We start from the raw sequence: 122,281 nt of genomic DNA, 5'->3' as shown, positions 1-122,281 counted from the left end.
GCAGGGTGGTGAGGGGCCTGGGGTGATGCCAGGTGATGGGGTGGCTGGCGGGGGTCTGCGTGCCCGCTCTGAGGAGTCAGGTGGTGCCTCACAGCTCCCCATCATGCTGCCCGCTATTGCAGGCAGCAGGTGTGCTGTCCGTGCTCACTGGCCTTCACAGCTCTGGTCTCGGTGCCAGGAACCCAGCTTATGGCATGGGAATGAGGGGCGTGGAAGCCAGCGAGGCTTGGTGCTGGTGCTAGGCCACTGCACTGTCCCCGCAGGTCTGGGGGGAGCTGCTGGGCAGGGGACAGGGTGTCTCCACCCTGGCATCGCTGCTGGCTTCTGCTCTTCAAACCTCCGCAGCATTTGCCTCCTGGTGCTGAATCGGTGCTGCCCTTTGCAAGGACAACTGGTGGCACCTCAGGTCCCCTCCATGATGTGTTTGCATGAGAAGGAAGAGCTGGGGAGGAGTGAAAGCCTAGCCCAGCCAGCGCACAGGGGCCGTGGCAGCTTGGCTCAGTACCCAGTGGAGGTGAGGGAAGTGGGAATGCAGTACAGGAGGAGATCAGGGTGAGGATCCACAGTGGGGTTTTGTTGGCTCATGTCCACCTCTCTGGTGGGTGAGGGAGCAGCAAAGGAGAGGAGGTCTGGAGGATGCCCCTTACTCTCGGTAGGAGGATGTAAGTGTGTGACAAGAGCGGAGTGTGTCCCTGTGGTGGTGACACACTGGTGGCCTTGTGATTGGGCATACGGGGGAAAGAGGGAGATTACGCTGCTCTGAGAGCAAGTCAGGAGTAACATGAAATCATTTAATGGATGATTTCTCTAGGTTTTTGGTTCCAGAGAGAGGCCTCGGCAGATACCCCAAAGGACATGCGTCCCTGGAGGAAAAGGGGAATGGAGAAAGTCATATTGCAATCTGGGCAGGGCTGGACCTGCTAGTATGGCTGTAAGTGAACTCAGCAGTACCTATGATCTAGCTTGATCTTGTTATGCCAAGCGCTGTATAAACATGCAAAAAAAGGCCTGGTTTTATCCCAAAGGGTTGGTACATTGTCAGCTTATTCAAAATGTTGCAGACACTTTACAAGATGTCTGCGAATGTCATAGAAGTTTATATTTTACAAAGGAAGGGTTTTAGCTTACTGAAGACCAAAGAAGCTGTTTCAGGAAGAAGATTTAAAGGATGTGGTTATGGGTGGGAAGCTGCAGAATCAGAATTTTCACGTCTACTGTTACCATCTGCAACCACATAGTGGCAACCACAGCATGCGCGATCGGTCTGGTTCAGGCGGTCACAAGATAACAAAACCAGGTGGAAGGCGGATCTAGCCTGTCTCGGCATGATGAAAGAACAGCACCAGGCTCCAAGGATGAGTGAGTGGCTCTGGCCAGGGCTTCTCCAGGGCTGATTTTGTACTCAGGTTCCCACCTGAGGAGGTACAGAGATCCCACCTACTTCTTGTCTGAAACTTGCATAAGATTTATCCCTGATAGACTGGTCACTTGACTGAAAAAATGTTTTTTATTGTGTTAGGACTTTATTGCATTAGAACAGTATTATGCTTGCTTTATAAATTTAATGGAATGAAAATACTATGCTCAGAGGAGTTCTGAGCAGTATTTCAAGTATGTTATTTTTTAATTAATTTCCTGCACTCCCAGGTTTGTGCTTTCAGTAAAGTGTCATTATAATTAAGACTTTGAAATCCCTTATTTTTTGGGGGCAGTTGTTTTTAAAACTGTTTCATCTTGATGCTGCTGAGCAGGTTTATTTCTGCAAAGGATGAGGCTCAGGCAACTTTCTTCCCACCTCCCCAGAGAGAAGGCGGCTATAGGAGGCTCTTCTATTTCATAAACCACTGGATAGTCTTCAGACTTGTGTTAGTTTAAAATGTGAACTGATACAAAGAAAACTAAACACATTAGTAGGAAATTGTTTGCTTTTGCAGTGGAGAGGAAAGGCTGGAACTGGTCCTTGGAGCGGGTCCTATGTGGGCTCAGGGTGAAGGTTGTGCTGCACGCAGCAGGATTAAGATCTTATTTTTAGACTACTGCTTATCTAAATTCTGTCCCAAAGAGCTTTGCAGAGTTAGGCTACAAGTAATGGCTGTGAGGTGTGTAATCCGGGGCTTTAAGGGAAGAAGGAAGGATTTGTACTCGTTGCCAAGCTTTATGAAGAGGTTAGGGAAATCCATGAGGTGACATGGGCAAAGATATTCGTCCTGGGGTGAGGAAAAGGTTTTTCACCAAAGCCTTTTGTGTAAACCAATCCTAATAAAGTAATGCCTTTAAAAAGGCTCTTAATATCTTCAGAAATGAAAATACTTGCTGGTGGATGGGACAAAGAGCCAAAGGCTTTCCAAGATCTGAAAAGAGAAAGAAATCATCTGGTTTTGTCCCTCCCCTGTCAATAATATTAAACTCATCCAAAGATACTAAACTGAGAAGGCAAGTCCCTCTCTGGTGGTACTTTCAGACTGTCAGCCCTGGGCAGCTCCAGCTGGACAAGCTCCTTCCAATCTCCCTTGGTCAGATCCTTGGCCTCGGTGTGATAAAAGAGCAGGGAGTGCTTGGAGTGACCTCTGGACCCAAACAGTGCACTCCTGTATTTCTAGACAGCTGCATTTGTATTTTGTCTATTCATTTAAAATTATGTACATCTTTCTTCTGTCTGCCCCAGGTTAACTGTTTCTAAGTTCCTGTTCTGTGAAAGTGGAGAGATTGGACACTTGTCCTGTCTGAATTGAGCAGCATGTCTTGTTCTAATAACCTGTGGCACTGCACTGCCTTTCCGTGGATCACTTTCTGTTGTCTCTGTCAGCTAAAGAACGGCTGGTGTAAAGGTCCCTTGGTCCTAGCTGGCAGGATGGAAATGGGACCTTCAAACGTATTGAAAATAGGAAGAGGAGTTAAGCATATAGTCAGTTATAAACATCCTTGCATGTAGTAATTGTGTTACTTCAGTTTCCCTCTTTGGAGCAAGTAGGATCTATGTATCCTCATTTACAGAAATTCCCAGAGTGCCTTTGAGATCAAGCAATACCTATTACATGCTCAAAGGCATCCCCAGCAGGCCTGCATCGCTGCTCAGCTCGGGGGCAGCTCTGTGGGGCAGCAATGGAGGTGCGGGGGCAGCGGTGGGGTTTGGCTCCGTAGGCGGAAACTCAGCTCCCTGGTGAGCCACGGCTGAGGCTGAGGGCTGTCAGTGTTCATCCATGTAACTCCTGAGCTGTGGCCAAATGACAGTGCAGCCTCCCTGACTCCTCTGCCTGCTGTGGTGATTCCTGGCAGAGCTGCCTGGCTCCCCTTCCCTGTGCTCCTCTGGCTGCTTGCTGTGACAGCGTGGAACAGCATCAAGACTTAGAGCAGTCTTGCTGAGAGTGAGGATATGGTGTATTTGGACACTGCGTTCTCTCCCTTGCTTTCAGCTGACAGCCTGGGAGCATCCTCTGGGACAAAAAAAATGCAGCTGTATTTTGGAAGTGGTCCCTACACTTCAGCGTGTGGAGCAAGTGGAGAAAAATACAGAAGAAGGTAATCAAGGATTCAAAAAGGGGAGCATTGGACATTGGCCTGCGTACTGCAGAGGCCAAAAAGGCAGCAGAGGTGGGAAGCTGACCCTGTAACTGCAGCAAGGCCAAGGTTACCTGGCCGCTCGATCTTGTGTATGCCCAGGTCGGAGCTAGCACCCCGATCAGGTGCTCATCATGGTCCCTCCCAGGCATGGGTTTGTGCTGTTGGGTAAAGAGCAGGACCAGGGAACTGAGCCAGCTGAAAAATAGTTTCCCTTTCCTCCTGTTGAATTAATTTTCTGAGGGATTTGTCTTCAGGTGTGGCTCACAAGACAGTCGGTGCAGAGGCTGGTGCCAGCACAGGGTGGAGGGCAGGGGCAGCTGAAGCAGGGGGAAGGTGCGGCCATGCCTTTGAGCGGCAGCTGGATTTCTTCTGGATTGCAGAAACAGCGTAGCCCAGGAAAACGCTGTGGGGCATGTCTCTTCGCTTGCAGAGGATGTGACGTGGAAGGCTGCAGTGTCTGGCTGGGAGAAGGCTTCCCTGCAGAGGTTGCACTTAACCATAATCTTTTTTTGGCCTTGTGGTCATCAGAGGAAAGGTTTGACTTTGTCTTTTGCTGCTCCTATCCAGTAAAGCACTGGGTGGATGTTCCCGGGGCCGTGCTAGCTGCGGCTTTGAGCCAGAGCTCAGCACGGCAGGACTGGAGGTACAAAGAAGCCATGTCCCTGAGGAGTACAGCGAGCTGGGAGCGGCACGGTGCAGCACTGAGCATCGGATGCAGGAGGCATTGTGCGGTTTGTGCCAGCTGGGTGACCAAGTGCTAACGTCAATCCATGTGCAGGCTTGCCAAAGCAGAACGTGTGTGCACTATGCAAAGGGGTGTTACAGCACCAGCCTCCTGATAAGATTCTTCGGGAGGTCAGGTTTAGTGGCACCGTGACCTTCATGAGGCAGTTAACTGAGGAGTGATGTGGTTGTGCTGCTGCAGCAGCGTGAGCTGCTGCAGGAGAGCTGGGGGCTGGGCCTTGCAGAGCCTGGCCAGGGGTGAGGCTGGCTCCGTCAGCCACCTCTACCATCTGGACCAGCACCGTGCAGGGGTGGCAGGCTGTGGCTCTGGACACCACAGCCTCAGGAGATGCTGTGATCAGTGCTCTGGGATGCACGAAATTTGCCAGTGGCACTTGGTGGCAGGCTGCTGCCGGGATCCGTAGCTCCACACTGCAGGCAGGAGTGGGCACAAACTAGAAGGACCAGGACCACCTGGCTGCTGTGCAGCCTGGGAAAGGTGTCAGTGAGTGCTGGTGAGGGGCTCTGCCCCCCAGAAATTGCACTTTCACCATTGGCTTTTCTTAACTTGAGCAGTCTGTGCACTTCTGGCAGGTGTTCATTGCTCCAAATTTACTCTGCAAGCGACGCCTCCAAATCCAGTTGGGAGTGGGGCATGGTTGGGCTGTGTGTGACAGATTCAGTGCCATTTGGCTGTTGTGTTTTGCAGAAGGGCACAGTCCATCCCTGAGTAAGGTTCAGAGATGCCAAAAGCTAAGAGTGATTTTCGTAAGCCAGAGAATGGGAACTTGCCTGTGGGCAGGAGTGGGTGGGCTGGTGGTGACTGAGGGGCCGTCCCTGCCATGAGTGGCTCATTGTGCAGAGCAGTTGGTGAGCACCACGTTTTGCAGGCAGGAGAGGTGAGGCTGGGGGTCTCCCTGCACATGCTGCTCCTGCCAGAGTCCAGGCCACTCCTGTTTCTGCACAGGGTGCAGCAGATCCCATGGCTTGGGAGCATGCCAAGGGAGAACAAGTCTGCCCCTGCTCAGGCTAGCAGGCAGGGATGTTAGCAGTCCTCAAGGATGTTCAAGGGCAAGGTCCTGGAGGCAGCTGCTAATGGATGCACGTGGCCAGCGCAGCTGTGCAGCAAGCTGGTGGGAGGGGTAGGCATCGGTGTGGGACGGGGCTCAGCAGCAACCTCAGGCTTGTTTAAAGGACCGAAGTAAGCCACAGTGCCTGTGGGGTGACACATCAACTAGATTTTTCCTCCTCTGGGGAATGAGAAGGGTTTGTGCACACGATTGCTCAAGCTATAAACTTCCCCCTTCTGGCAGGACCCAATTCTGTGGTGCTCTATTCAGTGTCGACAGTCTCCTGGTTGTTCCATGTTGGCAAGAGGAGCTGCAGCAGATAGTTTGGCAGATGTGGCAGTCCTTGTGCTGACTAGGGTCTCTCTTCCAGGGTTTCTTCCAGTTGGGTATGCTGCTATGCTGTTCTTGGTATCTAAGAAGATGCAAGCTCCTACCAGAGCCTCTCCCACTGCTGGACCTTGAGGCAGTTGCTCTGGGGTCTGGATTCTCAAATGTCTGCTAAAGGCTTCAGCACCTCCTGCACTGGGAGCACAAACAGGGTCTCCCCCATGTGCTGCCTGTTTTCACAAAAACAAGCACCTCTGAGGTCCTGACTCTTCTGTCAAATATGGCTGAAATGACAAGTGAGCCCCAAAATTGTCCAAGGCAGGACAAACAGGTAGAGGCAGTGTGATTGCACAAGTCTTTTCTAGAAGGAGCACAAAGGGAACAAATACCTTGCACTGCATTGAATGACCTACAGAGCGATGTCAGGCTGTGCTTTGGAGGACACGGTGTTTCCATGAGTTTGGGTCTGAAAAAGGCAGGTGCTTAGACACATCTCAAGTCTCTCTCTGTTCCTCTCTTTGTTGCCCTGGTCTGCAGGCCCAGCTGGGGGTCCCAGGGGTCCCTTACCCAGGGGCAAAGTGGCTCTCCCAAGATCACAGCATTTACTGAAACGCACCTGGGCCCCCATCCATCCTCAGCAGAGGGATTTTCCGTATGCTGGACCTTTTCTGCTAGGCTCTTTTGCACCTGCCAGAGGCTCCTCTTTAGGCTGACGCTTTGGGACCAAATACTGGCTGTGGCTGTCACACCTGTGGTTCTGTCAGTGATCTTTCAACATCCACTTGCCGAGACCTCCAGCATTTGGGACAGGCAGCTGTCACCCCACAAGTTCCCAATGGGGTGGTATGGCTGCTGGCTGGCTTGGAAATGCCCAGAACCGCTTGGTGTCCTGGGCTGGGCTTCAGATGAGAGGCTTAACTGGCTGCTCAGCTCCTCCAGGGACACCCTTTGACCTTCATTTAATTACTTTAGTGACAGCAAGCACACAGAAAAGAACATCTTTGACAACCTCCCAGGGTCCTTGATAATCCTAAAGTGATTGAAAGCAGGGGTGGAGGAAGGTGTTGCAAGCCTCCCTCAGAGCAGAGTTGCTGCCTGATTGTGCTGCTGCAGACATGCCGGAGCCCCTGCTCCTGCCAGCTGTGCCTGGGGGCCATGGGCATGCTGCCCTGGGGGGAGCTGGGGGCATCAGGGAGGCTGGGAGAGATGGTGGCATCGTTTAAGGTCTTGCCAGAAGAGAAAAGCACCTGGACAAGAGAAGGACATTCTTGCAAGAGGAAACGTAAGTGGCACTTACACCTGGGTGGTCTTGTGGTTTTCTGCAGAGTAATGCAGGTGCTTTTCAGCCATCAACACTGAAGTTTGTTGCTGGCACTGTATCTGCTTGAAAGCGGTGTTCCCAATGGGTTGCCTGTCTGGTGTTTGTTTGCCGTAATGATGTGGACACTGGGGCCACTGAACCATCTGTCTGGTGTTGATGGGGCTGCTTTGTGTGTTCAGCTGGATTGGGCCTGAGCACAGGGACAGCACCTCTCTGCTTTGACACCTGCTGATGATCACTCGATAGCTTGCAGCTTCCCTGCTAGCTGTAAGAGCAGACAGCTGCTGGTAGGGCTGCTCTGCGTGCTGCTTGTTGCAGGGAAAATGATCCGTGCTCACAGGTGAGGCAGGACAACATAACAGGGTGCTCTGTGGAGCGTAGCTGGTCATGAGCTTGGCCTCACACGGGTACGCAGCCTGTGAAGGGGTGTCTGTGTGCTGAGAAAAGCGAAAGGGGAGAAAGGAGCTGGGGTTCTCCTCTTACCTTAGCACTGAATATGTTGCTCTTGATGGACATTGTAGAAGGAGCAGGCAGGAGGGAGGGCAGGGGAAGCAGGATAGCTGACTGGGCAGCAAGCCAGGCCAGCTATACCTGAGGGACTGACCACCAAAGTAACTGGGGATGCATCCGCATCCTAACGTGAGGTTTTGGTCATGGGAACTTCACCCCGCAAATGGACTTGGCTAGCCGACCTGTTGGATTTGCTGAGATTGCTGACACATCTGCCCTGTGAATGGAGTTGATTTTAGTCCCTGTTATTCTCTTTCCCGGTTTCCCCTAAAGGAAATGGAGCCACGGAGCCGTGGGTACCCAGAGCACAGCCTGACCTGTGCCCTGGGGTGCCAGTCTGCCGATGAGCTCCTGATGCCACATGTGCAAATCTGCTTGTCCCCACTGCATTTGTGGTGTTTGTCATAAGGAAAGAGTGCCTGAAATGGTCACTGACTTGAGGGAGGAGTTTGTAGCCCAAAGTTGCAGCCTGACTTGTGAGTACACCTGGGCTGGGCAGCTCTGCAGGTCGCTGCTGCCCCGAATCTCAGTGCAGTAACTGCCCAGCCAGCTGCTCTCAGATCCTGTGCTGCAGTGGAAGGGCACTTCTGAAGATGGTTTCTCATTGTACAGCTGTGTCTTAGCAACCGTGTTTACAAGATAGCAGTAAATATTCTTAAAGTCAGGTATCTAGAAGCCGTTAAGAGCCTTAACAGCTAGTTATGTCTAAATGCTGTCTTTCTGTACTAGAAAGCAGCTTTGAAACTGCGTCTTGTGTTGTGATCTGCAGAACCTACGTTTCACGTGGTGAACATGACCCCTGGACATCCCAGAGAGAAGGGATTTCTGTTGCTTCCCTTGCTGGCAGTTGTCATGTAGAAGTACAGGGGGCTTAAGACATCATGTCTGGGGCCCTGGGGAGATGTGGGCAAAACTTGTGGTCTGTAGCAGCTAGATGTTGCTCTCCACACGTCAGTGCCCTGTGCCAGCTCTGATGGAGCTATGGTGCTTCAGGGGAAGAGCGTCTGTGACACCCCTAAAATGAAGTTTCCTGCTGTATCCAACCAGCCATCTTTGCTCCACCTGATTTTGTTCTTATTGGAGGAAGCTACTCTGGCTGGTTAATTCCTCTGCAGAGGGGATTTAAGGATCATCACCCAGGAGAGCCTGTGTGGCTGCTCCAGGTGTTTCCCCTGCAGCCTGCGTCGCTGCCTGGGAAAAATGCTGCTCCCGTTCTGTGCGCCTCCAACTGCGGCAGCATGGGGCCGGAGAGGAGGGCAGGGGGCTAACTGCCCCTTCTTGCCTGTGCCTCTCCCTGGCCCCTACTGTTCAGTGGGGACAGGAGTGCTGTGGAGGGGACAGATGGCTGAGCATGTGCCTCAGTCAGACATTGCCGTCCTGGGAGGCCCGTCCTGCTCTGGAGCACACCAGAGTCACTAGTGCAGCACAAATGTTTCTGGCTGTGGCTACCCAGCCTCCCTTGTCACCAGCTGCATTCCTCAAGTCCCAGCTGCCTCCTGCTCCTGCATGACCCAGATTTCTGTTTGTATTGTCCTCATCAAATAACCGAAATGAGTCCTGGGTGTTCTCATAGTGGGGTTGCTGTGACCCGCAGGGCACCCTTGCCCCGTGTCACAGCAGCGTTTGTATCAATGAAGAAACGTTGCGGTGCCCGTTGCACAAGTGAGGGGGGTCGCCCTGCTCCTGCGCCATGGGTCCAGGGAGAGCTGGAGTTGCATGGTGGTGGGTGCTGCGTGGCTGCCCTCAACGAGCACCCTCATCCTGGGGGTGAAGGGACGGGATGGCAGCTGGGAGAGGAGGCAGAGCTGGAGGAGAGGTGAGAAGACTTGGCCCACCGTCAGGGGCGGGAATAGAAAGTGCCTTTGCTGTGCTTCACGGGGAAGGTTGGGCGTGGGGAACACCGCGGGGCAGCGGATGCGGAGCCGCACGCTGGACACGAGCGATGCCGATGCCGTGTGCTCGGCGGGGGGGGGGCAGCTGCCCCGGGAGCCGCGGCCGTTTGTCGCGGGAGGGGCTGCGGCACTGGGGGGAGCCCTGCGAGGGGTGTGTGGGGGGGGTGTTCTGGGGAGATGATGCCTTCCTTTGGAGGGGGGCCGGTGCGCGGCACGGGGGGTGGCGCATCGCCGCTGGGGCGGGCGGGGCCGAGCCGAGCCGTGCCGAGCCGTGCGGGCTAACGTCGGGGGAGCGGCGGTTGTGCCGAGCCGAGCCGTGCCGAGCGCGTCCTGCGGGACCTGGGCCCAGCGGGGCCGAGCCGGAGCAGGTGAGTCGGCGCTCGGGCCGGGCGGGGGGCGCCGAGCCGGGGCTCGGGCCGCCCCGAGCCGTGTCCCGCCGTGTCCCCGCCGGCTCGGTCGGTGCCCGCCGCCGGGAAGCTCCGGAGCGGGCGGGCCACGGGCCACCCCCACCCCGCTCCCCGAGAGCCCTCGGAGCCTCCTCTTTCCTTTCTCCGGGAGCGGAGCCCCGGGCGTGGGAAGCCGGTCCGGGGCAGCGGCACCGCCAGCAGCCGCTGCGCGCCCCGAGCCGCCGGCCCCGGGCAGGCTGCGGGGGAGCCCCGCGTGTACCTCCAGCACTGAGACCCTGCCGCTCGTAGAACACTTGAGCGAGCTGCAAGGCGACACTGTTTCATTCATTAAGCCCTGCTGGCTGCCCTGCTCCCTCCTTCAAGGGATGGAGACCGAGCTGATTCCAGTCCCGAGAGCCTGCTTTGCGCTTTGTCCTAAAGCCTCCTGACGGGAGTGGCTGAGTGGGCAGGGGATGGGGGAGAGATGTTCCTGAGAGTGATGGTGAGGAGGAGCAGCTTCGGGACGGAGCGGTTTGGCAGTTCTCCTGGCCTGGGCTGGTCTTGAGCGGAGCCAGCGGTGGTTTCCCAGCTGCTGCCCCCGGGACCTGCTCGGTAGTCTATGGAGACCAATGTCTCTGGCACTGTCCCTAGTCTCAATTTGGAGAAGGGCTCTGGGCTTTTTGGAAGACCGTAAGAAGAAAGTAGATCCCAAGGGGGGGGGGGGGGAATAGTTTGTGCTTGGTGTGGAGTTCCTAGACAGTTGGTCTGTGTCACCCTTCCCTATGTCCAAGCAAGTAGTTTGCCTTTGATGCTGCTCTGATGCTGCTTGCGCATACTGTGCACATGCTGGCTCAGATTGGTTTGCTGAAGGAGGTGTGTTTTCAGCCCAGTCTCTGCTTTGCAGAAAAGGTCCCTCTTTCCCTGCCCTTTCTTGGTGCACCTGGCTTGGAGACATGGATCTGCCCCAGAGCAGCCCTAGGAGCAGGGCTCTGCCGCGGCAAGGAACGGCTCAGGGCAGCTCGGGCAGGATTCTCCCACATCCATGGCCCAGCAGCTTCAGGGTCTCTTTCTTCCATTTCCCTGCCAACTTCAGCAATTCCAGTGCAGAAACAGTACCCAGGAGAGAGCAGGCTTGAGCTGCAGGATCCTGCCTTCAGCTTCAATCCCAAATGTATCTTGTTTTTCTTTTTAAAAAAACCCAATACTCTGACGACAGGGAAAACTGAGTTGGAGGCTATGTAAAACCTGCATGCAAAGTGTAGGTAAAGCTGTGGGGTAAACAAATGGTAAAAAGCCAGCACTGAGTGGTGAAAGGATTACTGTTATCATGCAAGGTCAGTCATAGCATGGCACGAACCTGCAAGGGGCCAAACAGATGCCAGCTGGAGCTGAAGTGTTCAAAGCAGAGCTACCTGCATGTGGATGGTTATGGATCATGAGGTGAGAGTTACATTGCTCCTGTCCCTGAACAGAAAAAGAATATAAAACCAAGCTGGACCTGAGCAGTGAGGCTGAGGGATGCACCAGGCTGCAAAGCTGGGATGTCAGCTCATCACGGGATGGGTCTGTCAGCGTGGGGAAGACCAGGCAGCACTGAGAGCCCCACAGGGGCCTGCAGGGACCTCGCTGGAGGGTCCTCACCTGGCCCACAGTCCTTCCACAGGCAGGAGTCAGGGCTGAGTCACTCAGGGTACCCGGCATGTATTTGCTTTTCCTTTTCCCGTTGAATCTTACTTCACTGGGAACGGGCGCTCTTGCAGGAATGTCGCTACTCACACCTGGCGGGGAGGCTGTGCGGGGTGAGATGCAGCTGTGTTTCCAGCATCTCTGTTGTGCTGGTCCACCAGGCAAGGTCCTCCTTGCACAGTAAATCCCTCAGCAGTCCCACTGCTGATGCTTGCTGTTGATACACTGTTGTTATTTTCTCTTTAAATTATTAGCCCCATGATCATCAGGTTTGGTACTTTCTAGTGACGTTTCAGAGGATCCCAAAGCAATGTGTAAGCTCATGGGTTGAAGCTGGAGGTCCTCTCGTAACCAAAGCCACCTTTCTACACCAGTTGGCAAAGCTTTCGGGAGTATGTTTGGTATCTTCAGGCTGCACCCAAATGTACCTGCACCTGGGGAGTGGCACAGGAGTTACCTGGAGAGCATGGGGCATAAGTGGGGAAGGCCACTTATGGCAGAAGTTGTAGTTTTTCTGCCACCTCCCCGCTTCTTGCTGTATGGAGAAAGCTTCTGCTTGTCTGGTGAGCACAGAAGCTGCTTTTCTTCTGCTGGGGACTGAAAGCCTGGCAGCTTCCTGCAGAGTTTAAAACATCAGGGCCTTTAAAGAAAACACTTCAGGGTCATTCTTACTGTTCAAATTAAGTCTTGCATAATCTTCTCCCCCAAGGGCAGATTTTGCAATGAAAACTTTATGTAAAGTAGCAGCCTGGCTTTACATAAAGTAAGGCCATGGGGTTTTGACTTGGAGCACAGTTTCTGAGGCAACTTTCAACTTTGAGCGTTGATGGCAAATGCTTTGGCTCCTGCCCCATCTGATCTTCAGCATGAGTGCTTAAGGCTAGAGGTGGACATCTCCTGCCACCTGAACATGAAGTGTCGTGTTGCTGGTATTTAGCGAGTGGTTGGCCGGTGCTGTGCTCCTCCCGTGTCCTCAGTGACAGCTGTAATTAGATAAAGTTCATGTACTGTGGGTCAGCTCCGTACTGCTGCAAGCTTGTTGAAGCCGCTGGAGTTACAGTGGGGTGGCAATGGGCCTTGATGTCCTGGGAGAGGTAGGCTGCACGAACTGCGTCTTCACCAGCCTCCTACTCCTCAGCTGCTTGGTTGTTGCCAGAGTTCCTCTCTGCTGCCCTCCCTCCTCAGTGTGGAAGTGGGCAGTGAGCAAATTGCGGCGTGCAAACCCACTGTGGGCATGAGCCTGCGAGCTGGGGAGTCTGCTCGCCACACTGCTGCTCTGCCAGAGCCGGGTTAAGGGCTCTGCAGCAGCATTAGGGGATGTGAAGAGCCTGCTGCAGCGGGCAGCACTGACAGAGGCACAGCCTGGGCTGGCATTCAAGTCTCAGCAGATCTGATTCTTGCTCCCCGTGCAGCGCGCCATGCTACCGAGCTGTACAGTGTCTGGCCAAAGTATGTTCTGGGGCTAAAAATTTATGTAGTTTCAAAAGCTTTATTGGGTAGATTCATAGAAGAAAAACATGCATTGAGAGCTATTCAGTACAAATCACTGTATCCCTTCTGTGCTGAGCTGCAAGTGGAAGCCTGGAAGGCAAATGAGCAGAGCTGGGTCTGTGAGCCCAGGGGTGAGGGGGGCCCTTCTCACCCCTCGCAGCTCAGACTTGACACCCCACCTTGACACTGGCTCATCACATGGCCTTGGGCAAGTCACTTTAACTTGCTTTTCTTATGTTTTAGCTTTAGTTTTTCCATCTGTTAGCGATAGCCAAGTCTTCCTGCTTTGCAATAGTGGACTGGTATGAGATAACATCTGTACGGAGCTGGGATTGCCTTAGGGGCTCAGTCTGCTCTGCTACATTGATAAGAAAATGCTCATCTCAGGTGCAAATCTATTTCTCTTTCCTTGGCCCTTTGGGAGCTGCTGAATGATACCTTTTTCCCTGGAGAGAGACTTTACAATGTTCAGAGTCCCTGGCATTAGCTGGCTGTGACGTTGTGTGCAGAGCTCTTGGAAACAGCTTGCTTGCCTTGAGAAGCTTCTTATAACGTGTGTTGTCGTGCAAATACTTCTTGTTTATATAGCAGTACTTGGAGAAATGGATTTAATGGGGGTAAATGGTTGATTGATTTCCCTAGCAGGGGTAACCTGATTTTCTGAGGCATGCAGGAGAGCTGGGCATCTTGTCAGCCAGCTGAAGTTCAACTTCCCACGAGTCATGTGGTTTTTAATAGGCCATTGGTGGATTAGATACAGCAGGCGGTGGCAAGAGGAAGGAGCGGAGAGGGGGAGAGCAGGGTGTTACAGGAGAGCAGTCCTGGACGCTTGAGGCAAACTCAGCTCGGGGTACTGCCCCCAAGGCAGACACACAAACCCTGCCCTGACATAGCAGGATTTGAGTTTGCCTTCCTTCACTACCCTGCGAAGGACTCGTGTCTTGCAGGATGTATCCTGGAGGCTGTCGGAGCAGGGACCATCTCCCCTGCATCCACACAGCCTGGCTGCAGGGGGCCAGGGTGACGGCCAAGTGCAGGGCAGGGATGTGGTGCCCAAAAGTGCTGCGGAGATGCTGAACTTCTGAGGAAGCACTCGGCTGCTGTGCTGAGATGGGTCCGGTTACCTCCATCTCAAAGCATGGGCTTTTAAATTATTTCTTACCTACTTATCTCATGCAGCCTCTGGCAGGTAGATTACCATGGTTTTAGTCCCTGTGTACAGATGGGATGGAGAGGCCCAGCGCCCATGGGGTGCTGGCCTCCCACCATCAGCAGCTGTTTCTTGAAGTAGCTTTTTTTCTGAGCATGAATTAATCTGTTGCAGGGGGAAAAAAAAGTGAATTAATATATCTGTGTTTGCAATTAAAAAACCTCTGCCACAGCTGAGACCCGGAGCCTCAGTCACATTTCTTGTAACACAGAGTCTTGAAGCCAGTGTGTTTTCCTTGCGTGCCTGTTGGTGCAGCCAGGGTAGCAGAGGTGCACAGTTGGCCATCACGCCAGCATTGGCCATCACGCCAGCTCCTGGGAAGATTTGGGTGGCAGAGACTGAGAAACGGGCTGGCTGAAGTGAGCCCTCTTCAATACTGGTGAATCTAAGAGGATTCGGCACCTCCCAATTTTGTATAGTGTGAGAGGGGCTGGTTTGTTTCTGTGCACAAGCTGCATAATGCAATGAAAACAGGTCTGAAAATGCGTTTTTCCAGTGTTGAGAAAGCTTCAAAGCACAGCAGTCTCTGCCAAACCTGTTGAAATAATTTTGCTCTAGCTTTTTGCAGGAAGAGAGCTGAGAAGCAGAAAAGGGGTTTTCTGCCCCTTATCTATGAAATGTTGAGAAAATCTGCTCCAAATTTTTTGTCTTTCATTAACTTTTTTTAAGCTGCCTGGAAAGATCAATCGTTTAGCTGCTGAAGACCATAGCTCCAGCATTGGGGACAAGCCAGCTGGAGTTGATGAGGCTGCCATGATTAATTTTCCACTGCTGGGAAAAATAATGTCTGAGATGCTCTAACTGGATTTCAGCTTTATCTGCTGGGTATTTACTACAGTCCTGCTTTGGCTGGAAAGTGGAAATGTGCAAGAGGAAACATGTGCTGGGGGCTTCTTAAACTTACAAGGGGCATAATTTCTCCCAGGATGACCCCTCTGAACCAGCAAGGTCCCACACTAGGTTTACCAGCCTGTCTGTGTCCTCTGCTGGATTCAAGTCGGCTGCCGAGATGCCTCTTGCTTGGGGACCCACCACCACCTCATCCCCATTGCGCTGCCCTGCCCAGCACAGGGGTGGCTTGGTCCGACATGGCACATCTGCAAAGGCGCTGGAGTGAATGTGGTGGTGCAAGGGCTTGGGCTCTTCTCCTTGTGCAGACTGGGAAATGAAGCACAGAGAGGTTATGGGGAATGCAGTATTAGGCTGTGAATTATCTGGATAGTGCCCCAGAGGCTCCTGTAAATGATGGAGGGAGAGAAACAAATCCAGAGGGCAATTTGGGGCATGTAAAGTCCCTGTTCTGAGTGACCGCCTCTTCACTCCGGAGGCAGCCAAGCTGAAAGGGCTGGGGAATATGGATATTTTTGCATGCCTCAGCCCAGGAGAAGCTTTGCCCTTCCTCTCATGGTGGATCAAGAGTTAATTAAAGTTACACTGGAGCCATCCCCTCAGGGAGGCACATGCATCTTGCGCTGGAGGCAGGATTAGGAAGCATGAGGCAAATTCACTGCTGAATTATGCAGACTTCAGAATTCATCCAGCTGGGGGGCTGCCTGCTTGCATGCCCACCGCTGTGGCTGCTCCGGACTAGGAGGCTGGGGGCAGCTTTTCTCCATCCTCTCAGCAGCTCTTTGGCTTATCTTTTTCCTTGAACTGTGACCTGCAAATGTGGAGAGGGGAAAAGTGGTCTCTTTAGGAAGGGAATAGGATGAATGATTTCTGCTTAACAGAAGGATGATGCTTTGTTTTTGCCTTAGATCTCGCAGAGCTCGGAAAATGAAGCAGAGCCCAAGCATCGCTGAACAGGGAAGGGCATCGGGGCAAGTGTGGGAAGCCATGATGGTGGAGCGAGGGAGGGACGCACAGCGAGGCTGTTTAATATACCTTTGTTGTGACCAGATCCAGTGGGTTGTTCATTGGTGTGAGCCTGAGTTAAAAAAGCATTGCCACTGCTCTCTGGCTTTCCCTGCATTCTGATGCTTCTTGCGTATGGCTAGTGCATCTGCTGAGCCTGTGGGCAGCAACAGCAGGCTGTGCTCCCTCAGCCAAGGGATCGTCCTCTGCCAGAATGGGGGTGGCCCTTAAATTAAAGACTGGGCTTGCTTTGTTTTAATTCTCAAGTTGTTTCCTTCAGGTGTCTTTCAGCTGCTGTTTCTCTCTGCCCAAATGGCTGCTGTCAGCAGAAGGGCAAACTAAGGCCCGGAGCCTTGAAGGTATTTGCGGCCCAGGATTGCCTCTTGCCAGGTTTAGTTCTCTGAAAGTGGGGTGCCTGGTCCAAGAGGGTCTCCCTGGTGGTTTTAATAGTCGCTGGAGAAAGACCAGCACTTCCCAAGGAAGACTGATCCCACCTCCTGGGGTATCCTTCTGTGATGTCCTCAGTACCGCTGGCAGGGCATGGGGTGTGTCCCACCTTGCCCAGGTCCTTTTGGGTGCCAGGGGCGGGTGGGCACCATCCCTGCAGCTAAGTGTCGGAGCACAGCCTGCAGCTTGCGTCCTTTGCCCTGGAGACATGGGTGCGCCCATGGCTGCGCTCCCACCAGCAGGAGCCCCTTGCGAGCATCCCCTGAGCCCTGCAGGGCAAAGCAGCATCCCCCCTCTGCAATTAGCGTAATGATCAGACCTCTACCGCCCGACACACACAGCCCTTGCTCTTCTGTTGGTAGCTTCAAGCCTCCTGGCAGTCCCAATGCACAGGATCCCAAATGGACCGTGGCTTATTTCAGGTGCCCTGTTTCAGGACAGCTGCTGCAGTTGTTTCTTGTGTGCTAGTTTCAACTGAACCCTCTGCTCTGTCTATGCACCTGCCAAAGAACGGCATGGAGCAGTTCAAAGAGCTTATTCTGGTTCCCATTTGCACTCCATTTAAATGTTGAGCAGTGCCTTGTGCTGGTGCTTGGTGCCACGGCATGAGAGGTGGGCCCATTGTGATAGTGGTGCTCTTTGGGCAGCCCTGGACTTAAAATCAGAAACTTTGCTCACCTGAGAGTGATGAATGGGACATGCAGGTGATGAATGAGTGTTTTTCATGCCTGATGAGCCAGGGGTTGATTTGCTGTCCCTTAAACTCATCAAGCCCCTGAGATATCTGGAAAATGTACCACCTTCCATCCTGCATTGCTGCATCTCAGAGGTGGTGGGAAGTGATGATTTGTAAGTGGATGTGGGGCCAAAAGGCCATTTGGAGTCAGAGAAGGGGTGCAGCAGATGTTCCTTCCCTGGCTGGCCGCAGCTGGTGCAAAAGCCCCTGGTCCAGCCCCAGAGACATGGATGCCCTGCGCCATGTCTGTGGCTTTCCACCTCCCATCTTGGCTGCAGGACACTGTGGAGTGTGGCTTTCCTGTGGAAACAGGGCAGGAACATGTCCCGCAGGACTGTCCCTTCCTTCCTCCCCAGCTTGATGCAAATATGGCTTTGGGCAAATGTCAGCAAAGAGCCAATTGTCAGGCGCTGGGGAGGGTGCAGTACCCTGGCTCAGGGTGCTTTCGCATTGATCAGGAGGAGATGAAGCTCTGGAAAGACCCGGGAGCTGGGCTGTGCTGGCTCTGCACTGATCCAGCCTCCGAGGGGCTCTGCTGGAGGCTGCTCTGCCCTGCCTGAGTGTGGGCTGTGCCAGGAAACATGCCCATCCTCAGCTTCAGAGCTGTGGCCCCCTTTGCTCCGGACTAACACTGCGGTAGATGAGAGCGCTCGCCCAGCGCGAGTCCAGGCTGCAAAGGGAAGGGCAGGTCCACCCTGCCTGCCCCCTCGCCCATGACCCAGCATGGGAGGTCCTAGTGCTGCTGGTGAGGCATGTCAGGGACTCATCCAGCTGAGAATGAACCCTGCAAAAATGGTTTTCAGCTGAATTGATGCCTAATTAAAGCAGTCAGACTGTGTGTGAAAGCAGGCACGTGATGGTGGCTGGCACACCTCCTGCGTGGCAGGGCAGGGGCAGCTGGGCAGGATGCTTTTAGCTGAGGCAGTACCGCAGCCTTCATCCCCAGCCCAGGTATGGGGTCCTTGTGCTCAGGGGGTCCCAGGCCAGACTTTCCACTGTGCTTGGGGTCACGATGAGAGGGAGAAATGGTGGGAAATGGTTGTCTCTGGGGCAGCTGTTCCTCATGACCTCTAGCTCTGGTAGCACTTGCCCCATTTTGCAAGCTCTGTGCGGGTTAAGAGCCGGTCCCTGTCCTGAAGGGCTGAGAAAAGCCAAGAGGAGGAAGGAGGAGAAAAGGTGATGCTAAGGGGGTGCTGGCTGGGGCTGCAGCCCAGGTGTCCTGAGTCAGCTCCTTACTCACTGGGCTGTGCCACTTCTGCAGGATTTTTCTGTGCTGTACATGAATAACCTCGTGGAGCAGCACGGCCACAGTGGTGACTCTGGTGCCTGCCCACCTACAGATATCAAAGACCTTAAAATGTTTAATTCAGTTTATCATGGTTAGTGTTTTCCTAGGAACAGCCTCAGAAGAGTAGAGTTTTGTGGTCCCTCCAGGCTGTCCCTGTCCCCAACGGCAGCCAGCACCACAGTGTTGGAGGATGCCACAAGGACCCATTGGGCTATTCTTTCCATCATTCACTGGGAGTCTGTAGATACAGCAGTCAACAGGAGGTGGGTCTTCATTAGCTATTTTCTTCACCCAACTCATCCCCTTGTCTCTGAGGGATGGAGATATGGCTGGAGCACGGGTCTCAGGTGCACTAGGTCCTCTCTGAAATGGTGCTGGGGCAGTTCTGTGACTTTGAACCATTTCCTGATGGTTTTCCATGGTAAAATCAAGTTTCTTCCCACCTGGGTCCCAAAGTGCAAAGCCCAGTTAATGCCCTCTAAGCATCCCCAAAATGAAGCACTTTCAGAGGATTTGGTGCTGTTTCTATTCAGTGGGTTTTGTGGGTGTTTAATGCATTAGATATAAGAGCTGGCAGGAAGCGAGTGATGTCCAGTGATGTGAAAAGAGATAGACCAGGTTTAGGAGGAAAACTACTCACCAGGTGTGGTGCGCGCTTGTGTGTGAAGCTCAGCGGGGGGGCTGTTGCATTGCTCAGAAACAGCTGGCAAAGACCATGTACCGCTCCAGCAGCTTATTGATCATATAAAGCAGTGTTAGTTACAGGTATTACTGCTGAGGTGAGCTGCTGGTGCACCCGCAGCACAGTGCATGGCTGTCTCCAGCCCAGTGCGTTCTTATGGCCAGGAGGTAGCAAACGCTTTGGGAGACCAAGCTAGACATGCAGGAGAGGACCCGACGGGCAGGAAACCATGTTCTCCCTGACGAGGAGCGATGCTGGTTGTTGCAGATTGGGTTTTCCTTGCTGAGATATCAGAATGTCTTGCAAAACCAGCAAAGTGCTGTCACTGCCTTTTGGCATTTAAGGAGAGATGGACACAGACGCTCATTCACCATGGGGTGATCCGCCAGCAGTGTGTGGCAGACAGCCCAAGCCTTTATTCTAGTTTTGGACTCTGGCCATCTGTACCGAGAACAATCCCTGAGCTAAAAATAATCTCTTGGCTTCCGGGAACAACACAGAGTGGTTGAGGTTTGAGATTTATCTTTGGGGTTTTGGTTGGAAACCCCAAAGATAAAGGGCATGGCTTTCACCTGCTGTAGAATGCGTTTGGGTTTGCAAGGAGCCCAGTCCTTCATGGGCTGTTTGACAGTACGGCCCCCACCTCCCTCCCCGGTCCCTCCACAGCCTCCAGCTCTCGTCTCTGGGCTGTAACAAGAAGCAAGTTACCATAATTGCTATCAGATGATACCTCAAACATTTCAGCAGTAAGGTCACAGTATCTTTTCTCATCCTAATGCGTTTTTCTTGATGGAGAGGGTGGGCTGGGCATGTTCTAGCCAGCTCAAAATGCTTGACAGTTCCCACACGCTGAGCTTCCTTTTAAACACCCACATGCCCTGCTCTGCTTTTTCATTTGTATAGCGTCAATTAAATATCAGGGGAAAATGAGGTTTATATATGCTGGTGAAATAAGTGCCATATGACATCAATTAGGGGTCTTGTACCGTGAGTCTTCAGAATTAAAATAAAAATCACGGAAAATGCATGAAGAGTGTAGCAAAGGTAGCAGAGATAGACAGTAAATGTGTGGGATTAGGCTTGTGACTGCTGAGTTGTTACGACTATTTTTTTTTCTACTCTTTTCTGCATCTTTCCATCTCAAAGGAATCCATGTGCCTTGTCAATCATCATCCATTTTGCAAGGCAAGCCAACTTGAAAGCCTTCTCTGCTGACTGCTCTGGAGCGTGTGTTTTCACTTGTTCTTGCCTTATTTCTCTTCCTTCAAAACACCCACTAATTTCCCATCAGGCAGGCAGTGCTGTGGCACTTTCTGTGCATGGGGAGTGTTACCAGGGAGGACTCTGCACAGAGACCTTCAGAGATGGTTGGGTTAAACTTGCCCAAAACTTAGTGCAGAACAGCCAAGTTCTTCTTGGAAGACTTAGGTGCCTGACTATCCTTAACACCGCTAGAGGCCAAACTGCATCTTAGCTGCCTAAATGTCTTTATGCTAGATGCTTACAAGATGCTGATAAGCTCCTACAGATTTCTAAACATCCTTCTGTACCTGATCCCCCCCAAGGCCAAATCCTGCACATGTGCACACGCACACACACATACACAGTCAGTGCTCACCCCCTTCTCCACCAGGAGGGTGGGTTCCCCCGTTTGCGCACCCCAGTGCTGGCACCCTGCTGTCCTGGCAAAGATACTTTGTTTACAGAGTGATCCCACTTACAGAAGATTTTTGCATGGCATGTTGGTAAGCACCAGATAAGCTTTTACATGCTGCTCCCTAGGGCAAGGCTCCAGCCATCAGGCACTGGGCTTCCCGTCCAGGGAGGTCCCTGGGGCCGGTCCAGCCTCCTGCTTACTGGCAGAGGAGGCTGGGGAGGAGCTCTCTGCTTTCCTGATGACAGGAAGAAAAGTCCTGGAAACAGTGGCAGGGGAGGCAGGTTGGCCGTCGGGCAGGTGAGGGGAGGAAGAGAGTCTATTACTCCCTTTTTGCAGGAAAATTTGCTGTCTAGAAGAGGGGTTTGAAGCCTGGGGTTTGCATCCTCGCAGCAGAGCCTGGGCCTGGGTACATGTTCGGGGCTGTGTCTGGCTGCGCATGGGTCTGGGAGAGCTGGTCTGCCGGGTGGGTGGTGGCTTACTTGGGAGCCGTGGGTGCTGCATTGCTGAACAGAGGGAATAAACCCCCTGATGCCTGGCTGCTCCTGCCGGACCCTTCCCCGGGCTGGAGCCATGCTTTTGGCCGCGCGATTGCTTTAGCAGGGTGCGTGCACAGGGCTGGTTACAGCCTCTCTGCCAGCCTTGGCAGCTGCTGGAGCCTTGCCGAGCCTGTGGCATGGCAGCAAGCATGGGCAGCCCCAGCGAGCCGTGCTAGGGAGCAGGACGCTTCCCTGTGGCACACGGGTGCCTCTGGTGTCTGCAGACAAGGAAAGCCCAGAGGAAGACAGTACCCCAGGTCTGCTTTTCAAAAAATGACTGCTGATTTCATGTTTTTAATCTGGCAAGGAGTGGGTTCCCTGCAATGACAGCTCACAGCATCCAAACATTTCCCAGCTGCCCATGAGCTGCTTCCTCGGTGCTTCTTGCCCCCCTGGGGAGCTGGGAGGTGCATGTTGGCTGCTGTGTACAGAGGGAGCTCCTCGCTCGCTGTGGGTACAGCTGAAAGCTTGGGGACATGGGCAGTTTTCCCAGACGGTGGTGGAAGCCAGTGGCACCATGGTCCCCCCTCCATCTCCCCTCTCCCTGTAGGCTTGAAGGCGATGAGCCTCCTCCTGTGCCCGAGCCTGATCTCCCTCCTGTGGGTTGAATTCGAGCTGGGAGGAATGGGGATACAGGCAGCTGCCCCAGCACTTTGCCTGCTCAGACAAAAGCATGGCTTTGGGTGTTCTAAACCTTGCTGGTGATGCGAGGATGCACCCTGCCCTGCTGCCTGGGGCTGCAGGCTGTCCCCCGAGCTCTCTTCCTGCTCCCTGTCCTTCTCCCACACTCTCCCCCTCCCTCCCTGGCTCCTAGGAAGCCTTCAAGTAAATCTTGGCATTTTGAAAGGCCATTTTCTCCCCCAGCCTACGTGTCAGCATTAATCTAGGGACAAACAGCCACATTTATAAGAAGAAAATAAAGACTCGGCTCCCACTCAGCAGCATAATGTGAGGGGCCGTTCCTGGCGTGCTGGGGATGCTGCAGGGATTCTTTACTGGACAAAGAGGCAATTGATGAACTAGGTCATGGCGGGAGGAGATGGTACGTGGGAAAAGCACTGAACAGAGAGGCCTCTGAGAAGGAAACCGTTCCCTGTGGAAGAGGCAGCCCAAGGCAGCCTGCCTTGCCCGGGGGTACCTGTTGTGCCTGTGCCCAGGTCACACTGCAGGCAGGAGGGGCTCCAAGGTGGCTGGGGATCAGGGCACCTGTGGGTGTGCTGCTCTGCAGAGGAAAGGCTCCTCTTTCTCTTTCTTTTGTTACTGAAGGGTGCTAAAGTGGAGGGAGAGGCTTTCAGAGCCTGCTGGGTAAGTGTGTCTCTGGTGGCTAGAGCAGCAGTTGGGGGTGCTTGCCACAGCTCTGCCAGTGAGTGACCGGCACTCTGGGTTGAGGTTGTGGCTTGCTGTGTTACTGTTTTGTCATCCACACAACAGGAGAGGGCAAACCTGTGTCCCGGGATTGGGGGCAGGAGTGGGTAAACCCTGAGAGTGCATCCTCAAAGATGGGTCCAATGCTCAGGGCAACCCTTTAGCATTCCTTCTCCATGTTTGGTTGGCGGCTTGGGGTCGGCAGGATCCGTCAGACCCTGTCAGCGTACCCTTATGTCCTGGCCAGTTGTGCAGGATGTGGAGGAGCTCCTCTGTGTCTCGCTGACTGAGTGTGAAGCACCACTTGCTTGGCTTGGAGCTGCAGCACCTCCTGTGTCTGCCCTCCTGCTCCTCAGCCCTGCATGCTGAGCATGGCCTTGGGCAACAAAAGCCCTTTGCTGCACCCTGCCACCAGCTTGTGCTGGTGCCTTGCCTTGCTGCACCCGTGCCCCAAACCCTGCCAAAGCTGGGTCGTTTTGCACACCAGAGAGAGAGATCCTTGCAAAATCTGTCTGAATTGTCCCTGTGGGAAGGCAGTGCCTTCAGTGACACAGCCAGAGCGGGGTGGTTTTAGCAGCACTGAGTGTGATTGTTGCGAGTCCTGTCTCCTGCTTCTGCATGAGCCTGTTCTTCCCTTGTGCCAGTGCACGGTGCCTGGGTGCAGGCTGGATGGGAGGGGGCCGGACATGGCTGCGTTTCAGACAGTGCTGGCTGTCAGCAGCAGTGACCGTCCTAAGGCAAAAACCTCCAGGCAGGTCCCTGCAGCTGCGTTCCATCATGGGATGTTCCTTGGTTGCCTGTCCTTAGGTCAGAGCAGGGGTAAAGCTGTGGCCCTGTAACCTCTTTCATGTGCCCTGCCTGATCTGAGTGCTCTCCACTGATCATGGCCACGGGCTCCCCTGTTCATGAGCAGTTCTGGGGCTTTGGTCCTGCAGGTGTTTGCCATGCAATCAGGTAGGAGCCCATGTGTCATGTTGATTTTGCTGGAACTGGACTCCTGCAGTCTGTGTGGGACTGTCCTGTAGTGGCAATTTGGGGTCTGGCTGCTTTCAGAAGTCTGTGCTGTTGTTCTGCGTTGCAGCTCCCTGAGTCTTAGCCTGGAGCTTGCCTGCTGTTCATGCCAGGGATCCCTGCCCTGCTCAGTACTGTCTGCCTGCCTGCCCCATGTCCCAGCCCTCAGCTCTTCCTGAATTCCTGCCCTGCTAGCCCTGCCACCACATCTGTCTGTCCCTGTTTGGCAGCTCTCTTTGGATCTTGGCTGGACTGTGAGTGGATGAGGTGGCTGGTGCAAATATTTTATGCATGTATCAGTGCAAATTTTGCCTCGCCCTGTAGAAGCAAAATAGCCATGAAATAATCCACAGGTTCAAGGGATGCTGATACAGCTCCTTGTTTGGTGCAAGACCTAGGACAGAAACTTAGGGAGAGCAGAGCTTACCTTTGCTTCAGCTGGAAGCATTGAAGAATTACCCTTTGACCATTGTCTCATCTGGTTACAGTCTGGCAAAGCAGCTCACCAGGCCCCCAGGAATCTGAGCACATGCTGTGAGTGGAAGGTGCTCAGACAGCTTTGTAGTATACCAATGGTTGTTTACAATTATCCAGAAGTAGGTGCCTTATTCACCTTGTTCTGGGTGTCAGAAGCCCATTTTCCACTGGATTTGCCTCCCCTGCATTTTTGGAAGTAACTAGAGGCAAGTGATGCGGGAGAAGGGGAAGGATGGCATATGGCTTTGGAGGAGTGTGAGCCTGGTGCTGTAAAAGGCAGAAGGGGAACTGGAGGGAGGGGACTGGAGAGGGAAGTGTGAGAATCAGAGCTGTGGAAAAGGAAGACAATTTAGCAGAGGCACTTTGAGTCAAATTTGGGATACAGAGACAGGAGGAGGGTTGCTGGGGTATTTCCTTGTTCTGTGATTCTTTAAGGCTTACAATGAACTGTAGGCACCTGCCAAGTGAGGACCCCTTTAAGATTGAGTGTTTCCTGCTGGCACACTCAAGCCATGACCCTCTGTCTGCGATAGTAGCTAAGCACTGTCTAGAGCTCTGGGATAACAGATGTGGCATTAGTATGTGGCACGTGACCTATGCTAAAAACCCAATTTAGACGCAGTGGCTTTTAACCCAACATAAGCTGGCTGAGCAAGACCGAGTCCCCTGGACTTTTCCTGGGCTGCATTATCATGTGTTGAAGATGATGCATCCTATCTATCATAAACCTTTAGAAGGTATAAGTGAATATATGCTAATTTAAGTCCTAGTCTAAAGAAGTCCGAATACAACCTGCATAAGGCAGGCCTAAGCCCAGGGTGACTTATCCAGGAGACAGTGCCCATGGGTGCTTCCCAGCGCAATGTGTGCTGCAGGGTGCATCATCTTGGTACCTTGTCTCCTCTCCCTCTGTTCCTGAGGCTTCGTCCAGTCCTGGTCTCTAGTGCAGGTATTTGTTTGATGTCCAAATGCTGCTGTTGGCTCACTGTGAAATACACTGTGTTTTAGCTGCTGCCCCCATGATGTGCGAGGCAGGGCTGATTGCACCGGAGCCCTCTGGCCCCATGCAGTACTATGGTGAGTCGTCCGACACCTACTACCATGTGGACCGCTGGCAGAGGCTGCGCACGGCTGTCAGGAAGCTGGAGTTCTGGGAAAACTTCAACGCTGAGCTGATAGGCAGCGGCTTCTTCTCCAAGGTCTACAAGGTAAACTGACATGCAGGCAGCCTGCGACCTGTGTGAGAGCAGCTGAGCAGCTGCTGAGGTGCCTCACCTGAGGAACCTGTCCCTGAGCTTATTTCCTCATCTTCCTCCCTCCCAGCTCACTCTGGCAGGTTGGATGGGGTGAGGGAAGAAAGGACACCGCTCTCTGCGCACCTAGCACATGGCCTTTGATGCACATCTCCCCTTCCATAGTGAAAAAGGAGATGGGAGGACTTGATCAATCAGTGTTCATCGATACTGTCATCTAGCCATACAACAGGCTTGTCAGGGAGCTAAATTGGGTATTGGATGAGATTAGGGGATATTTATGCTTTGTGCAGGTTTTGTTGTCAAAACTGTAGAAAAATATATAGAGAAAAAGAATGTAAAATTAAGCTGTGTGTGTCTCCCAGAACACCTGCCATCCACACCCCATGGAGACGCCAGCACTGTCACCCTCTCTGGCTGCTGCCCTGCATTACGGTGATGCTGGGGAAGAGCAGGGGACCTAGGGCAGGGTCAGGCTGTGACAGGCTGCTGGTCCATCCACTTCTGCCTCTGCTGCCTTCATGTCAGGAGACCCATGGCTCCTTGCAAGCCAGTGCATGATGCGGATGGTGTGTCACCAAAGCAAAACTGCTTTTCTCACTGGGGCTGTTGTGAGTCACTCCCTGCACCAAGCTCCACTGGTGTGGGAGTTTGTTTAACCCTCTCTGAGCAAGCACAGGATCCAGGGTGCTGCTAACTTTGCTCCCCCTCCAATGCTGCTCCTCAGCCCGGGAGTGCCACTGCTTATTTGAGGGGAGTGGATGGGACTTGGGGCTCTTTCCCTGCAGTCCTTGGTGATCACTGCTCTATGAACAGCAAAGCAAAAGGAGGTGCATCATGTTAGGAAGTGAGACTCAGCCTTCATCTCTGAGAGCAAATGCCACGTTGCTTTGCAGTGTGCCAGGTTTGCCCACCTTATCTCTCCTCCCAGCAGCTCTCCAGAATGTGGTTGCTGACACTGGTCTTGGTTGTTGGGATGTGACACAGACCCAGTGGAAACAAATTGGGCCTGATTCTACCATTGCTTTCAGCTCCTTAGCTTGACTGGCCCCGTGATAAACATCATGACTGCACATTTCTCCTGGGCCAGCATAAGATGCTTCTACCAGGGGAGTCCTCTGACATACTCTGGGTGAGATCCCTGGCTGGTGTAAGCACATGTGGCCAGTTGAAACTAATGGAGCCAGGCTGGCAGGATCATGTAACTGCAGAAAATACACAAGTCGGATAGATAAATGCACATTGCTTTCTCAAGGCTCTGCCTCCTCCTCTGCTGCATCTGGGCTTGGTGCTCTGATAAAGCCTTTGGGTGAACTTCAGGTCCAGGGACAGTGCACTAAAGCTGTTCAAGGGGAATCTCCAGCCAAAGGTCTATGGCAGCTCTTTGCAGACTGGAGCAATACATGACAAATACCTCTCCCCACCACAGCCTCCCTCTAGTAATTGCTTTCCCCACCTACGCAGCGTGCTGTTGCCATTGCTTTCTCTTTCCTTTATCTAGCAGATTTTCATAGTAACAGTTGCTGTTTCCTCCATGTGTGACATTTCCCTCCTGCCCTGGCAGTGAATGAAATTCCAGCAGTAGGCAGGCTGGAGACACGGATCTTGAATGAAGTTCAAGAATGAGCTTCTTGAAGTAGAAGCAGAAAAAGAAATGTAAAAAAAAATAAAGTTTGAATGAAATGCTATGTGTCAAATAGTCAGAAGACAGCGGAGGAGGACTTGGGACAAGGACAGTCCTTTGTGGGGACTTGACATTTGTCTGGGGACTCAAGCATGACCGTATCTGAGTGCTCTGATGACTCGTGGTCCTCTTGGGTCAGCCAGTCCCCTGTGGAATCGTACGCCTGAACAGCAGCACTCCTGCTGCGAAGCACCACTGGCAATGGTCCTTTGAAGCTCTTTGCCAACAGATGCTGTCTTCCAAAGCACTCTCGCAGCAAGGACATAGACTCCCCAAAGTGCTGGCACTGCCAGTGCTGACTGCCTGCTGCTTTTGACATCCTTTGTCCTTCGGTTAAGCCCATTCTCAGGAGTTGTTATATGTGGGTTGGCTGAGGAAGGAGGATTCGCTTGGTTCTACTTGGTGACTCAGACTCAAGAGGTCTGGGCACAGCCTTCTGCTCTGTGGGTTATGTATTGCATGACCTGGGCACAAGGTACTTTCCCGCTTTATCTGCCTTAGTTTTCTGATGTGCAATAAGGAGCTATTCAAGTATGAGTTTCTCTCGGGGAAGGCATAAAGCTTCCTTCATTGGCAGCTCTCTCATACATAGGGGTATGAGGTGCTCAAAAGCAGGGGAGAAATGCACCATGACTTCTTTTGTCTGAGGCTGGTTTAAGGCATTGCCTAAAGGGAGCCTCTGAGCAACATCTTTTCTCTGTTGGCCCTCAAAAAGCTTCATACATGTTAGGAAGCACAGTCCCACTCCCTGTCTTTCCACGACTTTCCAGTGCCAGACTTTCACCTTTATTTCTCCACTCAGGGCTGACACCAGATCTTTACCTTTCATCACTTGTTAGCATGAAATGAGAATACCCTGGAGGCCCCTCTGCACTTTCCTGGTTCTCACACTGATCCAGGACAAAGCTGGACACTTTGCGTGATTCAGAGCGGACCAAGGGCTGCTCCTGGTTGGCCAGAGCAAAGTCTTGGGACTTGTGGTCTTGGAAGAGGCCTTCTGAGCCCGTTACCTTTGCCCATCTCTCCCACTACTTTTTTGTGTGTGTGCTTTTCAGTCACAAAACTGAAAACTTGTTTTTCAGTGACTTGCTTTTCAGTCATTTCTTCTCCAGACCAGGCTGGACTTTGCATTGCCCTGTGGACAGGAACGCCTCCAGCGCTCACTGACTCCACTGGCCCAGGCAGTGTTCGTGAACTCTGCTGGTGTCCAGCTGGGACATGCAACCTCACCTGGAAGCTCGGTGTACCTCAGTGTCTCCACCAGAGTTTGTGCAGAGCTAATAGGTCTCACTGAAACTCAGTATTAGCTCTTCTGAAAATTTTTCAGATCTTCCAGATTTCAGCTGCTCCCTGTACTCCGTTGTGGGCATAAGGGCACTCACAGTCTTTGGGCAAAGCTGATTAATAGCATTTCTTATATTTACATCTGTGCAATTACAGTTAATAATCAGTTACATCTGATTACTGACCCACAGTCTGTGGTTATGAAGTCCCGTCATGTGAGGGTCTCAGAGCCCTGGCTTCCTTACGACCTGCTCGAGTAGAGAGGCAGAGTTATTCCAGCGATAACATCGACTATCAGGTTGCGTTCCTTCAGAAAAGAAGCAGCAGTTCATGTTGCTTCCAAGACAGTTTGTTTTGTGACCCTGATTATAATGAACCTTTATCTCCTTCCAGCCCAGCTAGGTCTTACATGCAGCTCTTTGTTCTCCTCACCTGGGCTAGTAACCTTATCTATAAAGTGACCATCACAGAGAGCAATGGGTGACACTTTGGGACTCAGAGTGCTGCTCTTAAGCCAGCTCATGCTGTGTCTAAACTATTTTTCACTTAAACAAACAAAACCTCACAAACCTCAAAATGAGAGAAAATTAAACTTGTGGCTGGATTCTCTGCTAGCCTTGGGGGAGCTGTCAGGACATCAGTGTGGGCCACACCTGATACATGAGTCTCCTTAAAACAGATACTAACTTGAGGATGGAAATTTTAAAGTACCACAATGCTCTGTGATGTGGTCTGGAAACTGCTATTTGGATCATCAACTCAGATAACATGAGCTGCAGTGCAGGGGCCCTGGATGGTCCTGTCGGGGCCGAGAGCCAGGGCACCCCTGCATGTCCTGCAGCCTGCATGAAACCCCTGTATTCAGTACTGCCCAACCCTGGTGCCTCCACAGGGGACAGCAAATTTCCTCCTAAAAATGCCTGCTCAGTCTGTTCAGTGTTGTAAGGTGCGGGAAGAGCATTTTGTTTTCTGTTCTTTAGCTTCCAGTATCCCTGCCTGGGGGAAGCCCTAGGAATGAAATGTCTAGTGGTAATCCATAGCAGAGGTTCAGGTTGGCACGTGGCTGGGAAGCAGACATGGAACCTCTGTCCTGGGATGCGGGGGAGAGACAAGCTGGCTCTGCGCTTTCTTTGTTGTGGCTGTCTGGCAGAGCCTGCGTGGAGGGGGGGTGGCTGTGGGCAAGGGTTGCAGGAGGAATTGGGGATGAGGAGAGCAGCCAGCAGCCTTGTGCAGTGATCAGACCCAGGTAGGAAGGAGGGATGGAGATGTGGGGCAGGCTGCAGTTGGGAAGGGACATTTGAATGCAAGGCATTGGAGGGGAGAAGGTCAGCTCTGTGGTAACCCAGTGTGGGCTGAGAAACTGCTCCAGCCCAAGGAACACACAAATTTTGGCAGAGAAATAGTGTTGTGATGTGTTGGGACAGGAGGGACCTAGCTGTCATGAGCCACCCAGGCAGGCATCACTGGAGTGGAGCTTATGTGGAAGGGACAGCACCTTGCACTTGTGCAAATGACTGTGCAAAGCTCTGGACAGTAGGGAAATTAGATTCAGGCCTTGGTTGGGAAGGGATGTTCTAGTCCAGAGGGGCTAGTAGACCTCTGGAAGCTAAGAGATGTCCTGCTTCAACCTTGGCTCTAGGTGACCCAGGCTGCTTCTTGTAAAGTGATGGTGGTGAAGATCTACAAGAACGATGTGGACCAAGAGGTGATTGTGCGTGAGATCAGCCTGCTGCAGAAGCTGTCCCACCCCAACATCGTCAGGTGGGCACATCCTCCGGCCATGAGCAGTGGGCACTGGCAGGGGCTGGAGTTGGCTTGGTGTCTCTAAGGCAGTTCTGCAATGAGGGATTGAGCTGAACCTTGACAACTTCTTTTCTTTTTTTCGGTGTGTTCTTCTGCTTAGGTACCTTGGGATATGTGTGAAGGATGACAAGCTGTACCCCATTCTGGAGGTAAAGGTTTCTTGCTTGTAAGTGTGCTGTGGGCAGGCAAGGACCCTGTGGTTCTTTGGCAGGGAGGATGGCAGACATCCTACGATGCATATCTACGCCTCTCCGACTTCTGCGCCTGTGAATGGCTCTGGACTAGCAAGATTGCCTCGGAGGGGCTTCTGGTCCTTCCTGCCCCACAGCTGGTCACAGCTGGAGTGGGGCACAGTCACTGCAGGGCCGTGAGATTCAGGCAGGATAGCCAAAAAGTGTTTTGGGTTGGCTTGGTACCACCAAAGGGCAAGAATGGGCCAACTGGCGGGGAGGAGCCAGGGATGGAGGGCAGGAGTAGAAAGTAAAGCAGACGGAGAGTGGCAGGACCTCCAGGGTGGCTCTGGAATGGTGGTGTGGTCTAATGGAAAAGCCTGGGCTGGCACTGGGGAGGTGTCACCTTGTTCCTACACTGTCGGTGGCAGAAGGTGTTGACTGAGCCGCTGCCAGGCTTTTTGCCTCTAGTTCACTGCCCGTGAGTGAGGACCATGGCTGGGTTATACAGCCGTTCCTACAGTGGGGCAGAGCCCAGAGATTGGCAGTGACTTGCTGTGCCAGGAGGGGTATTTGCACCGTGCCACACACAGGGCCCCCTGTGTGTGGTGGCATTCCCAACCTCCATCCCAAAGGAGGGGCTCCTGGGTTGGCAAGGGAGGGTTCAGCACCCAGGAAGCTCCAGGGGAGCCTGTGCCTGGCCGCACAGCCACCCGCTTTTTGTCTCTGTTCGCAGTACGTGAATGGGGGCTGTCTGGAGGAGCTGCTGGCCAACAAAGACATTGCTTTGACGTGGAAGGAAAAAGTGGACTTAGCTTCTGACATCACCAGGGGCATGATCTACCTGCACTCCAAGAACATCTACCACCGAGATCTCAACTCCAAGGTACGCAGCTGGAAAGGGGATGTCACCCCTGGATGGCTGAAGGCGACTGTGTTAGGGGACCATACAGGGACCCCTTAGGGCTGTAACCAGGAGGCCTCAGGCCTCATGCTGGTCCTCTGCTCCATGCTAATCCCTCTGCAGGCAAGGAAGCTTTCTTGGTAAAACCTGTCATTACATTGCATTCATCACTTGCCAAGCAGGAGACCCAGATAGAGATAAAAATATATTGCTCCTAATGCTGTTGCTGTCAGAAAAGAAACCAGATGGAAATGTGTGCAGAATTGCACATGGTTTTCTTTGCCTACAGTTGCAGGAGAAACTCTGCCAGATTTAGAGATTTCCTTTCCTGCTCGCAGCAAGGAGGAAGCTGTTGCTAACAGGAGCTGGTCATGGGCTCTGGGAGTGAGTGCCATGTGAGATGGTCCCAGTCTGTGTGCAGAGCACCAGCAGAGCTTAGGAGATGTGTGCCTCCTCACTCAAGTGCGGGGAATTTGTTCTTCCTTGATCCAGAGGGTCCAGGTCACCAATTTTAGCATGATCACCTCCATGGGTTTCACACCCTGGCGGTGTGCCAGCTGTGAAGATTGGCATCTGGAAATAGGCTTTGGGTGTAACCCAAAGGCACATCATATTCCTGGTGTATTGTCCCTCTGGCTGGGAGGCTACTTTCCTCAGCGTGGGCTCATGCTGCTTAATGGGGGTAGGAACAGCACTGGGGCTTTGCCATTCTCAGGTTTGTCCATGGGGACAGGCTTTGATGTGGTTCTTCCTCTGCCACTGGTATGGCAGTAGGAACATGGTGGGCCAGTGCCTTGTTGATCTCTTTTGGGCAAAACTACCCAAACCTCAGGCAGATCCACAGTGTGTCCAAGATATCACAGGGAATGTGAGCTGAAGGGTTGGCCACCAGCCTGGACCATATCTGTGTCAGCTGATGCCAGAGGCTGGCCTGGTGATGCATGGAAATGGAGCCTGCAAGTCTTTGCAGTTGATGCTGGATGGTGGTGTATCTCTTACAAGCCATTTTTGTTGGTGCTTTGTGAGCTTTTTAAGAGAAACTTGAAATATTGATGAAGGTTGGCAGTGGGTAAGCCAGTCAAGCGTTACAGTCTTGAGAGACATCAGCACAGGAATGAAACTCACCTTTGCAATCTCAGGCTGTTTACCTGGCTCAGTTGCTAACCATGAAATCGCAAACACCAGGCAAGGACAAGGCAAGAGCCTGGTTCACTCTGACCACAGGTTTCTTGGCCAGTGTGCTCTGAAGTCAGGTGAGATGTAATTTCCTATTTGGCGGTGACTGATGAGCTCAGGAGCTTTCCAGATCTGCTTGTGGAAAGTTAGTGAATGCTGGAGGTCTCTGCCTGTCCCTTCTGTCTCGCTGCGGTGGTTCAGCCCTGAAAGAGGTTCATCTTTCCCCAGGGAAACCTAGGAAACCTGCAGTGATGATGGCTGAAGGTACGGAAGTGTGTATGTGCTCACTTGAAATCTGTTAGTGGGAGCCATCTGGAGAAGATGCCTGTCGTTTCTGCTAGTTCCCTGGGAGCAAATGCCGAGGAGGAAATCCTGGGGAACTGAACAGGCTGAAACCACTGGGATTTTGAGAAGCTTCAAGATAATTTTGTAGGAATTCCTCCAGAAAGCTGTGTTAGGGATGTGTAGCCGTGGGCAGTGAGAAGGGCTGTGGATGTCATCCTGCCCACCTTCAGCTGAATGGTGAACAGGGTTGACATGCACATTTTGAGGTCTCTTTCAGGTAAAAGGATGTGGATTATCATGTCTGTTGAACAGCTTCTTCAAAGGACTTTTCCTGGCTTCAGATGTGATCGGTCCATCCCTAATCTGCCCCACGCGCTCCATGTGTGCTGCCAGGATGCAGGTCTCTGGCAAGGGGAGAACCTGTAATGGCGAGGTGGGGCTGAGGGCCAGTGAGGTGCCACTCAGTGAAGTGTCCAGGCCCTTCCTCACCAGGTGTCTCATGCCGTGCCGCATGGGTTCCTTTCAGAACTGCCTCATTCGAGTGACGCCGCGGGGCCGCGAGGCACTGGTGACTGACTTTGGGCTGGCCAGGGAGGTGGTGGAGCTGCCTGTGAAGGATGTGGAGAGGAAGCTGTCTCTAGTGGGCTCTGCTTTCTGGATGGCTCCTGAGATGCTGCGGGGAGAGCCCTATGACCGGAAGGTATGGCACTGCTTCCCAGCTCCTTGTTCATCCTCAGAGCTCCCGAGCAAGTGTGGGGGATGTCTCCTCTGCTTGCTGGTGACATGTCCCAACAGCAGAAAAGCCCTTCGCTCCTTTCCCTGGGAAATGTTGCCCTGCTACCTGGACCTTTACTCAGTAATGCTCTGCTTAGCACCTTGGAAGTTCCTTATGTGGCCTTGTTAAGTTACACTTTTAGGGAAATGGGTTGCTGCCGTGGACAAACACAGTGAAGTCTCTCTGAGGAAGGTGCTTGATGAGTTACAGCCTGATGAGCCTGTTGCAGGATCTGTGGGGGGTGCCAGCGCTGTGGTAAAAGCACCAGACACATTGAACAAGAGCACGGGGCCAGGCTTCCCGAAGATGAGGCTGGATTCCAAGTGGGACTGTGGTGTTTCTGGGTGGATTCAGAAGCCCAGAAGAAGTTTGGGGGTTTGCTGCCTCCATCTCCAGTGGGCTTTTGTGTAAATAATGGAAGGACCTTGTCGTTGGTACACCCCTTTCTCATGCTTTTCTTCTGTGCATGCCCTGTCCCACCTCCCGCTCTCCCACTCGTCCTGCAGGTGGATGTGTTTTCCTTTGGCATTGTCCTCTGTGAAATCCTGGGCAGGATCCCAGCTGACCCTGAAGTGCTTCCCAGGACTCAGGTAATGATTCCTCCAGCCAGATCTAATGGTGTTTTCTCCACGGTACCAGATTGTGGCTTCTCTCTGGACCAGACAGACCCGTACACATGTGTATGTGTTCACACTCAGGTTTCTCTCTAGAGGTTTTTCCATGGGAAAATCTGATCTCAAAATTTTCAGTGCATGAGAGTTCAGTGCATCTGCAGTTCCAAAACTTTTGTTAGATCAACAATTTGAGATGAAGTACTTCTGTTTAAAGACCTTAATTCCAAATACTTCATTTCACTTTGACATTTCAGCTTCTCCATTGAAGTGGCAGGTTAAACACAACTTTCATCACAAACGTTTATTTTCAAATACATTGCAATTAATACACAGTTCATGTGGAAACAGTGGGCTTCCCTAAAAACATGGCCTTTTTGGTTTCAACATTTCCCTTCCACAAAGTGGGAAGGGAAAGTTTATCCTGAACAGGGATGAAAAATCCAGCAGGAAAACAGCAAATTGCTGCTTTCCAAGGAGCAATGCAAAGAACCTGCAGTGACCAGAGGTTATTCCGTGTTTCTGTGAGACTGAACAGGAACTATCGCTCCATCTGTGTTCACAAGATGAAGGAGAATTACGTATCAGAGACTCTGAAGTCTGGAGGGACAAAGCTGTAGTTATGGAAACAGCTGGCTGGACCCCTTCGTCTCTCAGTTGCTGTTGGAAGACCAGATTATCTGCAGTTCCTGTCCTCGGTAGCCACTGCTCAGCACCTGATGCTGGTTCCTCTGCTGGTTTCTGCCTTTGTGGCCCTTGTTGCCTTAGTCTGAGCTTTTCCAGGAGGACACATACTGCCCCACAGGGGTAGCACAGAGCAAGCAGAAGGATGCTGCAGTCTCTCAGCTCTGCTAATGATTTACCATCTGTGCAGTCCTGCCAGAGCTGATGTTGCCCTGGTACCTTTGCATAGCCATCAGTAAAATAGCTGTGATGGAGACCCTAAAAGCTTTAAACCATGAGCATTTTCTGCTTTTACACCTTGAGAAGGATGAAGAGCTTTTAAAGGACTTTATAGCTGAAGTCTTTTCTACATACTTCCTCACAGGATTATGGCTTGGATGTTGCTGCCTTCCAAGGGATGATCAGTGAATGCCCCAAGCCGGTGATGGATCTCGCTGCTAGCTGCTGTCGGGTGAGATTCTTGCTCGTTTGTTTTTTTTTTTTTTCCCCTTCGATTTTATTTGATTTGTATCACACTTGTATGACAGAGACCAAAATTGTTGTGAACCCTGGAGAGCTTGAACCTGTTGCTGTCAGTGCTAGCACATGGGGTTCTGCCACTTGAGCTGTGAAGTGACGAGATCTTCCTGGGCCAGTAGTATGCTTTCATCCACCATGCAGTTTTGCCCCTAGGAGAAGTGTTTAGTTTGTGTATTACAGCCCGAAACGTCCCAAGGTCCTGCCTGTTCCCTTGCATGTCGACCCCGGAGTGGGAAGCAGGTTGTGATGATGTCCAATCCCTCCTTAAGCCAGGCTGCAGGCAGAAGCACCCGGCTGATCCTCTCTGGAGGGCACTGCCTTGCTGTTACCAGCCCTGGCATTACAGATACCATCAGAGCATAGTTCTCCAACCTTTCTTGCTTTAGCATGAAAGGTAATGGTGAAAGCTGGGGGGCCTCCCCATGCTGCCCAAAGCTTCGGGAGGCAAAGCAGAGAGAAAGCAAGGATTCAAGTTAATCTCTGAAAGGAAGAGAAAAACAAAGGCAGTAACCAGGCAGAGAGTGGAGAAGCTGGATGATCATAATGCACCTAATTGCTAGGAGCTCAAGGCAGCAAATGGAAGTAAATCCTTGCATGTGTCCTGAGGACATGTGAATAACTTGCCCTGAATCAGAGGAGTGATTCATGTCAGCAACTGGCTTAGATTTATGTGTGTTCAGATCTTGTATCTCTGATGGGCAGCTTCCTAATGCAAGTTGGTATAATAACGGGCTTCTGCCAGAAATGGCCCTTGGGGCTGTTCTTCTCTGCCCTTGTGCAACGTGCAGGTTTGGGGAGTTTCTGGTGCAGCTCCCCAGGCTGGCTCCACAGGGTCAGTCACAAAGGGCAGCCCCAGGATGGCATGGTGCAGGTGTGGGATGGGGTTGCCCCAGGCCATGTCCCTCACTTTGGGTACACCCCGATGGCACTGGGAGGGCTGGGGGATCACAGCCCACTGAGGATGAGCTGCATCAGGGAGACAAGACAGTTAGATCCTGACTGTGATGAAAAAGCTCAGGGAATGATACATCTCCCTCCTGATACCTACCTGCAGCCTTTCCCTGCACAATGCCTGCTCCTTCACTGTTTGGGTGGGCTTTGGGATGAGCAGTTCCCACACCCTGTCCAGGTCGGGGTATGTCAGGCTGGTTTTCAGCATCTCGCTACCTTTGCTTGAGCTGTACCGCACCATGGGACCTGTCCTGCGACTGCTTGTTTGCAGCAGCCCGGGCCTGGATCACCAAGTGGTGAGTGGTGACGCCAGAAGGCTCCACCAGCAGGTGTGTGACCAAGACCAGTGCTCATGATGGATGGATGCCATTGCCCATCCTTGGGGGACCCAGCAGAGCTGCTGCAGAGCACCCACCTCCTGTCCGGGGTGTCCTCTTCAGCTTTCCTTTCTCATTTCAGGTGGAAGCATTTAAGAGGCCTCCTTTCTCCGAAATCCTGGATGAGTTGGAGGATGTCGCAGAGAGCCTGGAGCCTAGGAGGGACAATCAGCTTTCAGGCTGAGCTGCCTACCTCCTGTGAGGCTTGGCAGAGAATCACCCAAACTGTAAATTAATTGTCTGGGGGGTCATCAGGAGTGAAGAAGGAAAGTGGGGAAGGGAAGAGCTAAGTGATGTGCTGGTGTTTATTTAATCATAGTCTCGGTCTCTAATTTCTTGGATGGAAAACATGGTTAAAAATGGAGAAGGGACTTAACGAGGATATATTTTTCCTAGCTAAGGTTTTTAACAGATGTAATTAGGACACCGAGCAGCCTTTGTCTGTTTGCTTGTTAAAAGCAAATGGTACCTGAGGGACCTGAATTCCCTTGAGGATGCTTTCCAAATCCCCGACAGAAACATAATCCTCTCCTGCTTCCCGGTGCCTCCCGGACCCAGGGCCTTCCCCTTCTCCATCCCCATGGCCTTGGGGAATCGCCTCTCGGGGGGCTGGGGTCTGTGCAGTGTGAAGGAGAGGGGCTTTGGGGTGCTTGGTGAGCCTCGAGGTCATCTTATATTTCAAAGCCTTAAAGCACCCGTCCGGCAGCCTTCCAGAAACAGGTATGCTCTATAAGGTCTCTGGCTGGGTCTCCTGGCATCGCGCTCAGGGTGCACCCAGGCATGGAGGCATCTGGCAAGATTTTGGAGAGTCAGCCGGGGCCACCCACAGGGTGCCGACCTGCGCCAGTTGAGGCGATGGGGACGGTGTGCCTTATCGAGATATGAACTAACCGACTAATATCTCCTCTCAGAAAAGCTTTGTCAGACACATGTCCCAGCATCACAGCAGTCTGGATTTCTCCCCGCTGCCCTTGACTGGGGCTCAAAGATGGAGGGGTCTGCCTCCCCCCTTCTGCTGCAAACACAGCGACGAGCACAGTGCCAACAGCTTGTGAGGCCAAAACAGGGGAGAGCTGGGTCCAGCATCATCCAGCATCTCACCCATTTCTCTGTCTGGCCCAGCACCCGTCTCCTCCTCGGTGATGTGGGACACCCTCGCAGGCCCCAGGGCTCAGGCAGCCAGGAAAGGACTTTTGTTTTTATACTGTGTTTTCTTCTATGGGCCAGAGGAGGGTGCTGGGGCTGCGGATCCAAACCAGAGGTGGAAAGAATAATGGCTAGAAATGGTCTGGCATTGCAAATTAAGAGAAATAGGTGAGCAGTGGAGTCCCTGCCCCCAGATCAGCTGATTGCTGGGCCGTTGGTCTGAAAGACATGTTCTGCTGGGACCAAAATGTTTGTGGGTGTAAATAGGTGTAAAGTCTGTATAGTGGTGGAGCTGTGACTCTGTTCTTGTAGACCATAAACTCCTGGAGCAAGGATCATTCATCTGTCCTCCAAAAAGTATTTGTATAGTGTTTAGCCCAATGGGCCTTCAACCTACAGCTTGAAGGCTGTTCTCCCACATAGTGGTAGACCTACCTGGAGGCCTCATCTCAAGCTCTTGGAGCCGGATTTCTTGTTATATATAGCCCAGCGTCTCTGTGCTGTGGTGTCTGCACAAGGGAGTGTCAGTGGTGTGTTGGGACAGAGACGTAGTAGAGGAGCATGGTGCAATTTCACCAGGGATCATAAGGAATTGGGAGCTGGCATGAAATGCACTGAATGGCACCAGGGTCACCAGCTAAGCCACATCTCCACTGGGCATCTGCAGCTCCTCATTCCCCAGAGGTGCCGTTGTGCTTTTGTGGGATACTGACTTACTTGCACCAGAAACCTCCTGCTCAACAGTGAACTGCCCAGCAAATACCTTCATCCCAGCTGGATACTGCCAGCCGGGGGCGGGGGAGGCAAAGCCTCGAGAAGTAGAAGACTGAAAATAAGGGAAGCTTTTCAACCTGGAGGAGGGAGAGCTACCACTTTTTGACTTGCACCTGTTTGGGGACTTTAGACCAGTGGAGTGAAATGGACTGCAACAGCAGTGCAAACAGCACTGATATATGTATGTGTCTTCAGTGAGAGCCAGCCACCACCAGCATCACAGCAATGTGTTGGATGAAAATCACAGGATGTATATTTGGCTACCAAGAGATGGCCCCGAGAAGCTAACTGCAACCTCCTAGAGCTTCCCAGGCTCCCCATGGCTCTTCTTCCATAGAGGAATAGGCTTGAGAATGAGGAATCCAACAGTATGTGCTAACACCCAAAGCATTAAGGATACAAAACCTTTTCCAAAGGCCACTATGGATGAAGCGTAGCTGTCCATCTCGGTTCAGTCCCTGGCTAGATGCATTGCTTTCACAAAGCCTTTCCCTAGCCTTCCCCATGCTGCCTCGTCTGCCAAGCTGGAGCTTGTTCTTCCTCTGCCCCCCCTGCACAAGAGTAGACTAAAGGAAGATCACTCAACATACCAATCCCTCAAATGGCCTGTTATGGGGTGAAGGTATCTTGTTCCAGGGGCACTTCCCTGCAGGGCTCCTCCCCTGCTGACTGCCCCGTTCCCAGGACCAGCAAGGCTTGGTGCTGTTGGTGCCCTACCACAGACTGGGCTGATCCTTCCTCCAGCCGTACATATGACTCTCAACTGTGGGGCTGGGACACAGCAGAAAAGGCATGTGGAGTTGTGTATACTTTGGTGATGCTGTAGTATGAAGGAAGATCTTTTGGTTTTATCTGCTCGGGGGTGAGAAGCCTGCTCAAGGATTAAACAGATCCAGGGGTGGGGTGGGTGTGGGGGGGAGATATTTTCTGCACAGAGCACAGGATAGCATTAGCCAGCACGGTCTGAGCTGCGATGGATCAGAGCTGTGTTTCTTCTCAGCTTGCCTTGTGCCTCATCCACTGTCATGGTGAGGCCACATGCTGGATCTCAGGTGACCAAAGGATATCAGGTCCTTGCTAGAAGGACCTTTGGTACCTGCTGCAGCAGCAGATGGAACTGAGACTGTCTGCAGGCACCATGTGGACTAGAAAAGCCAATGTTGGGAGTCTGCAGAGAACAGAGGTGGTCTGGGAATTTGTCTGGTGCATCTTGTGGACCAAGAGTTTCTGTTTGCCAGTCAGAGCTGGAGGGAGAGGCAAGCATGGGAAACCTGCTGAGATGCCCTCCAGGTACAAACCCCTGTGCTGGGAGCACAAGGCCTGGCTTCCCCACGCCAGTCTGATGCAAAGTCTGGGTCAGTGGTTGAATTTCATGTCTTGGAGTCCTGGCACTGAACTGAAGCAACTGTGATAGTGGGTAGAGGGTCTGGGCAGCGCAGCAGGCTTGCCATTGCTGGACCTCCTCTGCATCTCTTCCCTCTGTTGGCCTCTTGCTTTGCAGGTGCAGATGGCATGGACCTGGCCATGCTGCACCACACAGGCCATGCGTTCCCACATCCTCCATTGTGTCTTTGTTTGTTTGTTTTTATAAATACCATTTGGGAATAAAGTCTAGTGGTTCTTTTCCACATCATCAGCCCTGGCTGCTGTGTTTCATCATCCTGGGTCTGCTGAGTGGTGCTCCCGAAATGCCATGTTTCCAAGTATAGGCACTAAACACAACTAAATGAACAGCTTCATGCTCTATCAGCATAGCTGGCATAATAAACCTTTAGTTAAAAGTAATTTACAGAAGAGTATTACCTATGAGACAGTGGTATTTTGAGTCCATTGCCCCCCTGTGCCCTTGGGTTGTGGCAGGGTCAGGTGGTGTCCTAAAATCACCCCTTCACTTCAGTTGGGTGAGCACAAGGTGAGCAGCAGCACAGGCATAGTACAAAGGGTGTTGGATTCATCTTTTCCACCCCAGCAGCCCATAAGCCAAAAGGACCAAACCACAGTGAAATGACTTGCTTTCCCCAGCTGCAGCTTGTTTTATGCTGACTCATACATGGCACTAGTTACTCTTCAGATGCAACCCTCTCACAAGGACACCTCGGAAAATCAGAGGAAGCTGTTCACTGTGCCAGGACCATTGGGTCTGCTGCATCCAAACACAAATCATAGAGCAGTGCTGAAGCTCAGTTCTTTGAGCTCCTCACATGATAGTTGTCGGTGTTAAGTAGGAAGGCCTTTCCTTCCAAAGTCCAGTTTCTTGAAGTCAATCAGCTTTCAGATTTACAGCTGTGAAATCTCTGGGCACTTGCACATGGCCGAAGTGCTGTGTTCCTCCCTGGAAAGAGCCTCTATGCAGCCCTTGGAGGCTGGCAGTAACCCCATAACCCCCAAGCCATAGGTGGTTTGGACTGCTGGGTCTTCCCATGTCCCAGACAATGCAGGAGGGTATCGCTGGAGGCAGCCCTGATCTGGCCAGGAGGCTGGCCTGGGTGGGACCTGAGAGGACTAGTTTGGCCTCGCTTTTGCTTTCAGATGGCTATGCATCAACAAGCCATCAGAGATGCTTCCAGCCTCTTATCCAGGCTCCCTGATATGGCAGAAACAAGGTCCTCTCCCCACACCCCTTAGCCTGGCCCACCCTGCTCCTCTGGTGACTTCCCAGCCTCACTTGTCATTATTTGCAGCAAGGGAAATGTCTAGAGAAGCTCCAGGGACATTGTAATTTCTAGGCTTCAGGGTTGGCCCTTTCCAGATCCACTAATGATCGGAAGAGGGTTTTCAAACACAAAATGCAAACCTGATCCATGAGCTTTCCAGGACACAGAGAAAAAGCCCTGAGATGAGCAGTGGCCAGGATCAGTCACAGATTGACTGGGGCTATTCTGCTTTTCTTCTCGGGACCCTTGGCAAGAGGATGGAAAGCAAGAAGGACTGGATGGTATCCTGACAGTTTGGGGAGCATATTCTTTTAGGACATCTCAAGTCCATTCCCTGCCTCTTCCCCCACTGGTTAGGTGTGAGAGCTGATGGAGGACTGGGAACTCTTCTGTTGAGGAGAGGTGGGAGCTCTGGGCTGGTAGTATAGTATATGTATCTAGGGACCTGGATCCTGACCTTAGTGATTCAATTCTTCCTGGCTGGAGTCAGTGCAAGCCCTCTCTGTGACTGCTGCCGGCATGGTGCTTGGGATGGACCATCAAGCCCAAGGACCCTCTTCCCTCACACGCCTGTATCAGCACAGGGAGCATTTTCCTGCCTTACAGTGGCTGGGGCTCAGGCTGGAGGGGATGTGGTGCCAGCCCATGACTCACTGCGCCAGCTTAGGGGATGCAGGAGAATTTCACTCTGCAGCCAGGTCCAAACCACCTCACCTAGCACTGGTGATGGCTTGTCATACCTGAATATTTCCTCTGTGGAGTCAGGTGGCGGTCTGGGAATATTGACTAGATGGGCTTGGGTAAAGTGTTCTTGGTGTGCTCTTAATCCCTCTAACATTAGTGTCATTCACAACGAAATTTAAATGTTGAAGGTTTCTGTGTAGTAAGAAGGGAGCAGAGAAAGGGGATTCAGCACTTTTAGCTAGGTTAAAGCTGAGGATGTCAGCACTAGCTCATGCGTCTCTGCAGAGGAGTCCGTGGTTCTGCAGAGCTGTCTGTGGCAGCACCTTGGGCCTCTCTGAGAAGCTACTCATGGACAACAGCGTGAGCGGCCGATTGGTTGAGACACAGCTGGACGCTGTGGGACCTTGCTCCTGCTCCTGCTGAGGGCACGTCAGTCTAACTGGGAGTAGGAGAAAAACAAAACAGAGCTCCTGGAGATGGGGAAGTGGTACTATGGGAATTTCAGTGTGTGCTTCTCTGGTCAGACATGTACTTTCTCATGTACCTGAAAAGGAGAAGTGAGCAGGGGCAGGACCTAATGAATAGGGAGATGCATAACCTCAGGTTTATTTCTTAGTATATCGTTGACCTGCTGTGGTGTTCTGGGTGAGTGGCCTCTTCACTTTTCTCACCCACACACAAGCTTTGGATTCAGTGTTGTAGGGCTGGAGCTGCCCTTGCTACACATCTGTGCAGTAAGTAGTGTGATAAACCTGGGACCGTTAGGAACATAACACAAATAAATACTCTCCTTCCACAGACTCTGGTCTGTCCCTCCAGTGAGGAGTTAGCCCTAAGCTCTCCTCCCCTGCATCAGCTGTGGGGAGGAGTCTGGGAGCAGGAGTCCAGGAAGAAGAGACCCTTTAACCAGTTCTTCTAATAGTCAAATAAAACATCACATGAACTGGATGAACTACCTCCATCCACCATCAGATAGCCCATCTTCAAATGCTACTGGAAACAAGGTGAAATGGAAGATACTGGCACCTGCTGGCGATTTACATGATGTCCACTTGTGCAAGGCTTGACTTGGGACTACTGTAGTGTCTTGGTACCGCTCATGTTGCTGGACAGACTGTTTTGTATCCAGCTCTTGGTCCACAGCGGCTAAAGAATGAGATGTAGGAACATTCCCTGGAGGAGTGGCTGAAGCTGGCTCTGGGCCCAGCTGCAGCTGTGTTGTTGTGGCAAGTGCTGGGCAATGCTACTGTGGTTCCAGGAGCTGAGGTGACACTTGAGGTCCTGGAGCACCTGTTGTGTGCAGTGGGGAGGGAGGTGGCAGTGCTGACAGCCCTGTGCTGGAAGCTCAGTCCTTTTCCATGCTGGTCTACATTGTGGCTCCATCACAGCCTGCAGGGAGAGAGGGTGGTCAGGAATTCAGTGCCTTTCAGATGGCTCTTAGGTCCAACAGAAAAAGAGGCTGCAAGAACACTGGAGGCTTCCTATACATGGATTGGATGGAAAATTACCAGTAATTACCATTTGGGTAATAATATCTGAGAGCTTTACTGAGATGCAGTAGCCTCACCATCACTTGGTCTTTAAATCAAGGTAATGCACTTTTCAGAAAAAGATGCTCAGGCTCAATCAGCATCTGTGGGGCTGCTGGAGATAGTCCAGGGTGAGAGTCTGGTGCTTACAGGAGCTCAAACCAGCACCGATCTCTTCTGGTCTCTAAAAGTCTGCTCTAGGCTGAAGGCACAACCTGTAATACCCTTCCTGGTCAAATTCTGCCCTCAAGCAACATTATATTTGTTTTGTGTCTTCTCTTGGCTGTTGGTGGCACCTGTTGGTGCTAGTCAGACACCCTCTTGCCATGTTAAACTGGCCTGAATTTCATTTCCGTTCGCTTATGGGAGTAATGGTATTCTTTGCCTGTCTTCCAGTTTATGCCATCAGCATAGCTCCCGCGAACACCCAGCCAGTACATCCCATTCAGGTTGGAGTAATGGCAGTCATTGTACCACCACGCTCCCTTGTATTCTGTGGCACAGTTAAAGGAATTAATGTCGTTGTCCTGGTCTGTTGTTGAAAATAGCATGTCCCTGTGGTATGATAAGGGGTCTCCTGCAGAGAGCACATGTTCATAGTTACTGCCACAGAGAGCACAAAAGGGAACCTAATGTGTCTGTGCACCACTGCAGGGCATCAGTGGGCCTTGCTGGATGCAAGGCAGATTTTATAAATCCTGCTGTTCTCTTGGTTGCCCAGGTTTCCTCCTTGGTCCTGGAGATAAGGAGTATCCTGAGCTCTGCCAGGACTGCTAAAACACATGGAGAACTTATCTATGCCTGTGAATCAAATGGGCCAGATTCTGCTTGCAGTTACATGGGTGTCACTTCTCTTGCACCACTCAGATTCTCTGCAGGCATACTGAGGTCTGGACTATCAGACAGAGTTGCAGTGTACAAAGCCACATAAACCCAGAGCGCTGCTATCTCAGGTATTGGTTTCACTCATTCCTGCAAGAGGGGTATTGAATTTTGCAGAGGATTTGTTTGCTTTTTAAAGAAAAACAAAACATCAGGCATTAAGAAGGTGTAGTGCTGATGCTGCAAGTATTGAACAGCACCCCAGCCCTGGAAATGCCAAACCTCACAGGCAAGTATTTCCTTCCAATGTAATCAAAAGCAGAACTTGACCCAGCTGCTGCCGAGCTGTTGGGAAGGTGACATTGGATGAGGTGCTGCTCAGGACCAGGCTCCACATTTGCTGCTAAACCATGTGGCTGGGCTTGTAGGTAATGCTCCGGGTCACACTCTGTAGGTGATGGGTGTCTCGGCACCTGGGGTACCATGGCCAGTTTTAAAGAAATTGACCCAAAATGTAGATGGTACAAGGAGTTTGCATGTTACAGCTCTGCACTATAAATGCTGAATACTTCTGAAATGCTCTAGAAAACAGCCTTTCCCAGTGAGGTGTTGCTAACTTACTGGCGTTTCCACCAAAGAAGTCTCCTAGAACCAGTTTGTATTTCTCAGACTCTCCTAAAACTCTGAAGGAAGCGTACTTGGCAAAATAGTAGTTGTTTTCAAAGTCTCTCAGGTCAATGCGGAGTTCACAGGGTCCTAGAAGAGAAGGTGGACAGCAGTGGTGCAGGGCTGATGGTGAGTACGCACCTGGATTTCTGAGTGGAGGGTTTAAGGAGCCCTGAGCTAACTTGAGAGGAGCTTCCACTACTTGAGAGATTATGATTTATTTGAAATTCCTGCAGAACCTCCTGTACCTTTGATGGCTTTCTTGTGAAGCTACACGCCCAGGAGTCCTGCACACACCTGTGACTCTAAGGCTGTGTATGAACAAGATGACTGCCATCACAACCAGTCCTAGTAGGAAGATGTGTTGGCCTGTCTCCAGGATAGGTCATGCAGCCAGCTCATTCTCTTCACTGGCTTCTAGTTTTCCTTTGTCCTGGTTTCAGCTGGGATAGAGTTAATTTTCTTTCTAGTAGCTAGTATAGTGCTGTGTTTTGGATTTAGGATGAGGATAACGTTGATAACACACCGATGTTTTAGTTGTCGCTAAGCAGTGCTTACGCTAGTCAAGGACTTTTCAGCTTCTCACACCCTGCCAGTGAGAAGCTGGGAGGGGGCACAGCCAGGACAGCTGACCCAAACTGGCCAAAGGAATATTCCATACCATGGGACATCATGCTCAGTATATAAACTGGGGGGAGTTAGCCAGGGGAGGGGTGACTGCTGCTCGGGAGCTGGCTGGGCATCGGTCGGCAGGTGGTGAGCAATTGCATTGTACCTCACTTATTTTGTATATTCTTTTATCATTATTATCATTATTATTTTCCCTTCCTTTTCTGTCCTATTAAACTGTCTTTATCTCAACGCACAAATTTTACTTTTTTTTTTTTTTTCCGATTCTCTCCCCCATCCCACTGGGGCTGGGGGCGTGAGCGAATGGCTGTGTGGTGCTTAGCTGCCTGCCGGGTTAAACCACAACATCCTTTTTTTAGAGTGCAATTCCCTGTGTGCAATGGGCTGCAAGAGCCTGCATGCTGTTTAGGATTAACTGTTGGGGCCTCAGACAGATGCGAGAAGTTGAGTCAGTTAATGACCAGGTACAGGGGTTGGACTCTTAGGGCCTCAGCCCAGCCCGGGACGGAGGCAGACCTTACCCAGCGAGGTGAGGAAGTGGATGTTGTCATTCCCCAGCCAGAACTCCGTCAGCTGGTTGCCAAAGCCTCATTTGTATGAGTCCCAATCTCTCAAGAAGTTCACTGACCCATCCCAGCGCCTCTGGAAAACCTGCAGGAAAGGAGAGCCTCAGCCCTGCCAGGCCACCCTCACCCCCCCCCCCCCAAAGCATCTGCAGTGCCTGGGGGTACACACAGCCTGCCCCCCCCCCCCCCCCCCCCCCCCCCCGCAAACGCTTCCCCTGCATCAGGTTACTCCTGTGGGTGTCTGGGGACCAAGGCTCAGGGGAATCCCTCGCTCACCATGGAGAAATCCTCCATCTGCCCTTGAAAATGAAGAAGAAATTATTTGCTGATTTAAGCAGGGGGTGGGTCTGTGGTGCTCAGGCTGCTCCGAGACATCTCCTGGGAGAATCCCCTGCATCCACAGGGGTTCACCCAGGCTTGCTGACATGAACCTTAGCTGTCTCCCCAGTGTGTGTTTTCCTCCCTTTTTGTTTCTATTTTGGTGCCATCCTTTGCAGCCTTAATAAAGATCACTGTAGGGACATAGAAACCTCCCTCTCCTCATCCCACTCACAATCCATCCTCCGCCATCCGTGTCCATGTCGCAGAAGACAGTGGTGGCATTGCAGCCTTGGGGGTAGATGGTGTACCAGCCACTCAGGATCTTCCCTTTACCCAACAGCTCTTGGCAGTTCCTGGCTTCTGTGCAAATCAGGGAAAGAGGTCGAGTGTAAAGAGTTACAACGTGCTCACTGCATCCAGGAAGCACATCAGCCTCATGCCCTAAGCTGGAGGCTTTGAGCCCTTCAGCCTCCCAGCTGACTCTTTGCACTGCAGGACTCTGACACACACCTACTGGGAGCCAAACCCCACTGCAGTTTCTGAGTCCGTATGTCACAGGGGAGATGGGCACCTTCTAGGAGATGGTCTAAGGTGCTCAGACTCCTCTCATCTGCAGCGACTCTTTTGGGGGTCTGGGTGATGGAGCCGCTCTGAGTGAGATGACAAACTCATGATCCAGGAATTTGTCCAGGCTCAGGACACAGGGGCACAGAGAGTGTGTGGGTAGTTGGCAGCAAAGGAGTGGTGACACAGAAAAACGCCTACCTGTAATACAGAAAACAGTGTTCAGATCTGTGGATTGGACAGATGGCACTTTTGAATATATACATATATATTATGTGTAAATCTATTTTTCCTCCCAAAAACCACACCTGATGACAGAAGCTCAGATTCACAGATGCCAAAGGATTGACTGGAACGGTCCCTATCAGACATCCCAGCTTACAGCTGCATCTGTGGCTTTCACAGGGGAAAGCCTTGGGAGATGATCTGAGTGGTGCTGGTGTCTGCGTGTGCTGTATTTGATGAATGGACGCAGAGCTGTACCAGGCTGTCTTGTGGGCATGGGTGTCCGTCTTAATGGAGGGATGGTCCTGGACTTGGCCTGTTCCTTATTAGTCAAATGTTTTTACATGCCCAGGAAACATAAAAGGGCAGAGGAGTGCCTGGGGCAGCAAGGCTGCCAGTTCAGTGGCAGCCCAGTCTCTCTCTTTCAAGTGTGGCAGCCCTGATCTGTCCAAGCCTCTTCATGTGACTGCGGCCCTACGGCATCCAAGTGTAGCCAGAGCACGTGGTAGCTCTGCTTTGGCTTTAGCTCAGGGAGACAGATGGGTCAACTGAAGCTTGTTTGTTTTCTTTCTTTCTTTTTTTTTTTTTTTAAATGATTAAGTTAATCCGAGCACTATCACACATGTGAACTCTGTGTCTACTGAACCTGCCACTGCAAGCGTGGTGGTATAAATGCCTTTGAAGTAGCAGCATGTCTATAGAGGTGTTTCTAGTGGTTTCATCTTGGAAACCAGGACACTGAGGCTCTCAAAAACTAAGACACACCTCCTCCAGGACACACAGAGGGCAGGTGACTTGAGTAGTGCTCAGACGACGTGACTTTCCTGGCTGGATTACAGATTAGACAGATTACAGAGTAGACACACTGAAGCTGCATGTGGCTGTGAAAAGAAAATGGGTTAACAGTGATATTTCCTTACTCTGTCCTTCAGTGTCACTCTGAATTTGTTTTTATTGTTGCCCTGTCCTGACTTCTGGTACAGGGAGTCCACCACCGTCTGCTCTGCAAAGCCAATGGTGGCATGAAGGACCTAGGATGAAACTCACCCCATGTTTCTGGAAATCCAGGCTTTCCTTTTGTTCCTGTTGGACAAACACCATTAATTGCTCTTCACCTTCTACACCCTGTCCTTCCCTCCTCCAGCACTTGGCATCATTTGCCAAGACAAATCCCGCTGCACTGGTTGTGCAGCTGGCTGTGATGTTAGAAGTGTTTAGCTCATCTGCAGAGGCACAGAGAAACCAGGCAGGAGGAGCAACTCAATATATATTCTGCCCTGGCCACTCCCAGGCCCACCAGAGGAGACCCACCAGCCCATCAAAGGCCCATCTGCACAGACCCAGGAGAGCACAGAGGGACAATGGCAGGTGGGAACCCAAGTCACAGACTCCTGTGATTACAGCAGTGACACCCAGCACCCTCAGTCACTGGCAGTAGCTCTCCAGGTTGCCTAGCAGGCACATGGGGTGGCTGCCAGGGAGGTGGGATGCGTTATAGGTGCACAAGGAGCAGCAGCCTTGCCTCTCTTGGGCTGTTGGACCCGGCATGATGTATTTTCCCCTGACATCTGATTTGGGACTGGGAGGGCCAAATGGCAAGACTGACATAAGACATGTCTCTGTTGGACCTGGCTGCTCTGCCTGCTGCTGGCCAGCCCATGGAGTTGGGTACCAACATTTTGTGCCAGTCAGCCCCACTGGGCTGGAACATGTGGGACAGGAGCAGGTGCGTGTGGGGAGGAGAAGGAAATGCACTCACGGGAAGGCAGGGTCAAAAGCCCGGAGAGGGGAATTGTTGCTGCTGGCAGAGGGCTTTAGTAAGTGGTTTGGGAGCAGCTGTGACAGCTGGAGCAAATGTGCTGAACTAGCCACCAGATCAGCAGCGCTTGGCCCCCAGCTATTACAAGCCAAGCTCCAAGTGAGGGAAGCCGCAGTGCAGACAGTGCTCAGCGACAGGTGCCAGTGGCCCTCACATGCAGGATGATGGCATCAGGGAAAAAACCCAAACAAACCCTTGTTTTCCCTCTACCCTACTGCTAGTGCTGGTAGAGAGACATGTTCCTCTGGCACTAGCAGTGACTGAGTTTCATCCAAGATGGATGTCTGCCCAAATCTGGCTGGTCCCTCAGGCTGGGGGTGTGTGAAGCCCTGCGGTTTCTGTAGCTGATCGTACTGGGCAGCAGCATCAGGTGCCCGAGCTGGGGGCAGCCCCTATTGCTGAACAGCTGGTTTGGGAGAGGAGCCGCTCACACCACCTGGACCAGGGCTGAGCCTACGATGGGGCACAACTGTCATCAAACAGCCCCATCCAGTACCTGGTGGGGTACTTTTATTTTGCTATAGTTGCTCCCACCTGGTGTGTTGTTCCAGAGCAGCACAGGGTGGAAGTTTAACTAAACCAGCTTGTGATAAATTCAGTGCAGCATGATTTACCTTTCAGTCCTGGGAAGCCAGGCTCTCCAGCTGCTCCTGCAAGAGACAAAAGGAAAATGCTCATCACAGATGATTCAATGAGAGTGAATTACTGTGGGTCCCCAAGTGGCTTCTCTAGCCCCTCCATACACCCCAAATGTACAGGAGAGGCTGTCAAGTGGTGCAAAGCCACGGTGCTCTGCTGAGTGTCCCAGCTGGTGCTGCCACCCCGGCCTTGCTGCTCTCTTGATCAGCAGCATCTCTCAGGAACAGCAGGAAGAGCAGGACACAGGGAAGACAGAACTGCTGCTCCATCTGCTGGAGTGTATGGGGGATTCACAGCTTCATCTCAGTGACTTTTTGTGGGGGCTTTCTGTTTTCAGTCAGGCACCTGTGAAATTTTGGGCAATAGCTACATTTTCAGTGGGTTCATCCATCTCCTGCGGCAGTTTCAGCTGAAGTCTTGGGTGCTTTTGGCCAGGAAATAGCTACGTATTCAGCGTGCAAAGGGGCTGTTTTCCCAGCTAGTCAGTGCACCGGTGCTCAAGTCCCGGGTGCCACCTTGTGCTGGGAACTGGTTTCTTTAGAAGAGACTCATTTCCAATATCTACAGCACACAGATCCTGCTGAAGACCTTAAGCACAACCCGGATGGAGTGAAAGCCGGTTTCTCAGCAGACATCTTCCTCTTTTCAGGGGCTCATCCCATTGCAGAGAAATCCCCATTCCCTCCTTGCTTCACCCTGTGCCAGCTGTTTCCTGGTGGCTTGATCCCATCCTTCTGGTCAAGTGGGCTACAATGGCATCGCATGCCGAGTCCAGGCCTGGAGGCTGCTGGCAGCACTCAGCATCATGTCTCTGCATCAGGCCTCCTGGCTGAAGCATCCCAAAGCTCCTCAGAGAAGGGGGGCATTTGGTCAGGTTTGTCATGGTGGACAGGTTAGAGTAGGAGTGGGGAATGGGGAGAGGTCTGATTTTAGGGGGCTGGTAAAAGTCAGTGGGGAACTTCGAGAAAAGCAGTATCTTCCTCTGTGATGTGGTCCCACTCAAGGACACTGTCTCTAGTACTCACCCCACGCAAGATCCATAGCCCCAAATCCTGCTTTGCCTATGCTACTTCAGCGCTATTTCTTGGACTATGACCAGTTCTACAGTTCATCTCTGTAGACCCAGTCTCCCAATGCATGTCCTGAACTTGGGTAGATTTATGGATTAGAGCTGAATACGTTAGGCATTGCCTTTTGCACCAGGTGGTCCTGCTTTCCCGGGGAGTCCCTGGGCTCCCATTTCTCCTGCAAGTAAAGACTCAGTTTGCATGTGCACATTGCAAACCGACCAGAGGGGAGATGATACAGAAGCCTGGGCAGCTGGGCCTTGGCTTTTGCAGAAACAAGGAAGCTGGGTTTTGTTAATTAGATTCAGTCTTGCAAGATATCTTACTCCTTTCCTTCTGTTGAAGCTACACTACACTGGTACTGCTGGTGTAAGTTCTAATTTGCAGCTCACATATGAATTCCTATGAGCTTTGTACATCTTGGAGCCAGTCCGTGGATTTTGCTGTGGTGGATCTGCTCCCTCTGCTAATGCGATTCACCTTTTCTATGAGTTGGCTATGAAAACCCTGAAGGACCCCCCCATCTCCCTTGCTTCCTGAGGTAGGGAGTGCCAGTACAGTTCCCAAACTGTTCCCTGGTAGACATGCAGGAACATCGCAGCCTCCCTCCCACCAGACTGTTCAATAAAGATGCAGAAAATAAATGGATGTTTTTACTGTAGAAGAAACAAATGAGTTATGACACTTCACACCCCAGGACCACTTCAGACTTGTGACAGGACTCAAGGAAAAAAAGACGGCTCCGTGTGTACCAGCACATCTCTAGATGGGGTGTTTTCCACTCCTATTCGACTCTCCAGCTGCTCACAGAAGCCAGTGCCAGGCCAGCCACTGCTCCAGCCTCAGCTTGCTTCCCCTACCCAAAGCAACAAAGCCATCTCATATCACAGTGTTCATCACTGGCTTTTGGGGCCTCACCTTTTGTTCCTGGGAGACCTGGTTCTCCTTTTGGGCCAGAGGCACCTGGGATCCCTGGGCATCCTTGGAGAACGGCAAGCCAGTCAGCATCACCCAGTCCCACTATTCTCATCTCTGAGGAAATGAAGACAGTCTTCGTGGAGATTATTAGGGCTCTGAAATGTCTTGGAGAGGAAACCGAACCCTCTGGAGTTCAGGAACAGTGCAAGCAAAAGCAATGAGGGTGAGAGTTTGGAGGTGTTGTATGGATTAACAGATGGCATTGAGGATCTCACATATTAGAAGAGCTAGACACTGCATCTCTCTGGCTTCAGGGGAGTTCAGTGGGAGAGAAGGCTGTTATATATGACATTACATGCATGACAAATATACTGTAGCTTAATAAAACAAAAGCTGAGAGGTGCCCTGGGGGATATTGACAGCAGAGTAAGTGATATTGATAGATCTGTGGCCAGTAAAGGTTCTATTAAATTTCCTGACAGCAGGTCAGTTTGAAATCGTCCCTATCACCTTCCCCAGGAATATAGACAGAAAGCTGTGCTGTGCAGCATCCCCAAGCTGCCAGGATGCCTGGCACCTAGCAAGCACTTGACCGATCCTTTGTATTGCTCTGCATCCTTCAGTAACTGGGCCAAGGCACCATGAACAAAAATTCTTAACCAGGATGTAAAACCTTGACTGGGACAGCCTGTTCCTGGACATCCCACTGGTGAGCGGGGGAGGATGCTACATCTTCGGTTGGAGTCAGCAGTTTTGTAAAGTGGCTGCTGAGACTTCATCCTCCCCCTTACCCTCCTCCCACTTGCAGGTGAATTAAAAAAAAGCACAGAAGGAAAAAAATCATATCCTGCCCCCCCCCCCCCCGCCCCAGCCGCAAGCTTCTTGTGTGGGGGAGATGAAATAGGCTGTCTCAGTGGGATGGCAGTAGGATTTGTGCCCCACTCACCTGGGCAGGTGTCCTGGGCATCACAAATAGTTGCTGTTAGGCTGAGCAGGGCCAGGAGGGTTGGGGCTGCCCTCCCCATGGCTGGCACTGCTCTCCGCTCTCTGTGCAGCTCCCCTCACCACGTCCCAGGTGCTGTGGTTAGCATTGACCCATCTAAGCCTTTTATAGGCTTATAACAAAAAAAACCCAGTTTAAGCTCCACCTCTGCGCTTGCCCACTGCCTGCTCTCAGGTCTGGGACTCTGGCTGGGTCTCAAGCTGTTTCCCAGATAAGTCACTTTCCACAAGTCTGATGGGAAAGTTCTTGCCCGGTTGCCCCAGCCTGCCTTGCCTCCATCCTCTGCAAACTTGGGATGCCTTTCCCCTCCCATATTGTATTTCTAGAGGAAATGAACCAACAAAAGCATAGGTTTAGCTAAGTGCAGACAAGTCCCCTCATCCTGCCTGCTAGTGGCCCTTTACAAAGAGCAGAGCTTGCTGTGTAGATGGGAAAACTGAGGCACTGGGAGTCGAAAAGCCCAAGGTCAGCTGAGGCCACTGGCAGGAAGAAGCTGCACAGCCTGGGTCATGCTCCAACGCTCTTGCCTTCCAGGCAGCCCAGCATCACTTTGCAACCCTTCAAACAGAGGTTTCAGTTTATACATGATCCATGACTGATATGGAGTTAAAACTCTGTGTATCCAGGCAAGGTTAGGCAGGCAGAGCATGTCTGATCTTTTTTTCCCCACCTGTTTTTTCTCCAGTCCTTGTTCATTGTAATAGTGAGCAGGATTTCCGTTTTGCTTTGCTGTTGCTATGCCCTGTGCTCTGCTCATTTGTGGCAGCATTACTAGAGGTCCAAACTGACTTATCAAGTTTGACTCCCATGTTACCTTCAGACACAGAGCCTATAAAGTTTATGAATTTTAGCAGAGAGAAGAATTTAAGTTTTTTCTCCTTATTGTTGCATTCTAGTTCAGAGGAGACTGTAATTTCTTGGAGCCTTGCCCAGCTATCAGGGTATCAGAGGCAGAACATAGCTCCCCCTCAAGCACTCAATTCTATCATGAGGTCCCTCTAACATCCCAAATTCCAATGATATATGACAGCCTACTTTAACGTTAAGCAAACGGGAGAAGGCAGGGGAGAGATAAGTATTTGGTTGTCACCTAAGTTCTATGTCCCCCCAAATAGCCCATACATACAGACACTCATATATGCATTCTTACACATGTTAATATATGCATGCATATAAAATAATAATCCAGTAGATGTTGTGATTATTGTCGTTCCTGAGAACCAATTCTGGCACGGAAATGCACACCTTACTTTCCTGCCCCCATCTGAAAGAAGTGCAGGGAAATCAGAGGGATTGTGATCAGACTGGTTGCATTCAAGTTTGGGTTTTGCTTTACATGGGAAAAAGTATCATCTCATCTGTGGCAAGCGCTGTGCATGCAATTCTTGGGGCAAAATGAGAGCAGCTTCTTTCTTCAGCCCTTCAGAAGGAAAAAGAAAAAGGATGAGCAGGTGCCTCTGAGCTGCTAGGGAGGGAGAGGTCTATGCAGGGCAGCTATAGGGTGACTGGGGACTTATGCACCCCTCTTCTCTCATCTGTACAGCCTGTGCTGCCCATCTGGGATGGACTTGTGTCTGCTCCATGGGGCAGGTGGAGATGAAGAAGAGCCAGCCCCTAGCACTGAGAAGCCTTCTCCTGCCCAGTGCCTTATATCCCGTGCTCTGTGGCTGGAAATGTCTGCAATACCTTGTTCCAACTATCTGGAGGCAAAAGCTGCTGCCCTCAGCTGTTTCCTTTGATAAATCACTCCAAAAAGCTGGAGTGATTTACTGGCCTTGCAAATTACCCCATCGTTACAGTCTCTCAAGGGCTTCAGGCTAGATCTGTCCTGCCAAAAAAACCCCGGTAAGAATGGGTTTGCCCAGCTTTTCCCAGTTGCTCCATTAGCAGGGTGGCCAGCTCTGGTTTGGACTGAGAATGCATGTTGTGGAGGCAGCTGTGACACATCCCCTTAGGTGTTACCAGCTGTGGGCTCCATCCAGCCTGGGGGACACCTGGAGATGTCACCTCGCTTCCATTGGAGGAGAGCAGCAGTGTCCTTGTGGATGCAGCTACTTTTGGAAGCAGGGGGGAAACTGCCAATAAACAAGTTTAGTCCAAAGTAGGTCAGGCCCCCAAGGGTAGATTTTGAAATTGGCCCAGTGATCAATGTGTCTTTAATTGCTTTTCCTCATCCCAGGATCCAGTGAAGATTGCAGAGGGACAATCATTTACACCATCAGCAATTCTTTTTTCTATGTAGATTCTCCCTTGAGCCCTGGGAAATGTCTCCTGTAAGTCTCGAAAGTCCAGATCACTTTGGGGATGAGAAAACAAGAATTTTAAGCACACTGGGTGAATGGGGAGCACCTCTGAACACTGTGACCCATCACTTCACCTCTAGAGACATAAATGCCAAGAGTAAATTCCCCAAAATTGAACTGATCTGCAAATCCCCAAGAAATTAAGCTTATCAAACCAGAAGGCACAACCAGATGACCAAAGAGCTTCAAAAAGTTCATGTGGGAGCATCATAAATGTGTGCAACAGGGGATTTAGCACTGATTAATGCAAAATTGCAGGTGAAATCCTAGCTCCTGGTGGGGTCCTGGGGCTTTGCTGCCACCAGGATGCTAGAGCTTTGCAGAGAGGATGGGGAAAGCTGCAAAAGCTGTAAGTACATAAAACAACAAGCAGCAAGCCCCACTCATTGCATTCTTCTGCTTTGTGCTAACCTAAGGACATTGCCATGCAAATCCTAAGGCTGCAAGAAGGGCAGACAGTTGGCTCTGGGGAGCTGGGAGGTAAACTCTGAGAGATCTGATATTAAGCGATGTGAAATAAGAGCTTCCTTGAGAGTTGGCACTATTGCGGGTGCTCAAGGGGAGGTTCCATGCACTTTGGAGACTTGCCTTGCTGGGAAAGGAGTGATGACAACCTGCAAGGGTAGGTTATCATCCAAAGCAGCAAGGAAAGATGTTCTTCTGGCTTAGCCTTCTGTGGACTGTGCTATTTATAGCTCTTCACTACATGCGAACGACAAAGTTTTCAGGTTTTTTTATGAACGCTTACATTTCCAAGGGAGAATTTCTTCAGCCCATAACCAGTCTTAGTATCTGTGGTGGGGATATTTGCCCAAGCTCAGATAGCAGTTTTTTCAAAAGATGTCCCTTGGTTTTCCCTTTTTGTTTCTGGGTTTTGTGACCATATGGCATCTTCGAGTGCCCAAGCCCCTCAGTGCTAAGAGCCCTGCTGCACATTTCCCTTGTTGTTACTACAAAACCAGTTCCAAGGAGTTCCTGAGGCTCCAAAAAGGCACAGGTAACTGGCAGAATTTCTAAAGACTGCTGGTTTCACTGGTCTTGACTGGTGCCCACAGACCCTTCCTGCTGCACAGAGCAAAGCCAACCTTTCTCGTAGCTGGTGCTGGCTGTAGCACATCTTAGCACCGGGCAGCCAGGCAGTGCAGTGATTTATGAACACAGAGCACCCACTTTGAACCTGCATCCAAGGGCTCCTTCCCCACATTTCCATACACTGATTTTGGGGTACAGTGGTTTCCTAATTTCAAGAGCCAATTAGGACAGGTCTCTATCAGTTATTGCACACCAGCTGCATGCCCTTGCTGAACATATGGTTTGGCATTTGTTTGGTTTCCTCTAGGAGCTGGTGTTGGGGAGCCTTTACTTAATTCTCCTTATGGTGATATATTGAGACAGCCTACCCAAAAAGGATTTCATTCTTTCCTACCAGCCTCTTTATCAGCCTCTGCTTCGACAAGATTTCCTGCTGCATTCCATTTTTAACTTATTTTATAATCTCTGGTAACACCTCTTCTGATCTGTGAAAGTCTGGCAGCTGTTCATCACTGAGAGCAGGGAAGACAGGCAGAGATGTGATTTATAGGATAGGCAGAAGCTGCTCTGCACCCTCCCTTGCTGAGATGAATCCTGAAGAGTGGAAAGGCAATGCCCAAGCCCTTTTCCTTTGCTGATACTAATTTTCCCATGTACAGAGCAGTGGAGACATAGGTGGGACTGCTCATTCTGGCACAACTGGTTGGATGAGGAATGTGCTCAGGAAAGGGGCAACGGAGGCTCTTACTGCAAGGGCATTTGGTGAGGGTATGCATGCCAAGGAGGTTCTTACTGCAGGGGCATCTGGTGACGGTATTCACACCAAACGGGCAAGGATGGCAAGAGCTAAACAGCAGGATAATTTTTCCAACAATTTGCCTGTTGTTGGACCAGACAAGTATCACACAACTGGAAGTTATACCTGCGTGAGGTGAATTATTTTGTTCTTGGTGAAGGTTTTGCATATACTTCTCCTATTATCCCCATTCAGGCTTCAAATGTCCCATTTTTTAGTGATTGCTGCATAACAATATTTGCTTCCTTCCTCTCCAGTGGGGGATTTTCATGCTCTCCTGACTTGCCTCCAGTGACTTTCGCAGAGTTAAGCAGCTGCAGCGCTTAGAATGGGAAACTATTTCCCACGACAGGCACTGCTATCTGCAGTGCTGTATGTCAAGCATAACTGTTAGCCCAGTCCAAGTTTTCTGGCTCCCTCCAGATGTTGTGCAAGACAAGCCATAAAAACATGCTGGACATTTTATATGGAGAATAAGGACTGTTTTTTCAGGAGAGCTGAGGGACAGACTTCCCTGGTTTCCTGCAGTGCTGAACTCTATTGTAGTTTCTCTATTGTAAATCTTTTCAGGCTGGTTTAATAGTATCTTCTAGAGTGACAGTGTTCAGCTGCAGCTGGAGAGGAAAGGTGCAGATTTGGTGTTAATGGTTTGGCTAATGGCCCGCTCAGTCCAGTATTTTGTTTGCTTATTTGATGTTCATTGTGGCCTTGGTAGCACTACTGACTGACTTTGTTACGCAGAAGAGTATAAGTTTTTAATCAAACATTTACTTTATTTTGGTTTTGCTTGTTTCAGCACAAATGCATGTTGTAGAAAGTGACTTTTTCTTTTCCTTTAGCCTGAGCTGGGAGTAAAGACCAAGGACTGAGTGCTACTGGAGTTGGACTGTTGTCCCGCATGGAGCTAAAATCCAGCTGAAATCCAGCTCTGATGGTAACAAGCTGTGTCACTGAAAAATTTCCTGAAAGCCACAGACAAACCACAGCCTTCCTGCCAGTCTACGCTGGCCTGAATTTCATCTCCGACAGCTGGTAGGAGTATTTGTGTCCTTTGCCTGGCTGCCAGTTGATGCCATCTGCAAAACTGTAATGAGCTCCATGGTGGTAAAAGCCATTGAGGTTGGAGTTGTGGCACTGGTGGTACCACCAGGCACCTTTGTAGGTTACAGCGCAGTTGTTAGAGTATGCATTGTTGTCTTTGGTCAAAAATGGCATGTTTTTGTGTTTGACCAATGAATCCCCTGTGGAGAAAACCAACAAGTCTTGTTAAAACTCCAACTTCCGTGTGTCACTAGAGCCCTGTCCTCACCACCATGGCCCGTCCATCCTGCATGTCCTCTCTGGCCTTCCAGGAACGTGCAGTCCTCTGCAGCGGGGCAAAGTCCCTGCCCTCACACCTCCCCTTCCTCCAGCCAAGGGTGGTGAGGACCTGTTGAGCGAGAGTGGAGGAGGCGGTTTGGACTAGTGGGAAGGTCTCTGGGATCAAAGATATTTAGGTCTGTCTTGTGTCTCTCTTGCTGCTGTTACCTACTTTGTGATAGTGTCCTGTCTGAAGTGCTAGAAAACCCAGACATGAAAACAGCTATCAGTTGCTATCTTAAGTGTCCAATAAATTCCATATCCAGGTCCCTTTTCAGTGAAGTGTTGCTGCATCAAAGTTTCCCTTTGCAAATAGAAAGCTTAGTCGGTACAACTAATTCTGGATACCTGATGGAGTGAGAGCTTTGCCTTCACAGATCTCTAGGGAGTATTATTAAATTATGCTATGCCTTTTTAGTCTTTAGGATTAGTGACTTTTGTCTGAGGAGAACTTGTAAACCCAGAGGCATCGGTAAAGTTCTGGGGTGGTATTTCACGGGGCTCTGTGGTTATGCTGGATGCTCTATTACCTGTGCTCTGAGCATCCCTGGTGGTGCCAGCCCATGAAAGGTCCTGTGCGTTCCCTTACAGGATACACAAGACAAGATCATTAGCAGGATGCAAAAAGCATTTCATGTCTTGCCACTATATAATACAACATTTCATCTGCAGATCACCCCTGCCTTGCTGGAAGCTCCAGTTTATCCCTTGGATCCTCCTTACCTGTATTGCCACCACTGAAGTTTCCAAGGATCAGTTTGTAATTTTCACTGTCCCCTAAAATTTTCAATGACATTTATTAGGCAAAATGATGCTTGTTGTCAGAGTCTCTCCGGTCAATGCGAAGCTCATTATTGCCTAATCACAACAATTTACAGACACACTGATAGAGGCATTATGCCAGTGCTTTGCTGGATTTTTTTTTTAATTCTGTATTTCTATTTCTGTGGCCTTTAGGAATTCTGATTTATTACTGAAGAGATTCCTAACCCCCGTTTAGTTCATGGACAGTCCTCAGCTCATTAAATGTCCATAGCACAACTGAAATCAGTGTTCTTGGATGTTAGCTGAGTCTCCTGCCTCACCTCTAGACTTCCAGGAAAAGCTGATGACTTTTTTGGGGAAAAATCAGATTTTGTAAAATCTCTATTTTTCTTTTGTTTGTTATGATTTATTTTGGTGTTCCATCTTTATGATTATCTTGTTCCCTCTGAAATTAGGGCCTTCCTCCATTATTTTTCTCCCTCTTGCCTTGGAGTAAAGCAGTGGATTGGGATATGCTATGGGACACACAGAGGGAAAATGCTCTGGCTGCTGCCAGGGTCATTCACAGCTCACTGTGTACAGCTGTGGCTCTTGCCCTCCATCCCCACCAAGTCAGCCAAAATAGCAGCCACATCCATTTTCTCCCTCAAAGGCTCTGCTTGAAGGCAAGGGGCTGGGGATGCAGCCATTTCTATATCTCCCTGGCCAGGCTCTGCTGAGGAACTGTCGCATTTGGACCAATTTTCGGTTCCTGCCTCTGGGTGAGAACAGTGTTAGGAATATGCGTTAGCAGTTTCTTTACCCTCTGATGTCAGAATGTGAATATTGTCATTCCTGAGCCAGAATTTGGTCAGCTGGCTCCCAAAGCCTTTTTTATATGAATTCCAGTCTCAGAAAAAGTCCATGGAGCCATCCACTCGTCTCTGGAAAACCTGCCGGGGCAGAAGGCAGATGGGTCTTAATAGGGAAGGAGAAGGAAAAGTTATGCCTAAAACAATTAGAGCATCTTCAGTGCAAGGTGAATAACGACGGGGATTTTCACACGAGGTCATTTTATCATAACGCTGTTCCAAGCGTCATGTGGGCTACAGCAGATGGAATAACAGAGTCCACTTTTGGGGAAAAGGTTGTTTGTTTGTGTGCATTTGCTAGGGGTCCTATAAAATAGAGCAGTAGTCCATACTCCTGCACCTCTGGATTATGGGTTAGTAATAACTATTAATCATAATAAATGATGGCATGGTGATTAGGATTAAGGACAATATTTATTTTGATAATTTAGCAATGTATGCACAGTCCTGGAAATTCACTCTGTAATTTTAACACTCCTCATTTCAGTGCCATTAAGAAAAGCATAAAATAAAAGTCTGGGATTTTTTTTGGCTCTAACTGAAACCAAAAAAACCTCATACAATTTATTTCCAAAAAAATGGAGGGTGATATTTATTGCTGTGTTTTATGCTTCACATATTAAATGTTCTAGTTTAAAGACCCACAGATTTTCACAGTCAAAAAGCCGACCTGCAATGTTCAACAAGATGTTTTGGATCTCTTTTTGCTGCTGGCTGGTGCAGGGGCAGGAAGCTGCATGCCTGCAGGGTCCGGGGCAGCCTCGCACCTCTGCTCCGGTGGCACTTACCAGCCAGCTGCCCTTGTCCATGTCCATCTTGCAGAGCACAGCCCCGGCATGGCAGACCCAGGGGTAGATGGTGTACCAGCCACTCAGGATGACTCCTCTGGCTAACAGCTCCCGGCAGTTCTTGCCCCTAGGTAGATATTAAACCGAGAATTAATTACTGATGGACTGGAAAAGGAAACTAGCATTGCTGGCAAGGTTGTCACTGTTTTAGGGGTTTTAAAATTGTATAAATATGAGGAAAGGAAAGTGCTGACAATAGTTGGGTAGGCATGGGTCTTATTCTCAGATTGTTTATTTTTACATAGACACGTGCACCAGAATGTATTCAGAGACAAATACTTCTGTTTAAAGAGACTGACTGAAGCACATGTTCCCCAAAGCCCATCATTTAAATTCAACTCTAAGCAGTTTTTCTGTTTGGCTTTTTTTTTTTTTTTAAACTAAAGGATCCTTGTAGGCTTGTGTACCTTTAGTTAGCAAAATAAAATTTTATGACAGACATGATATAAAACACAACAAAAAAGGAGACAACAAGATGGGTTTTTTAGGAAAAGCCTGCCTTTTCTACACAATAGGTCTGGCACATCTGTCAGAAAAATACAAAGCACCAAGGTAAGTAGAGACGAGAAAACCTGTGTAACCTCTTTATTTCTCCTGTGCAGTAAAACAATAAAATTAACAGCCCATAGTTTCTGTTGTGCAGCTATTACTAAACAGATCTTGAGGTTTTTTTCCGAAAAGAGTATACTTTATTGGACACATAAGTCCATGAGTTTTAAGAATAACTGGAAAGAGGAGACTGGTTAGCCTGATCTCCACCTGGAATGGCTTTTTTATATGACCACAGGATCAGGGGATAATTCAGGCTGGGAAGGACCTCAGGAAGTCTCTACTCCAAGCTCCTGCTCAAAACAGGATCAGTGCTGAGCTCAGACCAGGTTGCTCGTAGCTTTGTCCAGTTGGGTCTTGAAAATCTCCATGGATGGAGACTGTACAACATTCCTCATGGGAAAAATGTGTTTGAATTGGTTTTATTCTGCTGATGTACACCTGGAGGTTTCTGTGGAACATTGACCAGGTCTCCCTAAGGGCTGTGGGGAGTGGAGGAGCGACTTGTTTCCCTGAGGGAGACAGATTTTTCAAGTTATGTTGCTCAGTTTTGCTGTCTGACAACAGCACTGGGGAGCCCATTGCACCTCCCGGCGCACAGGTATCTGACTCCTGTAAAACAGCTGCACTGTAACTTTCTTGCCTTTGATTTATGGAATAACATAGAAAACCCATATGCTGATATCTCTTAGACTTCTTGAGGGGAAAAGAAGTGAACAGAAACCTCTCACCAAGAGACACCTGGACTAATCCCTACCCAATACATAACGTCAAAAATACTCAACACTTGCTGGGTTTCTAGCCCAGAAGATATAAAGGATTGTAAAATAATGGAAAAAAGTGCAAGATAGTTATTAAAAAAAAAAAAAAAAGGTGTGTGTGAGAGGAGCAAAAAATGAGCTTGGAAAGGGATTAAAATGCATTCTTAGCAGAAATCAAAACCCAAAAACCCCAAGGCTACATCAAGATACTCTTCTGCTTCAGGGAGCATCACCATGACAGCCTGCAGGACGTGGGATGCAGGATGCAGGAGGGCTTCCCTGGAAGAGCACCCTAGTGCCCACGCTCTGCTCGGGCACTTCCCACAGCACCACAGGCTGTCACCAACAACAGGCATGGGCGCACTGAGCAGCCTACCCTGAAACTATTTCGTCAGAAGAAAAAACCTGAAACATGCTTTGTACTGACTTCACATACCTAAAATCATATTGTAAAGCTACAGTGTTCGTCCTGGGGACGCTCCCCACCCTTCGCCCCTCAGGAAGCACATGTTCAGCAGACTTCAGAGGCATCTCTGCAGACTGAAGGTCCATAGGGCTGGTGGGGAACGAGGTTCACCCTCACCTACTCAGACATGAGTCATCAGCATTACACAGCACGGCTGCTAGGCAGAGAAGAGCGAGGGGTGTTTGCTGGCCAGTCCTCCCCATGGTGGATGGCGGTTTCTGCAGAATCAGCTCAGATTCTTTGCCTGTTATTTCAGCCCTCTGAGCCTCTTATAAGCAGTGGAAAAGCACTCCCCAAACTTTGAACTGCCAGCTTCCACACACACACCTATTCCTGCTTCGCACCCTGTGACAAGTTGTGTTGAAAGGCTTTATTTAATCACTAGCTGGACTCTGTTAGTTTTCAGTATGGGATTTATTGTTATCTAGTTGATTGCAAAACTGCTGTTGAACATTTGGTCCTGTTTCCAAGTGCATGCTCAGAAATGCTGAGAGCAGAAGCACTGCACAGACCTGCTGCTGGCTCCATGACCTACTGTACATTTCACCATCAACCTTGGGCAGGTTAGGGAAAAAAGGCTTAATTTGTTCTCTCTGTCAAATTATTAGAGTGCATTTTGTAGAAACAAAGACCCAGAAACCTTAATATTGTCTGGCAACAGAGCCATGTCATCTGGAAGGGCAAGGGAAAAGTGCAACCCTCAGCACAACTTCCCCACATATGGTAATGAAAGTTTCAGTCTTCACCTCCAAGCCATTGCTACGCTGGTAACACAGGCTATTGTAGCCCTGAGGGGCCTGGTGGAGACCCAGGCCACATGCACTACAAATGCAGAACAAAAACAGAAAGTCAGAAAGTGTCTACAGACTCTGGAGGTAACATTGACTGCCCTCTCTCTTTCTTTCCCTCTTTATAGCATGTATTTTCTCTCCATGTTTTCTTGCCTATTTTACTAATTCCAGGCAAAATCAGAGCAGGGAGTAACTTCATTTTACTAGGTTTTGCATTATCAACCCTGAGGCTGTGTCAGGAAGCCCATGGGAGATTCTCATTGTTTCACACAGTAAGAAATAAAAAGTTCCAGTGCCACCAACTGTGCCAAACTCTGGCTGGTTTTATGGTGCCACAGATGGCAGCACAGTTGTTAAAGATGTGTATTACTCACCCGCCCTGCTTCATGCTATGGGAATTCCCTGACTTAACTCATTTTCAGAAGAAACGTTCATCACAATGCAGGGGTTTGAAAAGTCCTTTGCTCATTTGTCATTACAGCAGATACAGACAATGACTGATAATAAGTAGACAGAAGTTTCTTTCGATATAGCTTACTGATGAGTGGTGTAACAGGTCTCAAAGGGGCCTTCCATGCCCTAAAATGTAGCTACCCTGTGCTTGTGGGCAGCTATATCAAGTCCTCTCATTTGAAGTGTAGTCACCAGAGCCTGGCAGGAATACATCACTCCATGCAACCAGCAGGAAAATTGTTCTCCTGAGCACCTCCTGGCTGGCTGCATGCGCTTCCCCTCCTTGCTGTCTTCCAGAAGGGGACACAGGTTGAAGAGGGCTTTATGGGGCTTGGAGATGGCAACTCTGCTCCAAGCTTCCCCAGCACACAGCATCTTCCAGGGGTTTGTGGTGGCCACCAAACCCATGTTAGTGTGTGAGCAAGTTGGAGCTGTGTCCATACTGGATGCAGGTGTGAAGCTGTTCCCCCACGTGCAGCTGGTGGCAGTGGGGGAGCCTGGATGAGGGCTGCGGACACTCTCCTCTCCTCAGTGAGGACCTTCTGGAGCTGGCTGTGTGGAGCTGTGGAGCATGGGCAGCCGCTGCTGTCAAGCAAGGGCAGAGCCAGTCACAAAGCTCCGTCCACAGCAGACATGCCAGTAAGGACCCTGCCAGTGCTGATCCAGCTGTGCGAGTGAAGGCTGAGCCCTGGGTGAAGCACTCCTGCACTGCACGCAGCGTGCGGCCGTTCCCTGTGTGCACTTTCTACTGGGGTCTTGTGCAAGCTCTGCCGCTGTGTGCATGGGCAGCAAGTGCCTGGGGCAGCTGCGCTGGCTAGCGATGGCAGCCAGTGCTTCCCCATGGGGCTGAGCGGGTCCAGCCTGCCTGTTTTCCTGGGTGTTTCTCTGATGTTGTCTTAACCCCCAGAAGTCCCCCATGTGAAACTTCTGGCTCAGAGCACTGGGATCTTGCTCGGCAAGGCCTGGGAAGGTTTATTTGCCCAAAGCTTTCATGCAAGGAGCTCTGCTTCTTGTTCTGTGCTGCAAAGAAGAGATATCTCAGGATGGGCCATTGCACTGAGGTGAGTTGGACATAGCTTAGAAGTCACCAGAAACAAACCACAGGGACTATGTTGAACTGTGACTCACCAACCCCTTCCAGAGGTATGAGGAGATGGGGAGAAGAGGGTGGGAAGGCAAATGTGACAAGGATAAAGAAGTGCTGGTTAGTCTGGTGAAGGGGAGGGTCTGCGAAAGCTGGAAGTGTTTGAATTTTTTTCTTCACCTGTTTGGACACTGCTCAACACCTCCTTGTAAGCTTGACTATCAGGGCTCATGGCTCTCCTTCTCCCTCCATCCAAAAACTGCATCATATTTAAGAAATCCCTCTCCAGGAAAGAAGACAGTTGAAATTAAGATTTATGTAATTGCTGACACAAATTGAAGCCTCGATGGAAGAGATGTTTCATCAGTAATCTGGGCAAAAATATTATTAGTGAAGACTGCAGGAGTAGCAGGAACAGAAGCTGGCCATACATGTCACAGGAGGAGGGGTGATATTTGACAGGTCCTGCAATAACTGAAATGACTGAAATAACCATCACGCCCAGTGAGAATTACAGCTGAGTCAGTTGTCCTCTGGGTGGTAAAGAAGCAGACAGCTCCATTTGTGGGGAGAAAATCTCATTTTCTGGAACCCATGAGTTCAGAACCCCTTAAAAAAGATCTGTAGAGACTTTGAATAAGCTGCAGAAATAGCAGTTTAAATTTCAGCCACAACTCTCAAAAAATTATTTTGATGCTGCTTAATAATCAAGAATCAAAAGACAGATGCCACTTTTAACCATCTGACTCAAGAAAAATCACTCAGGTGCCTGTTGCTCACATTGCAGCTTGCAGAACCCAAGTGTGGCTGGAGAAAGATGCGAGAGGCTGTTGTGTGGAAGTGATCAGATTCAGATGTGCAGCAGAATCTGCTCCCACAAAAAAGCTCAGATGATGGGGGAAGTATTAACTTAGTTATCTGCTTGCCCTAAAAATGTATTCAGCCACAGAAGGAACATACATTCAGTCATAGCACAAGCGTGGAGCCAAATAGGAAAATGCAAAAATGCAGATGCAGTATTGCCAGTTGGAATTGCAAGAGTGGATTGGACCAAAACCCCATGCGGTGGGAGGCCGAAATCAGATATTTCAAGAAAACATGAATTGCATGAAAATATGTGAATTCTTTAATTGCTCCTGGGTACCTGGGATTTCATCATTCAGTAAAAAAACCCACAACCATCATACTAAAATTCCCTAGCCACAAAAAGAGCTGTGCCATGATGAGGTGCTGTGCTGACTCTTTTGGTGTTTCCTCTGGGGGATGCTTTTTTTTAGGCAGAGGAAAATAAGTGGGTTTAGATCCTTTCTCCTTGATTCTGGGTTAAAAAAGACTTATCTGCCCAGGGACAGGGCTAAATATAGTAGCTTGTAATTCATTCTGGCCTTTATTTCTTGATCTTCCCCTTTCAGACAACTATCATCTGCCCACAGTATTAATTCCTCTCCAGCCCCTGCCGTTCATCTGCCAACACAAAAATCCCTCTGGCTCGGCCGGGGGGCTTGTTCTGAGATGATAGGGGAAGGATGAGGTTTCTGTGACAGCCAATACTAGAGGCTGAGGGAATTTGGGGCTGGAAAACAAGCAGCATCCATCTCTTGCTCTCTGTTTTCCTCCTCCCTGTTTTTCCCAGGATGAGGATTGGGGAATTCTCCTGGGAACTGTGCCCTCTCCCCTGGCCTCTGACAACTGGCTGCAGTCAGAGCACCAGTGGATGTGAATGGCCGTTAGCATCCCAGCCCGCCGCCACAACCTCCCTGGCCTCATGCTGGACCTTTTGCAGAGCATTTCAGCAAGGGAAAAGCATTCATTTCCTCTATGGACAGAAGCCCACATGGAAATAGTCATACATCACCAGAAGCAAAGAATTTTGTCCTTGAATTAAAAGTCTATCCTGCTTTGAGTGGCTCAGCCTGCTAATCCCACTGGATTTAGCTGGGGCAAGGATTTAAGCAGCTATGCTTGGAAGGAGAAAGGGAAGGGAAGGGAAGGGAGGGGAAGGGAGGGGAAGGGAAGAGGGAAGGGAAGGAAGGGAAGGGAAGGGAAGGGAAGGGAAGGGAAGGGAAGGGAAGGGGAAGGGAAGGGAAGGGAAGGGAAGGGAAGGGAAGGGAAGGGAAGGGAAGGGAAGGGAGGGAAAGGGAAGGGAAGGGAAGGGAAGGGAAGGGGAAGGAAGGGAAGGGAAGGGAAGGGAAGGGAAGGGAAGGGAAGGGAAGGGAAGGGAAGGGAAGGGAAGGGAAGGGAAGGGAAGGGAAAGGGAAGGGAAGGGAGGGAAGGGAAGGGAAGGGAAGGGAAGGGAAGGGAAGGGAAGGGAAGGGAAGGGAAGGGGAAGGGAAGGGAGGGGAAGGAGGGAAGGGAAGGGAAGGGAAGGAAGGGAAGGGAAGGGAAGGAAGGGAAGGGAAGGGAAGGGAAGGGAAAGGGAAGGGAAGGGAAGGGAAGGGAAGGGAAGGGAAGGAAGGGAAGGGAAGGGAAGGGAAGGGAAGGGAAGGGAAGGGAAGGGAAGGGAAGGGAAGGGAAGGGAAGGGAAGGGAAGGGAAGGGAAGGGAAGGGAAGGGAAGGGAAGGGAAGGGAAGGGAAGGGAAGGGAAGGGAAGGGAAGGGAAGGGAAGGGAAGGAAGGGAAGGGAAGGGAAGGGAAGGAGGGAAGGGAAGGGAGGGAAGGGAAGGGAAGGGAAGGGAAGGGAGGGAAGGGAAGGGAAGGGAAGGGAAGGGAAGGGAAGGGAAGGGAAGGGAAGGGAAGGGAAGGAAGGGAAGGGAAGGGAAGGGAAGGAAGGGAAGGGAAGGGGAAGGGAAGGAAGGAAGGGAAGGGAAGGGAAGGGAAGGGAAGGGAAGGAAGGGAGGGGAAGGGAGGGGAAGGGAGGGGAGGGGAAGGGAAGGGAAGGGAAGGGAAGGGAAGGGAAGGGAAGGGAAGGGAAGGGAAGGGAAGGGAAGGGAAGGGAAGGGAAGGGAAGGAAGGGAAGGGAAGGGAAGGGAAGGGAAGGGAGGGAAGGGAGGGGAAGGGAGGGGAAGGGAAGGGAAGGGAAGGGAAGGGAAGGGAAGGGGAAGGGAAGGGAAGGGAAGGGAAGGGAAGGGAAGGGAAGGGAAGGGAAGGGAAGGGAAGGGAAGAAAGTCCTGCCAGGTCTGTGCTTGAAAAGGGGAGCTGTGATGGGCTGGTGTTATCTGTGCTCTGGCAGTGACACTTTGTTATCATTGAGAAACATTTGCTGCAGCCCCAAACTTGCCGAGGTTGGGGTCTGTTTCCTCTCTAATAAACTGCTGGCCTTTCACTTAGCAGAGCAGGTTTTGTATTTGACATGAACACAACTGAGGTGACCTTATTTCCCTGCATCAGCAGCCACCATTTGCCTCATGAGCAACTTGTAATCCTCCGAGCCCCTCTGATCTGGAATGAGCCACAAGAACAGCGGAAAGCAGGGCTTGCTCTGCAGTTTTTCCACCTCCCAACCACAGATGCCTGGCAGACTGTCTGTGTTCAGTCGGCCTGGGTGCGCCTGGCAGCATACAAAGGTTCTGGTGCCACATGTAGTCTCTGGACATGTTGGAAACCCAGCCAGGAGACTCGCTGCATAGACACAGCATCCAGTCATAAGAACTGTGGTAGCCTATATCTGTGCTGAAACATGGACGAAATCTCTGTGCCTCTGATGAGCTACAATCAATGCACCCTTCCTTTGTAAAGCGCGTAGATGTTTGCAGATGAAAATAGTGATGGTATGAGATGCCAACCCTCTGCCATGCTACAAGGTAAGTATTCTGTCCTCTTAGAACTGGAGGAATAAACCTTCCAGGAGGGAAACATTTTTACAAAACCAGATAGTGAATTTTGGCATGGTCTCATCAGCAAGGTGAGGATGCTACCAGTCATTGTAGTAAGAGAGGCTAGTGCTGGTGTCTGGCTGGGTGATGGGAGGTTTTAGATGCAAATGGCAGAAAGAGGCACTAAAGTCAGTATGTATGTGAAGAAAGGGCCTCCATTTATGGTCAGTCATCCCTTTCATGTCCATTACAGTTTTCTCTTTGCTTCCTTTGATGCTTTCTGTATAGGCTTTTAGACATAGGGCAATGACTTTAACAGTGCGTCAGCTGAATCTTAATTGCTAGTTCTGCTGTTTACTGGCCAGTCTCTAGCAGGACCAAACAAACTTTTGTTGCTCTTGACTCTTCTGCAATGGCAGAAATGCCCAGTGATACTAAAAATGTTGTTTGGTACTGAATGTTTCTCCTTCATGGTCTTAGTCCACAGCACCAAACTGTAAAGCACATGGTTATTAATCCATTGCATCAAGTCTGGAGCCTTTCTATCTGGAAGTGAGATGTAAAGCTCAGTCTGTGCACTAGACCAGGCTCAAACAAATCCCAGAAGTTAATTGTCTAGTTTTCTAGAGCATTTCACACAGTTTTCCGAAAGACACAGGTGAGTGGACAGATGTAGGTGTTAGTCACAAAGACCAGCTGGGAAGTGTAGAGATATCCATTGGCTCACTTGATTGTCCCCATTACCCAGCAGAGGAAAATAAATTTAACCTTTTGAGAAGTCTGCATACTGAGAGTCATTGAATCTAGTTCTATCTTTGGTCATACAAACACCTTCCAAAAGAGCTAAACCAGTCAAAAATCCATAAGAAGCCATCTCTTCCATCCACCCCTATAAAAACCCTGCTATGTGACTACTGGACAAGACTGCAGGAAACATGCAGTTTTCTTTCTTTCTTGGAGAGCTAGCTATAAGGAGATTATTATACCAGCTGTAATTGTTTGAAAACAAAGAAATCTTGACATTTCAGAGCTTTTTTAATTTCTAAGAATGATTAGCAATGAAAAGCAGCTTACACAAGCTATTCAGATATCCTCAAATCTTCCATTCACTATTCTTTTTCTACGTACTTTGTCCTGTACTGCCTTTATGATGGAATTGTTGGTTAATAGGATCAATGAGTAATTGCATTTCCAAATGGCTGAAATTTTAAGGCTGAGAAAGAACAGTGCTACACTGATACAGAAATGGCAGATGAGGCTGACAAAAATAACTGGATCCAGATCAGTTCCTGCTGTGCTATGCTGGGTGGAATTTCATTTTGGTCTGTTTGTAGGAGTAATCCCTTTGTTTGTCTCCCATATGCAAATGCCTCATGTTGTCCATGCTGATACACCCCATTTAAACTGTAATCTGGGGCATCACTGAACCACCAAGGACATTTGTAGGTTGTTGCACACTGGCTTGAGTGATCTTGCTCTCAGTCTTTATTTGAAAATGGCACTGTATTGTGGGCTGACAATGAATCCTCCTGTCCCAAATACAGGACAGGAATCACTGAAGCCAGTCCAGATTTAGTCAGTGAAAGGTATGGCCTTCTCTCACTAATACCATGCCATTATATCTGGCAGAATCATAAATTCATGGTTCTGAACCTGGATTTCAATCAGCACCATCTTGCTGATCATTAACTCATTCTCACCACCAGCCCTCCCCCCTGCCCCAACACTTACAGTGTTTGCAAATTTAACTGGGGTGATAGAAGGCTGAAACAGTCTTCAGGGCTGATGGTCCCAGTGTATCCTTCAGGAAGAGAAAGTAAATTATTTTGCTCAAGATCCATGGTTTTCACTTCTGGAGACATAAAATGGCCACAGCTCTTGCACAGCCTGCAAATTGCGTATTCTGGAAGGAAGTGTGTGCTGCTTCTAAAATCTCATGGAGTTCCAGTGGTCTTGGCTAGTAATGAAGTGATACATGTTGGCGGTGGTTATGTGAAAACACAAGCCCAGCAAGTTTTGCTTCCTCCCTTTCCAGCCACATCCCAGGTATCTTCTCTCTTGCTCCTCCAGAACATAGCACATAGAGAGGACTCTTAGTAGCCTCAGCTCCACACTCCTCCTCCTCCTCCTCCTCCTCCAACAAAACAGGTTTTTTGAGCACACCTTTTTGGCTAATCCCATTTGCCCTTTACTCCATGATTCCCTCCTAGACAGACATGAGTTTTAAGAGTTCCGTAGTTAATCCAAAATGCGATTTGCATTTAATCCCAGGAACTGAACCAAGTACATAGTCCTGTGAAGGGAGCACTGAACAGCAGATTCTTTTTCTTTACCTAAAGGTGCAGATTCAGACAGTCAAGTCAATTTAACAGTGATGTGCTGTCGGAAGAAATAGTCAGACTCCATCCCCTAGTCCCCATCTTTGGCCATGATCACGCTGTTTTCCCTCTACGTGAGATCCAGCACTTCTGTGCTCACAGGGGATGTCAGCTCAGTGGGCTAATGCAACAGCAAATTAGAATAGCCAGTGCACCCTCCGGCTGCATGAACACACAAGGTAGTGAAGGAGAAGCAGGTGAGCGTGTAGCCAACAGCAGAGGAGGTTTGACTAAAAAAATCAAAAGCCTTTTGTTACTCTGATGTTCCTGTTGCTTTTTGGAGCACTTTGTTACAGAGCTGCCAAGAGCTTTTTTATAAATGCATATGATCAAGTGCCCTTGAATCACAACTTCACGCTCTCCTAGCAGCTGGCAATAGCATGAAACAATGAAATCAGCTGGTAGGTTTGTAATCAGGGCTAGCCCTCAATCAGGATTGCAAGAACAGCATTTCTATAGGCAAAACCAGAGGTACAGACACAAAAGGACATTTTGATGCAATAGGGCTTGAGCTCTGCTCTGGTTCTTGCCATTCTTTTCCAGGCTCTCTAGGGATGGGAGCACCCCTCCAAAGGATCAACATAGACTCCTGCCATTGCCCAGCTGTAGAAGATGTCCTCTTGCAGAAACACCACCTCACACCCCCAGCACTGAGATCTAGTCACCAATTCTGGTATTCTGATGACTAATGCCCTACAGTGTTGGCTGGAAACTTTCTGTGCAAATAGTGGATGTAAATAATTTTCCAGTGCTGCAAAATATGAATTCATCAATAATTAGAAAATGTACTGGTACATGAAGGAACTTGCATTAAGCAACAAGTGTGTTTCCATTCAGTCCTTGACTGTTCCCTGATGGTTTACCCTGGTGAGCTGCTGTAGAGGATGGGTGGGAACATGCAAGTATTCATATTGCAGCTCTGGGGAGCCCCATCCATGTGCACTATCCATGGCAGTCAAGATTCCTTGCAACCCCAGTAATAACTTGAATTAATCACAAACTGCTGAATACAAACAGTGTGTGGAACCTGTGACTTAACACTGAGAATGTAATTATGCTGGGGGAGTCTGAGAGCTCTGGGAGAGCCAGCCCTAGGGGAGCACACCATGGGCTTCTCATGGAGGTGGAGACACCCATCACCTCTGCAGTGCATTCAGGGCTGAACAGCTCTGGTAAAGTTCTTCAATTCCCACCAGGCAACAAAAATGATTTTGGAAACATGATGTTCTATTTCCAAAACCTTTTGTTTTTCCTCAGAATTGCCATTTTGTAGGGAACTTCAGAACACATAAGTTTCAAACAACAGATTATTGAAATTCAGCTAGCTCTTTCCCAGTGATGCTTCAAGGTAGAGAAGATATTTCAAACTATGGTAGCTCACACTTTCTTTTCCAAACCTACCCACCCATCTCAAGAGCAACCTCCAGCTGCACTGTGGTATGAAAGATGTGGTCTGAAGGGTCCTGTGAACATGAGCTCTCTAGCAGTGGCATGACATGAACCAAGACACACACCTCTCCAAAACCACAGACTCACTCACCTATGGTCCTCATGTGCTGGGATTCTCCCTCTCATACATAGGGTTCCTGAGCACTAACACCCAATTTTACTAGTAAGCCATCTGTACATAGTCATGTCTTTTCTAAACCAACATTTCCCTCAAACTTCAGCATAGCCCCAACTCACCCAAAGGCAACCCATGTTGCAAACTGGGTCCACCCAGGCCTTCAGTGGACTGCCTCTGCTTTGAGCTTAGGGTGCAGGTTTTTAATCTGCTTGGAAGTCCCTTGTTTGATGATCCCTGCCTGATCCCTTGCTATCCCACTGCCATCATACCTCACTCTATTTGGTTTAGCTTAGGCAGAGACAGCAGCTCAGAGACAATGACATCTACTTTGCCAGCTGAGACCTGAACTTCAGCTCTCTAGAGCCACTTTCTGGCTTTCTTCTAGAAGGAGGAGAACACCTTCTCATTTCTTTTCTGTACGGCGGGAGCCCATCAAAAACAACTGCAAAAGCACATAATCTCCTACCTTCCTTGTTTTAACAGTCTGTATTCTCAGTTAAAAACCCACCATGATTTCTTGTCAGAAATAGCAAAGACAGACCATTCAATCAATTGCAACAAATTACTATCTCTGAAATAGCAATCAAACCTGCAGTAACATAAAAGCATAATGAACATTTCTGTTTCAGCTTTAATGCCTTTCCCAGCCCCAGTTCTACCCATGAGTTTCATGTTGTCACTACCTGCCTGGATGCTGTTAGATTTCTGCTTATTTGAGAAGAAGGGTTATTTGTGCATGAAGAAGTTAAACTGGAGAGTTCAATATGTACAAATACAAAGGTATCTTAAAACCAACTGGTAAAAAGAAGCAAAATAAAGCAGAGGGGATCGTAGCTGAGTCCTCAAGACAATACCACAGTATAAATATAATGTAAGAAAAAAATATTTTAAACCTATTTTTACATACATGAAAATGCAATGAAAAAAATCATTACTGACAAGCAAAATATTGCTTTCTTTCCTGGAAGCTGGCAGTTTTGTTGTTGGGTTTTCAGGGCCTTGCAATCCTAACAGTGAAAGTGCTGTGTCAAAAATCACCCACTGAAGTGGTCATTTTCTGAAATCAACATGCCAAGCCAGATCAGGATCGGGAGCCTTGAACTGAGAGCTTGCTCCTCTTGAAACCTAAGGAGGCAGTCCTGCTCAACATAGGATTTCCAGCCTCATAAAATCCATGCCTGTGTAGACAGCCAGGAGCTGTCACTCAGGAACAACCTGCTCGTGTTTGAAGCTTTCCAGACAGGTGCCATCTACACCCCTCGGCTGTTTTCAAGGATCAGAGGTAAGGACAGCAGTCACTTTCATTAGTGTATGGTCTGTTGCGATATTAATGGAGAAAGTGGCCAATAAAATTTTCGTTTCATTCAGCAGGGAAAAGCTCATCTCAGAGTATTTATTAGCAATAGCTGTGAACATTTCTTAAGAAAAAACATGTTTAAATAATATCCTTAATGTAATGCATGCTCAGGCTAGCCTCTAAAAGGACCTTCTGTTCTTCCCACCCAGGCCTCATCCACTACAAGAATGTTCTGAGCTCATTGCTGAAGCTTTCTACGCAATTCAGTTATTATAATTCCAAAATGAAATACAAGAGAGTGTAGAAAATGTCACATAGCGTTCAAATGCCTCCTTCATCTTCTAGAAGAGACTACTTTATATTACAACATGGCTCACTGTTGCTCTGTGGAAAGGCATACAGACCCTTGCAGGAATATAAGTGACTTGCCAGGAAAAAGAAAATCAAAATATTTCTAAAACTGCTCACTATCATTAATTTTATTGGTTTATATTGGTGTAAATTCCCAAATTATTCACTTCCAGGGTAACTGCAAGACATATCTCCTCTCCAGATTTTAAAGCGAGAAGTACACCAAGGACAAGGTTTACTGCATGCAATATGTTTTGGAATAAGGTTTTGTTTTTCCTTTACTTTTTGTTATGGAAGCTGCTGTTGTCTAACAACAGCCCTGCTGAATTCCTCACCCTGGGGACTGGTGGTGGAAACACAAACCTAACCAGACATTCTCCAGCTCTCTGGTTCTACTACAGTGCTCAGAAATGATCAAAAAAGGTGGTCTACAGCAGCAAGAATAACAAAAAACGGAGAAAGTAATCCCTTTAGGTTGTCTAAATAAATGTATGGCAACATCCCTTAATATGGTACAAGACCTCTCACTGGAGAAGATATATAGCTGTGCAACAAGCTATGCACTGCTTCGTAGCTAGAGGACGTGTGCTTTCCATTTGGAACACCTGGATTTCTCCTTTAAAATTAGGATGAAAAAAAGTTATTCCTTTTGCTGGAGAAAGTTTTGTGTGTGGGTATTTTCTGAAAGATTGCAAAGGGCCTGAAATCAAAATAGCAATTTTCTGCTACAAGAGTTAACCCTGTAAGCCATGTGCACTCTAAAGGGTCCGAAGGAAAGCTATCTGCTTTATCCTAGCTCAATTTCAGCATAAAGTAGTAATGCAGTATTCAATAAAAATGGTAATTGCAGTTATCTGAGCAAAACTGGCTTTTTGAGTGTGCTGGTTTTGGCTGGGATAGAGTTAATCTTCTTCATAGTAGCTAGGATGGGGCTGCGTTTTGGATTTGTGCTGAAAACAGTGTTGATAATACAGGGATTTTTTCGTTCCTGCTGAGCAGTGCTGACACAGAGTCAAGGCCTTTTCTGCTTCTCACACCACCCCACCAGCAAGTAGGCTGGGGGTGCACAAGAATTTGGGAGGGGACACAGCTGGGACAGCTGACCCCAACTGACCAAAGGGATATTCCACACCATATGATGTCATGCTCAGCATATAAAGCTGAGGGAAGAAGAAGGAAGGAGGGGACAGAGTTATGGTGTTTTGTCTTCCCAAGTCACCGTTACGCGTGACGGAGCCCTGCTTTCCTGGAGATGGCTGAACACCTGCCTGCCGATGGGAAGCAGTGAATGAATTCCTTCTTTTGCTTTGCTGGTGCACACGGCTTTTGCTTTACCTATTAAACTGCCTTTATCTCAACCCACAAGTTTTCTCACTTTTACTCTTCCGATTCTGTCCCCCATCCCACCAGGGGGGAGTGAGTGAGTGGCTGTGTGATACTTCAGTTGCCGGCTGGGGTTAAACCATGACACTGAGATATCAGCTCCCTCTATTTTACAGGATTTAAGCTCCTTGCTTAGCTTGTCTCATAGGAAGCATCCTTAAGTTCAATGGTACAAGACTTGAATAAGGATTCAGGATGAATGAATTATAGAGTCAGCATTTGGCTGCAAGACAGTACAGTTTTACAGGAACTATGCTCTTTGCATGTCTTGGCTTTGTTAGGGTTTCCTGGCGTTATGAAATGTGGAGGGAACATCTAGTACCTCCTTGCAGTACCTGAATGGAAACTTCCAAGCAGCAGCTTTTAATTTTTACTGGAATCACTCCAATTCCTCCTCAGAATACTCTCTGCAACTACCAAAATCATCTCCTCACAGCTCCTACAATTTCCCACCAGCACTCCCCTGTCTCCAAATCCTCCTTGCAATGTTGCTAATTCTCCTCATACCCAAACCCATCTACAGTTCATACAGCAACCTTCCCAAGCCCTCTACGTGTTTTCCTGGTTACCATTTATTTGGCTTAGAGCTCTTGGTAAGCTGATTTGTTATTTAGAGCATATGCTGATAGACTCACTGGCCTTCAGAACACATAAGGGCACAGTTTTATGGTTTCCCTGCAGGCAGCGGTTGTTTGGTCTATCTCCTATTTTCACAAACCAGCTTTAATTCTTGAGGGATGGGGAAACAGAAAAACTGACAAGGGGTCAAGCAGACACACAGATGGCAAGTTGGTGTTAGCTTTGTTTCCTTTAAGAGACTGAAATAGCAAATCTTGAATAGCACAGAGATGTGATCATAACATTCACCTTGCATGGGATAACGCTATAGGAGGGAAAGGAAAAAAGATCAAATCATCTGCTGGTATAACAGGCATCTGCAGAACTAGGACTGTACCAGTGCTGTTTTAAATATTTATCCAAACTGATATTGCATGCAGGCTATCTGCCTTAGCTTTGTGACTGGAAGGTTAAAATATTGTTGTGAAGATAAAAGAGAAAAGGAAGATGTGAGAACCAGAGTCATATAAGATAGACTGATAGAAGTGTATGTTACCATGAGTAACTACACCAGGAGTGCCTTAACTTGTCCCTCAGGTTATGTCCCCCATACAATATGTTACTTTTAATTCCATGAACATCTGCTACATTCCTGCCTCTCTCAGGGCACAAAGCAAACAACGCTTAGATGTCAGTATTTTGTCTCACCTCCTATGTTTAATGTGGGGTATTAGACCATTTGTGTTGCAAATTACTCCCTGAATCCAGCATTATTGATTTCTTCACTTTCTTTTCAATGAAAGACTTAATTACGGACTCTGTGAGCTTCAGACACATTAAATAATTAACCTTCGTAAGACGTCTGTGAGATCAGCAGGCTGTGTTACAATCCGAGGCTCAGGGAGATTACACCAGTCAAAGGTACTCACTGCTTTTCAATGACTCATTTGGAATTACTTGATTTGGTTTCAGCAAATGAGAATATTTTATGTGCAGCCTTCGACGGCATGCAGCTCTGAGCACACGTGAGTTCCACAGATCACTTCCCAGGATGACAGGAAGGTCATCTACACAATGAGGTGCATCCACTAATAAGCCAGTGTAGAAAATCTGGGTAGATAACTGAGCATTGCAATGTGGAAAGAACTGAACATTAGGTTGCCTGGTGGAATAAAAAGAAAATTGTCATGGATAGACTTGAAAGACGTCTCTATTAATCTCCATCCTGTCTCTTTTTCTACTGCCATATCTGAAGAGCTTTCACCTTTCTGATAGATCTTTTCTTTTCAAGGTTAATTCTGAGCAATTGCTAAATCCAGGTGTCATTTCAAAACTAACAAGGAAAAAAATCCATTACAGTTGGTAATTCCTAGCCCTGAACAAATGGGCTTTTTAAAACCTTTTCCTTTGAAGGGTGGAGTGGGTTAAGGAACAAAATTAGACATCAGATTTGCTGCAAAGCCATTCATAGTTTCAGTCACTGCTAGTAAAAGTCAGTGCATTTTTATAATTATCTACTTTCAGTAAGAAAAAGACCTCTGTATATGATCCATCTCAAATGGAGAGGATCAGTCACAGCTTGTGCAGTCCTTCCTGTTGAACTGGCCTTAGCATCACCTGCTTCTAGGATGCAGCCTCTGATGTCTCTGGGCAAACCTGTCCCATATATACAGCCTGGGTGAACCTGTCCCAAGTATGCAGCCTGGCATGCTGCAAATTTTATCAAAGCAATTATATTCCCTTCAGCTGCTTTTAAATGCTTCATTTTTTTTCAGCTGCCAGCACTGGGTCATCGCCTGCTCTTAAATCACACCTTGCTATTGAATCTGTTCTTCCAAGGCTGCCAGGAAGGTTATTTGATTTCATTTAGAGTATCTATTCAAATACTAATGAACTGACTCCAACCTGGGGAACATGGCAAGCATCGCATCAAACACCATCTTGCTTTTGTTCCTTCTCCTTCAGAAGGGAACAGGAGAAATGTCTTCTGCTAGAAACAGCCCCACACTGAGAGTTGCCGGTGGTGACAGATGAGGAAGATGGGAAACTATAAAACTTCTTTTGCTTCTATCTGCCTGCTCAAACATGCGTAGAGGGAGGAGAGGTCATGATATATGGCCTGGCCGACAGAAGCCATCTAGACTGGGAGATGGGACACTTCATACAGATGATGTGGGGAGGGAAGGGTGTGAGATCTTGTCAGCCAGGTACCACTTTATTAACAAAATAGTGGGGAGAAGGGGATATTTCCTTGCAGTTGCAGTTTTTCTGATGGGACTGGCAAGTGGGTTCAGCGAGTCTGAGGTAAAAGTCCTCTCCGAGGCCCTCTGCCCGTCTTTCCAAGCTCTCTGTATTTCCCAAGGGATCTTTGGCTGAAAACCAACTGCATTTCCGCCAGAACCTCCTCTGGGTCTGTGGCATTGGAGATGCTTCATTTGTGCAAGCAGCTCCCCTCCCTGACTGGTGATGTACAGGGAAGGTGACAGAGGCAAAGTTTATTTGCTCTCCCTTTCCCATGCCCTGGATAGCCACTTTGCCCTGCAAACAAAACCTGACTGTTTAGCCAGAAGGAAGCAAAGGAGGCCTGCAGAACCGCATAGGGCATTACAGGATGCCCCAGCCTGTCCTAGAACCAGCACTGGTCTCAAACACTTGGCATTCCAGGAGTCTGCTGGTGCATTGCAAGTAAGGAGAGGTTAATCCTCCTCTTCCAGCTTGCTCATGTTCTGTACCTGAGACCTTCTTCCATAGCCAGATATATAAGCAAAGATGTTGACTTAGTCTCTGAGAACCACGTGTTTGTTGTGCACTCAGAGCTGCTGTACTTCAGTTCATGCATGAGCTGGTCCTTCAGAGGTGGGGAGCTCAGGTGAAAGAATGGCATGAAGAAGGCCTAGACAGAAACTTCAGGAGAGTCAAACTAGAGACATTCTGGCAAACTTTGGTGGTACAGTGCTGTGAACTGCTGCTGCCTCGTTCCCTGTGCTAGTCCTGGGCAGCTCTGCAGGGTCCTGGCACCCTTGCTGCATTCCCACATATCTGCTGACTTTTAGAAGGCTAGGGAATAGTTGTTGGCTGGAGATATTAACACAGAAATTATCTTCCTCTTGAGGAAGGTGTTCTTTAATGAATGCAGACCTAGAACTGCTGATTAGCAAAGAGATAGTGACCTTACAAAGCTGGAGCTTTGGGTAGCAGAGGGTGCAGTGCCAACACAGGTTGCTTGCCCTGAGGAACATTAAGAACAGAAAAGGAGCACAAAGTGCTACTTCAACTCCAATTAATCAAACCTGCAGTTTGCCTCCAGCAGCATTTTGAACTTTGATAGCCTCTTCCTTAGACTTCTATGCTGTGCTTATTTGTTGCATCCACGCAGTATCAGTCTTCAAGGATTGGGGAGGGTCCTGCTGCCTGAAAGAGTGAAAGAAACATTTAAGAAATGAAAGCTGTTTCAGAGTCCATGGATCAACTGTAAACTAGACTGGATTGGTTCAGCCCCCAGGCTGGTAACAGCTTGTTACAAAAAAATTTCAAGTAAACCAACCACCTAATTCACGCTGTTGTTCACTGGAAAACTACTGTTACAGTAAGTACTGACATTACTGATGATTAGAATGAAATAAAAGAGAAATATGAGCATGTTGCACCTTGACTAGAACAACTGAATTTTTTGAGGGACCAGGAGGTTTTCTAAAATGCTGATATTAACCAAAATGCAAACTATTAATTTGGCTCAACACATTACTTTGAAATCTCCCAGGTATTTTGTGATGTGTCAACTACTTTTACTTTTTTTTTTTTGCCACAGAATTTGTAAAAAAAAAGTTATTACAGGAATGAATTGTCATATTTGTACAGTGTGTTGACCCTAGCAGTGCTGGGGTAAGTTTTAAAGCTCACCTTAGAAGGACAGGGTTCAATCTCACCTCTCCCACCTCTCAGGCTAATGCAGTTGTCACCAGACTATCAGGTTATTTCTACCGGTTGTACCTGCTGTCACCCCTGCTGCTAGAAAGAGCATGACTCTGTCAACTGGTGGGTAGGGTTGTCCACAGTGGGACCTTCAACAGGCTGATGGATTCTTGTTTTTCCTCTTGGGCTCCTTCCGTACTTCACGTTTAGCAGTCACTGCTCCATCTATTGGCCTGATTTCAAAAGAACAGAGCGTGGCTGCATTTTATAAGGGTCCTGGTCTTCTCTGTGTGTATGGGGAGTATTTTGAAAATGTGATAAATATGACTTCCGTTTATCATGATAGCTTGTGCCAAGCCAGTATCTCTTTTTGACAGGGTAAATGACTCCCTGGAAAAGGGAGATGCAATATCTCTATTCTCTCTGGAATTCAGTAGAAGATTTGGTGCAGGGCAGTGGAAAAAAATATTTCTTCCGGTTAAAGTGGACATATTTACAAATGCTGTAAGTGATGGATATGGGGAGGGGGTGAGGAACTGAATAAATCAAAGTAACAAATATCAGTGTTGAAAGCAGTTCTGTATAGCTGACCACAGGCGATCAGTGGGCTCCCTTCAGGATCAAGTGTGGGACTGATTTTGACTAACATTTTCATTTCCAGTTTCGACACTAAAAGAGGACCTCACCCAGAACTGTATGTATTTTCGTCAGGCAAGAGGAACTCGAAGGGGAAGAGATGTTAAAATGGATATGAAAGCTGTTTATAATTCTGGCTAGACAGTGAGATTATTGCTTTTTTAAAAGGAATAATGGTGCAAAAGATGTAACCGCTTTTACAATGCAACATGAACAATGTAGTAAAAAAAAAAAGAAAAAAAATCATGATGAAATTCCAGTGGGTCTCTTCCAGTCCTGCATTTTCTGTCAACAATAAATTATCCCTAATTTCGTTCTAATAAGCTATAACCTCCCATTACAATTTACAATAGAAACGACTCCGTATTTCTTGAAGGTATGTTTGAGAGCTGTGTGATCTAAAATTTATACCAAGTGATGTGCTCAGCAGAAGTTAGCAGATGATGAGTGAGTGCATTTCCACTTGTAAACATCTGAAGCAGACAGTTACTGTTTGGCATCTTCCACACCCTGGCACTACATGTGCAGTCTGCTGCTTTCAGATTACAACGTAATTCTGACAGGTGGAATTCTGGAAATTAAACCTGGGACTGTTAAGTTTTTCATAAACAATCAAAAAAAAAGGAATTACAAAAGCAGATCTAAAGTTTTTAAAGCTGAGTGACTTTTGTTTAAATTAATTTCATGGGTTTAGTGCTCAGTGGAGATTAAGGAAAAACTCCCATTTGTTTTACCATGAATTGACTTAACTTCAGATTGACCGTGCTTTCATAGAATAGGGAGGCTTAAACTCATTAGTTGGCTTCTCTAATAATGCTGGAAAATCTGGCACTTTGGAGGGTTTTGGTTAAATACAATTTTTTTTACAAAGACAACCCATGATAACCTAATGGTGGTCCAGGGCCGAGTCCTGGCTCGGAGGAGGCTGCTGCTTCAGCTGCCTGGTGACTTGGGCTGGTATCGATTCTGCGTATTTCTGTGACAGCTGTTTGTGCTGGCATAACGATCAGTCCTGCTCCAGCTAGCCCCTGAGGCTTGGAGTTCATCAAACAATTGGAAAAATTGTATGGGTTTGGTATGATGCCAGTGCGGACAAGGTTGAGTGAGTTGGCTAGGAGCGCTGTGGGGGTCTGAACACAAAGGAGGAGAGGGGCAGGCGCTGGCTGAGGAGCAGAGACAGGGGCCGGGGATGGAAGGGGGTGGCAGGAAGGGGGTGAGCAGGGCCAGGCTCAGGGGTCGACCCGCTGTCTCTCCCGGGCGGCCATGCAGGCACAGCCCACGCTAGCGTGGGGTCCTGCCCGTGGGGGAGCGGCCTCTGCCTCCCATGGCCGTGAGCAGGCCGGAGCGCCCCGAGGGCGGCGGAGCGCACGCTCCTCAGACCTCCGACCCCGCCGCGAGTTCAGCCAAGCCTGGCTGGGGCAGTGCGGGGCGGGACGGCGCGGGGAAGCCCTCTCCCCGCCCCGGAGCCGCGGGGGCCTCCCTCCCTGCCCCCGCTCCGGGCGGGCCCGCCGGGGTATCCACGGCAACGCGCCGCTCGGCGACACGGGGCCTCTCATCCCGCCGGCCGGAACCGGCAGCGCTGCCGGTGAGGCTGCCATGGCGGTCAGCGCCGGGCGAGTTTCCAGTCAGCCGGTGGCTGAGGGCAGAGAGGCGGCGAGGGCGGCCGGCTGCGGCCCCTGCCCCGGGCAGGCCCTGCCCCGCAGGCCGGAGGCCGGTGAGGTACGCCGCCGCCGGGGTGCTGGACTGCGGGCCTGAGCCCGGCGAGGAGAGGGGCCGCCGGAGGCGGTGCCTCTCTCCCGCCCGAGTACGGTCGTCCCGCGGGCCCGGCTGGGCCTCCCACTGCCGTGCCCGCCTGTCCCGCCGGCTGGTTTTGTGTGCTTCACTGGAGAGCCGTGTCCGCCCATGGGACACGTGAAGGGGTGCTCTGGAGGCAATGCTTCCACGGCATCGCCTCGGTGTAAGGCGAGGGGTCTCTGAAATGCAGGTTTCCCTAGGCCTGCCTCTCCCTGCTCGCCCTGTATTGGTGCCAACCTAGTTAGTTTCAGCTTATTTCTGAGTAAGGCAAGTGCTTTCTTAGCGTCCCTGTAATGTCTGAGAGCACGTTCACCAGGTGAATCAGCCCTTACTGCTCTTCTGAATGTTTCTGTTACTCCATGTCTGGGTTGGTAACACATCCACGACTAAAATGCAACCTGGGACACAAGTTTTCAGATAATACCCTCAGCTCTCCCACTTGGATGACTTTGTCCTTGGTCTCAGAGAAAATAGTAAATGGTTGCTGTGGGTGCTGTTGCTATTACCACCATAATGTTCTGGTGGGTTTTTTTAAGCTAAAGGTAGTCACTCCTTTTATGCCACAAAATACTAGGACTGTGGCAAGGCTGCAAATTTTATTATTATTTTTAATGCACCAGAAGGAGTAAGGAATTGAGATCTTGATTTAAGTGGGATTTTTTTGAATTATCAAATCTTGATTATATAAAATATCTTCCACATGTCTGGTTTTGCTTGAAAATAGTGAACACCTTAAAGTGTTTGTGACTGAAATCAATGACGATTGATCAAATTTCAGTCAGGAACAGAGAGATGAGCAGGTTGGTAACTAAGGTTTTCTTCACTGAAGAGAGAGGGGGTTATGGACAACCTTTTGAGTAGCATCTGCTACTTTCATACAATCCAGCACTATGTTTACCTATTGATATGTCATTTTGTCAGTGCTTTCTACTGAAGTGTAAAAGTGTCAGTTTTGGAGTAGCAGTCATATTTATCTTTTAAGCAAGTGGTGTATAAAGGTTTACTAATCCAGTCACTTCACCTGCATCTGACAATTGAGGACTTTACAGTTCTGCTGATTTCCCTTTTGTTTTGAATGTAGAATGCTAAATGTATTGGCATACAGGTCTTTATGAAAGCTGTTGAACGACTGAATAGATGTTGGTTTAGCCTGCTTCATTTGGCAGTGTATCCAAGGATATGAATGCTGAGATACATGTGCTGAAGTAGTGTGAACTACTGATTGCTACATGATGGAAGAGCTTCTAGAGAAATTGGTAAAATCCTGGCTGAGTTTTGAAGCCCGTGACTAAAATGGAGTTGAGACTGTGCCCAGTCTTTCTTAAGTGTGTAACAGATTCACCCTCTTCATGTGTCAATGCTGTGCACCTTGTTAGTCCTGCTCTGTTGCAGTAAGGAGGCAATTTCACTTATTTCTGTTCTGTCAGTTGTCTTGTCCTCTTTTGTGGATTACAGAGATATGTGGGACAGTTCTACATGGACCACCACCACGGGAAGGGGATTTGCTACTGGCCTGATGGGTCCAAATTCACAGGAGCTCTTTATCTTGGCCATGTAGAAGGCTATGGGACCCTGGAATGGAAGGATGGCAGAAAATTTCAGGTAACTGGAAAAATGCTGTGCTAATACTGCGATTTCCTTGCCTTTCAAAATCAACTTAAGTACAGGAAAATTTGAGTGTGAGTTTTTTTCAAGCAGCTTCCTTAGTGTTTTTGTTATTTAGAGCAAAATCGTCATGCTTTGATCTCCAGTGAGTTAGGGCACTCTTTTCAACACCTTAGCTTCTGCTGTATTTAACTTTTGCATGGGGAAATATTGAAGGAGATGATCATAGAATCATAGATTCATTTAGATTGGAAAAGACCCTTAAGATCATCGAGTCCAATCGTTAACCTAACACTACCAAGTCCACCACTAAACCATGCCCCTAAGCACCACATCTACATGTCTTTTAAATACCATCTCCAGGGATGGTGACTCAACTGCTTCCCTGGGCAGCTTGTTCCAGTGCTTGACAACCCTTTTGATGAAGAAATTTTTCCTAATATCCAATCTAAACTTCCCCTGGTGCAACTTGAGGCTGTTTCCTCTCATCCTATCACCTGTTACTTGGGAAAAGAGACCGACATCCACCTCGCTACAACCTCCTTTTAGGTACTTGTAGGAAACGATTAGGTCTCCCCTCAGGCTCCTTTTCTCCAGACCAAACAACCCCAGTTCCCTCAGCCGCTCCTCATAGGACTCGTTCTCTAGACCCTTCACCAGCTTCATTGCTCTTCTTTAGACATGCTCCAGCACTTAGTATCTTTCTTGTAGTGAGGGGCCCAAAACTGAACACAGTATTCGAGGTGCAGCCTCACCAGTGCCGAGTACAGGGGCACGATCACTTCCCTGCTCCTGCTGGCCACACTATTTCTGATACAGGCCAGGACACCATTGGCCTTCTTGGCCACCTGGGCACTCTCCCGGCTCATATTCAGCCAGTTGTCAAACAGCACCTCCAGGTTCTTTTCTGCCGGGCAGCTTTCCAGCCACTCTTCCCCAAGCCTGTAGCGTTGCATGGGGTTGTTGTGACCCAAGCACAGGAGGCACTCAGCCTTGTTGAATTTCATACAACTGGCCTCGGCCCATTGATCCAGCCTGTCCAGATCCCTCAGTAGAGCCTTCCTACTCAAGCAGATCAACACTCCCGCCCAACTTGGTGTCATCTGCAAACTTACTGAGGGTGCACTCAATCCCCTCGTCCAGATCATTGATAAAGATATTAAACAGAACTGGCCCCAATACTGAGCTCTGGAGAACACCACTTGTGACCAGCTGCCAACTGGATTTAACTCCGTTCACCACAAGTCTTTGGGCCCGGCCATCCAGACAGTTTTTTACCCAGCAAAGAGTATGCCTGTCCAAGCCATGAGCAGCCAGTTTCTCCAGGAGAATGCTGAGGGAAATGGTGTCAAAGACTTTACTGAAGTCCAGGTAAACAATCCACAGCCTTTCCCTCATCCACCAAGCAGGTCACCTTGTCATAGATGAGGTTAGTCAAGCAGGACCTGCCTTTCATAAACCCATGCTAACTGGGCCTGATTACCTGGTTGTCCTGTACGTGCTGTGTGATGGCACTCAAGATGATCTCCATAACCTTCCCTGGCACCAAGGTCAGACTGACAGGCCTGTAGTTCCCCGGATCCTCATTCTGGCCCTGTGATGTGATACCATCTGTCCAGAACTAAAAATCTGATGCCTGGAAAGTTTCTTACTCTAGTATCTAACGTATAAGATTTCAGTATTTATTCTCCTTCTTTGATGAAGAGCTTATTAGTTAGACAGTATTCTCAAAAGTCGTATTAGGATGCCAGCAATATGAAACTGGAAAAATACTGCATTTTAAGAAACTGTGGAGATAGACAGCAATCTGAAGTGTCCAGGTAGCTAGTTGTCTGTTTTGCATCATTTTCAGACCTAGTGTTTCTAGTAGAAGCTAGAAATCTTGTTTTCTAACAGCTTGCAGTCCTTCTTTGTTTTCTTACAAGTTATATCTGAAAAGTCCCAAGCGTAGGGGAACACCACCCACCCATTCCTACTGATCCCTGGGTATCTCTGCAATTCATCAAATAATCTAAAACATATAAGGAAACAACATAACAGTCTCTGCATTGAGGAGGTTATCAACAAGAACATAGCATTCTTGCTGAATATGGATAATGTGGCACTAATTATGGATTTAGGAGAGCTTTAATTTGAGTATATAATGTATAATCTAGAGCTAGGGGAAAAATAGAGAAGCTTCAGATCATAACCATACTCAGAATTTTATTCTTGCCAGTGGTAGCGCTTTTCTCCTGCTCCTTTATCTTTGTAGCTAAACAGCTCAATGTGAAGTTGCTAATTTTTGCTCTAAATAGCTGTTTTGAGGTTGTGATAGCTTAGTGTGAACCTGTCTTGAACCATATGCGTGATCCAGATATGCATGAGTCTGCTTAAATTTGGTAATGCTCATGCCTTACCTACCATAGCGTCATGGCCAAACTAGGATACCCTTATAGGAAGACTAAAACTCCTGTCCTATAGTGCTTTATTTGCTACTGAGACTCTTCTGTTGGCATGTCTTGTCATGCTTGCAAGGCTATAGATATCCTAAATTTAGTTACCATTGTAAGAAAAGAAATAACTGTCATTTCCAGATTCTGTGTCTGTGCAGATGTGTGTCAGATGTGTTTGTTTTGATTAGGTAGGAAAATCTAGCCAAAAATCTGTCCTGTCCTGAAAGGTAGCAGCACGGCTGATGAATCTAAAATTGGTCATAGAATAAAATTAAAATTAAAGAATCTTGCTCAGGCCCTAAAACCATCAGGAAGTTTCATCTAAACATTACATCCCACTGTAGTTAAGTTTAGGGCCTTCCACTGTTCTTGTGCTGGAAGATTTGTGTTTGCTATTAAATGGACCAAAATGAATGTGCAGGCTTTGCCGTTCAGATTGGCTTCAGCAGTTACTGCTCTGTCAATAGGAAGTGGACCAGTAGGGCCAGAACCAGCCACATTAGTTTAAGTAGAAAACAGACTTTAATTGTACAACTTGTTTGATCTCTGACTGGTACTAATGAGTTTACTTGTTTCTTAAGGGGCTGTACAAATCTGATGAGCGATTTGGACCAGGGATTGAGAGCTATCCAGATGGCTGTCAGGACGTTGGCTTGTGGCTCAGGGATCATCTAATTAAACTATGTACTGAAGTACCTGGTTATTTTTCACTCTTGGATTATCCAGCACACTACAGATACATTGATGACAATTCTCAAAAGAAGTATATTTCAGTTGAGGAAGACCCGTTTCTCCGTAGCTATAAACATCTCCCTTTTGACGATAAGGATATTTTCCCTGAAGGAGTCTTTGCATATTCTCGTAGCACAGATCATCTTACTTTGACTCGCTCCTTCCTAGAAGAGTGTGATGCTTGGTATTTTCAGAACACCCCAAAGCTGCCTGAGGAAGACCCTTGGCCTATTGCAAATGTAACCCCTCTACTAGTTAGAATGCAGACGCATGTTTATAAGCACAGGTAACTGTTGATGATTTGTTTATTATGTATGGATTTTTAGAAATTATTATCCATGGGTGTTCATTATTTTCAAATTCACATTGCAGGATAAAAGCTGCATTCCAGATTGTTTTTTATGGCCTTGAGATTACAAGTTGCCAATGAGGATTTTTTTAAAAAAAGAAACAAACAACATATTCATCTCTCAATTCACAAATTTTATTCCTTTAAGTTAAACATCAGTTTTATTCCGGTTACACCTATAAAAATAGTCTCAACTCATTAGCATGTCAGAGTTTCTGGAAATCTGGTTTTGAAAGGAATTAGGAGGCAAGGGCTGTAGAGACCTGTTCTGACCTTCCCTGTTCTGAGAGTGTAGCATCTTGTGTAGAGGTAGAAAGATGGAGAAGCAGAGTGCCAGATTTTTGAAAGCACTGAAAATCTGGCCAATGATACCTTTTTGTGGTTGTCTTGACTCTTGTTCTCCTTCAAGGTTATACAAAACATGCTGCAGCAAGTCTACAGCTAGTAGAACTGCCAACTGCATGTCAGTTTTTATGTAGCTCGGTACTTGTACGTGGAGATGCTCTTTGGGCCCACAGAGTATTTCCTTACTTGCTTTTTTGATAGGAACACAAGCTACATATGCATATTTTATAGTCATAGTTAAAGCAGATGATGGAAATTAAATCATAAACAGATGTCATGAGTGTGCATGATAAATTGGTTCATAGAAATATGTGGTAGTCAGATTTTGTTTTCTTATTTTAGTAGATATTTGGTGGCTGGATATTTTTTAACTCCTCTGTAGCTAAAATCTATATGCTGCTGCCAGCACCCCGTACACTGGTTTGCCTTTCTGCCATTAATGTAAGCAAGCTTACACTATCTGAAATAGTTCTTAAAATGATAGCTGGCCTTATTTTCCCATCTTGCTCACCAACATACTTTATTCTTGTTTTTGTGTTTTTTCTTTATGTGTTTCTTCTTGATGTGTTTTTTCTTTAATTGCCGTAGCGGTCTAAGAGTACCTAGCTGCTTAAATGTGCCGTACTGTTTTCTCCTTTTCAAGGCGCTGTCAAGCGGAGTTTACTTCAGATGTCAACCTCATTCTCAGTGGAGCCCGCAGTACTTATGGGCCTCCAGGCCCCAGGGAACTTGCCTCAGAGCAGCTAATTCAGAAGGCAGCAAGAGGAGACTATGATGGGGTCTATGCAATTCTGAGGAATGGACTTGCTCATCCAGACATAGCTGACAAACATGGATACACAGCACTTGCTGCTGCTGCTGTAAGACTCTAAGCATGACTCTTTACCACATGATGAGAAAATGCCTGGTATAGTAGGCTGGATTAAATTTTTCTCTTGTTTCATTACATAGTATGAAAGGAATGTTCAGTAAACAGGAAAAACAGAAAAGCGGTGTGGCATGAGTAGTATCTGTAATGACTGGTATCATGCCAAACCCCACGGTAAATAAATAACCTAAAAGAAGCCCCTTCAGTAAATATTAGAGATGATTTCAAATGTCAGGTTTGATTTCAGGTTATGATTGTGGAGTGGACTAGATCTATGTTCTTGGATGTGACCGTGCCCTTATTATTTTTTTTCCTAGTTGAAATCAGATTCAGACAGAGTTGTTTTGTTTTTGCTGAAAAGTGGTGGTGGCTAGAAACCATGCACGCACAACTTCAATTTCTGTAGGAGGGGGATGAAATCCTGCCCCCCCACCTTTTTCTTCATGCCCTTTTCAGCTACCTCAATACTTGGCATTCATTGTAAATGGCTAGCAAAATCTAGATAATAATTTAGAATGCTGTATTTCTCCTGTAGCCATCTCAGTCGCTTTTAGTCTCTTTCTGTGCATGAATCCTCACTGAATTCCTGTGAAATTCAGTAGTTAAAAATTAGCTGAAAAATGCATGTTCTGAACCCTGTAAGACATGGTTCAGTATTGTGTTTCTATTTTGTGGGAAATATAAATTTGAATTAGCTAAACAGTGTAGAGCGTCACTACTTTAAAACTGTCTTGTTAATTCGTTCCATGTCAAAATCTAGAAGTGTGTACATATATGTGCAAGTATGGATGTTTCCCCCCTACAGGTTCATTCCCACAATGATGTTGTCAATCTTCTTCTTGATAGTGGAGCTGATGTGAATAAGTGTAGTGATGAAGGATTATCTGCTCTCTCCATGTGCTTTATTCTCTTTTATCCAGAAGAATCTTTTAAGGGTAATATTGCTGAGAGGAGCTTGCACAGTTACAAGGTTTGTTTACTTCTAATCTAAAATGACAGAATCATAATGTATTATTTCCTCAAGCTGTAAGCTTTTTAAATTTACTGTGTATACTCCCTAGGACAAAGTCAGAACTTTTATGCATTTTGCTCTCTGAGGATGCAGAATAATCTCTGCTCTCACTGCTAACTCCTAACTCAAAGGACCAAGCTCCAGTGCAGTTACAAGCTTACTCTGCAATTGAAATAAGGTGCTGTGTCAATAGCAGAGATGTGAGGCTGTGTTGACTAGGTGTTTAGCACAATGAAGATGCAGTGGGGCAGTTGTTGGGAATTACAAAAGCATAAGCAGAACAAGAGGATGTAGGTGATTCTCCTGGTACTATGTAATCCTGCTGGCATCATGGAGGTGGCTAGTAAAAAGCAATTGTACAGTCAGAAGTCTGCTGATCCTTGGGGAGTGCTCACAAAGGAAGAGTCATATCCCTGGCCTTCCTCCTGCCACAAAAAGAAACACCTGCTCTGGTGTAGGAACACAATACACATTTTGTAAGAGTGCAAACCTGGGAATGGGAAAGAAAATGAAAGCAAGGGGGTCAGGAATCACCAGCCAGGATGAGAAAACAGATAAAAACGGGGTCTGGGCAGGAACTGTGTGGTCTTTGAAATGTTTCAGTGGAGTCTAGAAATGGAAGGGTGCTGCTGAGACTTTCACATGAGGCTAGACAGGCAGTGGCCCATGCCTTGAGGAAACTTGTTGAAAATTAAGTACCAAATAATCCTCGGTTGCTCTGAAGTCACTGTTCCAGTTCCAAGAGTATGTTCAAGTGGTGGCCCATTGCTAAAGTTGCAAGACTTTTATGGGAAAGGGAGAAGGGGAGTGAGAGAGAGCAGCTGCTCAAAACTGCACAGAAAATCAATGTGGAGCTATTACCTCTCATTCTGGAGGTAATATGAGGTAATTAGGAATAGAGAGGGGATCTTTCTGTGTTGGTTTGTATCTCTCACAGGCTCTGAGATTCTGCAAGGTAAATGTACATTGCTTTTACTTTTCCTCTGAGTTGAATATGCATCCAGATTTGGAAACATCAGCCTTGTAGATCCTAGTTCCAGATTCTCATGCAAGCTAATGCAAGTTGAAAATCTGTGTCTTGTTTTATTTCAGCAATTTTTTTTCTTTTAAGCTAGGTGATGTATACTGGAAGAAACTTTTAACTCTTCTAAACAAGTTTTAGACACCATGGAAGTTGAACAAGAAAAATATTCCCTTATTTTAAGAGGTTTTTTTTTTTAAAAAAAAAAACAACCAAACTTAGTTACAAATTACTTCTAAATGATTTTCCTAACAGTTATTAACAAAATTCCTTTATCATTATATGCTGTACTGTGTCACTGTTCTGATATGTTAATATGCTGAGTCATGCATTGGAAGAATAATTTTTTTTCATTTTTGTAACCTCTTTTTTTTTTTAAATCTTTAAGTGGAGTGAACAATCAGAATCCTCAGAAACAGTCAATGTGGCTGAAGGCATAATCTCAAAGTAAGTCTCATGCACTATAGATGGGAGACCAACTCTCATAAATGCTTTTGTATAAAGAAGGTAACAGTATTTCACATATTTCACAGAAGTGTGCATCCATTGCAGGGCAAGATTTTTTTTTTTGTTTAAGTGGGCAAATCTTGTTTTCATGCCAGTAGAAGCCACTCGTTTATACACTCTAACTCATGTCAGCAGTGGGCAAAGACTGCAGTTGAAAAGTGTAGTTCAAGCAAAGGACATCATACTTGAGCAAGACAAGATTTCTTGTTAGTGGAGTGTGAAAAGCTGCTAAGTATGCAATGGACACTTGCAGTGGAGTGTAGACGTGAGGAAGGAGAATATATTTGCTTTATTTCTTGAAGTCTTGACTACATATGAACTTGTTAGTTGTTTTCTGCAAGTGTCTGTTCAGCAGTGTCAACTGAAACGTAGTCCAACTATTTTGCCTTTGTGGATCTTTGAAAAGGCCACATTTTACTTTTTGCTTTGCTTACAGAGCAGTCACCAAAGAAGACGAAATTTTTGTGTTGGGTTTTATGGCAGTGTAGGTTTTAATATCTTAAAACTCCCAAACTGAAAATTCCTGGTTGGCCTTCTGGCCTTCATCCCTTACATTTTACTTTTGTGGCACATCCTCCCACCTCCCATGATTCTTGCTGTCTGAAATATTGTGCATATTGCATGTTGTTTGTTGGAATATAAAGATTCATTGAATGTAGGGCTCGTGGGTAAAGCTGAGTTAATACCATGCCTGAAAAGATGAGTCTCCACTGAGAACACTTTGTGATGGAGTTTCTGGGTGATTTCCAAGTGCTGTTTGCCCTTTTTTTTTCTCTTTTTTTTTTTTTGGTGGTGTCAAGATTTTGGGGGGGGGGGGAGGTAGATAGTTTGCCTCCATGGAAATGCAGATGGCATCTGGAATACACTGTCCTAGTCTAACATAGCTCCTGTTCCAGCTTTTGTTTAAGGGAAGCACTGTACCTTTGTTTTCTTGGAATGGGTGAATGAGGTGTGATTGAGGAAAGAATCTTCCAGGGAGTCTTCGATGGCAGGAAGGAGGAGTCTGTTTCTTTCATTAAACAAGTCTAAGACTAAATGTTTGCAAGTCACATTGAGTGACTGGTGGAAATGCAGGGAACCTTTCCTAGCTTCCCCTGTCTCCACGCAAGGGCTTTTCATGACCACAGGGACTGCTTTTGCATGCCACTCCTTTAGTTTAGAGGGCTGAGATACACTGGCAGTGCTGTCCCCTCTTCAGATCATAATGATGTTGCCTGGGTGGTGTAGGGCAGTTGTGATGCAGCCCTAAAGACTGCCATGTCTTCCCTCTGCTAAGTGACCGTTTTCATGTCTATTACCTGGGAGTCATTTTAGTCCACTAGCTTTTAGAGTTTTCTTGGAAGGTGCTAATAAATTATTCCGATATTTTCCATGTCAATTCTAGACGACAGAAGAGGTGGGAAACAATCCAACTGCTGCTTCGTCGAGGTGCAGATCCCAATGCATCCTGGGTCCCACCACACCTTCTGTTCTTTGCTGTTAAAGCTGCAGATGCAGAAGCAGTGAAACTCCTCTTAGAAAGGGGAGCCAGGACTGATGTGCGGCTTCCATCCAAGGTTTTACTGGATTATCATTCATAACGTGGGATTCTAGATGTGTACTGCAGCCTCAGTGCCCTACTGTAAAATATCCTGCATGTCAGAATCAGCTTTAGAATGGCCAGAAAGCTGTTTAAAGCGATTATCCCGTTCAAAGAATTTTTTTTTAGTAGAAAGAACTCAAAGCTCTTTACTCTCTAAGTATTTTTTTTCCTCATTATGTTTCCTGGTTGCCAAGCTTGTGAGTGGCTGGGGAATACTTGTGAAGCTGCTCCTCAAGTTGGTAATAGCTGTTGTGGTATTTAGTAGGCTTAGTGTCTGGGACCTTTAGTGTTCCACAGTCCTATAACTCTAGGCTCTAGGTTTATGGTGGCTGTTTGTGAGACACAGCATGTGGGAAGAGTGAGCTTGTATTATTCTTTGAAAAAATATTTAGCGCTCTTTAAGTGCTGCTTGTGATAAACAGGAGTCTTAATGCTATGTTTGTGTTTTTAGTTAGGGGGGTTAACTCCTCTCCACATAGCTGCCTCAATTCCTGGGGAGGAAGGGGTCCAGATAACACAGTATCTCCTGCATTCTGCCCCAGATCTGAATGCAAGGGCAGAAGATGGAAATGAGATATACGGTCCAGACAAGGTATGTTGCTTTTTGAGCTCATCTTCTTTCAGCTGTTGAAATTCAGATTGTACAGGACCTAAGCAGGGAGTTGGGATTCCTGCCTGCTTGATTTCACAGTGAAATCTTTGCATTCCACTGAAAGAACCTTTAAAAAAAAAAAGAAAAAGCCACTTGAGGTCTATAGTATTGGGTTGCAGTAAACATATCCTTCTGTTTTTGGTGCCCCAGAACATTTTGCTATCATGCCTTATATAAGGCAACGTTTAAAAGTCCCTTGTGTGTAGTCCAGTACAAATGCCTGAAGATATGCCTGCAGAAACAGACATGTCTGTGATGGGACTTGCTTGTTTCATCTCCATGGAGCTGGCCTAACACTTCTTTTCTTTCCTTTCCTTATTTCTCTTTTCTTTGAACCCCAGCTGTCTCTGCTAGATTCCTGCAGCATTCTCTGTGCCTACAGGTTGCAGAAGATCAGCCTAGCAGTAGACTTTTTTGATAGTATAGCACTTTTTAGTTAGAGTTGCCATTTTTAATGATAATTCTCTAGTGCTGATGGAGCTATGTCAGTAACACGTGCTTTTTTCTGGCATTTGTTGCCTGATAAATTACTTTAAGTTGTAGTAACAAAATCTTGTAGTCACAGAACAGTTGAAAGATTGGAAGGGACCTCTGAAGATTGTGTAGTACAATACCCCTGCTCAAAGCAGGATCAATTATAGCATGTTGCTTGCGATCTAGTCCAATTGGTTTTTGAGTATCTCCAAGGGTGGAGACTCCACAACTTCTCTGGGCAACCTGTTCCAGTGGCAATGCTTTTCCTAATGCAGCCTAGGATGCTGTTGACCTTCTTTGCTGCAGGGGCGCACTGCTGGGTCATGTTCAACTTGTCCAGCAAGACGTCCAGGTCCTAGTCTAGAAGGTTTTTTCCATCTGGTCAGCCCCCAGCACGTACTGGTGCCTGGAATTATTCCTCCCCAGGTGCAGGGGAGGAATACAACAATTTCCTTTTGTTGAATTTAATAAGATTTTTCTCTGCCCAATTCTCCAGCCTGTCCAGGTCCCTCTGAAAAGCAGCACAACTGTGTGGTGCTTTAAACCACTCTTCCCGGTTTTGTATCATCTGTGTACTTGCTGAGGGTGCACTCTTGTCCCAGCATTGAGGTCATTAATGAAGACATTAAATAGTATTGGCCCTAATATCTGCCCCTGGGGTATAGCACAGCTGGACTTTGTGCTGCTGATCACAACCCATGATCCACCTCACTGTCCGATTGTCTAGTCCATACTTCTTCATCTTGTCTATGAGGCTTACTGAGGAGACAGTGTTGAAAGCCTTGCTAAAGTCAAGGTAAACAACATTCACTGCTTTCCCATCTTTCACCAAGCTGGTCATCTTATTGTAGAAGGCTATCATGTTTGTCAGGCATGATTTCTCCTTTGCAAATCCATGCTGACTGCTTCCAGTCACCTTCTTATCTGTAGTATGTCTGGAGATGGCTTCTCAGATTTTTCCATCAGTTTCCCATAGGCCGAGGTGAGGCTGACCAGTTTGTAGTTCCCTGGTTCTTCCTTCCATTTTGCCAGAAATGCAAAGAAATTCCTCAGAAACCTCCCCTGCTCGCCATGACCACTCAGAGGTAACCAGAGTGGCCTTGCAATGACATTGGCCAGCTCCCTGGCATACCATCAGGTCCCAATCACTTAAAAAAGGAGTTGGCTTATGTAACTAGACTGACAAAATTTATGTTGTCATGACAAGGACTAAGGTGAATGTCTGCAGGACAGAGAGATTTAGATGGCTTTGTCAGTTTGTATTTTAGTACTTTGTCCTTAAGTAGTAAACGGGAGAACTTAATACCTATTTATCAACAGTACTTAGTTACAGAATGCCCAGACACAGTGTAGGCAAGATTTACTTTCTCAAATATCACTTTTGTTTTTTATATTGATCTGGTGACCTTATATTCATAGACCTTAAATGAGTGGACATGTGAATGAGCTTGACTCAAGGCAGGCCCTTTGTGCCTGAAAGCTTGCTTCTTCCCTCCCACTCCCTACACTGTATCGTTTGGCCCAGTGAAAGTTAACAACTTCTCTCTCTCAAATTTGCCTTCCCTAGACTTCTCCACTGGTTTTATTAAACTTCTTAGTGTGCAGTGCAAAAGCAGTCTAGCAGATGAGACCTGAATGTAGAGAAGAAAGTAGGAAAAGGGTGGCTGTTGTTTTTGTGGGGCTGAACAAGTCTTGTCCATGATTGAGATCCAGACCAATGGGTGACCAGGCAGGTTTATTTTCTGTTAACTTGTCTTTAGCGTATGTTGCAAATGTGCACATCATTTCACTTAGATTCCTCAGCCTCAAGCCAGAGAAGCCAACTTGACAGGTGGTGTCACTTTGCAACTGAAAAATGAAGCAGGACCACCACAAGAGTACTTTTCCTCCTATAGTGGTCCTGTCCCTGAAGAAGGTGGAAGGAGTGCATTGCATATTGCATGCGAAAGAGAGGATAACAGTGAGGTAAGATCATAGCATCTGAGGCTCTGCTCATAGGGAGTAGTTCTAAGCTAATCTCAAATGACATAACTTGTCAGTGAAGACATTTCATCCCTCTGTAAGAAGGTGATTGAATACCAGCGATAAACTCCCTTTCTACTGATTTATTAGTGTTGTACTGATTAAAAATCTATTAGCACTTGAGGAAAAAACATTTCTTAAATCTTTGGAGTTCTGTTTGACAAGAGAAACTCCTTTAGTTGAGTTTCCATTGGTTAATTGGCCATTAACTTAATCATCCACAAGGCCAATTTGAAGTTGGACAGTCTTAGTTTTGGCATGCACTAACCTCTGTGCATTTGATTTTGTACTATAGTAACATTCTTCTAGCAGATTTGGGATGCATGCAGTTGGAGAAAAGTATTTGAGAGAAGTGACCTACTTCTTCAGAAGCAAACTTACACATTCCTTCTGGTGGCAGGATTAATAAGATTTGATAATCTGGTTATGAAGAGGCTTCATGTATAACACCACTATGCTTGGGGTTCTCAGTCATGAAAAAGTGGATGTATATTTTTACTATAACATCATGGTTTAGATGAAGGTTTGAATGTGTTTTATGCTGCTCATTTTATTAATTATACTACTATTATTAAATTTAATATTAAAAAGTTAACTTTATTATGATCTAATTTTACCTTTTTTCACCACACTTGCCTACAAAGCATGCCAGAGATGTTATCTGCCTCCTTTTAATGCATCGGGCAAATCCAAACACATTGTGGAGTGGCCATTCACCACTTTCCTTAGCAATTGCCAGTGGGAATGACTTGGTGAGCATCTTTAAGTTCCTTCATTTTTTTGGGTGTACTTCTCCATTCATGTCTGCCTCCTGTGATGACAGCCAAACTACATAATGAGTGGTGCTTGCAATCATACATTTTCAGTGAAAATAATAAAGTTTTTACTTTTCTTTCAAGCCTATGGATATTTTGTGAGCCAAACTAGAGGAATCGTAAAGGACTATAGTATGAGGTAGCCAGAAATATTTGGGTAGGACTCAGAAGGGACTAACATTTGGAGAACTGTGTTCATTTTGTGAATCACAAGAACATTCAGTCCTCTTACAGGCTGCCTCCCTGCGTGGAGCAACCCAACCAAACACCAGAACACTTGCTTCTGGGTATAAGGCAAAAGGGTAGCCATTGATGGTAGGAAGCATGCTGTTCTATGAAAAGATTAATGATCAGTCTTAGAAAGGATTTGGTTGTAATGAGGCTCAGCACTCCACAGATGAGGCTTATAGTTCACACAGTAGAATTCCGTGTGTGAAGTTAGCACCTGTCTTCCCGAGCAGGGAGTGGACTCCCTTCTGCCCACACTGGGCCCATAACAGCAGGTCTGCAGCAGCCAGCATGGTGCAAGAGAAGATATGTAGCCAAAGCAGGTGATAAACCAGATGTGTCTGTGGTACTCTACCTCTCTTTGAATAGAGCTTGGTGTGTCCAGGCTCCTGGCTCATCTCTTTGTGGGAAGCAAGGCGGGAGAATGATGGGGTGAGAGTGGCACCCTGGCTCCCCATGAAGCTCAGCTGTTGTGCAGCCAGCACACAAGGTAATGGCAAGAACACTTGTAAGGGGGCAAGCGTGACTGACTCTAGCCTAGCAGTTCAGATAAGCTGAAAGGGGCAGGGCTGGAGTGTGATTTCTGCTTCCCTGTTTACTTTTCTCCAATACAAAAGCACACAAATAATCCAGAGAAGCATTCTCTTGGAAACACAGCCATTAGCAAAGCTGGGGGGGAAATCCTTTTCAGTATTTTTGATGAAATCAACATTCTACGTTTTGTTCTGTCACTACAAAATTTATACTTTACACAGGATAAATGCTAGAACATAGTAGAAAATACCATTTTGTGTTGTTAGTCTTTAACTATATTCCTTTCACTGGAAGGGTATCAAACATGTATAAAAATAAAACTGGATGCAATATAATATGGAGCTAGAGTGTGGACTGTGGAAGGGGTTATAATAGAAGTGGCTACAACTGCATACAACATAAAATAGACTCTGTATCAAGTGTTTGACCGTGAACCTTTTTCCTTACACTGTCTTCATCATTTTTAAGACAGTTTTGGTATTTTTCTGGGCAAAAGTGTTTTCTTGCAACACAAAAATTTAAATTTCATTATTTTGAATGAAATAGAAAGTCCCATATCCAAAAACTTCTACTGCTTCTCCCATCTTCTCAGAGGCTAACGTCTGATGAAGTAATGATCTAATAGGCTGTAATTGATCAACCTATCTAATCCTTATCTTTGTGGTAAAGCTTTTTTTTTAAAGAAATACACTTTATGAATCAGACCAGGTGATTTTTAAAGCTACCCTCTCATGCCTTTGATACTATTGTTTGGTAAAGTACTCCATGATAACCATTATGATTCACGCTAAAAGAAGTGAATACTACTGTCTGGTGGACTAAATTTTTGTGTGCTACTGAAGCTATGACAGGTACTAGCAGATACTCCAAGTGTGCTGTGGTAAATACTGTAAAGCTTTAGGGTCTTGACTGATCTCGCTAGGGTTTCACTTTCCTGCTGTAGAACTGTCAATAATGGCTTCTCCGGTCACTAATTTGTCACATTTGCATATGCACATTTGCAGGCAGTGGTTGAACTCCTCAAACATGGGGCTGACCCAAATCTACCATTAAGTGGAGCAGTAAGAAGTGCCCTCTGTGCAGCTGTCAGTACGGCATATGAACAGCAGAGAACGACAGCACAGAGGATTGCTTTGGTGAGATAACATCTGGGTGTTTGTTTGTTTGGTTTTTTTAAACTTCAGAAAAAAAGTGGTTTTTGTCAGGTGCATTGAGTCCCCTTTCTCTTTAATGGGTAAGCTGATTTTTTTTTTCTGGAACAATTAATTTGTGTCTATTCCTAATACTGTTTGTTTCTGTCCTGAGGAACAGGGGGTTTGTATGGAAATCCATTTTCACGTTTGAGTAAAGAGGATGATAACCTTGTGTAGAAGAGGAAAAACTACATTAAAGTCAAACGGGATGGTTGTAGTGCCCACAGCCCTGTCAAATCTGACTATTACCTTGTTTATAAACACAGCCAGCATCCACATGAAGAGAGATGCATTGTGTTTGGTTGTTACTGTGAAGTGGTCAATACCACTTGTGATGAGTGCACTTTCTCATCTATGATGAGGTCAATGGCAGCATTTGGCCTTGTGAAAATTGGAGTTTTTCTCCTCATCCCAGGGAGCACAGGGCTGATCTCATTCAGAGTGGAGGTGAGGCAGGCTGCAGCTGAGGGGTCTGGAAGCAGAGGCAATTTCCCCGGCTGGGTTCTGTTCTGCCCCCTCCCTCATGAGTTGTCCCTGCTTCATTTGTTGCTGCAAGATTGTGAGGTACCCAGAAACAAATAGCAACTGCCTGCAAGAAGGTTTTACTTACAAAACACATTTAGATTTGACAATTCATCATCAGCTCTAAAGTGGCAGAAGAAATGCATAGTTCAGTGCACAAAATAGTCTCACAAATAGAGGTTAAGTTCTGATGATCAGTCCTGTCTCTTTAGCTGTGGTGTGAATGCAATTTTTTGGGAAGGTTGTCTTTTTGCTTGGATGTGTAATGATTTGCTTTCTTCAGGTTGATAAGCTGCTTGAAGCTGGCGCAGATATCCTTGCACCAGTTACTCTTAGGGAAGGACAGAGAAAAGCTGTGGGAACAGCTGTGGACTATGCCTATTATAAATATTATCAGGTATGACTTCAGTTCCCATATCTGAAAGTACTGTGCATTTGCATCTATTCAAATGCATGGCCTGTTGTGTCCTTATGAATTGTCTAGGGCCTTCTTCAGAAACCTTCATGGAAATCTGTTTTTTCCCTTCATTTGTTGTGAGACTCAGTTCAGCACCAAATGATATATTAATCACTTAAAGTCTGAATACCTCTAATAGTTTTGCCTGTGAAGGCAATCCTTGCTGTTATGTATTATAGTAAGATTCCATCCATAATCGGATTGGAAAGAGTTAATCGTAATCTTAAACCCAGGCATTAAAACCAAAAGTAATATGTGTTTCCGTGAAGCTACAATCAAATCAGGAGAAGTTATTATGGGTTATATATTATGGTAATTTTAGATATATTGTAAGCTATGATAAGACATTATTGATCAAACTTTAAAATAATGGATTTCCTAAATAAAATATATTTTTAAATAAAACATACATTAAAATATGTATTATGTATTATATGTTATATATTTATATAAAATAACTAATATATATATTTGCTAAATAAATAAATGGATTTACTAAAGTTGTCCTTAATCATTTATAATCCCTTATAAAAAGAATCTTACTGTGAAGTATAACTAATAAATTCCTGCCTGATGCTTTTTTTCCTGGATATATTTGTTTAAAAAAACTTTCAAAAGGCCTGGGATTCTGTGACAGTTCTAATTAGAATTAATATAAGATTTTTTTTTTAATAGCTTTCTTATTAACAAGAAAGCTTACATGATAAGCAGATTGCTTACCTCTGGGACATAAACAGTAGTTGTTCTGAAAAGAACAAAAGTAATGGTGCACCTCGTTCACAGAGCAGCCTGCTTAGAGCTAATGAGGGCTTTTACATCCCATACCAATGTTTTGTGTAGACGTTAAATTGTGATTTCTTTGCTTGCAATTGCAGCTGATCCTCAAACAGGAAAATAAATTAAGCAATTTATAGCTGTAATCACAGGTCAAACTTGATCACCATACTCCAGGTACCTTACTTTCCTGCCTTGCTCTGGACTTTTGTCTATACTCTCCTTGCTGGCACTTGTTACAGGGAAGCAGTATGGGGAAATAAGGAACATAATAGTGGACAAGCAGTGCCCTCTAGCTGTTTTTTCATTTCCAAGAAACTTTTTGGTGCTTCTAGAAGTGCTGTGAGAGGAGCTCTGCAAGATGAGGGCAGCTTCCAGGTGCAAGATCCTCACCTGGGTCAGGGCAACCCCCAGTATCAATACGGGCTGGGGGGTGAAGGGATGGAGAGCAGCCCTGCCGAGAAGGACTTGGGGGTACTGGTGGATGAAAAGCTGGACATGAGCCGGCAATGTGCACTCGCAGCCAGAAGGCCAATCGTGTCCTGGGCTGCATCCAAAGCAGCGTGGCCAGCAGGTCGAGGGAGATGATTCTGCCCCTCTACTCTGCTCTGGTGAGACCCCACCTGGAGCACTGCCTCCAGCTCTGGAGCCCTCAGCACAGGAAAGACACGGACCTGTTGGAGCGGGTCCAGAGGAGGGTCACAAAAATGATCAGGGGGATGGAACACCTCTCCTGTGAAGAAAGGCTGAGAGAGGTGGGGTTGTTCAGCCTAGAGAAGAGAAGGCTTCGGGGAGACCTTCTTGCAGCCTATCAGTACTTAAAGGGGGCTTATAAGAAAGATGGGGACAGGCTTTTTAGTAGGGCCTGTTGTGATAGCATAAGGGGTAATGGTTTTAAACTAGAAGAGGGTAGATTCAGACTAGATATAAGGAAGAAATGTTTTACGCTGAGGGTGGTGAAACACTGGCCCAGGTTGCCCAGAGAGGTGGTGGATGCCCCATCCCTGGCAACATTCAAGGTCAGGTTGGACGGGGCTCTGAGCAACCTGCTCCAGTTGAAGATGTCCCTGCTCATTGCAGGGGGGGGTTGGACTACTTTAAAGGTCCCTTCCAACCCAAGCTATTCTATAATACTATGATTATCCCTTGAAGAAACATCTGAAAATTGTTTTAGTTAACTTGTTGAGCACTCACAGTAATAATATAATAATAATGATAATTGGAACAACTAGAACATCTAACCTGGACATATCCTGTGCCCCATATCACAGACTGAGCTCCAAGCCAGGATCCAGCAGGGGTTGGCTTTAACTCTGAAACACTTGTGTGTTAGTGTTCCTGTACATTAGTAGATTAACTTACGGTATGTTGCAGGATAGGAGAATTGCTCACACACCATACCACACACTGTCAGCATCTGAGCAGGAACTTTTTCAAACACGCCGATCACTGCTGGAACACATTACAGCGAAGCTCCGTGAACATGTCATCCTGAAAGAGAAAGCGTGGGATCAAGAAGAGCTGAGAAGATCCAAGAAATGTTAGTTCAAGCCTAAGAGTGGTTCAAGATTAAGGGTAGCATTACCTAGTGTGAAGGGGAATTTATTGTTCCAATTTCAGTGTTACTATCTGAAAAGGTAACTCCTAAGAAAAACGGCTCCTAAATATGTGGTAAGGAGATGTAGGGGTTCTACAAACATTAAAGAGAATGCACAAGGCATTGTGAAGAAAATCTGAATATGAATTTAGTGCCTGTCAGCTGCTTCCTGGTAAATCCCTGTACAAGATCTATTACCATGTGTTAAGGAGTGACTGAGGGAGCTTGCTCCTCTTTCATGGGAGAACCTTGGAATTGCTTCGCATTTAGTGCAGGGAACAGGATGCATGCAATGGTGACTGTGGTCACCTAGTGTATTTTCATTCCTTATGGCAACTTACCCTCAGGTCCTTTCCTAAGACTCCCATTGTATCAATGCTTTTCTGCTATTAGAGTAGCAACAATGAATATAAAAATTAAGATGATTTGAGTTACATCTTCAGCAGTAGTCATATGTGTGGTGAAATCAGGCTTAGAATCTAGGTCTCCGAATACCAGTCTTTGGGGCAGAAGAAGTATCATACTTGGGAAGTGATCTCTGAATATAAGATTGTTACCTTTGCAGTTCAGCATAACCTGTGACTCTGTGGCTTGTCACAAGCAGGAAATAAGAGTAAATTATCTGTATGCTTTCTTCCTCTTGGCTGTGACATAGCAACTTGGCTCCTTTTTTCTTGGCTTCTGAAGCTTGTTGATGGAAGATGCATTTTATTATGTGTCTTCAAATTTTATGCAGTAGACAGAGCCAAGCAGACTTTTAATGAAGGTGGATCTTGTGACTGGTATTCTAATTCTCAAGTCAGAATACTGATTTTTGTTTTCCCCCATGCCCCCTTTTGTTGGTGTAGTGGATTCAGCCGTTCATACATGTGTTTCAAAGAAGAAAGGAGAGACCCATCACGTGGAAGAAGTGAGGTAGGGCAGAGATACTGCACTCAAGTATTGACTATTCTTAGTCAAAAATACTATGCCGTGTTTTTTTTTTCCTCACCAAAACTGTTGTCACCCTTCCATTTTTCTCCTTTCTAATTTTCCTTTCTATCCAGACTTACCAGCTGCAGTTAGCTTCTTTCTCTGCTCTGATCACATCACTCCTTTGCAGCTTCAGACTTTGCCATGAGAGTCTGCATAATATTCAGTCTTCTTGTGGAAGCAGTGTGTCCTTGTGTTTTAAACCAATTAATGACATCAGTACCTTAGAGCAGCATGCAAATGCTAAGAAATAGGCCCATACAAATTTTGTAGCTTACATTTCTCCAGAAATTGCAGGAACGACTTGTACAATTTGAATGTTATTCTTGGAAGGGTGTATTAACAAAAGTTTGGATAATAATGGCAATACTTGCCTCAAGGTTACTGAATTCTGTCATCAGTTTCTCCTACTGCAGGGAATTCACAGGCTTCTGAACTTTGTCTCAGTATTTGAATCAAGAGGAAGTAACATAGGTGTCGGGAGCTGGGGCACTTTTGAAGACAGAAATTTTGAGGTAGCATTTTTGTTGAACCAAGATGGATCAATAATAGCATAAGATGCAGAAATAGCCCAGAAGAATATAAAGTGAACTAAAATAAAATCCGTAAGGTTAAATTAGCACACAAAGATTTTACAAATAGATCTCAGCGGTGACTCGCAGAGACAGATGAAACCTCAGTGAAACTTGCTACCTATTGGGAAAGGATTCTTAAATGCTTTAAAAAGGATGTAAATACGTAGTCCAGCTTGCACTTAGATCTAACATTCTGCTTCCTAGTCCCACTGAAAGCCTTAGCCCAAGCACTCTTTGTTTTATGTTCCAACTTTGGAATAACTGTTGTGGTGCAGTGGCCTGTGAGTGTCCCTGTTTGTCTCTGCAGTATTCCAGTGGGTTCTGTGAGGTTTTTTTTAAGTTTGCTAGCTTGGCTTTGTTTTCTCTGGCCATATATAATCTGGTCTGCCTGCCAGTTTGAAAATGGACATCCCCAGACCCAGTGTCACGAGTACACTAAAGCACACAGTGTGCTAGTGTATGGCACGGTGTGGATGTTTGTTTGGTAAAGGCTTGGGCATGTTTCTCACTAGGAAACTTGGCTTTTCTGGGGGCCGTTTCTGGGGGCTGGCTTTGCAGGTGGTATGCAGCCTGTTCCCCACAGACTCCTGTGATAAGCTACAGAGTCTCCTGTTTCTTTGTTGTTGAACATTATTGTTAAACATTATTCCTATATTGTAGCCATTTTGATTTAGTTTTACTGTGATCTGCAAACGTGCTGTCAGCTTGAGGAAAACCCTAAACAAACAATAATGTGCTTTCATTTTATAACTACCTTTGTTCTAGGCTACCGTTCTTTAAATACTGCTATCAGTGTGGACGTTCAGTTGGTGTTCAGCTATCACCTTGCACGCATTGTCATGAAGTCTTCACTTGCAGTGAGACTTGCAGAAGGAAATCCTGGAATGAGCGGCATAGGCAGGAGTGCTTGGGATTGCTGGGTAAGTCTGACTGTCATTACTATATGAGAACAGTGGTTTGTGCATGTGTACTGACCTGGGTATGTCTTCCTTGTAATGGACCAGTAAAGTGTGTTTTATGAAATAATTTTAAAAGGTTCAGTTCATTCACTTGAATAGCTGTGTATTTTGTGAATCTGTCAGCTTTAAGAGAGCTGCTACTGTTGTCATTACTCTCAGTTTCAAGAGAGAAGAATCTTTAAGGTGAGTGCAGAGCAAAGGAAATAATACTCTCTCTAAGACTAAGGTTCGCTACTGCGGACATCAATAGACAACTTTCCAGGCTGAAGGACCCCAATAGATCTAATAAGCTAGGCAGAGTGGAGCTTTCTGTACAAACTCTACCTCTTAATTACCTCTATCTGCGTATTAGAAGAGAAATCAATAAGATTTCTGACTTTTATGCATGGAATTGTTGATGCCACACTACTGTGGTTCTTGGAAACCACACGTTACACACACCACATGCTACGTAGCAGAAGACTAGCATGGTAGAAATTATACTATTTTAATTATATCAGATGCTCACATAGATTGAATGAGAAATCTGTCAAATGTGAAGATGGATACAGAACTGCTGTATTCACAGAAGTTCTGTGATTGATGTGTCTTTTAGTGGCTGCCTGGGATGGGACTTTTAAATCTGGGTACATGTAAAACCCTGTGTGTTGGGGATAGTGAGGTCTGTCCCACTGGAGATAAGTTATATCAAACATACATGCTTACCAGTATGGGCTCTGAATAGAATCAAACTATTATAGGATAAGATAGGATAGGATAGAATAGACAAGACATCAAACTACAAGGACAAATGGTGGGTAATATGGCAGCTGTACACTGGAGGACTTAAACATGAAAAAAATTGCATTCATTTAGAAAACAGAATTTTACTACCTAGTCTTTAAAAATGTAATGTGTTAGGGATACAGCTGGGTGATGCTAGGATGTTAACTAGTAATTATGGAAGTTACTGCTTCTTTTTGTAGTAATCCCTTTCCTGTATGGCAAATGCCAAATTTCATTCAATTCAGATACAGTGAATTCAATTCAGAACAAGTGTGAATGTCTTCCTGTAGACAGAATTTTTCTCAGCAATAAACAAACTTCTTTTTAAGTAGTGTCTTCCTTTCTAGTTATTTTTGAGGTAGAAAGGGTTTTGTTTGTTCCTTTGTTTTGTTTCTTTTTTCTCTCCCATGGTTGTTTTTAATTTAAAATGACCTGAAATTCCCTAACTCAGACCAGTTTGAGCAATTCAATCTGTTGCTCTGGGAGCCTCTGATGCCCTCTGCTCTGTTTCCTGATTCCTGTGCTTTTCACTGTAGGGCAACATGATTAGCATTTATTTTGTACCTTATGAGCAAAACTCTCAATGTTTAACTGAGTCCTGAAGTAACTAATAGTCAGTATTAACTGCAGGATTAATACATTCTCAGATATGTTTACTAGAAGAAACCAGTATCACTTACACTCCCATATATGGTCATTATTTGCTAGGACGTTTATAGATAAGTGAGTAGGTAGCCACAGCTACCTGAGAGTTGTGTCTGTTAACATCACATTTGATAAACTATGCCAAAATAGGGACTTCCTCAAGTCTTGTACCTGCTTCCAGTTTATTGTTCCAGAGAAACCGAAGGTCACCCAAAGAAATATGGGTTGGGTTTTTTTTTCCCTTTTTTTCCCCCCCCCCAGAGAAGAGTACAGGTCAAGCAGCTCCGGATGCAAGCAGTGCAGGATGCAAAAAGAATGTCACTGGCGAAAAGGGGGGAAATGGAAGAGAAGGAAAAGATGAAAGGAGAGATGGAAGAAAGAGTAAAGTTGGGACTGGTAGAAGAGAGCATCACAGGAAGAATGACTGACTTGTTTCAAGTCACTCCTACTATTGCGTGGACAACTTTTAATACCATTGCACTTTCTGCCTTGTACTCCACTGCTACTAAGGTTAAAAGTGATCTAATTTGACATGTTTTGAGAAACTAAAACCAAAACATCTTTCTAAGATACCGCATATGAGCCCAACGACGATAACGCCATCAAAAACCAGTCTGTGGGGATATATACAAGTTATGTATTTAAATAAATGTTTGCAATTAGAAATATGGTGAACTTCAGATTGGTTTTAATGGTCTAATGCTATATATATATATTTTAAAAACCAGTATTGCCCATTATTAAACTTCATTACAAATATTCCCTCCTGTGGGGAACAGAGGGCCCATTTGGCAACTGGACTTGATCTACAGGGATGCTTCTTACTTCATGGGGGACTTAGATCTGGGATCCTGGGGAGAGGTTGCTGAGGACTGTTCAGCCCGTAGACTATTACCCCTTGATGTTAGCCTACATGGGCACTGACAGTCCTGCCAGGAGAGTCTCTGAGCATATCAAGAGTGACTGCATGGCTCTTGGAGGTGAGGGTTAAGGTCATGGGGCCCCGGATGGTTTTCTCCTTGATCCTACTGCCGAAATGGAAGGGCTTAAGGAGGAGTGGATGGATCTTGAGGTTCAGCACCTTGTTGTGCAGCTGTGTCACTGACAATGGTTTGACTTTAAAACCACCTGTGGTTTGTCCCCCTCTTTGGGGGACAAGCACTGGTAGGGAGGGGTAGAATCCACCTGACAAAGCAGGGTGAAAAAATGTCTTTGCTAACAGGCTGGCCAACCTGAGGAGACTAGGAATAAGAAAGGAGGGAGATGATGACCCACGTTCAAGTGAGGAGGTGGTGGACTGGTCTGGCAAGCAAAGGTGCAGAGTGATGTGGTTAAGAATCCTCAAAATCTACAGAACAGTGCAGAATGGGGCCTACCCACAAATAAGGAAGTGCTGAGAGGACATAATGGGAGAAGCTCTCATCTTTTCTTGGGAAACCAGCATGACTGTTAGAATCATAGAATCATAGAATCATAGAATCATTGAGGTTGGAAAAGACCTCTAAGATCATCGAGTTCAACCGTCAACCCAACACCACCATGCCCACTAAACCATGTCCCTAAGCGCCTCATCTACACGTCTTTTAAATACCTCCAGGGATGGGGACTCCACCACTTCCCTGGGCAGCCTGTTCCAATGTTTCACCACTCTTTCAGTAAAGAAATTTTTCCTTACATCCAATCTAAACCTCCCCTGCCGCAACTTGAGGCCATTTCCTCTCGTCCTATCGCTTGTTACTTCGGAGAACAGACCAACACCCACCTCGCTACAACCTCCTTTCAGGGAGTTGTAGAGAGCGATGAGGTCTCCCCTCAGCCTCCTTTTCTGCAGGCTAAACCACCGCAGTTCCCTCAGCCGCTCCTCATAAGACTTGTTCTCCAGACCCCTCACCAGCCTCGTTGCCCTTCTCTGGACACGCTCCAGCACCTCAACGTCCTTCTTGTAGTGAGGGGCCCAAAACTGAACACAGTATTCGAGGTGCGGCCTCACCAGTGCCAGAGGGGCAGAGGGCAGAGGGGTGCAGTTCATTTCCACTGTGAGGACGCTAAAGGCAGCATTTGTAATGGATGCATGTCCCAAGGTCCTTAAACGCGTGTTTTGCGGAGGCAAGGGTGCTCTGTGCTGGGCGTGGATGGCAAGGGGTGAGCAGCGGGAGCTGCAGCGGGACCCGCGTGGGAGCAGGTCAGGTGCTGCCGGGGCCAGTCGGTGATGTTCCAGGCAGCTCCAGAACAGGTGGGAGCAGCCATCGCCTGCCAAAGCTTCGCCAGTCAGGGGAGCCCGCCGCTCCCTGCTGCAGACATGTTGGGTAAGAGGCAGGAAGAAGCAGGGAAGGGTAGAAGGAAGCCCATAAGCACTTACAGCCCGGTGTCCCCATGTGGGGACGTGGCAGGGGCGAGCTCCAGCCTGGGGAAACCCCTCCTGGTCAGGAGACAGTGAGGTGGGGGCGGCTCCCTGAATGTGCCAGTGATATTGATACCGAATAAAAGAAATACTAAGGAGACATATGGTTCTCTTTGTCAAAACAAAGTAGCTAAATGTCGTGGTTTAACCTCAGTCGGCAACTGAGCACCACACAGCCGCTTGCTCACTCCTCCCCCCCATCCCCGGTGGGATGGGGGAGAGAATTGGAAGAGTAGAAGTGAGAAAAACTCGTGGGTTAAGATAAAAACAGTTTAATAATTGGAATAAAATAATAATAATGTAATAATAATAATAATAATAATAATAACAACAACAACAACAACAACAACAACAACAGAAAGCAAGTGATGCACAGCGCAATTGCTCACCACCCGCCAACCGATGCCCAGCCAGTCCCCGAGCAGCGGCCTCTCCGGCCAGCTTCCCCCAGTTTATGTACTGAGCATGACGTCACATGGTATGGAATGTTTCTTTGGCCAGTTTGGCTGTGCCCCCTCCCAGCTTCTTGTGCACCTGCAGCCTTCTCAGTCGGTAGAGCATGGAAAATTAAAAAGTCCTTGACTAGTGTAAGCACTACCTAGCAACAACTAAAACCTCGGTGTGTTACCAACTTTGTTCTCATCCTAACTCCAAAACACAGCACTGTACCAGCTCCTAGGAAGGAAATTAACTCTATCCCTGCCAAAACCAGGACACTAAATGTTTCATGGATAGACAGACTGGACATTCCGTAGATAAAAGGAAGCCTTGAAGCTCTGTGTACAGGGGTGGAATAGATAAGGAAGTTATGCTGAAATCAGCTAGCTAGTGCAGCTGGGCCAAAAGACAAACTGCAGGCGAAAAGACTGAGTTCAATTAGCGGACACGGTGAGGAAGACTATCGACGACCACCAGAGGACCCTGAAAGACCACCAATGAACATAAGAGCGCATGCGTTGAAGACTTTTACATATGTTAATGAGTTCCAGGAAATAACATGGCTATGCTAATGAAATCTAATGAATATGTATATTCTGATTGTACATAACTCTGGTAATTGAGAGATTTGGCGCGCACACTAGGTGGAGCGATCCCCTGTGCGCCTGGTGCCGCAATAAAGAATGCCTGCTTTCTAAAACTCCAAATTGATTCTTAGAGAGTTTTTAGTTTGCCGACTTAACGGTAACAGCAGAGCCCCCCTGGCAGGGCCTGGGCGGGTGGGGAGGGGGAGGCGAGTGTGTGCAGCCCCTCTGTGACACGGTCTGGGGTCACAGTGGTGACAGCCCCCCTTTCCCCATGGTGACCAGCATCTGCCCCACACACCCCGGCGAGGCCGAGGGGACTCCAGGCGCTGGGGGCTGCTCTCGCCACCTCTCTGCTCCGGAGGAGCTGCTCTGCAGTGAGGACGAGAAGGCGGAGAGAGGCAGCACAGCAGCACTGGGGGTGGTGAAGGGCATAGGAGGAGGAGGAGGCAGAGAGCAGAGAGGACGAGGAGCCTTTTTGCAGGAAGCAAGAAAGCCATCGGCCAGCCACCTGCTGCGGTTGTTGACCTGGAGCAAGGGTGGAACTAAGATGGCAAACGACCTCTTTGTGTGGCCTCACTTGTCTCCAACAACTGAGAAGCTCAAGAGTTCCGGTAAGGCCTTCAGACCCAATTTCAGGAGTGGTGGCTGGTCAAGAACATCTCTGAAACCAGGCGTGGAAACCCCGAGGGCTGTGGGGGTGGCTGCTCGGGACTGGTGACTGCAAGGAGGGACCTGCTTGACCATCCCCCTAAGGACTGAGGGGCTGATTTGGCAGCCAGGGCTCCTGGTTCTCTTCCTGACGCAGCCTCTGCCTTCCTGGGGCAGCCCAGGCAGAAGTCCCTGGCCCCAGAGGGCTGCTCCTTGCCTGGTGGTGGGCATTGCCCACCCTGAGCTCATGTCTGAGTGGAAGAGCTGAAGGTGCTCGTGGGCCATGCGGAGTCGGTGTGTTCGGAGATGCAACACAGGGAAGCTGGCCCCTGCTGGGGGGACACCAGGGCCTGCCCTGAGCCTCCTAGACTTCTGTGGAGCACAGCACCGTGCCCTCACTGGCGTGGCAATCCACTGAGGTTTCCCGTGGCAGTGGGTCACACCCTGGAGAGCTGCACCTGAAAGCAAAGGAGCTCTCTTGGAGGCAGGCTGAGGTGTCCTTTGGTTCTTGCCGAGCTCTAAAGAGACCATCCAAAATGCTTGTGTTAGAAATGCATCGGTCCTTGGACAAGAGTGGGCTGAATGGTTTTGAGGTTGCTGCCTCGGAGCATGACATGTCTTTCCCTTGTTTTTCCAGCGTTCGCAAAGATTTGGGCCAGCGCATCGTGTTACCTCAGCCAACAGCTGGCTCTCCACCAGGTGGGACTTACCTCCTTCTCCTCCCCTCACATCCTGATGAAGGTTGACGAAGTCCTGACAGCCCTTTGCCATGGCATGCAACTGTTCTTGCCCTCCTTTGAAAGCAGGAACAATGCCCCAGCACGACACTGCAATGCACAGATGTGCGATGGACCACCTCCTCTGTCCATTCAGATGTACAACAAGGCCTAGTGTCAGCAAAAGGGCTGGGCTTTTTCTGGGGCTTCTGGAGTCCCCACGGTCAGAGTTGCATGACAAAACGGAAGCCTGGGACACCTGAGGCTTTATTCCAAGTGTGGGATCCCCCCCCGCCTTTTATCTTGTTGAGCCAAAGGATGTTTGTCAGCTTTTCCTGAACTATCTGGTTCTTCATGGGCGAAGGGGAGTGAGAGGGAAAAGCGCAGACCCTGTTTCTCTTCTCCCAAGGTTTCCAAAGAGCCCACCTTGCTCCTTGGTACCTCAGGCCTGGGCGGGGCACGAAGCACCATCACCCTTCTCTGACAAGTCATCCGTCTGTCCCTCCAAGACTTCTTCTGATCCGCCATCTCACCTCTTTCAGGCTGTCCGCATTCCTGGACTTGGGACTTTTGTGGTTGTCAGAGAGCGAGTAGCCAGCACGGAGAAGGATCTGGTGGTTGTGGAGAGACCCGTGTTTCATCTTGCAAACGCTATTGCGCGGGATCATGACCTCCGATATAGTTACATAGACGTTCCTGGTAAGCAGAAAGACTGTATGCGGCGCTTGCCCCTGAGCAGAGTGGGGAGGTGTGCTCTGCTCTCCAGAGGTGACTGAGCGGAGTACCAAACTCCCGCTGCAGTCCTGAGAGCAGCTTCAGCTCGACAAAACCAGCCTGCTGTGAAAAGGACCCTGCCTACCTATTTGTTTTAAATAATCACCAGAGCATCCTCTGGTGATGCAGCATGACAGCACGCTCTCTTTGACCTGCTTCAACAACAGGTTTCCTTCCAGTTTTGTTGGTGCTGTGTCTTCTCATTACATGGCATTTCAACTCTTGCTCCCTCTTTCTGCTGCACTAGACCTCGTACAGGCAAATGCCAGGGCTCTTCCCGGCTCTCACAGCCTCTTTGCAAGGGGGAAAAGCAGGGGAAACCCAGGGAGGAAAGACGGTTCGTTCCAAAACCCAAGTGACCACGATGCCTGTGCTTTCTAGTCGCTGCTGCCATTGCAGCAGCTGTCGTAGGACCCTGGGGGGCACCAAGAGCTTGGGTCTGTGTTTGGGGTTTGTTTCTCTCTAACGACAAAGAGAGCACCGCGTGTGGGTATGGCTCCGATGGCCTGGCACCCTCCAGCTTGCCGTGGGACCTGGCGCCTATCTCCCCACCTTGTCCTGCAGTCATGGCTCTTCTTCCTGCCAAGCGCCTGAGACTCTTTCTTTCCCTTTCTGTATCAGAGAAACCATAGCTGTCCGCTCCGCACCTCACTTTCCACTTCCAACAGGAAGGGGCGACCCGAGCTTCTCCTCAGAGGCGCTGTACCAGCTGGACAACTCAGTAGCAATGCATTGCCTGAGGGCCTGGAAGCTGCAGGCCTTTGATTGTAGCCTGCTCAGCAGCTCTGCAAGTTCATGTGTTCCTCTTCTCTTGTTTTTCAGGTCATCAACATTTTGAGCAACTGCCGTACGCTCGGGTAGCCTCAGACAACGCTGTCTCTGAGAGCATGGTGCAGCTTTGCATGGAAAGGACCATGCGTCTTTTCCGTGTCTGCCTAGAGAACAGGAGGAACGTTGCCCTCATTTGGAGGGACGTGGGCATGCTGATCATCCAGGGAAGAGACGTAAAAATGAGATTTTACACTGACTTTTTGAAAAGGCTGAACGGGACCAGCAAGATGTTGCAAGCTGTTCTCGAGGTAGGGTTTTCATTTTCCCAGCGCCACTCCTGGTTCTTCTGAAACGCGTTCTGGGGGCTGGGGGGCTGCTTTCTCCTGGCCTGCCATGCCTTGTTCAGCCACTTGGGCTCCTCGTGGTCTACAGTACAGCAGGCGCTCTGTAGAGCACTTCCTTTGCGTGCAATGGTCTGGCTTTGCAAGAGACACCCCCAGAGGGGCCTCGCTTTGTGACAAAAGGCCAGCCTTGATGGTGGGGAGCGCTGCTTGCCCCACTCTCGGGGTAGGGAGCAGAGGCACAGGCAGAGCAAGGCTTGCTGAGGCCAGAGCCCTTGGGCTGCTCTGGCTCTTTGCTTGCCTTGGTTTGTGGTGGACTGAGCAGCCAGCCCTTCGCAGTGTCCCCATCTCCCGTCACCTGTCTCCATCCTCGTTGCAGATGCCAGAGATGAGGGACTCGGTCATCTCACGCCATGACACTGCTGCTTCCCAGACCTCTTCTGGATGTGTTATCGTCCTACCAGGGTACGTTTGCTCCTGCAGCCCTTGGCTGAGCAAGCGAGCGGCTTCTCAGCTCATGCCTGGGAGGGCTGCCTTGCCAGGTGCTGAGAACTGTACTCGTGATGGCATTGAGGACCGAGTGTTTCAGAGGCCTTGTTGGCAGGGAACTCCCTGCTTGCTCTTGTTCAGTTTGACTTCATTTGGAGGCACATGGGACAGGGACAATGCTTTATGCATCTGTCCTACTGTGGACCTAGAGAGGCATTTAGACAACTTTTTCCACCAGGTTTCTCCTGCCCTTTTTCTTTCCTGTGCGTGAGACTGCCTTCTGCTTGGGGCCAAGGGGTAGAGGGGTGGTTACTTGTCCAAACAGGAGCTTGCATCTGGTGCTCTGTCTCGTGCCAACATTGCTGTGCAGTGCCATCGACGACTGAGGGGAGGGAGGTGACTCCTTATAGCTGCAAAGGCATTAACCTGCGAGGCTCTACAAGAAACTTGGAGGACAGATCAGAGTTCAAAAGGGTGTTGGATAACCAGAGTACGAGAGATCAGTCTGCTCTCCATGCGCACTATGAGTGAGAGAGGAATCCTTTTCCCCAGAAGCAGCAAGGGGGCTTTGTGGGAGGATGACCATTCTCACGGGAAGGATGGAAGAACACCGGCACAGGCTGACGGGGCCTCGCCTGCCCCTCCAGGCACTGGAGTTCCTCCTCTGGTCCTCCGGGATGGGCTGCTTGGGAAACAATGCGGTGTCTGTCCTTCAGGCTGGTGCCTTCTTCCTCTTTCCAGGTACAAGCTTGAGACGGTGCCTCAAATGCCAACAGCGAAAGCAGACCTGACAGGACATGTGAAGGCCGCCCCAGAGCAGGGCTGGGGAAAAGGTGATGGCAGTGGAAAGAAAGGTAAGGGACCGGCGGGTTGCTGGCAGGGGGCTGTAGGTTTTCCTTCCTCCGCGTCCGGAGGGGATTAGAACCTAGGTTAGCCCGGGATGCCTGGAAGAGGGAGAGGCACCTCCTGTCACTCTCTGTACCCATTATGGTAAAGCTCCAGTGACCCATTGTGGAACAGGGTCTCAGGACAGCCCTGCACCACAAATGGCCGCTGGGGCTGCGGAAGGACACCTTCCCAGTGGCCTCCACTCCCCAGCCTGTGCTGCAAACAGTGCAACGCTCTAACCTTGCTTCTTCCCGTCATATTCTCAAATGTCTCCGAAGCAATGCCTTTGGTGTGAACCTGCCCCAGCAGCAAACCTGTGTGCGTGGGACCGGTCTAGAAATCCAAGAGCCGGCTCCTCTTGTGCTAAATGATTCCCCTCCCCAGAATGACTCTTGGAGACCACCAGCATCTCCCAGGGAGCCCGCCATTTCAGCACATGCCTGAGAGAAAGCCGTCAAAACAGTTTTCCCCAGGCGATAATGGTGCACTGTAGGCATGAGGAGCTGGACAAAAAAACAGCGTCGGAAAAGGCCTGAGACCTCCCAGGAAACATGGCTTTCATCCAAAGGGATGAAAAGGACCACCTGCATCAGGGTTACCACAGGCTTGAGCAGACCTGCACGTCACTCTTGTTGGAACTGCGACACAATAGGCACCCAGTTCCCAGAACACCACCAAGGTACTGTTCTGAAGAATTGTCTCTTTTCCTGTTTCTAGAGGATCTTGCCGAGAAGCGTCTCCTTCGTCGAGCAAGGCTTTCTCCAAAGCGGTTACCCGCAATGACTGTAAAGTCAGAGCAGGGTCAGAAAGCTGAGGGGAGTGAGCCTCGTGCCAGGTGAGACACTTGCAAAAATGGATGAGGGTGACCCCGTGCTCTCGTCTCGGTGGGAGTGCGATGTTTCTCCTGGACGCAGAGGCTAGACGAACTCCAAGGGTGGTTATCCCACGTCCCACTAACTAATGGTTTCGTGGAGCATGGCAAGCATCTTCTAGCTTCTTGGGAGACTCTGCCGGCAGCACCATTTCTTTCTGTGCTCCTCCTGGTGTGCAGATCTGTTGAGTAACTAACTGCAAATGCTCATTCCAGGAGCGGAAGGTCTTTTTGGCTTTCCCTTCAGACGGAAATGACCCCGACCTTTCTGTTTGCTGAGAACAGTGCTCTGCAGTTAGTTACTGCAGAGGATCCCTCCGATTAACCAGAAGCCTCTTCTATGCTCGCGCCTGTCTTACAGACTGCAAAAGAGAAGGGCCAAAGAGAGCTCAGCGGCAGGATTGCTTTTCTCACGGGGTCGTGTCCTCCTCCTTTTGACACTGCGTCCCCGGCGCCCAATGTGCTCGTACAGCCTGTGAGCGCTCTGTATTTCGGACCACTGAGCAGACTTCAGTGCCCTGACCCGGAGGGCGTAGCGGTACCTCCGAGCGTGGGACCCTGTTCCTCTCGTTGCTCCAGCAAGAGAGGGCCTAGACCTGGGCATCCTGAGTTTTAGTGGGGCTGTTGGGCACATGTGAGTCTGACAGCTTGGGGTCTTCTCTGTCTCTGTGGACTTGATCACAAGGAGGCAAGTAGAGCGCATTCTGCTGCAGAAGGAGGTGCGCCGCTTGGAAGCACAAGATGCAGAACCAGCTCCTCCTGCGCTCCTGCCAACGCACCCTGTTGTGTCTTTGCAGGCAGCTGCCGGCCATCCAGGGGAGCTCCTTGAAGGAAAAGGAGGAGAAAGAGAAACTAATTCCTCCGGTCAAACCCAGAACAGTGGACTTCGTTGCCAGAACTATTGAGAGGAGAGAAAAGGTACCTGACATGGGCTGCTGCAGTGAGCATGTGGTACTGGAAGTGGTAAAGAAGCGTCGCTCCATGCACGCCGATTCTCACAAGATTCTTCACTCTGTGTTCACGGGACCACTGACTAGTTGCTTTGGTGCTTAGCTGAAGAGAGGCGGGTTACTCTGCCATTTGAGAATATACTTTTCACTTCCGTTAGCCTCATGAAACACACCCAAAGACCTTACTTGTGGATGTTTCTGTCGGCAACGTGACTGCAAGGCTTGTCTGGGATAGCCAGCTGCCAGGTGGTTTTTAGCCTGGTGGTCGCTTACCTCCCTGGTCATTACAGACAGGCTCTTTGGTGGAGCCTGCAGGAACTCAGGAGCAAACCAGCGTGGACAGAAAGGCAGAAGAGAAGGGGCAGAAGGGAGGGTAGGAATGAAAACAGCTCAGCCCTCTGCAGGGCAGACTAAGCCGCCTGCTGTTGCCTTTTGGTCTCCCTCCAGAATAAACACTCGAAGACGAAGGAGAAGCTTCCAGAACACATCCAGAAATACTTGGCTGAAAAGGAAAAGAAGAAAACAGAGCTGGCGGAAGAGGGAAAAAGCAAACGGCAAACCCCGCCAGCGACCAAAGCAAAAGCTGAGAGACAAGAGGAGACGCAGAGGAGCCAGGTACTTTGAATTCCTGCAGGAAAAGAGCACTTTCTCCTCCAGGGGGGCTGAGATTGCAAGGTACCTCTAGCACCCAAGCCATCATAGGAGCGTTGCTGCAGCAGAGCTGGGCGGGTGACTGCTGCCTTTCCTGAGCAAGAGGGGTGACAGGGGGTTGTAGTGAAACCCTGGTGACACTCAGGCGTCGCCCCAAGGGCGTGCTGAGGTCCTTCTCCTGGTTTTCCCTGTCCCGCTAGGGTCCCTGCCAGAAGTGGTCAGGGGGTCTGCATGCTGGGAAGCAGCACCCTCCAGGTGTGGGGCTGTTGTATGAGAGTCTCTTCCTGCGCAGGAATCCAGTTCCTCTGAGCAACCATCAGTCAGCTCCCCGACTAGCACGGAGACGGGGGAGTCCAGCCCCGACCTCCTGGAGACGATGATGGAGGAGTGGGAAGAGGCCAGAGAAGAGCCAGCCACAGTCCTCGAGGACGACGCTGTCCCCCCTAAGCGGTAAGAGTGCGCCAGCTCCAGCCAAGGCCTGGGGCAGTGGGGTGGTGGTGAGCCACCGGTGGTGGGTCGAGGAAGCCAACCGCTGAGCCACGGGGCCGCACAGAGCGCCCGGGGATTTCTCCAGCCATGGGAAGGAGCTGGGTTAGAGCCCGATGGCAGGGGCCAAAGCAGGTGCTTGCAACTCCCCCCCGCCTCAAAGGGGCTGTGGGGCCGAATGGGGCCACGTATGTGTGGGGCTGGGTGTGGGAAGAGGCAGGAGGGTCATGGCTGAAGGGTCAGAGAGACTTTGTCCTTGCTGTTGCAGGAGCCTTTCCCCACGGACACGCCGGGCCCTGCGGGAGGTGGTGACGTGCATCCTGGGGCAGGTCGCCCGCAATTGCAGGGGGCAGAGGGATGACCAGATGGATCTGCAGGACAAGCTCAAGTGGTAAATCTCTCCAGACACGGGCAGTGCTTCCTCTCCCGCCGTGCCCTTCCTCCCGCTCCCCGCAGCACCGGGGGAGAGAGGTGCTTTCCTGGCACCAGCCTCTCGGCAGAGCTGCTTTCTGCAGCCACAGCAGGCACCCAGCTTGGGAGCCCCGGCTGGAGAGCAGTCTCCCTGTGCTCACACCACCTCCTCCCGCTGTGTGTCTGCAGCGAGCTGGCAGTGCTGCAGTGGCGTCGGTCGGGGAAAGAGGCACGCAGCAGCCAACAACTGCGGGAAGCTGCACCCCAACCTGCACCCCCTGCTAGGCCAGGGAAGAGGAGGGCAGGACCGGTACGTGGTATGGGCTCCTGGAGGGACTGTGTCGTATCCACCTGTAGAAAAGCATAGTTCTACGGATGTCATGCCTTACAAGACGCCTTGCCGTGTGCTTAGCTGAAGGCTGAAGCACTTCTCCCGAGGCTTTCTCGAGAGGCAGCAGGTCGTTCTGTCCATTTAGAAGACAGCCTTCACTTCTGTCATCCCCAGAAACAGCCAAAGACTTGATTTGGTGGTGTTTGTAATGGCGACGGCACTGCCAGGCTTGTCTGGGATCGCAAGCAGCTGGGTTGCTTTCAGCCCCATGGTCACTTGGCTCAGGGGTCATTGCAGAAGGGCTCTGCAGTCGGGACTGTGAGGACTGTGAGCAAAGCAGGGCTGACGGAGAGGCTGAAAAGAAGGGGTAGGAGGGAGGGGGAGAGCTAAAATCCCCACAGCCCTCCGCCGGGGAGACTAACACTGCCTGCTGCTGCATTGCCATGGCCCTGCAGGCACAGCCCCGCGTGTGCACGGAGGAGGAAGGACGCAAGCTCTGGGACTCCTTGCGCAAGAAGTACCAGCAGAAGGCAAGGGCAAAAGTGGCACCCCCGAAGGCTTGGAAAGAAGAGCGAGAGCAATGGGAGGCCCAGGTACTGCAGGCAGTGAAAAACAATTAGGAAAGGAGCATTCCTCTCCTGCCGGGGGGGCCAAGGTGGGAAGGTCCCTGAGCCCTAGGAGCGTGGGGGCTGACTGTCCTGTGTGGGGCTGTACCAGCTCGAGGCACCTTCCCCGCTGCCCAGTGACATCTCCTGTGCTCACCCCCTCTCTCTCTCTCTGTGCAGGGCTCCTGCATTTGTGACTCTCCAGAGTGGTGGGGAGAGGGCAGAAAAGAGCCACCCGTGGAGGATGAGGAGAGCCCAGAGGACAAGTTGAGTCTTTGCCTTTCTGAGTCCTCACCTCTGAAAAGGTGAGTGTGGGCCAGCTTCAGGCCAGACCTGGGCCAGCTGGGGGCTGGTGACCCAGCTGTGGGTGGGGGAAGCAAATCCCAGAGCCACGGGGCTGGTTACAGACAGCATCCTCTCCTTTCTCATGCCATGGCAATGGCACAGGTCAGTCCCCGATGCCGGGTGCCGCTCTGCAGCCCCAAGCACAGCCGGCACTGAGGAGGCTGTGAGGTAGAATGGGACCATGGGGGTGGGGGCGACTGGGAGAGGGGAGAGAGAGGCAGGAGGGTCTCGGTCAAGATGTGAGACTTTGTCCTTGCTGCGGTAGGAGCCTTTCCCCATGGACCCACTGGGCTTTGCGAGGAGCAGCGACCCGCCTCCTTGAGAAGGCAGAGGGAAGAGCCCATTGCCGTGGTGGTGAGGAGTCGTCCCTCAGGTAAGGATCTCCAAACATGCCCAGTGTTTGCCCCTGGCCGGCAGTGCCCTTTCTTCCTTTGACCCCGGGCAAAGAGGGTCTTTTCCTGACAGCCCTCGTGGCGTGGAGAGCAGCAGGCTGGGATTGCATTACAGGGACTACGGGCCTGCTCTCTCCAGACAGAAGCAGATCCCACCACATGTGTCCTGACTAGACTTGTAGTGTTGCTCTGCACCTCCCTGTGCATACAAGACTACAGAGCTTTGTATTCAACTCCGCAGCTCTGGGGAGCAGATCTAGTCCACATCAGCGAGTGCCAGGAGAGCCTCTTGGGCACAGAGGCTCCTGAGAGAGATGTCCAGCAAGAGCCTCCTCCAGCATGACAAGCGCCAGTGCCGGCCAGCCAGGCTGTTATCACCAACGCTTCCTTCTGTTCAGTAAAGCCCCATCTGCAAACCACTGGGTCTGAGACTGTGGGTCTTTCCTCGGAGGCTGTGAAATGTGCACTCGGCAGTGGGTGAGCTTTGGTGGGGCAGGGAAAGGCCACTGCAGGAAGGAGGGCTGGAGCTTCAGTCCTGCTCCACAGGCAGCCCTCTCCCAAGGCTTTGCCGTACCGGCTCGGCTGCAGCCCTGCTCTTTGTGGCCCGTGTGCCTCCTGGTCTCTGGCAGTCTGACTGCCGCGGCTGCACGTCCCTGCTGAGGAGGGGCTTTTCCTCGGGGGGAGGAGGAGGAGGAGGAGGAGGAGGAGGAGAAGGAAGAGTAGTGCTGGGCACCCAGGGGAGCAGAGCTGCAGGGGGAAGCATCCGTGGACTCGCACAGTGGGGCGCCCAGGCCAGCGCTGTCAGGGGTACCCAGAGCTGTGCAGGCACCACCGTGTGCCGCAGGGCCAATGAAACCCCAGGCAGGAACCGTTGGGGGGGGTGGGGGGCGGGCGGGCAGCTTTTCAGTTGGGTAGCTTGACTCTGCCAAAGCTCTGCTCGGGCTCCCGAGCCTTTTGTTCGACACCTCCTGGTTAGAAAGGCAGGGTGGAGCTGAGGTGAGAGGGGGACACCTCCGAAAACTCCTCTCCAGACACCTGGGTTGCCATAATGCGTGCAACAGGGGGCCTGAGAGCGGGCTGTGCAGTAGGAGGGAAGGAAGCTCGGAACTGCTGGCTCTTGGGCACCCACATCCTGCCCGGGCTCCGCGGGGACTCCGTGCGGGTGGTGGCAGTGACGCTTCCAGAGCCCAGGCAGGCTTAACGGCGCTCCATGAGATTGGGTCGGTCTGTTAATGCTCTGCAGGCTATTTTTTCCTGAAAAGCCCTGATTTTGCGGGAGCCTGACTTTGCCTACATAGAAATATACCATTTCCATTTTACACTGCTGAATTGCTGTGCCTTTCTCATGGCACCCAGGGACCTCCCAGTGCCTTTCTGTGCATCGCAGGGCCTGCCAGGGTGGGCAGCAGGCAGCCAATGGCCTCTCCTTGGGCACTGCCACCCCTGAGGAGCAGCAGGGTCTCCTGATGGGCAGGGGAGGATCAGGCACCTTTGGACATGCTGCTTCCTCCTCAGGGGCTCCCAGCACCAACCTAGAAAGCATTTTTGCACCCACCTCTCCCATTGCCCCGGCCAGGAAAGCTCTTTCCCCTGGTCCCCACTACCGAAGTGGCAGCAGGGCTGGGGAGCGGGTAGCTGGGCTGCAAGCAGAGAGAAAGGCTGGGTGAGACACCAAGCCCCTGCCGTGCCTCGCCCCGCGCCATGTCCGATGCCCCAGTGCAGGGCTGAAGGCCGAGAGCGGCCGCACAGCCTCAGCGCTGACCGTGGGGCTCCCTGAGATGAAGAAAGCTGTGGCACGGCCAGGAGCCAGCCCTCCGGTTCGTGAGGAGAGAGCCGAGAGCAGGAGACCAAGCAATGATCTCTGGTGGGCTGAGGTGAGCCTCAGGGCAGAGCCCCTCGCTCCAGGGGAAAGGGCACCACGCTGCCCTTCGCTGCTCCAAGCCTCCTGCTTGGGCCTGGCAGGGGACACGTGCACGCTGGACTCCTCTAGTGGCCTACAAAAATGTTGCTGGCCTCACAAGAGCAGCTAACACAGACCACAAACTAACACTCCCTGTCCACAGCCACCCAAGAACATCCACCTCTTTTTAAACACACAAGTATTAATTCACCAGGATGCAGTGGAATAAAACACGGTGTCGGATGGCATGCAACGTCACCGTCTCTTGATTTGGTAGGTGAAGTGGACAGCAGCAAGGAGCCCATCAGAAGGAGCAAGGCGTCACTGCTTCGCGCTGGAGAGGTGCAAAACAAAGAGACGGTCCCTGTCCAAAAGGGACTGCGGTCTCCGTACGTGCTGAGAGACTACGGGTGGATGTGCAGAGGGAGCAAGGGGCTCCTCAGAGGCCCGACACCCACAGGGTGTGGGTCGGGGTTGCAGCCCAGGGGGGACGGGTTTCCACAAGTGTGTCATTTTCACAGGAAAGTGATCGTTGCATCGAGACCTCCACTCTGGAAGAGCAGCCTCTCCAGCAGGTTCTCAGCTCCCAGCCCCAGCCATGGCAACAGCTGAGGTGCCCTGGATTTTCTCTGGGCCAGAAAATCCTTTGGAAAACCCTGGTCTGTCTCTGCTGCCAGCCCTGTGACCAGAAGTACCCCCTTGAGGTGCAAAACAAAGAGACGGTCCTGCGGCAGCATCTCTACTGCCAAGTGGGTCCTGTCATTCCCTGCTGTTCTGGAAGCAGCCGATTTGCAATTACGATCCTTCCTGTGATAGATCGATTAGTAATAAAATATTGTCCGGAATTTGAGCCTTCCTTTTCTCTGAACTATGAAGAATTAGCTCATTTTCTCCAGGGAAACCTCATGACGTATTTCATCTCTTCTCTGAACTGTCACTGACATTGTAATTCACAACAGAAGAAAGTAGGAGGTCTCTTGTGTTGTATTGTTACGGTTTAGCTTCTGAAAGCATACAGAGCACGTTCAAAGGATCTTGTGCTATTCTAACTGGTAGTGCCTCCGCTTTTTTCTTCAGCAACTGTTGAATTTTGTCAGTGACGTAACTAAGAACTTCAATACTGTTCAAGTGGAAAAATGATATGCTGTGCTCCGGCCGTGTATTTACCGATGTCGGGAAGAGTACGACAAAACCCCGTTAGTGAGAGTAAATGTTTTTGTATTCCAGC

The 122,281-nt window shown here is 48.8% G+C and overlaps 4 protein-coding genes across 8 annotated transcripts; 2 read left to right on the top strand and 2 right to left on the bottom strand.

The window, feature by feature from the left end:
- Positions 1–916: 916 nt before the first annotated feature.
- LOC143168871 (dual specificity testis-specific protein kinase 1-like) lies at positions 917–57,954 on the top strand. 5 transcript variants are annotated; one of them, XM_076355853.1, is made up of 10 exons: positions 6,821–6,963; positions 25,239–25,438; positions 30,091–30,212; positions 30,355–30,403; positions 31,161–31,310; positions 33,316–33,489; positions 34,071–34,154; positions 35,224–35,310; positions 36,789–36,904; positions 57,704–57,954. In XM_076355853.1, the coding sequence occupies exons 1-9, from the start codon at positions 6,837–6,839 to the stop codon at positions 36,888–36,890; spliced, it is 1,095 nt and encodes a 364-aa protein (XP_076211968.1). In that variant the 5' UTR covers positions 6,821–6,836; the 3' UTR covers positions 36,891–36,904; positions 57,704–57,954. The 5 variants fall into 5 exon arrangements, with proteins under 5 accessions (XP_076211970.1, XP_076211968.1, XP_076211967.1 ...); XM_076355855.1 differs by lacking the exons at positions 6,821–6,963; positions 57,704–57,954 and adding an exon at positions 917–931 and having other exon boundaries at positions 36,789–39,508; XM_076355852.1 differs by lacking the exon at positions 57,704–57,954 and having other exon boundaries at positions 36,789–39,508.
- On the bottom strand, positions 43,823–52,755 carry LOC143168873 (ficolin-1-like). Its single transcript, XM_076355857.1, is given in 10 exon segments — positions 43,823–44,070; positions 44,937–45,071; positions 46,133–46,286; positions 46,731–46,858; positions 48,335–48,370; positions 49,721–49,756; positions 50,937–50,990; positions 51,731–51,848; positions 51,850–51,863; positions 52,677–52,755. Coding segments are annotated over 10 exon segments (1,002 nt in total).
- On the bottom strand, positions 57,864–63,642 carry LOC143168836 (ficolin-2-like). Its single transcript, XM_076355765.1, is given in 5 exon segments — positions 57,864–58,105; positions 58,947–59,081; positions 59,791–59,920; positions 60,628–60,754; positions 63,629–63,642. Coding segments are annotated over 5 exon segments (648 nt in total).
- Positions 63,643–82,220: 18,578 nt separating this feature from the next.
- On the top strand, positions 82,221–106,486 carry LOC143168835 (ankyrin repeat and MYND domain-containing protein 1-like). The gene is made up of 16 exons (XM_076355764.1): positions 82,221–82,343; positions 83,874–84,020; positions 87,040–87,476; positions 88,528–88,744; positions 89,558–89,722; positions 91,174–91,232; positions 92,677–92,848; positions 93,326–93,466; positions 95,804–95,965; positions 96,667–96,774; positions 98,604–98,735; positions 99,598–99,711; positions 101,920–102,085; positions 102,991–103,057; positions 104,455–104,609; positions 106,320–106,486. Exons 1-16 carry the CDS (start codon positions 82,221–82,223, stop codon positions 106,484–106,486), a joined length of 2,532 nt encoding a protein of 843 aa, XP_076211879.1.
- Positions 106,487–122,281: the final 15,795 nt, after the last annotated feature.

This window comes from Aptenodytes patagonicus, chromosome 18, assembly GCF_965638725.1.
Source record: "Aptenodytes patagonicus chromosome 18, bAptPat1.pri.cur, whole genome shotgun sequence".
NCBI lineage: Eukaryota > Metazoa > Chordata > Aves > Sphenisciformes > Spheniscidae > Aptenodytes > Aptenodytes patagonicus.
This window is presented reverse-complemented; position numbering and strand designations above follow the sequence as displayed.

Bases quoted from the DNA above. Each gene is read 5' to 3' on its own strand.
- LOC143168871 (XM_076355853.1), top strand. From the start codon at position 6,837: ATGGGCATGCTGCCCTGGGGGGAGCTGGGGGCATCAGGGAGGCTGGGA. The intron at 30,213-30,354 runs GTGGGCACATCC...TCTTCTGCTTAG, and splicing joins TCCCACCCCAACATCGTCAG to GTACCTTGGGATATGTGTGA. The intron at 34,155-35,223 runs GTAATGATTCCT...ACTTCCTCACAG, and splicing joins AAGTGCTTCCCAGGACTCAG to GATTATGGCTTGGATGTTGC.
- LOC143168835 (XM_076355764.1), top strand. From the start codon at position 82,221: ATGGCGGTCAGCGCCGGGCGAGTTTCCAGTCAGCCGGTGGCTGAGGGC. The intron at 89,723-91,173 runs GTTTGTTTACTT...TAAATCTTTAAG, and splicing joins GGAGCTTGCACAGTTACAAG to TGGAGTGAACAATCAGAATC. The intron at 96,775-98,603 runs GTGAGCATCTTT...GCACATTTGCAG, and splicing joins TTGCCAGTGGGAATGACTTG to GCAGTGGTTGAACTCCTCAA.